The sequence below is a fragment of the Pteronotus mesoamericanus genome, unplaced genomic scaffold (genome assembly GCF_021234165.1).
Source record: "Pteronotus mesoamericanus isolate MK-2021 breed Mesoamerican mustached bat unplaced genomic scaffold, CSHL_Meso_final contig_42, whole genome shotgun sequence".
Lineage (NCBI taxonomy): Eukaryota > Metazoa > Chordata > Mammalia > Chiroptera > Mormoopidae > Pteronotus > Pteronotus mesoamericanus.
In genome coordinates this window covers 3,198,925-3,343,103 of record NW_026555157.1, presented here as the reverse complement: position 1 = coordinate 3,343,103, position 144,179 = coordinate 3,198,925, and the positions used below count along the sequence as shown (strand labels likewise).

At 37.7% G+C, this 144,179-nt stretch overlaps 2 protein-coding genes and 1 pseudogene across 2 annotated transcripts; 2 read left to right on the top strand and 1 right to left on the bottom strand.

Annotated features, from left to right (window-relative positions):
- The first annotated feature begins 51,274 nt into the window (after positions 1-51,274).
- CD96 (CD96 molecule) lies at positions 51,275-135,114 on the top strand. The gene is made up of 14 exons (XM_054577327.1): positions 51,275-51,335; positions 53,261-53,608; positions 67,692-67,816; positions 76,270-76,474; positions 79,725-79,771; positions 90,276-90,366; positions 95,847-96,023; positions 101,860-101,952; positions 117,979-118,047; positions 118,564-118,635; positions 128,860-128,925; positions 129,860-129,949; positions 132,910-133,033; positions 135,006-135,114. Exons 1-14 carry the CDS (start codon positions 51,275-51,277, stop codon positions 135,112-135,114), a joined length of 1,677 nt encoding a protein of 558 aa, XP_054433302.1.
- Positions 84,476-86,282, bottom strand: ZBED2 (zinc finger BED-type containing 2). The gene has a single exon (XM_054577328.1). It carries the CDS (start codon positions 85,665-85,667, stop codon positions 85,014-85,016), a length of 654 nt encoding a protein of 217 aa, XP_054433303.1. The 5' UTR covers positions 85,668-86,282; the 3' UTR covers positions 84,476-85,013.
- On the top strand, positions 124,324-126,733 carry LOC129073609 (cytosolic 5'-nucleotidase 3A-like; annotated as a pseudogene).
- Positions 135,115-144,179: the final 9,065 nt, after the last annotated feature.

Here is a 144,179-nt window from a genome sequence, read left to right as displayed (position 1 = left end):
TACTTAAGAAATACCCTGCAACTCAACTATGCTGTGTAATGTGAGAAATAACTCCAACATTCTTCTAGAAAGTAAGAGATGAGCTTTAGGAAGTAATCTGTGTATCTCTCTCAGTTCTGACTAATGACATTTTACCAAAAAGAAATTCAGTGTAAAGCAATTGTCCAAGTGGTTGGCATGATGCCCATAGTGTATTGTATAGATATGATAACCTGGCTCTTTCGAGACCTAGATTTCAGAGTGCTTAGAGGAAAAATATGCTACATATCCTTCAAGCAATCCTATATAAATATTGATTCTTTATTAAAACTTTAATTAAATAGGTTCTTTTGAATGGGTGTTTCAGGATTCTTAAGGTATAATCCCAGCACTGGGATCACTGGAACAAAACAATAAAAAAACTTTTAATAAAGAAGTGATAATGAATTATCCTTTCTGTGAAGCCCTGAGAATGTTATAATCTGATGAGATTAATTAATGCCTTCTTTAGTTAATAGAAGTAGTACAAGAATGAATACACTTTTACAGAAATACAATATGAAGATCAGGTATCATAGAAATGTACACTTGAAACTTAATCTTATTAACCAATGTTACCCCAATAAATTTAATTTAAAAAATTTAATAATCTTATCAAGGACAGATATATGAATAGATAGATAGCTTTCCCATCTCTTAAGGAAGACACAAATAAATGGAAGCATATACCATGTTCATGGATTGGAATAATTCATATCATCAAAATGTCCATACTACCCAAAGCAATTTATAGATTCAATGCAATCCCTATTAAGATACCAATGACATATTTCCCAGAAATAGAACAGACATTTCAAAAATTTATATGGAACCATAAACGACCCCGAATAGCCACAGAAATTTTGAGAAAGAAACACAAAGTAGGAGTGATCACAATACCGGACATCAAACTCTACTACAAAGCGACTATACTCAATCTGGTACTGGCACAAGAACAGACCCATAGACCAGTGGAACAGAATAGAAAGCCCAGAAATAAGCCCATGTCTATATGGGCAACTAATATTTGACAAAAGGGGCAGAAGCATAAAATAGAACAAAAATAGCCCTTCAACAAATGGTGTTGGGAGAGCTGGACGGCTACATGCAAAAAATTGAAATTGGATCATCAGCCGACACCATACACAAAAATAAACTCAAGATGGATAAAAGACTTAAATATAAGTCGCAACACCATAGAAGTCCTAGAGGAGAACATTGGCAGGCAACTCTCAGATATCCCATGTAGCAATATTTTCACCGATATGTCTCCTAAAGCAAGGGACATAAAAGAAAGAATAAACAAGTGGGACCTCATCAAAATAGGAAGTTTCTGCATGGCTAAAGAAAACATCAGCAAAATGAAAAGGGAGCCAACCGTATAGGAAAATATATTTGTTAATGATACATCAGATAGAGGTTTGCTCTCCAAAATATATAAAGAACTCACATGACTCCACTCCAAGAAGACAAACGATCCAATCAAAAAATGGGCAAAGGACCTGAGCAGATGCTTTTCCAAGGCTTTTCCAAGGAATTTATTTGTATTTCACCAGTGTTTACACTAATGTCCTTTTTCTATTGAATATTTGATCTAGGATACCACCTTACATTCAGTCACCATTTCACTTTATTTTCCTCTAGTCTGTGATAGCTGCTCAGTCTTTCCTTGTTTGTTTTCTTTTTTTTTCTGTGTATTGAGAATATTAAACAGCACTGGTCAGATATTTCGTAGAATGTCCCTCAGTTTGGATTTGTGTGATGTTTTCCCATTATTAGACTGGAGTTATAGGTGTGAGAATAGTATACCAAGGTGAAATGACCTTTTCATTACATCATATCATATCATATACATGTTACCAACATGATTTTCCAAGAAGAGATACAGAGGTTCCAGAGACATTTGAAAGGATGCTCAGCATCACTAGCCATCAGAGAAATGCAGATTAAAACCACCATGAGGTATCACATCACACCGGTCAGAATGGCCATCATAAACAGATCAACAATCAGCAGGTGCTGGCGAGGCTGTGGAGAAAAGGGAACCCTAGTCCACTGTTGGTGGGAATGCAGACTAGTGCAGATACTGTGGAAAACAGCATGGAATTTCCTCGAAAAACTAAAGATGGAACTGCCTTTCAATTCAGTGATCCCACTGCTGAGACTATACCCTAAGAATCCCAAAACGCCAATTCAAAAGAACATATGGTCCCCAATGTTCATAGCAGCACAATTTACAATAGCCAAGTGTTGGGAGCAACCTAAATGCCCATCAGTAGATGATTGCATCAAAAAATTATGGTACATTTACACAATGGAATACTATGTAGCAGAAAGAAAATAAGAACTACTACGCTTCACGACAGCATGGATGAAACTAGAGAGCATTATGCTAAGCGAAATAAGCCAGGGGGCGAAAGAGAAATACCATATGATCTCACCTATAAGGGGAACCTAACCAACAAAACAAAGCTGCAAGGAAAATAAGACCAGCAACACTGAAAGAAAACAGAAACCAACATAGGCAAGAGGGAAGGAGGGAGGGGTGGGTGGGGAAAAGGAATGGAAGGGCCAAGTCAGGGAACATATAGCAAGGACTCATGGACAAAGCCAAAGTGGGGAAGGATTGAGGGAGGGAGGTGGGGGAGGGAGGCAGGGGAAAGTGATGGGGGGAAGGCGGAGACAAATGTATTTGAAAAAAAGTAATAAATTAAAAAAAATAAAAATAAGAAAATAAAGACACTCCTGAAATCCTAAAGAAAAACAACAAACAACAAAAAGAAGAAGTTGTCAGAAAGATCACCTGTGGAGAGAACCAATGCTCTCCATAAAAAGTGATCTTGAATTGAACACCTTTAAATGGGGGCTAAACTTTTTTCTGAATGTACAAAGTTTAAAACTGTGTTTAAATATGTTTTTTAAAAATTCAAACTTGATACTATACCTTCATCCAGCTTCCCTAATGTTAACATTTCCAATAATTGTTGTACATTGGTCAAAACTAAGAAATGAATCTTATTATAATGCTATTGACTAAACTACAGATTTATTTGTATTTCACCAGTGTTTACACTAATGTCCTTTTTCTGTTGAATATTTGATCTAGGATACCACCTTACATTCAGTCACCATTTCACTTTATTTTCCTCTAATCTGTGATAGCTGCTCAGTCTTTCCTTGTTTGTTTTCTTTTTTTTCTGTGTATTGAGAATATTAAACAGCACTGGTCAGATATTTCGTAGAATGTCCCTCAGTTTGGATTTGTGTGATGTTTTCCCATTATTAGACTGGAGTTATAGGTGTGAGAATAGTATACCAAGGTGAAATGACCTTTTCATTACATCATATCATATCATATACATGTTACCAACATGATTTATCATTGGTGATGTTAATCTTGATCACTTGGTTAAGACGGTGTCTGTCATGTCTCTCTGCTCAAAAGTTACTATTTTTCTTTTTCATACTCTGCTTTTTGGAAGTGAGCCTACATTTAAGGGGGAGGGAATCATGCTCTGGTTCCTGGAGGGGGAAGTATCTACATATATCCTTTAGAATTCTTGTCTAAGGAAGATTTGCCCTTTCTCCCTCATTTATTTCTTATCCAGTCATTTATTTACATTAGAATGGAGACATGGGTGTTTGTTTGATTCATTGGGTTTTAATCCAGTGCTGTAGTAATTTATTTTGTTGCTCATATTGTTCCAGTTTTGGCAATAGGGAGTTCTGTCAGTTTGGTTCCTGTGTCCTTTTGGTATGTGCCCATCTTTTTCCTTTTCTTGTGTTCTTTCACTTTTAAAGCATTTACTTTCTGGTGCTGCAACATGCTCCAGGCTCATCTTATTTTTCTTGCCCCAGGCAGAGTCAGCCAATCTCCAAGGAGTCCTATTAACTAATTTTTGACTCATGAACTCAGAATCTTAAAATGAGATTTATTTTCACTTCAGTGTCTGATGGCGGAGGCAAATTTGTGGATTTTCCATCTTATGTGTATGGGTCTTCCCTTGACCTTTTAACTTTTTCAGTGTCAAAAGCTACTTGATAAGTTATTAGAATGCTTATTGTTATGGTTTTAACCAGATAAATGCCATCTATACAAGGTTTGAAATGATGCATAGTAATTTCTGTTCAATCAGATCTTTGGCAACCGGAAATGAATTAATTAAATTCTGCTCTAAGAAACAGTGAGATCACAATTTCTGTATTTGAATCGAGTGAAGGAGGTAGGTGTAAATTTCTTAGCTTGCTCTTTCTAAATATATTTTCTAGTTTATCTGTCCTGAAATAATGTTATCAGCATTGTTGAGCCCTGGACAGCTGGCCAGAGCTAAAAGCAAGCTGTTTCCCACCACGTGCCATATGTTCCAGGAATCACTATGCTGATAGATTTATAACCTTTTGCTGTGATCAGAAGGAAGGTAGGTGTGCCTCTTAAATATACTATACACAATACAGGCACAACCAGGAAGAGCAATAGTTCACTGCCACTTCTCTGGTCTTCTGAATATAAAAGGGACAGAAAGTGAATTGTCAACATGGGAACAATCAGACTACAGTTGTGTTTTCAGGAAACCACAATATTTTTTCCTCAAATGTTCCTTTGTTTAATATATTTATTTATTTTATATTTGTTCAACTACAGTTGTCTCTATTTTCCCCTCATCACTCTCCCTGGACACCGCCAACCAGACCCCCACCTTGTACACTCAATCCTACACCCCACCGCCCACCCCGTTGGCTCTGTCCATGTGTCCTTTATGCATGTTCTTTGATGAGCATCACCCTTCTTTCCCCTGGTTATCTTCCTCCCCCCACCTTTCTGGTTACTGTGTTTGTTCTTTATTTCAATGTCTCTGGTTATATTTTGCTTGTTTATTTGTTTTGTTGATTAGATTACATTTATAGGTGAGATAATATGGTATTTGTCTCTTACCTCTTGGCTTATTTCACTTAGCATAATGCTCTCCAGTTCCATCCATGCTGTTGTGAAGGGTACGAACTCTTTCTTTCGTTCTGCTGCGTAGTATTCCATTGTGTAAATGTGCCAGTTTTTTGGTACACTCATTTACTGATGGGCACTTTGGCTGCTTCCAGAAGTTGGCTATTGTAAATTACACTTCTCTGAACATTGGGGTGCACAGGTTATTTTGAATTGGTGTTTCAGGATTCTTAGGGTATAATCTCAGCAGTGGGATCACTGAATTGAAAGGCAGTTCCATCTTTAGTTTTTTGAGGAAATTCCATGCTGTTTTGCACAGTATCTGCACTAGTCTGCATTCCCACCAACAGTGCACTAGAGTTCCCTTTTCTCCACAGCCTCACCAACACTTATTGTTTGTTGATTTGTTTATGGTGGCCATTCTGACCAGTGTGAATCATTGTGGTTTTAATTTGCATCTCTCTGATAGCTAGTGACACTGAGCATCCTTTCATATGTCTCTGGGGCCTCTGTTTGTCCTCCTTTGAGAAATGTCTGTTCAGGTCCTTTGCCCATTTTTTATTTGGATCATTTGTCTTCCTGGAGTGGAGTCATGTGAGTTCTTTATATATTTTGGAGATCAAACCCCTGTCTGAGATATCATTGGCAAATATATTTTGCCATATGGTTGGTTGCCTTTTCATTCTTCTGATATTTTCTTGAGCTGTGCAAAAGCTTTTTAATTTGATATAGTCCCATTTGTTTATTCTTTCCTTTATGTCCCTTGCTCTAGGGGACATATCAGTGAAAATATTGCTGTGTGGAATATCTGAGAGTTTCCTGCCTATGTTCTCCTCTAGGACTATTATCCTCCTCTAGGTGTTGCAACATTTTTTAAGTCTTTTATCCATCATGAGTTTATTTTTGTGTATGGTGTAAGTTGGTGGTCAAGTCACTTTTTTTTTGCATGTAGCTGTCCAGATCTCCCAACAACATTTGTTAAAGAGGCTATTTTTACTCCATTTTATGCTTCTGCCCCCTTGTGGAATGTTAACTGACCACAGAGACATGGGTTTATTTCTGGGCTCTCTATTCTGCTCCATTGATCTGTGTGTCTGTTCTTATGCTAGTACCAGACTGTTTTGATTACAATGGCCATGTAATATAGTTTGACATCAGGTATTGTGAGCCTTCCTACATTGTTCTTTCTCAAAATTGCTGCAGCTATTCGGGGCTATTTATGGTACCATATAAATTTTTGAAATGTTTGTTCTATATCTGTGAAATGTATCATTGGTATTTTAATAGGGATTGTGTTGAATCTATAAATTGCTTTGGGTAGTATAGACATTTCGATGATGTTAATTTTTCTAATCCATGAACATGATATGCTCCATTTGTTTGTGTCTTCCTTAATTTCTTTCTTCAATGTTGTGTGGTTTTCTGAGTATAGGTGTTTTACCTTCTTGGTTAGGTTTATTCCTAGGTACTTTATTATTCTTGTTACTATGGCAAATGGGATTTTGTTTCCTGATTTCTGTTTCTGCTATTTCATTGTTGGTATACAAAATACCTTTGATTTCTGAATATTGACTTTGTATCCTGCTGTTTTTCCAAATTCACTTATTAGGCTGAGCAAATTTTTGGTAAAGTCTATAGGGTTTTCTATGTACACTATCATGTCATCTGCAAACAATGACAGTCTTATTTTCTCCTTTTCAATTTTGATGCCTTTTATTTGTTTTTCTTGTCTAATCACTGTGGCTAGGACTTCCAAGATAATACACCATGATCAGGTGGGATTCATCCCAGATATAACAATGGTACAATATTGGCAAACCAATAAAGTAATATATCACATAAGCAAAAAGAAAAACAAAAATCACATGCTCATATCAACAGATGCAGAAAAAGCATTTGACAAGGTACAGCACCCATTTATGACAAAAAACACTCAACAAAGTGGGAGTAGAGGGAGAAAACTCAACATAATAAAGTCCATATATTAGAAACCTATAACCAACATCATACTCAATGGACCAAAGCTAAAAACTTTCCCACTAAAATCAGGAACAAGATAAGGATATCCACTTGCACCCCTTCTGTTTAATCTACGTCTTTAAAATATTATTGCAACCTTCCTAGATATGTTGAATTTGCTTCTCAAACTCCCATGTCAAAATATCTCATAGCACAACATCATAATATTGAAAAGTTATGGAAAATATTTTTAAATGACTTTACAGTCGCCACGATGCATGTTTAGTTGATTTAGTGCTCTAATATATTCTTTTGAATTATAAGCTGCTTTAGTATTGGTCAAAAATCAGCAGTTTCATTGTCATGTTTCTTAATTTTAAAGGCCTATATACTACTAGCAGACAAAAATTAGATATATATATATAACAGTAAAAATATGTTGCAGAAGGAACTAAATCGTGATTATGCTTGAATATGGAGAATTAGTGTGGCCTTAAAAAAATGAATGAATCAAAACCTTAACTTCAACACTTCTGCTCTTGCATTACTGAAAGAAGTTCCTGATAATCTCATTTCCTACATAATCTGAGTGGCCCGCACTGGTCAACTTTCCATTCTGTCCCATCATTCACAATGTCTTTAGCTTCATGAAAACAAGCTGAACAGAGAAGAAAAAAGGTAGACCCAATAATTTTATCTCCAGGTTTTATACTATTACAAAATACTCTCTTATGTTCCATTTCTTTTGATACTCCTATCAATTATACCCAGACACAGACTCAGGCAGAGCTTCTTGAGCATCATTTCAAACACCTAAGTGCTTTCACTAACAGCAAGACCAGAACAGCAAGTAAGAATGAATCTCCAGGTGTTCTGACACAACCAAGCCACCTGAAGGTTTCCAAGGAGGATCGCTCTCCCTTAACTCAAAGGCCCATAAGGTGCATTACTCAGTGATACCAGAAAATAAAGGGTACACAAATCTAGTAGGGAACACTGGTGGGTTAATACCAAATGCACTGAAGAACTGAAAATACAAATGGCTTACATTAGGCTATAAAGAAGTCATAGTTGCTGTTACTGTTTCCAATTTGTTTTTTTTTTTTTAATTAAGTGAACAGCCTCAGGAGAGATACTATAGATAATAATGTGAGAGGTGCTGCATTGACAGAAATTTCATAAAATAGCCAAATTCACCTAAACTCCCCCATTCCAAGAGCACTGACTTTAGCCAAATATACACCTTAGTATGACCGAAGTACCAGTTTGCAAAGTTAAAAAAAACCTCAGAGATGCCCCCAATTTTCAAATGGTGAAACAAAATAGAAAATTATTAACTTGTCCAACCTCCTTTATAACCTCTACAACATTATAAAGGAATTGCTTCCTTTGTAATGCCTTCCAGACTTTATCACTGTTAACTACCACAATGCTACTCCTAATGTCTAGCTTGAACCATTCATCTTTTAATTTATACCCTTTCCTACTAAGAAATAAGATACAACAAAATACATATATTCTTGTTTTTGCATTTTCCTATTCAACTTAAGGAGAAATGATTTGGGCGAATCTGTTTTTAGAATTGACAAAACAAAAACAAAAACAAAAACAAAACTCTGTTCTGATCCACACCCCATTAACTCTTCTTTTTTAAGAAAGTTCCTTCTTCACTTTTTCACTGAAGTTAAAGCATTACTTTTTACAAATAGACTCTTCTACTACAATAACAGCTTTTTCTTTAAATGTTAAACATGAATGACTCTTCATTAATGCAGACTTTTGATAATCAAATCTATGTTAAACATTTCAGAAAACACTTAATTTTTTTATTTTTATATCTTTTCTGGTTATTGCTCTACACAATAACATTAACTTCTGATAACAATGAAAATTAAAAATCTACAGCAAAAAGTAACCTTGAAAATTTCTCCTTGAAACTACATTGGCACAGGGAATCCTTGGCAAAATTTTATTCATGGATAAAAATTAAATGCAACGATTATGCAAAGTCTTGGGTACCTAAGTTAAATTCCCCTTATCAAGAGTGTGTAAACTAATGATCCACATATTAGTTCATGCATTAGACTATATGTCTTTTAGAATAGAAGTAAGAAGACTTTTTTCACTCTGGAGGGATTCTGCCAAGTTATAGAATTTGCTTTTTCAGTCCTCACCCAAAGGTATGTTTATTGATTTTAGCAAGAGAGGAATGGGGAGAGGGAAAGAGAGAGAGATCAATTGGTTACCTCGCATACGCACTCTGACTAGGGATCAAACCTGCAATTTAGGAATGTGACCTGACCAGGAGTCAAACCCACAACCTTTGGTGCATGAGACGACATTCCAACCAACTGAGCCACCCAGCCAGGTAGTTATAAAATGTTTTAAAGAAAGTATGAATTTGTTAAGCATCAACACATGCAGTGCAGAGTGGATTTGCCTAGCGCGCTTACACACAGCGTACAGTTAAGGTGTGTTCCTCAAGTTGACGTATAACAAGGAGAATCACTTAGCCTGAAATTCCCAAATTATTGAGGTATCCAGAGTGGCCACTTATCTTCTTGGATGCCATGCCTTTTTATCCAAATTCATGGCTATGGAGAGCAGCATCTTGCTGGCTAAAAAGAATGACTTTGAAACATTGTGGATATTAGCTTGCTCTTTGTCAGTTCATTCCAGTAAAAGCTCTGTTAACTGGCATTGTGCAGCTGATGGTAATTTGATGTCTAAGATGATGTGTTGAGCCTTTTTGTCGACTTTAATAATGAGTGCACCCTCCCTAGGCACTGCCATGTTTTCTCACTGCTGGAGCTGAGAAAGGCCATGCAGGTCATCCAGTTCAACCACACCTTTTTCAGATAAGAAACTCGGATCAAGGCAGATTGAGTTACTTGCTAAGAACACTCAGCTCATTAATGACAGAGCTTCAAAGAAGTCTCCTGATTCCCATCCTAGTGCTGCAGTACATCTGACTACAAAACATAAAACTACCCCTCAATCCATTGAGTAGGAGGTGCGGGGAAGTTCTAGTTGAAAGTCATGGTGACACCCTGTAAAGCTCAATGTGTTGTAAACCCAAACACAGAAAGGGGGTGGAGAAGGACATGGGTCTCATAATGAATGAGTGCGAAAGCACTAGGGAGGGCTGCCTGGGAGATCCCATGGTGCTGAGGTGGGTTAGAGTAGGAAAATCTCTAGGGTTTGGGAAACAACCAACCTATTGTTTTTAAGTCCCATCTCTTTATGTTAGAAGCCAATCCAACCTCCAGTAAGGCCTCCAATGTTTAAATTTCAGTGCCTTAAACAGCAACAAAAATGTTTCTTGAGTGCCTGTTATGGATCAGAAACTATGTTAAACTCTTTAACTGCCTTATTCCATTTTATTACCACAAAATTTCTGTACAAAAGATAGCATCTTTTCTGTTGCAGGCTATACCTGCAACATTTCACTGGGGAGTTTGCCATCCCAGGGCTTCATATCTAGATTCTACCTCTTTGTGTAGCAATGGGCCAGGGTTTGGCTCTTCATTTTCTGGTTGTGCCATGGACAGTCAGACTGAGGACCAATCTCCCTCAATTCTGTGTTTACTGAAACTTCAGAAACCTTTCTTTGGCCTGGCTCCCAGACCATTTGAAAGGTTACAGGTACATCCTGGAGATAATAGCTACTGGCCCTGGAACTAGGGCCTCGACTGTGAAGCTCCTTCTCCCCAAGAGCTGGGAAAACTCATTTATCCCACTGGCCCCTGTTATCCTTTGTACAGATGTGGTCTAATGTTGATTTTTAAACTAAAAAATTCCATATCTATGCAAAGTTAAGGATGTGATGTAATAGTACAAAGTTCCCTAGTCTCGTGCGGTCATCCTGCACTTGAGCTCTCCTTGAATCCCAAACTAGCTATTTCACCCAATTCAAATACTCTGTGCTAATAGACCTCTCTGTGACTGTGCACCAGCTACCTCTTCTATTTAGAACAGTTTTCTTCCTTCATCTATCTGGAAGTGTTGCTCTCATCTCTCAAGGCTCGGCTCAAACATCCACCCCGTTAAGACTTTGCTGGTCACTCTATACCTTTCCCATTGCAGAAAGGCTACAGAGGAAGAAAAAACAATTGTGAAAACTGAGTTCTAAAGTTGTCAGAAACCTTAGAAATCAATTAATCAAAGTTCCAATTTTATAGGGCGAAAGAGCTAAGAAATACAGGAGTGCTGAGATGACCAATGAATAAAGACTTTTTGATGTAGAACAGAAAGTATGACTAAGGTTTTCTCACATCTACTCCAAGGCTATCTTTACAACATGAAGTTGTGGCCTTATTAAATTGTGATTTTAATATTATGTACAGAGAAGATGCATTTGGTTGGCTTCTCAATCCCTTTATGTTATTGCAGTGCACAGGGCAGTAACTGCTCTAAAAAAATGAGGTTGAGATGAGCATTCACTTTGTTTCTGAACTGAGACACATTAATGGAGCAGTCTGAGTGTTAGATTAATGTTATCCAAAAGAGGTAGCATAATCTGCCTGCTCAGTAATATGCACAGCTTTGAAGAATGAGGGGGAAGAAACAAGGGCCAACGAGCACCGGATCATTGAGTAAGAGAGACAATGACAAATTGATCTTTAATTAATAAAGAAAGAAAGAATCAGCTGCCTACCATTTTCTCTATGGTTGACAGTTAAATGTCTACCTGTTGGTAGAAAAATAGCCACTGAACAGTAACATGACCAGTAATGTTTGAGAAAATGAAAAGCTATTAAAAAATAATAAAATAACAGTCAGAGAAAAGTTGAGATAACTCATTAACAAAAGGAAAGCAAGCAAGTTGCTAAAGACAACCCATTCTAAATGTACTATTGTAACCAGAGGGGGAAAAATATTGGGAACAAATTCTCCAACAATTGAATTTATGGTAATGGAATGTAAGCACATCAGCCCAAAGTACTTAACAAACAGGACAGGAGGAAAAAAATAGCTTTGCCCTTCACAAATACATTTTTTTAAGTTTAGACAGTGGGAGTTGAGAGATTTCTTGATGAAAAACGCCTGAAGTCCTGCTAGCACATCAGCTTTTATGACTGGGAATTGGAGGATTCACTAAAAGCACCCTGAGATCAAAGCAGAAGGTGAATGTCCTGAGTCTGATAGAATGTCAGACACATGAGGAGAAGCAAAGGCAAGTTTTCTGTGAATGCCAAGTGCAGTTCCTCTGTGTAAAAGGGAGGACAGCTGTTGGGTTGCTTCTTGATTGGGTTAATCTTGACAAGCATTTTTGCAGTTGTTTCATCTTTATGATACCAAGGATAAAAATAGTAATATCTGTTATAGCTTTACAGTTTTTTAAATGCTTCAAATTGCATGACTTTTAATAGCCTATTTTCACAATAATCATGTTAGTTAATGCATTTTTTTTTTGTCTGAGCTGATCTGTGGTAAGTTACAGTCCTTTCCACTTTGTCCCAAGCCATTACCCACTTCCATGTGATCTTGAGCTCGTTTCCTCCTGTTAAGGCCTGACTTGGTCTCTGGCCCTTGGCTCTGACTTCCATTTTCTGACCTGGCCCTGCTCTTTCAACTTTTTAAGAATGCTCATAGATGTACAGCCAGACTCCAAGTCCTACTAACACTTGAAGTAGCTCTTCCAGTTCTGTATGCTTTTTACTACCATCCCTATCCCCCGCACCCAGTTAAATATCTCCTTCACTCATCCAGTCAGTGGGTAATAAACCCTAATACTTCCCTGATTACCCAATATTCTAGCTGGGCGTAGGCAAGAGAACTGAAGCTGGAAGACATTACATTAGCCAAGACCATGTAACATATAAATGCTTGATTTAAAACCCAAATTTAAGCTATCTCTGATCATCAATAGGATATATATTAACCACTCACTTTTTGCTCTCCCCTTATATATTGATTAATAGGAAATACTATTTCATTATAAAATAACTGCCTGCCCTCAAAGAATAGTTTCCACCCTGGAACTACCTCTTATATGTTAATTTTATAGGTTTAGAAAGAGTGCATGGGCTAGGTTGCTTTGGCTTCATGTAAGTAATATAAAGATCCAATAGAATTACATAGTAAAACTATAACTACAATTAGGGATATGTGTGTGCTCATGTGTGCATATGCCTGTGTATTGGAGGGGATGTTGGGGAAGTATAGTCAATAATCAAGTTAAGGAAGAGATCAAGGGTCTCATCTTAGAGGTTCTGTTGGCCATATTAAGGAATTTATATTTTGCTTTGAAGACTTGAATGAACCCTCAAATGATTTTAAGCAAGAGAGTAATAGAATCATATTTATATTGTTTATATGATAACTTATGGCTTCACCCTTCTGTATATTCCATGTATACTCCCACCTGACTTAAAGACATGGACAAAAAGAGGTAAAAGTCCTGAGGAGCTTCTCAACCCATAAGAAAAGTAAAAAAAAAAAAATCATCTGTCATCAAGCAAATTAATTTCAGGATCTATGTTTATATCTTTCTGATACTTTATAATACAGAAAAAATATTTAAAATAAGATAACAGCTTTAGGGTTATTAAACCAGTTTCTATCTCATTTCAGAATATAATTAAAATCATAGTCTGTGTTGTACACCATTTAATTTCAATTAATAATAGTACCCTTTTGGAGATGTCCTTGGCTGACCTAGCACTATCTCCCAAAAGCAAAAAGATAAACAACAAATGGATTGTTCATCAAGTGACATTGCTTTTGTCTGGAAACATATCCCATTGCTGTCGGAAGTTAAAAAAAATAAAGTTAAAAGTCCTGAATTGCCTGAGTTGCAGTTTTCTCAGATGAATATGTAATAAATCATCTTCAAAGCCTGACTGTATAAACAGTTTCTGTTCTAAAAAAGGCTTGCTCCAAGGGCCAGAGAATCTAAACAACTTTCAAGAAAACCAAAATAATACTGTCAGCCTTTATAAATTACCTCTTGGGTCATAAGAATAAAAGAGCAAATCTTAAACCTGAAGAGTGGCATGTACTGTGGTCTATACTTCTACCTGCAAGTACCAGGGGTGACCCATAAGGCAAAATAATCAACGTGCCAGGCAATCAATTCCTGAATAGCAGATGAGTAATTCCTAGGAGTTGTCCAGGCCTACCAGCATTGGCCCTGGCATGGAGGGGCTGTGAAAACCTCATTAATGATGACTGAAGGAGGAAGCCACCATTAGATGTTTCAAGAGCTGTAAATTCATAAGAAAACTGAAGGGCAGATTTTGATTTTGGTTATCCTAGAAGTTAAACCACAGAGATCTAAGCCAGAACAGCTAATGAAAGGAGATGGAAAGTTAAGAGAATTTTAACACTGAAAATTACTTGCCTCTTATTTACTGCAGCTCCCACCAGTACACTATGCAGTGAATATTATCACCTTGAAGGCCTGAAACATCCAGTGCATGTCCCAGACAAGCTGTGCATATGCTAACCCTTGAAAATGATATTTTTCTAACTTATGATTCAACATTTATTTATAGGGATGGCTCAGGTATGTGAGGGAAGAAAAGAGAAAGATGTCTCCATTAGCAGCCCCAGATTCTATAGTCCATTTGTCAAAACAGACGGCTGGGGTTAACAAGCTTGATCCTCCTTAGAAAGCACTTTAGGTACCATCTGCTGATACATATCCCACAAGGGTCTGCTCCTTCACCCTAAGTAGCTTATCTAAATACTCCTCCCAAAACATATGCAGACACACTCCCATCTCTTCCCATCTAGGAGTTCTTGTAAATACAACTTTCTCCTTTTAAATTCTATATCACATTTTAAAGTTCCAGTCAACTGTTCAGCTGACCTGGCTCTGATCAGAGCTGCATATGCCATCCATCTGAAAAGCAACTGGACATAGTCAATGCAGCTTATTGCCTCATGGCATATTTACAGTTTATCAAGCTTATTTAAATACATTTCTTCATTTACACACCCCTCTGAGCGTAAGACAGAGTAACTAGCATCTCCAAAGTCATGTAGATTATGAATGGCAGAGCTAAAACTTAAATTCAGGTCCTCTTGACTCTAAATTCCATAATCTATCCTATAAAGTATGCTTCTAGATCGTGCCTTAAAGTCTTTGTGTCTAGTAGCACTGCAAAAAAAGAAGAAGAAGAAGAAGAAGAAGAAGAAGAAGTTAAAATATAAGTGAAGGAGTGCTTACAATGTAAGTACGGCCCTAATATCTGATGATATTAGAGAATATGTATCATGGTCTAAAATAGACCCTCTAACACTTATTGTATTTATGATTCTAAGAAGCAAAACTACTGGCAGGTAGAGTAAAAAATTCCTAGAGTAAAATCTATGATTTGGAGGATCTATTCACCTTTATATGTCTCTTGATAATAGTGAAAATTTTGTAATTTCCTGATGGTTTTATAATACGACCAAGCTGAATCTTTTACCATATGTCGTGAACAATTTAGTAGAGTGAAATTAAAGAAACTTTTTTGTGGTTAACAAGAGCACAATTTTCAAGACTTTTCCAAAGTTCTATTTATTTACAAGTCATGTTTTCTTTTAAAAATAGAGGAAGATAGTGCAAGATAACGAAAATCTGAATTATAGATGTATATTTTACATGTGAATTTTATCAATTTCATGTGCTCATAGTATACAGTACAAGGATAATATAAACTTCACAATTAACATATTAAAGCAAAAACCAAGGGCAACTTAGCACTCATTTTATTTAGTTCTAAGTCAAATTGTGTTTACTGAGCACTTATTCAATAAAGACCCCTGAGGATGATATATGAATCCCTGCTCTTAAGGTGCTTAAGTTGTGGCTTTGTTATGTGAATATGAAAGTTAATTTCGTAGCAGCCTTGACATGTTTATGACATATCTCCCAACTTCCCGTTACAATACCCAGGAATATACAAAATATTTTTTTTTAATCTGGCGACATCACTGTAAACTCAAGATAAGAGTAGACTATATGCCAAATCTGGGTGAACTCTCAACTAAATGCGTCAGCTGAGAGGATAAATTTAACAAGTACACTTTTGAACTGTACAACCCATGCTCTAATCTCTGAATCAGAACGGGCCAGAGGAACCTAGTAAGGTTAGAAAAGACTGATGCACCTTCGCCATAAGTGCTTAATTGTGAAACTGTGAAGATGAGCTGACTAGAAAAGCAGGTGGCCGTTCTCCAACACCAGAGAAATTAATTTTGAAGCCAGAGCCAAGGTCTTAACCCATCCACATTTATTCCTACTATGTTCTTTTTATTACCATCATTTCAAAATGGTAATTACTAGAATACAGCACAGACTGAAGTACATAGGGATGAGAAGAAACTTGATAAAATATAGGATTTTTGTCCCCTAAACCTTTGCTGAGACAGGAAGAATGTTAGAAGTACAGGCTGGAAACTGTAATCTTTCATGTTATTCTATTGTTCAAAATATATAAATTGCATTATAACCCATTGTTTAAGGAGATAATCTGACAGAGCAAGAAAAGATCCAGGAAACTTGCACTAAATTCTTGCCTTCTAACAATGATAAATTGAAATAAGAACAAAACAAAGTTTATATTTAAGTGAAACAATTTTCCATCCCCACAATGTGGTGGAGACAGCAAACATACTACCAATTCTTTCTGGTAGCAAATCCTAAAACTGCATGTATGTGTTTGCTGTTGGCAAAGTAGGAAAAAAAAATACCAACATAAGGCAGTAGTAAAGGGAGCACTACTGTGAATATTCATGAGGAAAAATTCTTAATATAATAAAACAATGAAAGTTTTAGAAGCCTCCACTTTGAATTCTCAAAATATTGTGAAAGGAGAGTACTTTCTATTTAAAAATGGCAGTAAAAGATAGTTGTTTCTCTTTTTCACTCTTAGATACCACATAAAACTAAAAAAATAAAAATGAACAACAAGAATATTATTTCCATTTGCAACAAAACCAGGAAACAGCTATTACCAAAATTTCTTCAAAAGAATGACTAAATAAAGGTCTAACAGCATTACAGAAGAAATCTAGAACATGTGCTTATATCTGTACATACCAGACAAAGCTGTCAGAGCACAGGTCTCCAAATTGACTGGCATTCCTAACCAATGAGCTCTGGTTTAAAATAATGAAATCAGGAATCATGTCTGGTAGCAGTCACTTCTCTGAACTTGTTTTGCCACAATACCTCAAACAACAGGTAAATCAAGGGTAAGCAAGAAATCGCATAGTGAAGCCATGTTTGCTGGAAGATGGCTGTCAGTGAGGCAAGGGGTGAGAAGCCACACATACCGTGAACCACCCTCCAGGATGACTATGGTGGGTTAGGGAAAATAAAGGGGAGAAGGAGTCATGCACACACACTCACAATTCCGTGTCATGAGAATTTCTACAAACTTGAATATAGTCCTGGTCCTTAACCCATAGAAAACTTCAAGTGAATAGTGGGGTCCAAGACATACTAACTTCACTCAAATATGAATAGAAATAAAATCAAAAGAACTAACACAAGATATTATAAAGTTAGTACAAATACTAAACAATCAAAACGAGTAAAGGAAAAAAAACTTACACATAAAATACACTCATTCTAAAAAATGTTTGATGTAGCAAATAACAATTGTGGGCTAATGTATTGTGATAAACATAAAAATTAAAAATCAGAAGCTTAATTGTCTTTAAGTTGCATTTAAATAATTTCTATAAAATAAGTGGGAAGATAGGAAAAGATAGCAACAGAAGGAGATAAAATTTGAGCGTTCAGCAGGAAAAAAGTAAACAAAAATATTTAAAACCATAACAGAAGGACACATTAGAAACAGAACATTAGAAACTGCTTAAACCACACAGTAAAGGAGAAAAATGATAGATCTGAGGAAGAGGAGCAAAATAAAACAAAAACAAATAAAATAAAAGAGTACTAGAAAGAACATTATCTATATGGAAAAGAGACAAGGAAATCCAATTTAAGTATAATTTTTATCTCCTTCTATGTCCCCCACATAAAACAGAAATCTGAAACAGTAGGATAGAAAATATTTAAAGATATTTGTAATATTGCCATTTAAAAAAAAAAACTTTAATCCATAAACTGTAATGGCATACTATGACATGGGAAAAATATTTACACAATTCAAAATATAGAAATATATTCTGGTAAAATTATGATCTTCAAAGAGAAGAGGGGAAGACACTGATCATTGAAAACTAGAAGCTAGTCATCTGTTATGGGAAAAAAACAAGAATTCATTTCACACTTTTCCACATCAACTTTTAACTTTAAAAATGCTATACATTCCTCAAAGGAAGAAAGTCTGATCCAAAGATTCTATAGCTAACTAATCTGTCATTAAGATATAAGGGTACCAGTCCTTGCGAGTTGGCTCAGTTGGGTGGAGCGTTGTCTTGTATCCAAAAGGTTGTGGGTTCAATTCCTGGTCAGTGTACATACCTAGGTTGTGAATTTGGTTGCTGGTCTGGGTGCACACAGGAGGCAACCAATAGGTGCCTCTCTCTTGCACCAATGTTTCTCTCTCTCTCTCTCTAAAAAGCAGTAAAAAAATGTCCTAGTGAGGATTATAAAAAAAAGTTTTTTAAAAGATATAAGGGTAGCAAACAAATAGTTTGGAACACACTGAATCCAAGATTCCTTGAACCTGTCTTGAAACCTTTAGCTAACCATGATATAAATGCAGACTCCACAGAAAGAGCTCTATCAGTGAGCATTTAATTCATTTAGCTATAATTCTGAACCTAATGCAATTATGGGAATAATACTAATAGAACATAATACAGTCATACACTGAAAATGGTATTTCATATATGCAACAGTGGTCCCATAAGGTTATAATTAAGTGGAAAAATTCCTATTGCCTTAGTGACATTGTGCCAGTTGTAATATCTGGTGTTAACAAGCTTACTGTGATGCATAAAAGTATAGCACATATAATTATGTATAGTGCATAATACTTGATATTGGTAATAAATGACTATGTTACTGGTTTATGTATTTACTATACTTTACTTTTCATTGTTTTAGAGTGTATTCTTTCGACTGTGAAACACTGTGTCACGTTATGCTGGCAGCAACCTCAGACATCTATTTACTGAGTCTCTTAATTCTCTTGTGCTTGATTTAACTTCATGTTGTTTTGTTCATCATGACCCCTAAGCATACAGAATCCACTGCTAATGTTCCTAGTCAGGTGATTGACCTGGAAACAAAATGAAAAGTGATTAAAGACTATGAAAGTGGAAAATCACTGGTGGTCATTGCTTGCCAATCAGGCACCATAGCTATGATCTTGACGAACAAGCGCAAAGGGAGTGGAAGCTGTAAAGCATTTGCTTCATTGAAGGCAACTGGACTAACAAAAATTAAAGAAGGGCCTATTCGGACATGGAGAAACTTCTAATGACCCAGAATGAAGACTATGCACATCCCTCTCAGCAACATAAGGATCAGAGCCAAAACAAAAACTGTGATTGTGATGTTGAAAGAAAGGGCTCAACCTTAGTATGAGGCTGGAATTTACTGCTAGCTCTGGGTGATTTCAATGATTCAGGAATCATTACTTATTACATAATGTGAAAGTGAGTGGCGAATCTGTGAGTGCTGATATGAAAGCAGCAGCAGAGTTTTTGAAAACTCCAAATAAGATGATTCTGAAAGAAAATTACTTGCCAGATCAAATATTCAGTATAGATGAAACCACCCAATTCTGGAAACAAATGCCTGAAATGACTTTTTTCCATAAAGAAGCCAAGTTGATACCAAGTTTCAAAGCTTTTAAGGACAAGACAACAATCTTGTTTGGGGACAGTGTTGCAGGCTACGTGTTGAAACCATTTGTGATTTGGCCTAGTGAAAACTGCAGGGCCCCAAGAATGTCAATAAGCACACACTGCCAGTGCACTACAGGAGCAATTAGTCATAAATGACCCAAATCCTTTCAAAATGCCCCCCTGAATTGCTATGCCTGAAATGGAGAAGTAGTGTATGAAGAATAACATACCTTTCAAAATTTTTCTTATTGTTGAAAATGACCTCAGACATCCTCCTTTTATTGGTGATGTTGTTCCCAATATCAAAGTGATGTTTCTCCTCCCAAATACCACTTCTTCAATCTAACCAATGGATCAAGGAGTTAATAGCAGCTTTTAAGGTCTACTACCTGAGGAGGACCTTTCCCTAGGCTATTGCTGCAACTGAGAAAATACTAATTCAATTCTGGAAGGATTCGAAAATCAATACTCTTGCTTGGGCTTGGAGAAAGACTTCTGATCAAGATGGCAGCGTAGGCAGACATGGCTCACCTCTTCGCAGAACACAACCACATCAAAATTACAACAAAAATATAGAACTACCATCACTAAGACCCAGAAATCGAGTTGAGGAAAAGTCTGTCAGCTACAGAATTAAAGAAACCACTTCCATCCAGACTGGTAGGAAGGGTGCACATGCAGAACGGGCTGGTCCCTCACTCACATGCAGTGGATAAATATTTGGGAGGGATACCTCAGGAATGAGCCGTTCCAGCCCCACACCAGGCCACACAGCTCAGGGTTCCAGTGCCATGAGGATAAGTTCCCAAAACTTCTGGATGCAAAAACCAGAAGGATTTGAATAGGAGGAATAAACTTCTGGAGCCCTAGCAGTTTCTCTTTAAAAACACACACATGGACTCACCTACTCAGACTTACTCCTTCTGAGCCCCAGCACTAGGGTAGCAGCTTGAAAGGCACCAGTGGTGTACAGGGAGAAACTCAAGTGTCTGGCATCAAGGTGATCAGAGGCCATGTCCTCTTTTCTAAACCCTCCCCCCACAGAGCTGGCAAGCTGGTGCCATATCTGTGACTCCATCAACCAAGCTAACACTGACCCACATGGAGGTCCCCAGAGTCTCTGCCCCATACAACTTATGGGCCCACTCAAGCCTGCTTTTCCACATGAATGGCTGGTCTTGGCTCATGCTTCACAACTTCCTAAATCCTATCAAACAAGCAATAGCTGGCATCAGTGGGTTTTAGGCCCACCACCAGCAGCAGCCAGCCTAGATTCACAGCTTGGCCTCATTTGGGAATATCCAAGCCCAGCACAAGTAGCAGCTATCTCAGATTGCTTTATAGCTCAGGCAGGGGTGGCCTTGGGCAAAACACAGGTGGGGGCTGACCTTTGCCTGCACCATCTGAGAAACCTCAGGGCTGGTGTACCCAGTGGACAACTACAACCATGTCAGAGCACGACCACCCTGCCCCTGCACAGCTGATTCTCCATGGAAGGTGTAGGTTGGTGATAAGTGGTCACAGCCAATCCTTGCAGCTGACTGGCTGGGTAAATCCCTCACATTGACCTGCCAACAACAACCAAGGCTCAACTGTAACAGGTGAGTGTACTCAGCCCACACAAAGGGCACAATTTGAATATCCAACTTGGGTGATAGGGGAGGCTGTGCAACTGGGCCCTACAGGACACGTACAATATTAGGCCACACTACCAAGATATGGAGTCAAAGCAACCCTACTAAAATACATAAAAACAAAACATAGGGAGGCTGTCAAAGGGAGGCCATAGGGAGGAGACAAAGAAACATGGCCCAAAAGAAAGAACAGATCAAAATTCCAGAAAAAGAACTAACCAAAATGGAAATAAGCAATCTGTCAGATGCAGAGTTCAAAACATTGGTTATAAGGATGCTCAAGGAACTTAGTGAGGACCTCAGCAGCATAAAAAAGATCCAGTCAGAAAATAAGGATTCACTAGTTGAACTAAAGAAAAATTTACAGGAAAACAACAGTAGAGTGGATGAAGCCAAGAATCAGTCAATGATATAGAACATAAGGAAGCAAAACACAGCCAATCAGAACAAGAAGAAGAAAAAAGAATCCAAAAAAATGAGGATAGTATATGTAGTCTCTGGGGCCACTTCAAGAACTCCAACATTCACATCATATGGGTGCTAGAAGGCACAAGAAATTGGAAATGTATTTGAAAGAATAATGTAAGAAAACTTCCCTAATTTGATAAAGACAATAGACACGAAAGTCCAGGAAGCATAGAGAATCCCAAAAGAAATGAATGCAGAAAGGCCCACTCCAAGACACATCATAATTAAAATGCTAAACGTTAAAGATAGAGAATGGTAAAGGCAGCAAGAGAGAATAAGTTAGTTCCCTACAAGGCAGTCCCCGTAAGACTATCAGCTGATTTTGCAAAAGAAACTTTGCAAGCTTGAAGGGATTGGCAAGAAATATTCAAAGTCATGTAAAGCAGGAACCTACAGCCAAGATGGCTCTACCCAACAAAGATATCAATTAGAATTGAAGGGCAGATAAAGAGCTTCTCAGACAATAAAAAAGTAAAGGAGTTCATCTCCACCGAATCACTATTATATTAAATGTTAAAAGGACTTATTTAAGAAAAGAAGATCAAAACTATGAACAATAAAATTGTAACAAAAATACAATAATAATAATAATAATAATAATAATAATAATCAGAAGACTTCAGGCCAAAATGGAAGCATAGCTACATATACTTTGCCTCCTTGCACAACCAAAAGGACAACAAAAAATTTAAAAACAAAAAATAACCATAACTGCCAGAAAATCAAACTGTTTGTCTCACCTATAAGTGGACTTTATTCAACAAAATAAACTAACAAACAAAATAAACCACAGGCATGGAAACATGGAGCAGACTGAAAGTGATCAGAGGGGATGAGGAAAGAGGACAATGGTGGAAAGAAAAGGAAGGGACTAGACAAAGAACATGTATGAATGACCCATGGACATGGACAACAGAGTGGGAATTGACTAAGGGAATGGGAGGTGGGGGTGGGATGGGTGGAGGGGGTAAAGGGGTAAAAATTGAGACAATAAATTTATAAATTTAAAAAAATAATAAATCAGAAAAAGAAAATGCAAGTAATAATAACAACCCTAAATAAATGAGTAGGAACTAATTAGTTAGAAATCAGAAATTTGTAGAACAAGTAAGTCTAAGAGGTGATTATTTGATAATTACAATAATAAAATAGACTGATAGAAAACTAAACAGGGATAGCACAAATTTACAAAAAATTATAACTCTAAAGATGATTTCATCACCTTTAAGAGACTGTATTTTAAGACATTAATGAAATGGGTGATTTTCCTGGCAGTCATAAATGCTCAACATTGAAAGAAAAAAAAGAGAAAATGTGAACACATCAATTACCATAGAGGAAATAGAGAATGATATTAAAGAGGTAATCTTTGAAAAATATCCCAGTCCCTAGATGGTAGCACAAGGAAAGGATAACTTTAATGCTGCTTAAAATGTTTACTAAAATAGAACAAAAAGAAAATATACGAAATTCTTTTTACAAAGGGAGTGTAATATTGATACTTAAACCCCAGGCAAAAAAATTAAATAAAAGAATAAGTCATTTACAAAGGAAAATTACTGGATGAACCTCAAACTTCCTTGATACTGAACACCAGACAACAGTGCAAAATATTGTGACCCAAAAACTTGAGACAGAAATGTAGTCATTAGGTGTGAAGGCAGCAGAAAAACAAATGTCTAGATGTGCAGTGGCTCAGAAAATATGCCACCTATCTACTGTGCCTGAGAAATCTATTTGGAGATATTTTATCTAAGTGAGGTAAATGAAATGAAGAATTAAGGAATAGGGGAAGTCTGATATATAAATATTATCACTAACACTAAAACATTATAGATATGTTTATGTTTCACATAATAGTTACATGTAATTTAAGTTTGATGACATATGTCCACCCATAAATTTACTTTAAAATATCTTACAGCAACAAATAAAAATTTAAATAAATATCTCCTACAACTAGAAATGGGGGAAAAATCTATAAAACCACTGGATCAAAGAGGAAACTAAGGATAAAATTACAGACTTTTGGGTTCCTGAAGTCAATTGCAGTTTCCTCATCTAAATCTGCCCCTACATTGTCCAAAAACAACATAAAGATACACATGGAGTGGAAATATAACCACCCACCATTCATCTTATAGCATAACTAGGAGACAAAATATAATGCATCAAATTACATGTATAAATGAAATAGGGAGTAAATACTTTGAAATGTTCCAAAGCCAGCTCTAGGGCCATACCATAATAGAGAATGCATGGGAGACTATAAATGAGAAAACAACATGACAGAACACAGATAATACATAGCTGAATGAAAATTTTAGGTGGAAAATAAATTAGATGAATTTCCAACTTAGAATGGTAATTGGGGAAAGGAGAAGAACAAATTAAATATAGAAATAGAAATCAATGAAATAGGAAGCAGAACAGTAGTAAAACTAATAAATAAAAATGCGGGTTCTTGGGGAAGATCAACAAAATAAACATACCACCAGCTAATCTAACCCAGAAAAAGAGGAGAAAATACAGAATCATAAAATAAGAAATGATGTAGGGAAAATGACTTTTGAAACAGAGCAAATTTTAGAAGTGCTAGGAGACTGTTCTATATATCTCTGTGGAAGTATATTTGAAAAATTAAGTGAAATGGATACCTCCCAACAAAAATACAATATGAACACAAATTAACTGCAGTCGAGATAAAAGGCTTAAGCAGACAATTTTTCACGGGAAAAGTCAATGAGTTATGAAAGAATTACACTACAAGAAGTACTAGATCCAGGCATGTTCTCTAGGGTATTATAAATTTTATTTTGTTTATTAATTTTAGAAAGAGAGAGAGAAACCTGGACCTGCTACTCCACACACACATGCACTTATTGATTGACTCCCCTATGTGTCCTGACCAGGGATCAAACTTACAACTTGGGCGCATGGGTACAATGCTCAAACCAACTGTGATACCTGGCCAGGCCTCAAGGGTATTCTAACATCCTTGCTCCTGAGCAAAGAAAAAGAAGGGAAACTTTCAAATTCTTTTAATGAAGCAAGTATAACATTGATACCTAAATCACATAAAATATGAAAGTAAAATTTAAAAACCAGTCCTATTTTTGAATGTTTTTGCCAAAATACTAGACAATGCATCAACAGATTCTAATCATGTATTAATAAAATATACCACAATCAATTAATTTATTCCAAGATGTTTTACTACTAGAAAATTTATTAATATCATTCACTACCATGAATAGCTAAGGAGAAATAACAAACTAAAAAAAGCCTTTGACAAAATTCAACACCAATTCTTGATTTTTAAAATATATGTTCAAGGGGAAAGTCAAGGAACATATAGCAAGGACTCATGGACAAAACCAAAGGGGAAGAGCTGAGGGAGGGAAGGAGGGAGGGGGCAAGGGAAAGTGGTGGGGGGTAGGCAGAGACAAATGTATTTGAAGAAATAAATTTAAATAAATTTTAAAAAATCAAAAAAAATTAATAAAATCTAAATCTCCACATTAAAAAAACAAGTGAGGCATAAGTTCTAGACGTACAGTTATGCACTGCATGTTTCAGTCAATGACAGACTGCGTATATGACATGGAACCATAAGATTGTAAAGGGATTGAAAAATTCCTATTGTGTAGTCACATCTAGCTTAAAACATTACTCATGTTACTCATGTGTTTGTGGTGATGCTGGTGTAAACAAACCTACTATGCTGCCAGTCCTGTAAAAATATGTAGCACATACAATTTATATAATTCTTGATAATAATAAATGACTAGGTTACTGGCAAAAAAAAAATGTTCAATAAATAAATAAATAATTTTTAACACTTAATATGCATAACTGACTTCTCAAGTCACATTTTTACTTAATAGGGAAACTAGAAGAAGTCCCACCAGGCTCAGGAGTAAGGCCCATTATCTCTTCTATTGCTTAATAACATTTTATAGGTATTAATTGACAAAATTAAATAAGAGATCGTTCAAGACATGAAAATCAGAGAAGCAGCAAAACTACGTGTTTTATTGAGAGACTGTGATGAAATATGTATAAAATTTAAATAAATGATAAAATTGAAATAATAAAATAATATGTATAAAGATACAAAATTAATAAATGCAAATAAATGTCAGGTATGTAAATAATAACCAGTTAGGAGATATAGTACAATGATAAGTAACTGAGCTATAACAGAATGCTAAGAATTACCTGATGTTTTTTCCCTGTATTCCTGCTAGTAGTCCCAACTTATTTTGGTTTTACTTTAAGCTTCCTGTTAAGGATCATATATGCTGTTAAAGACTTCTGTATCTATACCTAGGCTATGATTTCAAAGTAGAAAAATCCAACCATGAGTTTCTTGAGGGGAAAAATCCTTTCCTACTTGTTTTTTTTTCTCTCCAGCATTTAATAGTGCTTAACATATAGAAACCTCATGAATTCTTAATTTTTAGATAAACAGGAAAATATATTTTGACAAAAATATGCAGAGAAATTTTTTATTTTTATTTTTCACTAAGGGGGAATTTATGCCTAAAATCTAAATCAATACCAGTCTTACTCTATTTAAACAAAGCTGAAGATGAAATACAATAAATTAAGGATAGATATAATAATAAAGGGAGGGCAACTCTCATTTGCAGGAAGTGACAACCTTCTGCACAAGTTTTATTTTTCTATTCCCTACCCTTTACTTTCAATAACTATTTCATCAAGTTTTCCCACAGAGTCCTTGATGATACAGTCAGTTACAGCCTTGAGCTGTACTAAATTGAGGAACAATTACAAATTTCTTAGTGATGGGCCCTCTGACATCCCATTCTCTTGTGGGATAGTAGATGAGAGAGGGAGGTGGGGAAATATCATGATTACTTTTTCTCATTGTCCTCCTTTTCCTCCTGCCTATTGTGTGTCTCACGACCATCCATCAGAGTTATGTCAAGAACAGACTTTACCTAAAATAGCTGAAAAGTACCCTAGTCTATCACTTAACCCTGCCAGAAAGTCAATTTGAGACTGTCTTTTACTAGGTCAAAAGGAATTGCTAATATTTTTAGAGAACATGATGGATTACAGTTAGGATCCTAACGAAAGTTGACCAAATAAAACATCAACATCATTTTCATTTCTGAATCAGATAGAAGAAGAATGGGAAAAGCATAGAAGACATTTCTCATTCAACCTTATTTGCTGTTTATTTTGAAAGGGAGGGAGGAGGGCAATGGGGATGAATTTCAAGCCATCATTTAAAAATGTGGCCACGGGCATTTGTTATTGATGTGTCATTGCATCATGCTACTTGGTAAAATTTAAAATGCATTTTTCTTTCCCTGAGCCTGATTTAAGGTTGTCTGCTCCAAACTCCTCCAGGGATGTGCCCTTCTTTGTGTCTTCATTTTTCAAGGAGTGTGACTTCTTTTACAGAATTTGGCCTTGAAATCATAGAGGGCAGAAAATTGCTGTTTTGTGGACTCAGTCCCCTCTCCTATAGGGTACCTGTCTGCACTCTGATGTTCTTTCTAGATAATTCCTGAACTAACCAGAATTATTAGCACAAAGTCTCTGGCTGTATTCAGAATTTGGCTTTTCATTCATTACTTCAAATACACCTAGTATATTGTGCTTTATCGCTCACTTCCCCAGCACAATGGTGTATAAATTGGTGTCTACGGAATGCCTGAGGGGCCAGCATGAGGGTTGAGGCGAGTACCAAAGAATTGTAAAGGCTGCCTCCCACCCACGATTCATCGACAGAACTTCTGGCTTTATTGGCTTTGTAGGTTAAAGTTAATCTATATACCATATTGATTAAAAGCACCTATAGTTTAAAAAGTTGGAAAATCATTACTCTACCTAATTTATAACAATAGAAGAAAGGCAGAATCATAGCAGTTTAGAATTAAAAGGGATTTAGGTAACAATTTAATCCATTTCTCTGATTATATGCATGGGAAGATTGGGATAGGGAGAAGTAAAGAGACATGTCTAGGCTCATGGTGATTCTAGTCCAAAATTCTTTGTTCGTTATATAAGATCAATGATGCTTAAAGGATAAAAAGTGAGGAAACATCTTTCCAGTGACCAACTAAACATCATGATGTTCTTAGATACATTAAATATCCTGTAAAGTATTAAAACAAATTAGCCCCCATTAGAACAGCCATCCATCCATCCATCCATCCATCCATACATACCTCTATTTGTCTATCCATCTTTAGCAAAGGGAATGTAGGTTAACACCAGAAGTCAATTCCTGATTGTATTTTTTACAATACAAATGCTATAATGAATCCATCTATTTCCCAAACACTCAGTCTGAAAATGGAAAGCATGTCTTCAAGGATTTATATGGAAGGCATGTATTCTAGATCCTGCACTTAAGAGAAAAGCAAACAGGATAATGGACATGCACATAACACAGGGCTTCTGATCACAGATTCCTGGGGACTTCCAGAAATAATTCATATTGAAAAGAGAAACTTCCTGCCCAGGTTTTTCTATGAAAACCTGGATATCAATATATCAGGTGGAATCACACACTGACGTCAATTTTTGTCATGGTAATCCAGGTGTCTTTAAGTCATCCATCCTCACCCTGGACTTGTATTATTCTCTCAAAGAGCATAAAACAAGGAAATTACAGTGGCATTAACAACCTGTTTTTCACTGGCTCTTACTGCTATCTGCTGGTATAGTATCACTAGTTCCTATACCAAACATCCAGATTGTAAGTGGTGTCTCACATGTGCTTCAGATAATTCTTTCAGGGACCAAAAGGCATGTGCCCTTTTCTTGTTCTGCTCCAGAATCACTCAGAGATATCTGGTCCTGAAGTCTCCAGTGCATTATGGCCTTGTGTGAAGGTGCCCTGCATCTGCTAGCAGAGCCCACAATGATTCTCACACAGGGAACTGCTGCATTCATGGGTATCAGCATCACCTCCACTAGGTATTGATGCTGCCCCGGGGCATGGTCCCAGCCTCACACTGGTACTCCTTCTCTCAAAGAGTGCTATTAGGAACTACTGCCACAATATGCCACTCTCATGTCAACACACCACCCCCACTTACTCTGGCTACCATCAATCTTGCACATGAACCAGCAAGAAACCCTGGCCAAAGGTGTATGGGACTCTGTGGAAAACTGTAAAGATCCCTTATGTCTCCCTTGTGTTCTTCCTTTTAGTGAGCTATTAAAAAATGGCTGTTTGGGTTGCAAGCTCTGTAGAGTTTTTATTGAAATAGCTGTGATGAGGCAAAATTAATATACAGATGTTCACAGTTTTTTTTTCTTCTTTTTATTTACATTTAGCTTCCTTGCTTCCCTCCTCTATGAAAAGATAAAGGACAAAATCTAAGTGGATTGTTTGAGAAAATCAATCAAGGGGGGGAAAAACACATCTCCAGGTTGACGGTGGGGAGGGAGCATGTGGTAGAAGGATATGTCTTATCAGATGTATACTGAGAATACGGCATGCAGAGGAGAGGTGAAGCTGATGGACCAGGATGAAGAGGACAAGAGTTTGTAGATGGGAGAATTGTGTTAAGACATAAGAATGAGAGACTTCCAGGAATTTGGGGATGCTCAAAAATTTGGAGAGCACAGGAGGTTTTCATTACAATAGATGTGGACTAAGCTTATCTACTCACATGAAGCTAGAAAGATAAAGAAGTATCAAATTTCAGCCCAGACTAGATGCAGCTTTATATACACTCTGTAGTTATTTCTGTAGTTATGTATCACACATTGCCCTATCCCCACCCAATCCCTTTCTCCTCCAGAGATGAAGATATCATCAGTTTATAAAGACTAAGTCAGGATACAAATATGAAGTAGAGTCACCAAGATGTATACAACATCTCCACTGCCTCTTGAGCCTGGGGCTTCACAGCAAAGCCTGAGTGTCTATCTCCTGTCCTGAGATGAATTCTCAGGAAGACTATTCTTAGTCTCATAAAGTTCTTGTAGATCAACTTCTGAATTGGCCAGCATTGGCTGGCCTTGCCTGAGCCACTGCCAAAAGGAACAGAGTGTAGACTCACTGTGACCCCCACTATTTTCATTTTCAACTAAAAAGCAGAATTGTCTTTTGGATCATGGCACAAGTTCATTTGCTCATGCACAAGTTCTTTGGGTGCCAATGTAAGCTGACACTTTCATTATTTTCTCATTCCTGCACTCCAACTTTATAAATCCCCAAATTAATTCAGAGCAGCTGAAGATGGATCTGCTTCCGAAGACAACACACTTCTCAAAGTATCTGCGTTGATTTAAGGCTTGATTTATTGTAGACTGTGAGTTTGCCAGCTTTTAACCTCATTTTGCTTCCCAGAGCAGCATCTGTGTTTGTTTAAAAGTCACTGGCTGAATCACTCTTAGAATCATAAAGGCCATGTGGAAGGCCCAAGGACCACATGGCTTATATCTTGAGGTGACCCTGTGAGTGATATCACTTGTAAGGTTAAGATTTGTCTCATGGAAACTGTTTGAGCTCAAGGACTGAGTCGACTGCTTTCCTGGAAAAATAAATCTCAGAATTCTCAGTGACATGGGTTTTTCCCAGACATGTCAATGTCCTTTCCTCCTAAAACCAAAGCTAAGGTGATCCCATTTCCTGATAGTAAGGAGGTTTGTATTTATGTTTTCAATGTTTCCTGCATTCCTACCATGACCCAGCTCTAGGTACAGAGATCGCTGAAGGATACATGTAGTCTCAATTGTCAACTCAAGGAGCTCACTGCTACTACTAAGGTAGCAGACAGGTACATACACACACAAGGCAGAGTGAAATACTAAGTAGAGGTGTACTCAAGGTGTGTGCCTAGATTCTGGTGGATGGGTAATTAGATTTGGCTGTGGAAGGAGGAGTAGCTTATAGAAGAGAAGAGTGAGGTGAGGATACTTAGTCATTATCTTTTATATCACTTCATGAGGAGAGGCACTTGGCTTTGAAGCCCTTACACCTGCCCTTTGTACAAGTTCCTGCTATCTTCTCCAAAATGCCCCCACTCCCAAGTTAGTGTGGTGGTACATATCAAAGCATTGAAGGTGCTTTTGAAATAAGAGATCTCCAAATCCTACCACAGACTGACCAAAAATGGATTTTAGGGTGGAGTCGGGGGCTGGAAATCTCTATTAAGGCTTTCTCTCCAGAGGATTCCTTAGATTTGCAGCCAGTGTGGCACAAGTCTTTAGACTGGCTTCTGAAAACCATTGCTCTGAAGTTCTCTCCAAATAGCCTCAATCAAAATCTCACACTGGGTGAGTTCTCCCTGAAGTGCGCCATATGATATTATCTGCCTTTAAGCTTCAGCTGCAAGCCCGATCTGAAGAGATTCCTGGGCAAAAGATGGTGTAGGCTAAACTTGGAAGTCCCCCAAGTCTATTTTCATCCCATCCATCATTTGCCACCATCAGGTAAAGCTATTTGGAACACAGGCAATCAGACCACAGTGGGCAATGGGGTAAATATAAGAGGCCAGCCCTAGGTTAGCTTCAAGGTTAGCTCTCAGCCCCTGCAAAAGAATCCTGAAAGCATTTATTTGTTGGTCATATTGAGTGCTCCTATTTATTTTGTGATTTGAGAACATACCAGGTTAAGATCAGTGAGCTGATTGAATATTTGTGAGCATCCCTGAACCTCATTCATCTCTTCTCCTCCCCAGTATCAACCACATGCACTTCTCTTGCCCAGTATCAACATGGCAACAGGGCAAGAGACCTGGCTTCAAGTCCTGACTGTACTACCATGTACCTTGGGTGTCTCACTTAACTTCTCTGGGTCAATTTCCTTGTCTGTAGAATGAGAGTATTGATATAAAAGATTGTTAAGATCAGAACTCTTTTCACTGGGGTAGAGTGTGACTGAAAGTGATTTGAAAATGGTTATAAAGCAATTTATGTAGACATTTTCACTGCCATTGCTCTAAGTATTAGAAATGTGACCCAAGAAACAATTTCTCAAAAATCATTCTTTATTAATTAAAATGGAAAAGAAGAAAATATGTAAGTATTCATTCAATGTCTATCATGCACCAGGCATTGTCTTGGGTGTTGCTTCTTTTGTGAGTTCATCCAACCCCTCCAAAAATCCAGGGAAATTCCTGTTCTAGTTAGAAGAACTTTTTTTTTTTTTTGTCTTATTACAGATAAAAAAAGTAGTCTCAGAGGTAAAATAATTTGCCTAAGTTACAGAGTTAGCAAATGAGAGAAATAGACTCAAGTTCAGGTTTTGTGATTCTAAACCCAGTGCTGTTGATAGCTTAAATTCTATCATAATCCGAGAAGATGCCCTTCCCTGTAAATGAACCAGCCAGTCCACTCCCACATAGAATGACGGTGGATTAGAATGCATGCAAGCACTGTTACTGGCCTTTCATTTCATGCTTTCCTTCATAGTCCTCCATGAGGCTTACATTAGCAACTCATTCTCTGACTGAGTTACTGAATTAATGTCCTGGTCCCCTGTTTGCTCTCACTAACTTTTCTTTCTCAAAAAGAAAAAATAAAAATAAAACATAGCTAGCTAAGTATTAAGACAAAATTAATGTTGCCTTTTTAATCATGTAAATGCCAGCAAAAATCTCAAGTTTAAAATCCCATGGCAAACATAGTTGAGCCCGTTGTACTAGCACAGGAAGAAATTAATACTGTGCATGCTAATGAGAAATTTCCAGTATTTGCTAGTACATTGGATTATAGTAGCACAGGGAGTCAGGACTTTGTGTATTCTGCCTGCCTGTGCAACTAAAACACACAGATGTTGACACTTCATTAATTTGAACCATAATTCTGTCCCATTTTGTTAGCTTTTTAAAAATGAAACCGCTAGAAAGACCAGAAACATTAAAAATAAATACATAAAAGTGTTATTAGCTGAATTAAAATTCATAAAAGGTAAGGAAACTGCTTAAAATGACTCTGAGATCACATTGTAAGGACTTCAGGTTGTCAAACTGTAGGTCACACTTGACACCTGGCAAGCATTTAGATTACACGTCTGTAGACCACTTGGCCATTCTTTTGAGGGACAAAAATGTCCCATGTGGAATCTAATCTGGCAAACGAGCCAGCTGGACAGAGATCACATCTCTGAGCTTGAGTATGTCCCTGTGGTGTGGAGGGGGTGCCACAGGTACCTGCCACCTGAGCTGGTGCCTTGTCCCCCCCAATTCTTTAACTTACTTATCATTCCATTTCCTCTCATCTCCTACCACTGCCACCATCATTTCCATTTCTTCTAGCTCAGAAAGTGTTGCTCTAATATTAAGATTTAGATTGGTCAATTTCAGAAGCTAATAGTTCTTACCAATTCTTATCTAAGATAAATATCTCTCTGTCTGTCTGTCTTTCTGTCTATCTACTTACCTACCTATCTATCTTGACTGTAAGCAGAGCCCTTCCAGCCTGGTCCTGTGAAATTTTTCAAGTATTTTATTTCCTATTTTGTCCTCTTAATTTCTCTGGTTTTGTTCCAATATAGACTCAGGTATGGCCAATAGATAAAGTAGATGCTGCATTACTGTTTTGTGAGAGTAATTGCTTTAATGAGGGGTCTGACAAGCTTCTGTTGGTCCCCAGGAAGCATGGCAGAAGGGACTGTGTTTATAATTGACTTTAATCCTCTCTAATCTTCCACCTTAACCTCACCAAGAATTAAGTGATTGATTTCTGGTCTCTTGAAAGAAGTAAAGACCTCCTGGGAAGAAATTTGGCAGCTGCCCGAAGACAAAGAGACCATTAAGGTCTGGCACCATTTGTACTTGGATGTAGTGAACTGTCGTGAACTAATAGGGAAATTTCCCTCCCACTTCTCCACAGAATCCTAGTTCTTCATTCCTAATTGAGCACTAGCATGATCCCAGGTCAGAGGTTAGACACAATTCATAGCCATTTATTGACCTCAATACCAGATATTCGTAAGACACAATATGGCAAAAATTGCGTAAGCAAAGTTTATTCTTTGGTATCCTGCTCCCTCAAAGTTCTTTGCCCACTCCCCGGCCCCCAAGTTCAAGGCATGTGCTTCCTGATTTGCTGATCTTAAGCAGAAGGCACCACATATTTTCTTCTCACTCTTCTCCAAAAGACTACAGAATGTGGCTTCATTCTGAGAAAGCCAATTTCCCATATAGGTTGATGTTAACTGATACAACATGAGCTACTGGATGAAGAAGAAGCTAAATTTTAAACTGGATATTATTCCTTTTTTTTTTTTCAGCTACTAGTGAAATTAGGGCCAAAATTATGAACCAGTGAGAATGGGGTACAATGAATAAGCATTGAGAGAAAGTTGACATTCTCCTCCCTTCCCTCTCTCCTCCTCTCCAACCCTCCTGTTCTCCCTATTCTTCAGCCACCTTTTCACTTTCCATTTCTGCCATATACCCCATAGTCAGCAAATATAATTGTCCCCCCTCTTCCCTTTGTACTTGGGCCTCTCAACCTTCAGAGGTCACCACCTTGCCAAGCTGCAACCGCCTGTCACACATTCTCCTCTCCTGCTCCCTGACACCAAGTACTGTTGATTGCAGTCCAAAGCCAACCTGTCATATTGAACCACATTCTCATTTCTGCTCAGGAATCCTTTTATTTATTTCTTTTGACCTCCTGTCACCATCCTCCCAGTTGATAGTCCAAAACATTCCTGCTTCATTTCCCTTAGGGCTCTTCTCACCAATTTTCAATAAATGGCCCACCTTCTCTTTTATTTACATTGAAGGTTGAGGACAAATATGCAAATCTGAATATTTTTCAACTTTATTACTTTCCACATCCCAATTTTACCATAATTTTTTACTTTAATATTTTTTCTCTGTCAGAGCAGAAGCACTTTGCTTTTCCTTTGTCTCATTACTCCATCTGTGCTGTGGAGCTCAGGTTCTTAAATCTTTTCCCAGACACTGTCCTGTATATTATCCCCTCTTTCTTGAATTATTAGTCTCTTCTCCTTCATTCTCTGCTTCTCCTCAGCCTAAAATAAATGCTACATTATCAAAAATCCTCTCCTAAAAATATTTAACTGCTTCCCTCTCCTGCTACCTCTAACTCTGCTTTTTATTCCCAGAAGAATGTTCTACTTTCTCTGCCTCCCAACTTGAAGTTTAGCTTCTGTGCACACTATTCCTCTGCTACTGCCTATTTGAACTTGCCAGTGAGAAAGAGGGCAGGAAGGGTAGACAGAGAAGAAAAGAAGAAAGAAAACAGAACTTCAGGTAGAAGAATATTGTGGAGTGGAAGGCTGCATGGCCTACAAAAAAGAATGATAAAGGCTGGCCACACAAGTGTGCATGGGGATGGGAGTGGAGAAGTACTGCCCTGGACTTGCCCACAGAGGCCAGAACAAGTTTCACAGGAACCCCACCTTCTGAGCAAGGGGAGTGAGGATAGGAAAGAGCCACTATTCCTTTTCAGCCCTGTGAACCCTTAACCCAGTCAGTTCATGGGTGTGTTGCTAAGACAGAGAATACAGCCCTAGGGCAGCAAGTACAGGACTGACTTTGATCCTCCTACCAGGCACTGCCGGGCAGAGGAATCGGTCAGTTGCCGATGCCAGGAGGTCTGGCAGTGCTGGATGAAGCTATGGGAGGGTGATTAGGGGTGCAGTGCCCCTCACCTCTCCCCACCTGCCCATCCACCCACACCTTTCAACTCCAGTACTTCTGTTTCAACAAAGCACTATTAATTTCCAGATTTTGTTCTAATTTAAGGTTGTCTACTTTTTTTTCATTGCCTGTGTCCGATGATGTCTCTCTTTTTTTTCTTTTTTCTTTTTTTTTTTTAATCAGTGGAAAATGTTCTGGTCTTTGACCTATCAGCAAACTTCAGGACCTATCATCAAACTTATATTTTTAGGAAGAAAAGCCAGACTAATGCTCAAGTGTAACTCAAAGAGAAGAGAGTGCTCTATTATTTTATCACACTGAAACCTTGAATCAGACAGATCACGTTTATGTCAGAAAGTATTAGAGAACCAACTCTGTGACATGTGGATTTGGGAGTATATGTCACATTTGATATAACGAAGAGCAGAATATCTCATGATTTGGATAAGGGAAATATCAGAGGCAAGGGTAGTCAATAAAAACCTAAAAGATAAGGAAACCAATGCAATAAGAGCCCTTGAGTTTTTCTCAACCAAAAGATATAAAGCTCTTCACTCAGGTACATAATACTGAACCTGAGTAAATATCTTCAGTAAGAATATTCATCTCTGTGTTCCCACTTTCTTTTATGGTACCATTATTCTAGGCAAGGAGCATTTCTGTCTGGTTTCCATTGATCCCGCAAATATCACCAACGCATAAACACTAACTTGCTTAGGGAACTCCACTGGCAGCAGAGCCTGGGGAAGTTGTGTCATCCATTTAAGATGTCTCACATTCTAGACACACTGTTATCCCAGGCCATTGCTGGCTCCCTTGAAAGCAATGAGCAGACAGTACAGGAAGTTGTCAGGAAATCCAATAACTAAACCCAATATGAGATTGTGGCCCCAATCTAATAAGAATAGATTCATTTTGCTTTATTCCCATTTTGTTGCTGGCTTTGTGGGGAAAGTAAAACATGATAAATCAGAACATTATGGCCATCTGAGTACGCATTGACTCACCATTCTCTGAACTTTTTGCCTAATGTTTTGAACCATGTAAATCTGTGGAGACTGTGTTTTGGCCATCTCCCCTTTCTATCAAGATGTTACAAACTTCTGCTGAAGAAGCTTGTAAGACTTCTCCAGAATTAGCCTAAAAGATTCAGTTGATGAATGATCTGTGATAATTTCAACTTACAAATGAATTTGGTGGAAATGTAGACATTCATCTGATCTAGATTAAATAACATAGAACCAACACCATGCCAGGAAGTAATTGGGGCGGGTGCATTGACCAACTTGCCTATGACTTCCACAGAACCTAGTTTTAATAAAACTTAAATTTAATTTGTACAAAATTGCTATGGAGGTAAAATGATAGAGAGTCTGAGATCCCAGCCTCTTCCAGTTTAGTAGTTTTAAGTAGATTTATTAATTACTTTTTATTTTTTAATATTTTACATTGTTTATGCTATTACAGTTGTCCCCACTTTTTCTCCCTTTGCCCACCTCCACCCAGCCCCACCCTTCCCCTTGCTCACTAAATTCTCACATCATTGTCCGTGTCCATGGGTTGTGCATATTTGTTCTTTTGTTAATCCCTTCACCACCTTTCATCCCATCTCCCCCATCACTCCAGCAGCTGTCAGTCTGTTCCCTGTATCTATGCTTCTGTTTCTGTTTTGTTAGTTTATTGTGTGCCTTAGATTTCACACACAAGTGAGATCATGTGGTATTTGTCTTTAACTGATGGCTTATTTTACTTAGCATACTATTCTCCAGGTCCATGTCTTTCACAGGGTTTCTATGCTCCAACGAGTACATTTGTATATTGGGTAGCTGTTTACTTTAGATTTTTATGTAGTTCCTAGCAAGATCTTTCTACTAAGCCAATCACTACAGCAAGCTATGTTTAATTTACTGTACATTGATTTTTAAGGATCAGAGAAAAAATCTCCTTAGTTGGGGTAGGGGGGCCATTAAGGGATTATAGGGTGCATCTGCCAGAATTAATATATTAATTCATATAATTTATTGTAATTTTCTATTTTATATGGCCTATTATTTTCTGTATATTTCATGGATATCTTATGCTTTATAACTTAAGGGCAGGCCAAGCTGGCTACATAATGTTGAGATCTCTAAAAGTCATTTAGTGATGACCATTAAACTCATCTTGAATCAGTGAACTAGGGGCCATTTTCATTCTTGTAACATTTAGCAGCTTACTATTCTACTAATGAGACAATGCAAGTCCAGAAAAATTAAATGGCTTATCTGTCCAATATCACTGAGTTGGGGAAAAGCTTTGTCCGGCAAATTTTCCTTCTCTTCTTTCTCCTCCTTTATGTCTTATTTTTATGAACTTTATTGTGGCTTCATTAGCTATACTGTGAGCCAGACTCTGTACCAAGTGCTTTCACATATGAAGTATCACTGGGTTCTCATAACAACCTTGAAGGATAGGTATTGCCACTATTCTCATTTTATATGTAAGAAAACTGAGGCTCAAAGAAGTTAAGTTACTTGACCAAGGTTGTTAAATTAATATATAGTGAATCCCAGATTTTAAACTGAAGCTTGTTTCAATACAAATTCTAAGTTCCTGACCATACTGTGTACATAACATTACTTATAAAGGTGAGATTATAATGTTCTCTCTCAGTTGTCTCATTTCCCCAATGTCTCTCTTAAGGCAAGACATGATTTTCTAAATTGTTCATCCTCTAAGATCAAATCCTTGTCAGAAAAATCACCCTTTCAGACCACTTCTGCTGCATACATCATTGACAGTGTTAGGGATTCAAAACACAGCTGGGAACATTAGTCAATGACGCATGGCACTAACCAGGGTACAGATCACGTTTCTCCAGCTCTTTTGAATCTGCCATTGACACAAGCAGAGAAAAACAAATTTAAATTGTTTTCATCAAGAAAATAATTGGGCAATAAATGCAAATCCATATTTGACAAAAGGTTATTGTTATCACTAGAAAATTAATAGAAAGGAATACTGTGTATTTTGTGTTACTAATAAGTAATTTTGCAGTAGGTTCACTTTGGTGCCAGGCTCTTTATATGTCATCAATCTTCACACACATCTGCTCTACAGATGATGGGACAGAGCAACTCAGAGAGGTTAAGCATCTTGTTTCAGTCACAAAGCTAGAAAATGGCAGAGTCAAGAAATGAAACAGATCTAACCATAGAGCGCATGTTCTACATGTGTCGTTCCAGATCAATACAGGTATTTTCTTTATATCTGTGTATAGGTTTAGGTGTGGTTTTCTTACGAGGTTTTAGATTCTAACATGACAAAACAACCCCGAGTGGAAAAGTTTCCACTAGGAATGTAGATAAGAAGTTTCTGGATAAGAAGCTTCTGGATAAGATGTAGCAGATAAGGCCCAGCTGGATGCTACTTAATCTCCCCCACAGGGGTTAGTATTAAGAAACCACATCTTTTGAAAGGCTGGTTGTTGGTGGTATGAACCACTGGGAGGAAGACTCTACCCTGTAGGTCTCCACGATGGTCACAGCAGAGGACCCAAGACTGTTTCCTCCCAAGATTATTACAGATGCAGATTACTTTTTAAATTTTAACTCATGTTTCTTTTTTCTATTTCCATACTTAGAGGGTTTTTTTCCTTATTCTTCATTCTCAACATCCAGAACATTTTACTTTTATTTTCTGTTTAAAAACATATTCTCAAATATTTTTTAAAAATGATAGCATTTGGGTTTAATTTCTCTTACTAATACTCAGTACCTTCTGATAATCTACTTTGCTTCTGTCTAATTTTTGAAAAACATTCCTTCTATTTTTTTAAATTTTTTCATTCTTCTCAGGGTTGTGTGTTGAACTTTTTATCCCATGTTTCTAATCACAGGGTTGATAATAAGCAGGGAGATCACGTCCTGAAGGGAAAGCACTTCTTGCACTTAAGAAGTCCAAATGACTCCCCCAGTTCAGTGGGGAAAGGTTCTCCACTGACTCTCTCTGAGCTACTTAGATTATCTATGGTTTAGCTCATGGTAACGTGTGTCCTAGGTCAGAGTCCTTGGGAAACAGATGCTACAGTGGGATTTTTTTTCTGTCAGAGGTTTACTGGGAACTGCTACTGGGAGCAACACCCACAAGGGAGTGAAGGAAGCAAGATGGGTCAGAAGGAGAAGGTGACCTGTGATAAAGTTGAAACAGAGGCCTCATCCCATTCCACAGGGGCGCTCTGGACCTGGGATCATTACTGGAGCTTGGTTCTTCTCACTGATGCAGTAAAGAATTACATATAAGAGAGATGAAAGTGGATGAGTAAGAAGTAAGAGTTTTATTACACATCCTCAAGGGAGAGAATGAGTGGTGAGAAAGGTGCGAGTCTCCTGAATCTGCTGTCTTAAGTACTTGTGAGATTTTATTAGCATAGGAGAGGAGTTCTATACTGATTGACAGATATTTTGGTCATATGACTCTAGTTCTTCTGCACATGCCCTTTTCCCATAACTCTCCTTGACTGCCCACTGCGGGAGGGGTGGGTGGGTGTAAAATTGGAAAAATGGAAATTTTACTAACAAGGGCAGTTCATTGAAACTTTTTCAACTATTTGCCTTGAGTCAACAAGGGCAGTAGCTGCCTCCTCCCCTCCCTCCACTCATTTCTAACTGCTGCCTAACAGGTTGCCCCTTCAGAGTTGTCCAGAATTGAGGCAAGGGACCAGGCTTTTGTACCTCTCCCCTCATTATCTTCTCATTACATGTGGCCTTTTCCAGGGAGGAAGCAGAAATATGGGGAAGCAGCTGTCTTCAGATGAAGGAAATTCTTGGAGAATGACTCTGCTATGAGCCATTCACAGGCAACACTCCCAGCAGCAGAGGAAATGAGCACTTCAGTCCTTAACAGGGAAGTTGGTCAGCACACCACAGTATCTACTGCAAGACCCCAGTTTCCTGAGTGCTGATAGTATGCTTAATTCTCTGAGATGATTCTGCTTCATGATATCTTTAGTATCTTGAATGGTGGCCCCCCAAAAGAGATGTGTAAGTCCTAACCCTCAATACATGTAAATGTGACCTAAATTGATACAAGGACCATTGCCAATATAATTGTTACTTATCTCAAGATGATATTATTCTGGATTATGTGGGTGGGTCCTAAATCCAGTAACTAATGTCCTTAGAGGGAGCAGAAACAAGATAGGGAGAGAAGGAGAATGCTGAACCAGAGATTGGAGTGATGCTGTCAGACCCCAGGAGCTGAAGAGCCAATGAAGAGATTTTCCCCTAGAACCCTTGAAGGGAGAGCAGCCCTGCCAATACCTTGATTTTGGACTTCCTGCCTCCAGAATTTTGAGAGAATAAATTTCTCTTATTTTAAGCCACCAAGTTTATAGTAATTTGTTACAGCAACCTTAGAAACTAATGTAATATGTTACACCATTTAATCCCTACATAAGACATTTTTAAAACCCATGGTCTCCAATATTTCTGGCCAACAGATTTAGTGCAAACCATGACAACAAATGTCAGGATCCAGGACTAATACACAGACACTCACCATTAACCATCCTAGGGTGTTCTGGAATGTCTTTATAGACAATCAGGAAAGTGTCTTTGTTCATAGCTTGTGATTGGGTCTGCTTCCTTTGTTGAAGCAAGTTAGTTTTTTAAGTATTCATGTCCCTTCTTAATAGGTCATGTAAGTCTTTTCCTGGTCTCTCATACTCCATGCCCCGTATCAGGTTTCTTTCCCACATTATAAAGGTAAAGACTTAGTTGGGAATATCCAAGAGTTTTCCCAAATAACGGTTTCAAGTTGATGACTGTGCCCACTCTTTGCCTGTCAGGAAAACCTCTATCCTACCTATAATGTGGAGACATAATGAAAAGAGGAGGTTTATTAAGTAGTTAATACTTGTTCTCCCCAGGGAATGCTCTGGCCCTATAAGGAGGCGACAGGCATGATGGAAGTTAGGGCTGCTGATCCTTTTCCTGTCTTTAAAAGCAAGAACTAAAGGTTAGCATCTCAAAACATGTCTTAGTTGCTCTGCAGGCAGAACAGAATGAAACAACTCTTAAAATTTCACTTTCTTTTGTAAAATCTCTTATGAGAGGCTCTTACAATGCCTTGTCAATAGAGGGAGCTCTTTCCCATTAGACATACCTCCTATTGTGCATGAAATAACAGTTTTTAAGCCTTTCTCTAAGGAAGGAAACGATCCTCATCTATCACCCTGCTGCACATTCTTCGACTGGTGGTTTCTGAGGTGCCTCCTCACCAGTACGCTAGACACTCAGGGGTGACCCCTGCCCTGGTACAAGTCAACCTGCAAAGAAAACCTGCAGCTTCTCCTGTTGCAATTACTGAAGACCACATAGTTGGTATGCTGTATGTACAGTACCTGTTTGTTGCTCTAGACCCATTGGGGCACTAATCTGCGTGGACTGTACAAATGAGGTCCCTTGACCTCTGGCTTCAGCAAATGAGTGCAAGTAAATCTGACCCTCACTCTCCTTCTTCCCTCTAAGACAGTGAGGTCAGGATGTTTACGTGCTCAGCTTCCTATGTGACCATGTGCCAGCTTGTCTGCACTTCTATACTGAGGCCACATTCCTGTCAGGAAGCCCCCTACCCACAACTACATTCCTGTCAGGAAGCCCCCTACCCACAACTACTCTCTCCTATTTCCCCACAGTTATGGGGAAGAAAATTGCTTCCCAGTGTTGGTAGTCCTGAGAACTATATCAACACTTGCTTCCCTTACACCCAATGACAACTTTATAAATAAACTGTATTAAACTCTGCTCAGTTATCACTTTTGAATGGGCCTTTTGTTTTCTCCTGAGATAAATTGGCTTACCAAGTCTGAAGAAATGCAGCTCCCAGGGAACAATAACTTCAGTGAATACTAAGCCATAGTGACAGCAAAAGTTGCACTGTGGTTTTCTGATATTTTTAAATATTACGTGCCTATATGTAAGAGACCTAGATTTTATTATATTCATTTCCCCATAGTTATTGTCTCTGGTTATTGGAGGAAAAAAAAATCTTGTCTGATAGACATTGGTAGAGGTAGATTTGTCACCCTTATTTCTATCTTAAGTACTGCTATTGAATTTCAAGTGTCACATGACAAGATTTATTTCTTTTCTACAGTTGATTTGAGCACTTCAAAAATCAGCCATGAAATGTCTTAAATTTTATATTCATTTTGTCAAGGCACGTATTGTCTGTACTTTTCTCAGGATACATATTGTCCACTCTTTTATTAGCTCCTAATTTCTTTAGTCTTGTATCCTTCACAGGGGACCTAAAGGTCATAACTGGTGGTGGATCCAACAGGGGTCATTGAAATCCTCATACTTATAAAGGTCATCCCTTTCCTTGACAGTGCCAAAATGACATCGACGGAGAGGAGAGGTTCTTTATCTTTGTCTCTGAGCTCCATCCTAGTGTCTGTCTGTCAATGGAGCCCCATGTTTGTTGAGAAGCTCATCAGAATGAAGAATATGTCTTATTTTTAGGACCATTGAATTAGTTTATTTTAATTCTGTGAGTACAATGAAATGAGTATGCTTATTGTTCCCCTTGGTAGGAAACGGCATTACTTAGTCAAGAGAGTATCACCCACCCAAAATATTTATATAGTATATGTTATGTTCTCAATAACATTCTTGGGGCTGGAGATAGAACAGTGAGTAAGGAGGCAGCCTTGGCTTGCACTCTGCACAAAAGCACAGCCCAAGAGAAGAGCCTGCTTACAGTTACTTTGAGATATTATTCTCTGGAACAGAAATGAGAAACTGAAAAAAATAAAGCAAGGGGAAAGGGAAAGCCAATCCCAAGGTGCATTATTAAGCAGTTTCCACCATGGACAAATGTGCCCGAGTACTGCTGGGTACCCTCCAAGGAGCCATGTAAAATGCACCTTAGAATCATTCACCTGGACATCGAAAGAGGAGGGATTTAGGCACAAGCTCCTGCTCCAGTTGGTCATGTGTTTTCCTATGGTGTGTCGACTTCCTTTCACTTCTAGGGTTGTGCATGTGTCAGAATGGATGAGGGACTATGTCTCTGCCCCAAAGATGCCACCTCAGAAAGTGAGAGGTATTTGGGGCAGCTTAGGAGAGGTACTTTCAAGTTGTGCCTGTGAGCAGCTGGTTGCCTCCCCAACAGCTGGAGTGAAAAAGCAGTTTGGTGAGGCAGACGCAATGACTAATACATAAAATTCCTATTTTTACAGAGTTTCTATTCTAATGAAAAATGATATACCAACAAGAAAATAAAAAAATCTAACTTCTCATAGCGATAAGCACCATGAATGAAATACAGCTACCCCTCTGACTATGAGAGAGATCCATGGGGTAGCGGCAGGGGGATCCCCTAGACAGTTCCAGAAGTCAGAAAAGTCCTTGCAGGGGAGGGGGCATTTGAATGCCCTCAGAATGAGAGAATTCAGTCATGTAACAAGCCTATGAAGGAATATTTGAAGCAGAGAAATTGGCAAATGCAAATAACTTGGGGTTTAATGAACATGAAGCGCCTAAGGGATAGAAAGGAAAGAGGGGGCAGGACTGCGGTGAATGAGGGAGTGTGGGGTTGAGGGGGGAGGAGAGAGAGCAGGGTCAGGCAGGGTCTGGCAAGCTGTGGTGAAATGTTGGGTTCCTCTCAAGCGTGTATATGATTTACAGATGTGTGAAAAGAGAAACCTGGACATTTGTAAGGCTGACATTTGAGGTTTATACCTCTCACAAGTAACTGTCAGGGTCTCTGATAACATTGTGTTGTGCAATTTTCTGTCACAGAAGCACACATTTGAGTTACCAGTGCTGCAAACCTATTGTGTGGGGGTGACTCATTTTGCTAGGAAGTGGGCCTGGTTGACAACTTAGCACCCACATTTCAGCCTGGTTCCTTTATTCTTGGTCATATAAATAGCAACATCTGTGACATGAGTAATGTTTATGGGGAAAGAAATGGCCCAAGGTAAAGCCAAATCCTTGAGTTGGTACTTATGGCATAAATAACTCTAGCTTCAAGTTTATCATTTCTCTTCACTGGGCACCAGATTCCTCATTTACACAAATAAGAGAGTTGATTCTTAAGTTCTGTAGTTCCATAGTGATGGTTAGTCTATGGTTAGAGTAAAAAACATACTTCTAATTCTAAGGAGATTCTAGCATTCTCAAATGCAAAAAGGCATGATTTTGTTCTAGAATAGAAAAACTTTGAGGATCATCTGCTTGCTTAAAAAGACTCTACACACACAGTGTTTTTCTTTGCTCATTTGTTTGCATCATCATCTGGTTCTCCTAGAAATGTGGCCTACCCAGCTAGGTGAGGGGAAATTAGAACAGCTTCCCCATTCACACAGAGGCTGTGTGTACTGAGGATGAAAGAGAGGCTATAAAAAGAAAGAGAATCATTTGGAGACGTAAATAGGAGACCTATACTGACTTTTCTGAGCATAACCAAAGGAGAAAGTCCATAGTAAATGGCTAAAAAACTGTGAAAATAAAATAAATTGAAGCTGAGTTATATAGCATGAGTATGAAGTTAATCCAATACTTTTGATAAAAAATAGTAGGCCTGGTTTTACCCAGAGAGTTAGTCAGAGTTCCTCCAGGAAATCAAATTGAAGAGCAAGCAAGTGAACAAAACACATAAACAGAAGCTTCTTATAAATATACATAAAAATCACTACTGCTTCCCCCATAATATATAGGTACAGGTTAATAGAAATGTCATAGGAATTAATTTTTTATAACTGGATCTTATTTGTCCAGATAATGAGGCAATTTGCATTTTAATTTGAAGAATGGTTGGGTTTTAACTGTTGATTTTGTTAAGCTAAGTTTCTTAATAGTGACTCTATTTAATAAGTTGTTTGGGAATCATTTTTTAAATTATTATATGATTCCATTTATGTAAAACATCTAACACAGGTAAATCTATAGACAAAAAGTGTAGGCTGGTGGCTGCCAGGGGCTGGAGGGGACAGGGATGAAGAGTGATTGGGGCTCTTTTTGGGGGGTGATGGAAGTAGATGCAGGTGGTGGTTGCACGACATCATGAATGGGATTCTTCCTGACAAGCTCTTTAACTTTGGGCAAGGCACTCTTACCTTTCAGAGCTCAGTTTCTTCATCTGTAAAAATAAGTGCTCTTTCTTTACTAGCTGACTGGTACAGTTCCTTCTAGCTCTATAGACTGAAAATAGACACCCTTCGTGTGAGGGCATGCTCATGCCTCTGTTTTAACTCTCCCACAACAGAGGCAAATCTTTCAACAGTTCAACTTCTTTTCAGGAGGAAAGAAGAATGGTTTTATTCACAACTATCCTCTATATTCTTATGGCCCACTCTGTGGTCTAAGGTTCAGAACAATGTTCAATGCTTTTGTAAGAACCTCAGTCACCAAATAAAATAAAATAATGCTCATGACAAGGTTTTCATTGAGCCAGAAATGTGAGACAACAATTTTAAATAGATATTCAGCAATAAAGACTTTCTCTCTTATTTGATTCCCTTCCCCACTATAATTCTTCCTCCCCCAAGAATTTGGTTTAATTCTCAGTTACCAAGGAAATGCTATTAATCACAATATATTTCCTGATAGTATTACTTGAAGTTTCATTGAGCTACACCATCACAAAAAGTAACAAATACCAAAATGTGAGTTCTCTCTCTCTCTCTTCTTTCTTCCTTCCTTCCTTCCTTCCTTCCTTCCTTCCTTCCTTCCTTCCTTCCCTCTCTCCCTCCTTCCTTCTTGTTCTCACACTCAGAACTACATCTAAAAGGAAATTATTTTTAAAAATGCAGGATGGGAGTGGGGGCTTTACTAGCAAAAAGTCAGATCTAGTCCTTGGATGATTTTACCTCACCTACTGTTTTCACCAAGTATAGAAATACAATATTTTTATGTGAATCTACAGCTGTAGAAATACAATATAGTTAAGAATATTTTTGTAATAGTCTACAAAAGGATCTCAGGATGTGATTTAGCTTTAACTGTCTTTCTAAAAGCATTTGCAATACTTCTGTGTTTCATTGAATGCAAGGAGGCATTTTAAATAAATTTCCAAGTTTTGAAACTAGGTAGAATGTAAAATTCAAAATATTTCTCCTAATTTTGGCTATGCTAAGTTAACTCTAGAAATATTAATGATTTCTAAAATGTATTTCTGCAAAATTCAATATTATTGAGTTATTAAGGAGTCAACATTAGCTTCCCAGCACTTTGGCAAAAATCAAGTTCTCTCCTCTCTTATTTCAATTTACCACTAAAACAATATATTCAAGGATTATCATCTATAATTATTCAGTTAAACTTTATCATTGTATTTCTCAAAATAAAACATTAGGTGGAAGTTTTACATTTATTTTACTTAAAATTATTTTTCTGTACATCCATACAATATATTTTATACAATCACTTAAAAAGGAAGAAGTTTACCTTTGTTATATAATGTGTATATGTCTACAATGTATTGTGAAGTGAAAAAAAGCACAAGTTAGAGAGCACATGGGAAAAATAGTAAATATCAATTTTCTTCATGTATATATATTTATGTGAAACTATAGAAAGATGAAAGACAAATATAAGTATTAGTTGTGTGCTTAGGATTCCAGCTGATTCTTATTTTCTTTATTAATCTTTTAAAATGTTTAAAGGATTTGGTCATGAGCAGATATTAGTGTTGTCATTGGAAAAATGTATTAAATCAAAACCAGTCTTTAATAGATAGATTTGAGCATGGTGGAAATTGTGATGATAAAACAGATTGCTAAGCTGAAAGTCTCACAAAATTCTTTCTCTTTCATTAGATGGTAATTCCTAAAACTCATAAAATTTGAGTGAAAACAAAAAGGAGGAACTTGGCTCCCGTGAAGGCATGACCTCTATGCTGTGCCCTAACCGGTGATTCCTCACTTCCCATCCAAAACCCAGTGACCCTTTGACAAATGCTCCCTGGATGGGGTGGCTCTTCCAGCAGGAATCCAGCTCTACTACAGTTTTTCTCTTTTTCTTAATTCTGATGTATAAAACTTCCCAGGAGACTTTGATTCTACATCCAATCGAACAATAAGCCTCACCTCCCCTTTCTTGTAATGTCTATGACCCCCATCACTCTTCGCCATAATCACTGCCAATCATCAGACTTTCGTCCTGGGGGCCTAAAGAAATGGAAAATTCCCAACAGATACTCCACCTCCCTTTTCTCCCTTCTTTTATTCAATCTACATACGTCAATTTAACCCATTCTTCTTTCTCAAATGTTACATTTAAATATATTACTTTTCTGTTGAAAATTCTATAATTCTTTCCAATATAAGAACAAAGTCTGTAGGCTAAAATTCAAAGCTCTCCATAAGCTAAGCTCACTGGTTGGACAATTTTGTCTGCCCCAAGCCTCCAGTAAATTCTCCGCTCAATGATAAAAGCCAAATCACTGAATTAACCTTTCATTTCAATACTACCACGTGATGGTTCTGACTGTTTTCTCTGCCAGAGGTGACTTACCTCATGGATTCTACCAGACTCGGTTTTATAAAGTAAAGCCAAATTTAGGCTCCACACTTCAGATGTTCCTAACCCACTTGATCCTTGGAGAACTGTTCTTTCCCAAGGCCTGTCCTACCTATGCATTATGTTGCTCAACTATTTTGGTGCACGGGAATGCTTTCTCTCCAGCAAAATGTCACATGCCTAAAGGACAAGAGGTGTGTTTTATCATTTATATTTTTAAATCACCTAGAACTGCGGTTCTTCATAATCTTTTAAGAGTTGGCACTCAATAAATATTTTTTAATTTTCAAAAATATTAAGCATTATGGTTTCTAAACATTTTGGGAGAGAAACATAATACTTCACTTTTTTTTTTATCAGTTAAAGAATAGAATAAAAGACAAGTCAGTAAGGTTTGAGATAACTTCAATGAAAACCACTATAGTAAGTTTACCATTTTGTTCAACTTATTTCTGAAAATGTCTTTTTTCTCATTGAGGATAAGTGTTTAAATGGAGCATATAAAAAGTTTATCCAAAACACACAAATATGGCTTGCCAGTAGCAGAAATAATGTGTGTCCCTGCTTCTCTTTGTAAATAATTGAATTTGCCTCTGAAGTTCAAGAAGTTCAAGATTTCTTTTTGTGTGTGAAACTGACTGCTTCTGTTTTCTCTTTACATGCAGCAGGCTATACTCTAAAACAGAAGAAACGCTGTGCAATTGGGATTTGGTGAGCAGGGAGGATAATAGAAGAGATTGACATGACTTCCATAGAAGAGTTATTTTTAAGCTTAGAGAATGCCTATCCCCATGTTGAAAGGGCCTTTAGAAAATACTATTGGGACTGAAAGACAGTGGAAACGAAAATCTCCATCATCCCAGAGAGCTGTGCTGGTCCGCAGGGTGCTGCTGCCACCTGCTGCATACAAACAGCCATGGAGGGGCTATCACCTGCGTCTCACAGCTGCAGGACACCAGGTGCATTCAATTAAGATTCTGCAGGCATCTGAATTTTTTCCTCTCTTAGAGCTTGGGCGGATCCCAAAGGAAAACTAGTCAAATCTGATCACTCCAGGCTACAGAGGTTTCTAGGTATAAGAACCATGAACTAGGCCCTGAATAAATACCCAAAATGGGCCAGTTTGCCCAGTGGCCACTGAACAAGTGCTTTGGATAGCTCAACCCAATGAGAGGTAAGGATTCCATTAAAAAGTGAGTCTGTAACTCCGGGGAGAAAAAATGACAATTTCCTTTTTTTCTGAATTTCAGGTGTTTAATTTTTAAAATTTTTTGAAGAGTTGCTTTACTTTAAAGCAATAAGAAATAGGAGATGTATAAATATGTCAAGAGAAAGAGGGTATTGTTTTGAGAGAATTCAATAAATTTACATTTTTATTGGTTTCCACTTAGATAAATCCCTCTTACTACAAGAAGTGGAGTAAGGTAATTGTTTCTTCCCCAGGCTTGTTGTGTGTCCTGATTTAAAGGGACACCAAATTAGAGATCAGCATCTTCTCCGTGTTATCTCTTGCACTGTTTTTGGCTCTATGGTCCATCACTGTAATTTACTGGACTTTCTAGGGGAAATGAAGAAGAGATAAAGGCATCAAGAGCAGTGATGTCCCCTCCTCCTTTCAATCAAAGTCTTTTAACTCCACAAGCCTCTCTGAAATGTCCTTGTCATCACCAGTAAACTGAGACTTGGTGGGGAGGTTGTGGGGAGGGGAGGTGGAGTAAATGTTTGCAGAGCCCGAAATTAGGAAGTAGGTAACTCCACCTTCCAGCCTTTCTAGGAAACATCATTAGCCAAGTAGTAATGAGTAAGTATGACAGTTGTCATGGCAAGTATTTCCAGTGACAGTGTACAAGGCAGTCTGGACATACAGAAAGACAGAAGCCCTGTTTCACCACATGCTAATCACTCTTCTCCCAGCTAAATTCTAATCTCCTCAGTGACAAGGATGATGCCTCATGCCTCAGTGTCATCTATATTCTGACCCAAGTCCTTGCATTGGACAGGTCAATATATACTTAATGATATGACATGATGTCATTATACATGATGACATGGAACATGATGGCAATCTGGTGAAAATTATCTCTAAAAAAAATCACCTCAGGAATAGAGCATAGTCTTCTCCTTTGTTTTCAGGTTTGCTGGATGCTGCCAATGGTAGCAGTGTAGTAGTGAGATTGAGGTCACAGAATATTTCAGCAATTGTTCATACAGTTGTAGGTAGACACATATTTACTCACTTTTTTACAAACTTTTTTTGTGTGTTTATTACACTTGCATTGTAATCATGCTTGTTTTCTGGATGTTAGAAAGTGAAGATGGTCTCTTTTACCCTAAACTGGAAAACCATACAGTCACAACTGCCGGGGGACTGTCATCATGTCTCAGGAGTCACTTTTCTTTTTTTCTTTTTCCTTTTTTTAAATTTTATTTTAATTTATTTTTTCAAATACATTTGTCTCTGCCTACCCCCCACCACTTTCCCTTGCCCCCTCCTTCCAAGGAGTCACTTTTCTGATCCAGTCTCTGCCCTCTGCAAATAGAAGTGACTGGGTAGATCTAACAGGCATGGTGGCTGGCAGAGCAAGCAGATTCTCTGCCTTTGGATTCTGATTGAGTCAACCTTTCTCTATATGGTTTTGTGCTGAGGCACAAGCTTTTCTGCCATCCACACAGTAGGCCCCCAGGCAGCAGGGTGAGAGATTTCCCTGCCTGACTTCCAGTCTATCCAAGACTTGGGGTAGAAGAGGAGCCCTCACTTCTCTGCCCCCAGAAACATGGGTCTCCCTGCAAGAGGGGAGACAATAAAATTTGGTTTGATAGCTGTTGCTCCCCTCAGTTATTTTTCAAATTTTATTAAAATTAAATGTGTTAATTTTTTGTTCTCTCACTCCAGAGAAATTCTATAAAGAAAATGTAGTTATAAATGGAACAGAAAAACTATTATAAAAGACACAAAGCTCAAAATTGTTAAATGACTTTGTGCTCTTGAAAAGAAGTGTATAAAAAGCACATAATGAACTGCTCTGCGTGATTGCCTTTGGATTTTAGAAGCAGCTTGACTGACACAGAGATCCTGATGGGGAAAGTCTTTGGATGCTGAAAAGTCTTTTGATAAAGGTGAAACACAAGGTTTCAGAGAACAATTTTATATTGTTCCGTTGAAGGTTATACTGAGCTCTGAACCACATTACTTTCCTGTCTACGCTTCATTTCCTGGGGTCTTGCCAAGTGATAAACAGACCTAGGCGTGTGGTAGGTTTGGGGTTTTTCAGCACAAATAGGGTGGCTGGAGTTTGCTTAGTTAAAGGGCATCAATTGACTTTTGTGATCACGATGAAAATGCTGGTGTAAGGCCTTCAGGAGACAATGGAGAAAAGATGGACTTACTGTGCTGTCTATTCCATCATCCAGATACACTTTGTCAGGGGTAAGGCTTCCAGTTGTCCTTTCTTGTCAAATCAACCACTTTCGGGGGCAAATGAGAGCTCTGTTCACTTAAAATGCCTGTGACTGCTGCTGAAATTGAGCACCAAAGGCAGATCGTTGCTAAGGCTTTCAGTTATGTATTTAAGTGGCAGCTATGGGAGAGCTGTTAGAGCCTAGGAAAGATTACTAGCGAACGCTAAAACCAAGGAGGGAATGGGTGGTTTGTGCCACCACGTAGATATATTTTTACCCATTTCCTCCCTAAGAGGATCTCTGGAGTAATTGGGAAATTTTGCATCTTAGAAATGAAATGCTCTCCAAATGATAGTCAGAGCAACTCTGGAATACTAAAAATAAATTAATAAATAAATGAATCACAAAGCCACCAATGCTCAGAGATCCTTGCTCAACTTTTTCTCTTTAAACTATCCTTTTTTCCTTTTGTATGTAACATACCTTTCTCCTCCAAATGCTGTCTTTGGGAGTTGAACATATGTTGAATTTTAATGAGGCATGTGTAGATATAGACCTGGGAGACATAGTGGGGTCCTTATAACATTGGGAACCAGTGCCTAAAGGGCCTACTTAAAAATAGTGGGAGGAAAGATTAGTTCTGTATCCTACAGCATGATGGTACTACAGTGATCCTGAGTGTCTTAAGAATTAGCTGTGCTTTGCAGATAGAGCTACTAAGATTTTAAGGAGAATTTCTAAATCAAAGGAAACTTGGAGTATAATGCTGTAGATAGGATCAGAAAGACGTTATCTAGCAAAGAGGAGCTCAGGGGGAGCTATATTAAACTGCACTAACATCTGCCTACCCATACTTTTGCATTCATAAAAGTGTAATAATTCCCATTTGTCAAGTACCTTTAAGAGGCTTGTTTCTTCTCAGTTGCTTGTCATCTTTTTATCTTTCCCTTTGTTAGTTTCTGTGGTACTTGTCACAATAATATATCATTTCTGAAAAAGTATTCCATGTTAATTCTAAAACTGAGATCTACACTATTGAGGGTACGTCAAACACTCAATACTTAATGTTTTTTAAGTGTCTGTACCATTTGTTCGGAGCACTGATGTGAGTGAATCTTCTTTTATGTTAGTATTTCAAAGCATTGGTTACAGATCATGCTAACCAATGATTTATCTTTAACTGAGGTATTTTCTTTCCCCCCAACCAGGAACACTAACTACATGGGAATGAAGGCCCTCTCAAACTCAAAAATATTGAATATGAAATTTCCTACCCTTCTTGACCAGTTTGGGAGATGTTTGGAGGTTATGAGGTTATAGACAGAGCAATTTTCTAGGCAGTTGAATTCATGTTCTTTTACTGAGGTGTGACTCTGAACAAATCATTTAATCTGTGCCTCAGTTTCCTCCTTGAAAAAAAGGGTTAACAACTTCACTGTTTGGTATCAGAGAAGGATTAAATGAAACAGTGTACATAAAAGCCTCTTGTAAACATCTATTTCTAAAAACTTCTATCATAATAATTTATAGTTATTTTTGCAGTTTTAAAAAATACCACTTGAGTGTTACATACATGTTGATTCATAACAAAAAAAGCCAACTGTAGTAAGAATAGTTGCCGTAATAAGTTTGATAGTGAGTTTCAATTTTAAAGTCTTAATTTTATTCACTGGTAGTCAGAGATCTTAAATTATTTTTTAAATAGACCAACCAACAAAGAAGTAAAAAGCAGAAGTCAGTTCCTCTAGTGTCCTTAAGCTAAATGCCTTCTTGTATGTACTGAAACTCATGCTTCTCTCTCTGGGTCATATATAAGTTCTTCACAAGCCCTAAGGCAGCCAGGGAAAAAATTCCCCTGCTGCTCACTCACCTCACCAAAGTCACAAAAGTTTATAATTAAGAGTCACTCCATGTAAATCATGAAAACTGATGGCTCCTGTTCTTCCTTTTCAGGAGTGTGGGAAGGAAATTTCAGTGCAGGAGAAGAAATTTATGCTTTACCTGGCTCTGATGTCAACCTGACCTGCAAAACACAAAAGAAAAGCTTTGTGGTACAAACACAATGGTCCAAGGAGGTGGACCTCATTGCTCTTTATCATCCCCAACATGGCTTCCATTGTGCCAACGGGATTCCCTGCAAGTCACTGGTGACTTACACAGATATTCCTGGGAGTGTGACAAAATGGACTCTGCACTTAAGGAATGTGTCCTCCTTACTCAGTGGGAAGTATGAGTGCAGCTTTATTCTGTACCCAGAGGGCATTCAGACTAAAATCTACAACCTTCTCATTCAAAAAAATGGTAAGCATGACAAATATGTATCATGTGCTAACCATGTGCTGGGCATGATACACAGTACACAAGGTTAAACAAAAAGAGATATTGCTTGTAAGGATACAGAAACTGATCACATAATTCCACTAATAAATGTAAAATTGCAACAGTGATAAGAAGTGCAATGGTCTTACGAGAGAGCATATGAGAGACCAGAGAAATTATCTCTGAGAAAGCGACGTCTGAGCTGAGATCTGAAGAAAGAGTTAAGTGTTAACACCACTTCAGAGATGGGAGGTTAGTGACGAATCCAGAGAGAGGCAAGAGCTTGTATGAAGGGTTTGTAGTATTTGAGAAAATGGGAAAATGTCAGTGAAACTGTGGTGCAGAGATTAAGGAATGAAGTGTGAGGTATGGTAAGGACCAGATCATGCAAGACCTTGTCAGCCAATTTTGAGGTTTTGATTTTTATCCAAGTGCCATGGGAAGGTACTTAAATATTTTCAATGAAATTGTGGGGTGACATTTATTGCTTGATTGTATTTGTGTTATAAAAAGATCAACCTGGCTTAATATGAGAATGAAGCAAAGGTGGAGAAAGAGGAAAAAAATGAAGACAATCCCAGAAGCTCAGAAGAGACAGAGTGCTGTTTGGGTATATGTAGAAAGAAAAACATAAATTTTATGCATTGGGCATAAAAGAGATATTACTTGGTAATATAGGACGATGGCAGTATGAGTGAAGGAGAGAGAAAAATTGAAGTTGCTATCCAGGTGTTTAGCATGCACACCTGAATGGTGGTACCATTTGCTGAGATGAGAAGCAAAGGAGATAGAGCAAGTTTGTGGGGGAATTTATGAAAATGGCTTTGGATGTATTTAGTATAGTATAGCTAAGAATACCAAAAAAGCTACTGGGCATGTAGCCTTCATACAAACAAGTTTGGACACCTACATTTGCAGGGAGGAATCCTAGGTTTAAGTTCTAGCTTCTTTCTGGCTAGAAATGAATTTCACCTGGGGTCTGTCATGTCCATTCCCTGAGCCCATCTGAAAAATGACCATAATAATTCCCACCCTATATTACTTGGTCCTAAAATAAATGATTTCCATTTATACTAATAAAAATGAACAAAAACTTTAGTCAAAGAAAAATGGAAAATGCACTGGAAATAGACTGTTTTTAACTCACAGCAAAGTGGCCTGGTAATATAAGAAAAAAAACAAAAAATAACTCATGAAGTTTATGCTAAGGAAGGCATAGAACTGCCCAGCACAAGCAGGTATGGATTTATTACCTCCTCTCCATTTCTTATCAAGAGATAAGACCATGGCCCTGGCCAGGTGGCTCAGTTGGTTAGAATGTTGTCCCTTGCACCAAAAAGGTTGCAGGTTCAATTCCTGGTCAGAGCACATAACTAGATTGTGTGTTCAATCTCTGGTTGGGGTGCCTGTGGGATGCAACTGACAGATATTTCTCTCTCACATTCTCTCTCCCTCTCTCTCTCTCTCTTTCCCTCCCCACCCCTCTGTGAAAACAATAAACATATGCTCAGGTGAGGATTATAAATAAATAAATAAGACCATAGTATCGGAACTGTCCACCTGTAAACCAAAACCTCCTCCTATACCACCTTACAATGCTGTCGTCGTATTACTGCTTGCTTTCCAGAAAACAAGCTTGAGCTCAATTGGGGGTGGAGTTGCCAGGGGGAGGGTTGGTTGAGTGAATAGAAATAAGGAGAGCTGTATAGAACATCATTTAGCTGCACTGTATTGGAGTCAGGTAGCTCAGATTTTATTGTTGGCTCTGTCATTTACCATATACATCATCTTTGCCAATTGTTGTTTGTTGTTGAAGTTGTTTCGAGTCTCTAAACTTTCATTTCCCTATATAACAAACATAACACATAATTATAGTACCTTCTTTATAGATATCATTATTTTGATGATTAAATGAGATAATCTATGTAAAGCACTTAGCACAGTTCTTATCAAAGAAGAAGAGTGTGGTATATGGTAGTTTTCATTAAGTATGGTAATAGAGTACTGAGTGAACTATTAGACCTGGAACTATTTTCCAGATCTTATTAAAAATGAGTCCTCATCCCTCTCTTTTTTTATACTTGCCTAATTTGGAATCCAACAGGGCATTTTTCTACATTAGAACAAGTACATATTGATTTTGGCTTAGACAGAGATTTTGTACCTTCTGCCAAGATCTGTAAACTATATTATTACATAACTGAGGAGCTGATGTTTACTTCATTGAGATTGGCAACATGGGTTGATGTGTTTATTGGAAATAGGACATGTGTTCTGTATGAAATAGTATGTCTTCAATATGAAGACAGAAATGAAGCAGAGGTAGTATGTTATCCAAAAAGAAGGGTTTCTTAAAACAAAGGACAACCCAAGGGATCCAGTTGTAGCTACTAAAATCAGCAAGTCAGTGGAGAGACAAAGCCAGGTCTACAACCTGTGTGGTTGCAAAATTCCCAGTCCTTCAATTATTACTATGCTGTTGGTTATCTGGATCAGACAAAAAGCAATGGCCTCGGTGTGAGGGAAACAGTTCTGGTATTGTGTATTTGGGTAGAAAGGGAACAGAATAGAAAAGAGCAAAACAGAAAGAAGTAAAAATCCTTCACCATGAACTGACCAAAAATGTAAGCCTGGCACAGAACTAAGAGGTAGACACTTCACTCAGAAGAGGCAGCTGCCTTTCAAAGCCCTGTCAGGTCCCACAAGCTGATACATCTGTACCTCTTTGTTCTTTTGATCTTCTCTCACTTCTCCTCTTACCTGTGCCACTTCCCTCTTACATCCCTGTGAGATCTTCACATTTGCAAGTTAGTTGGGTAACCAAAGCACAATACGAAGTACAAGACTTGATGATACACATAAACAAATGCAGAGTGAAGTGGCATATAGGAATCTAAATAAGAAAATGCTGAGAGACCAGAGGCAGCTGGGACCTCTTCCGGTTTCCTTTCCGTGGTCATCTCAGTTATTCTCTCCCCTCATCTACTCACACAACAGGGTGTGTCTGACTCCTGCACCCTGTTCCCTGAGGGCCCAACTGAGAAGGGCTTTGTTTTTCTTTTCACAATATTTTTTTCCTGTGTGTTAGTTAGTGCTCTGAGGCTGGGGATAAGGATAGAAATATAACAAACACTTTGGTGTTTGCTTCTTACTCATTTTTACTTGACAGGGTTTCCTCTTATGTTAGGAGCTTCCAAGTTATTCCAAGGAAGTTCTCTGAGTTAAACTTTGGGTTATTGTAATCTAGAATTCTTTAATTTGAATGCTACTGGATCCCACAGTGTTTCAGGTGGTAAGATTTTGATGCATTTAAAATTTGTAGGTATTAAGATTCAGTATAAGACTACAATGGGGCTTTAATTTCCCAGGTTACAACAAAAGTCTAAGAGCACTTTTACCCTCAGTCACCATGCTACACATTAGATCCCCAGAACTTATTTCTCTTATAACTGGAAGTTTATATTTTTTGACCACCTTTAATCATTTTCCCAATTCCCCAGTCCCCACCTCTGGCAAACACCAATTTCTTCTCTCTAACTAGAAGTTCAGTTATTTTATTTTTTAGATTCCACATATGGGTGAGACCAAAGAGCATTTCTCTCTCTCTGTCTTATTTATTTTTCTTAGCATAATGCCGTCAAGTTCCATCCATTGTGTCTCAAACAACAGCTTCCTTTTTATGGCTGAATAATACTCGATTGCATATTAGAACATTTTCTTTCACTATTTATCCATTGTTATTTCAATATTTTGGCTATTAAAAATAATGCTGAAATGAATATGTGGATGCAGATATTTTTTTGAGATAGTAATTTCATATTGTTTAGATATATACCCAGAGATGGAATTACTAGATCATATGGTAGTTCTATTTTAAATTTTTGAGAAATCTCCTTGCTGTGTTCTATAGTGGCTGTACCAATCAATTTACCTCTCTTTTTTAAATTTTTTATTGTATTTTCCCCATTACCTTTTAATCCCCTTATACCCCACTCCCTACCTTGCAATCACCACATTGTTGTCAATGTCCATGAGTTGTTTTTCTTTTCTGCTCAACCCTCCATCCCTATTTTCCTTGTTAGTTCAGTTCATTAGATTCCACATATGAGTGAAATCATATGGTATCTGTCTTTCCCTAACTGACTTATTTCACTTAGCATAATGTTCTCCTGATCCATCCATACTGTTGCAAAGGGTTAACTCTCCTTCTTTTTGATGGGTGAATAGCACTCCATTGTGTGAATGTCCTATAGCTGTTTTATCCACTCATCGACTGATGGACACTTGGGCTGCTTCCATATCTTGGTGATTGTAAACAATGCTGCAATGAACATAGGGGTGTTTATGTTCTTTCAAATTAGTGTTTTGGGTTCCTTTGGATACATTTCCAGAAGTGTGATTGCTGAGTGAAAAGGCAGGTCCATTTTTAGTTTCCATAGAGGTTACACCGATTTGCATTCCCACCAACAGTGAAAAACAGTTCCCCTCTCTCCACATCCTCACCAGCAATTGCTGTTTGTTGATTTATTGATGATAGTCATTCTGACAGGTGTTAGATGGTATCTCATTGTGATTTTAACTTGCATTTTTCTGATGACTAGTGACGTTGAGATCTTTTCATATGTCTATTGGCCCTCTGTATGTCCTCTTTGAAGAAGTGTCTATTCAGGTCCTTTGCCCATTTTTTAATAGGGTTGTTTGTGGGGGGTTTTGGTATTGAGTTTTATAAGTTCTTTATAAATTTTGGATATTAAGCCCTTATCCAATAAAACATACAATCTTCCAAAACTAAATCAGGAAGAATCAGAGAATCTGAACACACAGATTACACCTAATGAAATTGAAGCAGTAATCGAAAAACTCCCAAGAAATAAAAGCCCTGGACTGGATGGCTTCAGAGGTGAATTTTACCAAACATTCCAAAAACTAATGCCTCTCCTTCTCCAACTATTTTTAAAAATTCAAGAGGAAGGAAGGCTCCCAAACTCATTTTATAAGGCCAGCACTATCCTAATTCCAAAACCTCATAAAGACACTACAAACAAAAAAATTTAGGCCAATATCCCTAAAGAACATAGATGCTAATATCCTCATCAAAATATTAGCAAACTGAATACAGCAATGCATTGAAAAGATCACATACTATGAACAAGCGGGACTTATTCCAGAAAGGCAAAGGAAATACAACATTAGCAAATGAATAAATGTGAATCACAACATAAACAAAATGATGGATAAAAACCACATGATCATATCAACAGATTCAGAAAGAGCATTTGATAAAATCCAGCTCCTATTTATGATAAAACTCTCAGCAAACTGAGAATAGAGGGAACATACCTAAACATAACAAAGGCCATATATGACAAGCCTACTGCCAGCATCAATCCCAACAGGCAAAAACTACAATCATACCCCTTAAGATTGGGAACAAGACAGGAATGTCCACTTTCCCTTCTCTAATTCAACATAGTACTTGAAGTCCTAGCCATAGCAATCAGACAAAAAGAAGAAATAAAAGGCATACACATTGGAAAGGAAGAAGTAAACCTGTCTTTATTTGCAGATGACATTACACTGAACATAGAGAACCCCAAAGACCCTACCAAGAAGCTATTAGAACTGATAAATGAATTCAGCAAAGTAGCAGGGTACAAAATTAACATCCAGAGATCAGTTGCATTTTTATATACCAATTATAAAATAACAGAAAGGGAAATTAAGAAAACAATCCCATTCACATTTGCTTCAAAAAGAATAAAACACTTAGGAATAAACCTAACCAACAGTGTAAAAGACTTGTACTCAGAAAATTATAAGACACTGAAGGAATTGAAGAAAATACAAATAAGTGGAAGCCATATCGTGTTCATGAATAAGAAGTATTAACATCATTAAAATATCCTTACTACCCAAAGCAATCTATAGAGTCAGTACAATTCCTATCAAGATCCCAATGATGTATTTCACAGAGGTAGAACAAATATTTCAAAAATTTATATGAAATCACAAGAGGCACCACATAGCAACCGTGACCCTAGGAAAGGAGAACAAAGTTGGAGGAGTCATGCTACCTAATATGAAACTATAGTATAAGGCTGTAATAATCAAAACAGCCTGGTACTGGCATAAAAATAGACACATGGACCAATGGAACCGAATAGAGAGCCCAGAAATAAACCTACACCTCTATAGCCAATTAATATTTGACAGAGGAAGGGAGCACATATAATGGCCTAAAAATAGTTTATTCAATAAATGGTGTTGGGGAAAATTGGACAACTATATGCAGAGAAATGAAACTAGACCATATTCTTACACCACACACAAGAATAAATTCAAAATGAATTAAAGACTTAAATGTTAGACCCAAAACTATAAAAATCAAATAAGAAAATAAAGGCAGCAAAAATCTTGGACATAGCTCATAGAAATATTTTATCAACTTTGTATCCCTAGACAAGGGAAACAAAAGAACAAACAAACAAACAAATGGGACTATATCAAATCAAAAAGATTTTGCACAGCAAAAGAAATCATCAACAAAATAAAAAGATAATCCACAGAATGGGAGAACATATTTGCCAATTTACACTCTCATCAACAGTGTATGAGTTACCTTTTCTCCCTATCCTCACCAACACTTATTATCTTTGTCTGTTTGACAGTAGCCATTCTGTCACTTGTGAGTGATATCTCATTATGGTTTTGAATTGCATTTCCCTGATGGTTAGTAATGTTGAGCACCTTTTCATGTACCTGTTGACCATCTCTTATGTCTTCTTGGAAAAATATCTATTTAGCTCCTTTGCCTACTTTTATTTTTTAAAGATTTTTAAATTGTTTTTCTATTACAGTTGTCCCAATTTTTCCCCCTTTACCCTCCTCTGCCCATCCCAACCCCCACTCCCACAGTCAATTCCTACACTGTTGCCCATGTCCATGGGTCATTCATACATGCTCTTTAACTAGTCTCTTCCTCTTCTTTCCACCATTATTCCACCCCCGTTACCCGCTCTGGTCACTGTCAGTCTGTTCCATGTGTCCATGGCTGTGGTCCTATTTGTTCATTAGTTTATTTTGTTCATTAGATTCCTCTTATAGGTGAGATCATGTGATATTTGTCTTTCCCTTACTGGCTTATTTCACTTAGCATGATATTCTCCAGTTCCATCCATGCTATCACAAAAGGTTGGAGTTCCTTCTTTCTTTCTGCTGTGTAGTATTCAATTGTGTAAATGTACCACAGTTTTTTCAAAATGGATAATAGACTTAAATGTAAGTTGTGACATCATAAAAGTCCTAGAGGAAAACATAGGAAGTAAAATTTCAAATATCTCATGTATCAATATTTCTACTGATATATCTCCTAGGGCGAGGGAAATAAAGGAAAATATAAACAAATGGAACTACATCAAATTAAAAGTTTTTACATGGCTAAAGAAAACCATCACCAAAATGAAAAGGGAAACTTTCCCCATTTTTACATCAGTTTTTATGTTTGTTTGTTTGAGTTACATTGGTTCTCTATATACTTTGGATATTAACCCCTTATGAGAAATATTATTTACAAATAATTTCTCCCATTCAGTTGGTTGCTTTTTCATTTTAAGTAGTCCCACTTGATTTTTCCTTTTGCAGCCTTTGTTTTTGGTGTTAAATCCAAAAAAAATCATTGCCCAGGCCAATGTAAAGTAATTTATCCCTTATGTTTTCTTCTAGGAGTTTTACAGTTTTAGGTGATACATTCAATTTTTTAATCCATCTTGAATTGAATTTTGTGTATGCTGTAAGATAGTGTTCCAGTTTTATTCTTTTGCATGTGGCTGTTCAGTTTTTCCAGCACTATATATTAAAGGGACTGCCCTTTGCCTACTGAATACCCTTGGCTCCTTTGTAATAAATTAGTTGATGGTATATGTGTGGGTTTATTTCTGGGCTCTCTATTCTGTCCCATTGATCTATGTACTTATTTTTATAGCATATTTTGTTCTTGAACTTAAATTCTGGTTTTTCTTAAATTTTTGTATTTAGCCTTTATCTAATAAATATTTTTAGCAAATATATTACAGTGCTAGGCATGTGGGGTACAGTGGTATGCATCAGACATGACTTTGCCCTCAGGAATCAGTAAGTCTAATGGGAAGAGACAGACATTAATCAAATAAGCAAACAAAAAGTTACATTGCAATAGTGATAAGTGGTCTTCAATAAGAATGTAGACAGTGTTATGAGAGGGCATAATAGAAAGGTCAAGAAAGGTTTCTGGAGAAATGACACTTAGTCATGCATTAACCAGGCAATGGTAGGGAATACAGCTTTACAGAGAACAGAATGTGTAAATGGTAGGAGGAAGATACGGCAACTGTGGGTATTTTAAAAGGTGTTAGGGCTTTTCAAAAAAGCGGAAGAATTGAAAAGAAAGCAGTTGATGATACGGCTAGAAAGAAAAACTGTAGAAACTAATTGGAAGGTGGTTTGTTTATATTTTTATTGGTTTTTTTTTACACATCAAAAAGATAGTTATGGCCAATGTGTAGAGAATGGATTACAGAAGAGCAGAAAGGTTAGTGTAGGTCAGTTGGAAGGCAATGGCAGAAATTTAGGTGAGAGATGCCAGTAAAACTGAGAAAAGTGGCAGAAAGGTAGAATAAGAGGAATGCTCAGATTAGAAACATGTTTAAGAGATTCAACCTACAGGATCTGGTGGCAGATTGTATATGTGGAGTGAGAAATAAAAAACAGCATCAAAGATGATGCTTTGGTTTCAGATATGTAGAACAAAAAAATTTGGGAAATTACTTTTTGTGTTAAGAAACACTAATAGATGATTAGATTACATAGGGAGTATTTTGAGATTGACTGCATCCATGCTGAGTTAGACATGAACTTGAAACATACAAGAGATGTCAGGTGAACAGCTGGATATACAATTCCTGATATAAGACACAAGTGTTAGCTGAAGACACAAATTGGTGAGCCATCTGAGCATGGACACTAATTGATGTTCTGGAAGTGAAAAAAATCATCCAGAAGTAAAAAATCAACTAGGAAAAGCAATGTGATCCTTCAACATAGTCTATGGTGATGGATGGAGAAAAATAAATGTTCAAGGGGTCTAGAACAGTAAACAAAGAATTGAGTAAAATCTGGAGAGAGTTGGGTCACAAAAACCTAGAATGACAATAGTATTTAACAAAAGGAATAGTCATTGATCCTGATGTTTCTGGGAGACAAAAAGGTTATTGGATTATATTTAGAAACAAATAATTTATTGATCACTTTAACAGGAGCTGTATTTTGGTAGCATTAGAGTTGAAAGTCAGACTGGAGGAAGAAGAGGTATGAGTAACAGTCAAAGAAATGGAGGCAGCAAATGCTGACACAACTTCTAACAAACTTGTCAGAGGTAACGTGAAGACTATGAGTGCTCCAATGAGAGTTTTCATTGATGTGGGCATGGCGGTGGTGGTGCTGCTGATGGTTTTAACTAATGCAAGACATTGACTATGCTTCAAAGCCAATGGGCAGGATAGAGTTGAGAGCAGTTAAATACACAATAAAAAAGGTAAAGTAAATAAATTAAGCTTTTTGAGAAGATGGGGCAATGAGATCTATAACATTAATAGCAGGACTATCTTGAAATGAAAAAAAAAGTACTTTTTTTTTGTACCAGGAAAGAAGGAAACTAGAATGAGCACATATGACAAGGGATGTGCCATCTTATATTTTTTTTCTATAAAATAGAGAACAAAATCATCTTCAGGTAAATAAGGAGGCTATAGCAAAAGACATTTGGAGAGCTTTGAAGCACCTTCTATAGATAGAAGGAAAATGAGTTCACTGGGTAAACATATTTGGATTTCTGTTCAGTATTGAACATCCATTTAACTGTGGTATGAAAGTACAGTGAAAACAATTTGTACTGTGGCTTTCTCCCCTAGTGCTTAGTTGGTTGGGTCTGGGCATTAAAAAGTAAACAGTCTGAGTCTACCACATTTGGCTTCTCTTTAAACAAGAACCACCCTCTGCCAAAGGCAAGGGATTTGGGATATTAACAAGAACATTCCTGAAATGATAGAAACTATGGAAATTTAGCTAGATAATAAGGGAACAAAAGAAAGAAGAAAGTGTATGGGTTGGGAAAAAGTAAAGAGATCAACTTATTAAAAGGCTCAATATGGTCTGAGAACAGTTGAGATGGGACTAGTTGCACAAGAAAACTGGAAGAAAATGTGTTTGTAGGTTTGAATTAGTGATTTTGTCAGTGAAGCAACTGTGCACAGTGATAGGTCCAAGATGTGACTGTGAGAGTACATGGCTGAAATGGAGTGGAGACCGTTAATGGAGACGAGAGTGGAAAGACCTAAGAGCCCAGGTATTGGATAGGTCACCTACATGGTCACTGAAATCACCCAGGACTCTATCAGTGTTTAAGCTGCATAAGGGAGCCAGAGATCAACATTACAAAGAATAATGGATAATGGCAGGGAAATTAGAGCAGGAGTCAGCAAACTTTCTCTGCAGGGCCTGATAGTAATATTTTAGGCTTTTTGTTTTATACAGCCTCTGTTACAACTACTCAACTCTGCCTTTATAGCATGAGAGCACCTCTAAACAATATGTTACAATAAAACTTTATATAAAAAATCAGGCAGCAAGCCAAATTAGGCACACAGGCCATAGTTTTAAACCTCTGGATAACAGGGATGAATTAGGGGAACAGGGGATTGTTCTGTTTTTCTCAAAGTGCGTTACACACAGCTGGAAGTACCTGAAATAATTTTAAGGGATTAAACTCTTAAGTGAAAAAACTTAAAAACTCTTAATTGTGGAAAATGTCAAACATATATAAAATTATATATAATGGTACCTTGGGCTTTCAGGTACAAATAGCCATATACCACTACCAAAATTGAAAAAAAGAAACCCTAGTAAGTCCTTAATGTTATTAAATATCAAGTTGTCCTCATAATTTTTATTTTTACATTTTGTTTAAGATCCAAATAAGCTCAAAGTATTGTGATTATTTAATAAACTTCTCCAATCTGAAGACTATTTTACATTTCTTATTTTTCTTTTGTAATATTATTTGTTGAGTAAATCCGATTATCTACAGCCTGGTTATCCCCATGGTATTTGCATGTTCCTCCTTCGCCTTTTTGTTAGATACAGAATTTTGATCATGGTAAGGTTTTTGTTTTTATATTGTGTTTTTTGGGAAGAGTACATCATAAGTAGTATTGCACAATTTCATCAGAGGCACACAAACAGCCACTGGTAAGTATTGCCTGGATCTATTAATTCATTATGGATTGCCAAATAGATGTTCTAATTCTATCATTCCTTCAATTATTAGCTGAAGTATTTCTACAAAGAGTAACTTCCTCTCACCCACCAATTATTTATCTGATGTACAGTAGTTTACATATGAAAAGCAGAATAGATACTTACTTGAATCTTTCCCTTTATTTATCAATTGTAGAAATAAATTGGTTCACCAGCACTCTTAAGTGATGCTATTTTGTGCTAAATGTCATGAATTCACATGAATTTAAACACATTAATGAGTTTTGATTCACTATTGTTACTATCTTTATTATGCTAAAAATGCCCCATATATAAATGCTATTAACCCTTTGTGATATAAATTGCAAATATTTTCCCAGTTTGTCATTTATCCTTACTTTCTTATGACAATGTTTTCAGTGCAGAAAAAGATTTACTTTTAAGAAATAAAAATTATCACTCCTTTTCCTTGTTGGGCTTGTTATGAATCATAGAGAAAGTTTTCCCCATTTCCAGATTACAATAACATTGAGATGTGTTATTTCCAACACTTGCATTATTTTTTTAACATTTAAATTTGTAATGTTTGGTTTCAAGTGTAAAAAAAAAAAAGGCACCTAAATTTGTATACATCCTTAATAGTTTTTTTCTATATTTGCTGTTTTTTTCATTTTTGTGACTTATTTTAGGAATTCTCTGTTGACCTATTTTTCAACTCAGGAACCCATCTTTTGTGATGTCCAATAAATTTTCAATCCCATCAAATTGCTCCTTAATTTTTGATATTATATTTTAGGTTATTGTTTTGACAGGTTTTTAATTCCTCAGTGACATCCTCAAGATATAACAAAATTTTTAAAATGTAATACTAACATATTTGGACAATGTACATTAAAATATAACTAACATATAAAGTGGATTTCACAAATATTAGTGCTTAGCTAAGTCTCTGTTTAAAATAAATGTATGTAAGTAAAACAATTACAATAATTGCAAGAATAAAGTTAAATATGGTAATATGCAAATATGGCAAAAAATTGTGAAGCTGGTATACTAACTCCACTTGGAAGTACTGTTACAGCTAAATGACTTTAACCACAAAGGACAGACTTTTTTTTTTTTTTTTAAGTTATGGGGTTGGAATAATACTTGGAAGTAGCAATGGAGAGCAAGGAAGGCACTGACGGCACCTCCTGATCCTGAGGAAACAAGAGTACAAGAAAATAAACCACCACCATTTGAGAATGATGCAAGGAAGATGTTCCCTAATGGGAAAGCCCAGTTATAATTAAGAATAGGAAGAGGAAAGAGTAAAAAGAATAGCTAGAACTTATGAGAGATTAAAATATAACAAAGTTCTAAAGACTAGATGTAACAGTCTCAAATTGAGAAATAGTGATATACTGTTCATAATAATGAGAATGTTCATACCCCATGATTCATTCATTATGCTTCTGGGAATTTTTCTAAAGTAGCTGAATGGTCAGAAGAAAGCTATTAGTATAAGAATGGTCTTTGCTATATATTAATAGACTGTAATAGTTTAAGTAAAGCAAAAACACAAACTGAAAGAGCATAATTACTCAATAATTGCAAGTGACTAAACCAATGATGATGGGCATCTATGATGGAATGACATAAAGCCTCTAAAAATTCCAACCACAAATAGTTTAAGAATCATGCAAAACTTTTTTTAGTAAAAATCACAGGCAACATTTGTTGGTTAATAGGATTTCAAAGTATGAGAAACACATGTATGCAAACAAGATTTGTATAGATATAAAAAATAAAATTTTTAGGATTTTAGGATGATAGAGTTGTTTGCATTATAAATTATTATTTGATGCTATTATAGTTTAACCAAAAATGTATATATACATGTATAAAAATTTCCCCCCTCAAAAGACTATAAACAGATATCTATCTCATATCACCTTAAAAATGCAACTACCGAATTTGTTAGAGATGCTTCCTCAAACTTTCCTTATATACTTTTCTGTACCATTCCTTCTTTGAAGGAATGTTTATAATCTCTATAAAGACAATTATGAATACAGGGAGAAGATCAGTGGTTGAGAGCAGTTTGGTGGAAGGGAAGGATGAATAGAAGAAGCATAGACAATTTTTAAAGCAGTGAAATTATCCTGTATGATAACACAATGGTGAACACATGTCATTATATATGTGTCAAAACCCATAGACTGTACAACACCAAAAATGATCTCTAATGTAAATAAACTATACACTTTGGGTGGTGATGATGATGTGTCAACATATGTTCATTGATTGTAACAAACATACACTGTTATTAGGAATGTTACTAGTGGGGAAGTTTGTGAAGGTATGGGGCTAAGGGTTATATGGGAACTCTCTGTACTTTCCATTCATTTTCCTCTTTTAGATTCACGGATTTAGAAATATTGTCTATTAAAATTTAAAAAGACAGAGGCTAAGTTTCAATGTTTTATATTCTATCTGATTAAGGAAATGTGATCTGAAGACTAAAGCGTGAATTTGGAGGTAAAGTAGAAGAACATGCCAAATTATGAGCTGGATTCTTTTAGGATAAATTATCTACAACTTCTCAGTGATAATTATTCTCAGTGGCTCTGTTTTGCCATTTATACAATGAGGACTGTATTGGGATTTTGCCTCTTTACTCCATAGGTATGCCCTGAGGATAAATGAATCTTTTACTAAAGCGGTTCATTTGATTAAAAGTGCTTTATAAACCGGTCACAGATCCATGTCTTTTCCACCTTGTGTTTTGTTACAGTTACACAGGATGAATGGAGAAGGCACAATATAAAAGAAATAGAGTTAAATCAGACTCTGGAAATACCATGCTTGCAAAATATCAACTCAGAAATTTCATCTGAGTTCACCTTTGCATGGTTGGTGGTAAGTGTTGCCCTTTTCAGTGGATAACTGCAATGATCTTTAAATATTAATGAAGTAAAAATGAATAACAAATAATAATAGGGAAGGAAACATGCTAGATGAGACGAGTATTATGTGTTAGGTTGGGGAATGGCTGTGGTAGAGGGGTGCACTCAGCAAGTCTCCGAGTCTGTGAATGCACTCATTTAGAAATGAGTTTCTAAAGGTTAGTTTCTATTTCTATTTCAAGCTATATACCAAGCTCGGATTATAGGAAAGAGCATGATGCAGCCATGGAGAGGAGCCACATCCAGTAGAAGCCTCTACTCACAAATGTTTGTTTTACAAGCATCATATGCCAAAGGATAGATCCCCTTTTCTCAGAATATTTACCATCACATCCTGGGAAATAATACCATTGCTTTAGATTGAGAAATGCTAAGTCTAATGCTTATAAAATGCAGGTGGAAAGTGTACCTGATAGAAGCAGGACCTATTTACAAACAGCCACTGTGCAGCTCTATCACTGCCACAGGGACCAGCAGACCCATAGTTGCCATGTTTTCTGACTTCAAAAAAACAAAATCCGGAAATCTGGATTTGCTATGAGAAATTTTCTAAGGCAAGCCAATCAAATAGCAGCCAGCTATTAGCCAATATACATAGTAGACCCCTAATACTGTTCTATCAGATGATAATGTTACCAGACTGAAGGGGCCCATTTGCCTGTGCATGTCAAAGCCCAATAACACATGAACAGGAGTTTGCAGCCAGTAAAATAAGGATTCATTAAGATGGTACCCTGCTTGGAGTCACAGGTAGCTCACACTTAAAGCCAGGCTCCTCAATGGCTTCCAGGGGATGGATTATTGCAGAAAAAAATCATTAATCATGGTGACTAAAGTAGTTAAGGTGGTGGTCTGTACTGCTAGGTTGGTGCTAGGGTAGGGGGTGGTTGATCATTGCATCTGGTCCTGATGTTGGCCACGGAGTGGTTCTGACTAACTTCTCAAGGTCTTGTTCTGTGGGATTGTTCTGTTCTCCTGGATCTGGAGTTAAAACACAACTGAGGCCAAGATATTATGTTTAGTTTGACTGAAAACTCTGTCTTTGTAGTGAATAGACCCAGAACCTTGTTCCTACAACTACTGGGTGCTGACCAGAACCTCACTGTCCTGGGGGCTAATGCTCACGCAAGGGGGAGGGAGGTGGGCGAGTCAGGATGCTGGATGAGGCCAGTTGGAAGCAATGGAAAAAATCAAAATAAAAGGTAGGATTAAAGAAAATAAGGTTTCTGCATGGTTACAATACCATGACTAAAGTATTATAAAGAAAATTTAAACACAATTTTGAGAATCACATGAATGTTCATTTAGATATTCCAGAGTACAACTATATATATTTTTAGATTGTCATCACAATAAAAACACAAAATTCAAAAATTCTTACAAAATTCATACACCTTCATGAATGCAGCAACTGATATGGTTTGCAAAAGACTGTATTTGTGGGATTTAACATTAGTATTACAAATTACCTAGATTTTGTATGGACTCTCTTGGAAACCAGATCATTTATATAAAAAGATTTCTCTGGTGATGTGGCAAATCCAGCATAACTGACTTGCAAATAGGCTTTAAAATACAACCTACAGATCACTTTTCACTCTCTCGGTATTTTTTTGGTAGTCAGTAGGAGGAAAAGAAAAAAATAGTCTGAAATAACTTTCTCAAACTCTTCTAAATTTTACAATGTCTCTTGGTCATCTGTCAGAAAACACTTTTCCTTTCATGGGGTTTTGTTTCTAAAATATAAGGGTCCCTAGGCATTATGCCCATGGTTAATGTAAGTCAATTGTTCTTAACAAACAGATACAACATGGTTCTTAGAAAAAGATTATAAAGTGGAGATGACCTCAGAAGGGCGGAAACTCACCACATCAAACACGACAGTACGGAAATGCGCTTTCTATACCTTGCTTACATTTTTAATATTTTCCGCCAACAGGCAAAAAGTTTCCACCCTAATGATCATAAATTCAACTATCAATAAGAATAGTAAAGATTAATAATAATGAAGTTTAATGAACCTTTACTATAGAGGTTTTTGCTGGCTAGTAGGTTGATCTGTAGTGCCTTATCTTTAGGGTATGTGACCTGTTTTTCCAAGCAAATATAAAGCTATCACTTGTGTAACTCTGAGCATCTCCAGAATAAAAACCTTCATCACTCACTTCAAAAATTCCTAGCAGTTGGTATAGTGCTAGAACATAGGCATTCAATGAATAATTGAATGGATCTCTTTCTCTTCGTCTTCTTCCCTCACAGTTCTATTCTTTATCTTCATATTAAATTGATGGTCACTAAATTGATGCCAGGCATTTGATCAGTTAATGATTAGCAGCTCATTAAGTATCAGTGACTAGAAAACTGAAAAGGCACTCTTGTCTAGTAGTTTTCTTTAAAGAAACTAAGAAAGCTAAATAGACATCATCTTTAGATCCTGCGAGGACATTTAAGATAAATGAGGGGCAGAGAGCGTGCCTTAAGGTCACACACTGAGAATGAATTCTAAACTTCTGCTGGAACCTCAAGCCATGCTGTCACTTTAACTAATGCATCTTGATACAGACAACTTGAGGTATCTTTTTTAAAGAAGCCTCTCTTCAAAGGGAATATTATACTGGCAAACGTGCTGATTAAATTCCTACTGTGCCTTCCATTTTTAAATGCCAAAAACTCTTTGCTCTTCTGATTTACATCTGTGCTCCATGCTGTTGACAGCTGCGGGATTCAGCGAGCCTGATATGAAATTATCTAATTTTCTCATATTAAGGAATAAACTGCAGCTTTTTTTATGTCATGACTGTTATACATCCTCAGAGGACATAAATATCCTTTCCAACTGTATTTTAGTTCTTTAATCTCTTGTTAAACTAGCAACAGCAATCATAATGATAAGCCAGTTGTTCTCACAAACATCATATAATGTGGCTTTTAGAGAAAGATTAAAATGTAGAGATGGGAAGATGAGCTCAGGAGGGCAGAAACCTGCTATACTGAACCGAGTAACTCCAGGAAGCTGCACACGTTCCCACTTCAAGTCTGCGTTAAACCCTGGAAACTATGTTACAAACTAAAATTATTTTAATCTAAATCTCTGGAAAATAAAAGCCATGTCTTCCTATATGTGGAATTTTATAGAGTCGAATTAAATCAGTTATGACCCTCATGGAGAAAGTTATTATTGGGATTCTCGGTTTCATTAGAAAATTACTATTTGGTATATGTATCTGATCCCATACTAAAGCTGGGTTAAACATATTCATGGAATGGATCCTTTGCATTTCAGGAAATTACCTTCCAGAACTGTGACTCCACTGAAGTAGACAAGCATCAGACACAAATAGACAGGGTTTCCAACACTGATCTAGCATGAGAGATAACTAAGTGGACACAAAGAGTTAACTTTTCAGTGTCCAGTGAGGGTCTGTGTGAATAGTGGAGTGGTGTATAAGAAATCACAGAATACATATATGTTTAGATGGGATGCAGATGATAGATAAAGCACAGGTGAAACCTTTCCCATTTTATGTCCAGGGGCACAAACACAGTCATCAGGGCTTGTTCTACATACATTCTAATATTCTGTTTCCATTCCAAATTATTGTCCTGATTACCGACAGTACAAATTTCAATTCAGTTCAATAAACATATATGAATCTGTTTGGAGCACTAGGTCCTGCAGGGGTACAAACTATAATGGATATAGTTCCTACCATGAAATACAATTTTGATAAAAATGTTTTTAAAAAATAGGAAAAATAATTTGATTCTTACTAGATGGGCCGGAGATAACTTCCTTCAAAAATTATGTTTACACTGAATAATTAAAAATCAGTTGACCAGTAAATGATAGACATGTACTAAGATCCTGGGGCCAGTGAGTACAAGTTGGTAGTTGGTGCAGGTGTAGGGTATTGAAGAAATAAATAAAAGTTGGTAGATAAAGAGAAACCCATGATATTTCTTTTTAAAGTCATGACAAGGAGAGGAATATTTCAGAAAACAGTTGAATATTAGGGGTAACAGCATATAACTCAAACTTAGGTGCTCATATTTTTTTTTAAATTTACCTATAAATGTGTTTTCAGTATACTGTTTTAAAATGTTTTCGATATTTTATATTTAAGCAAAGAGACAAATGATGCTAATAAACAATGCAGGTTTCCCATGCTTCTGGGAAGCCTCACTATTCAGAAAACTGTGGCCTTCTGCCTGATGACGGCTGACTCTAATTGTCTTCACCATAATTAAAATTAAAGTGCTAGGCAACCTACAAAATGTTGACAAGCAATTGTGATGACTGGAAAAACATTGTTCTGGTGCTCTACAAAGTGGACACGGGGAGCTTTGCAAGAAGCTGCTTTGATAGCCCTGACTGCGTGGAGAATAAATGGAGGAAATGTGAAGATAGGAAGCAATTTGTAGATAAACATGTAGCAATCAATACTGTTAACAGAATTTATTGAATAAGTTGTATACACTCAACACCCACCATGTGCTGTGGTCCATGCCACCAACTCTGACATGAAGCTTGTGCCATCCCAGAGATAAAATAATATCACTAAATCAAGTAGTAACACAATCCCTTTTCTAAATTGAAAATTCTGGTTCTAGGGCAAAAATAAGAAAGCCTTCACAAATCATTTTCAGGTTTGTCAGGTCTTTAAGGGACATAGGGAAGCAATATCTCATGATTCAAAATGACCCCAGCCAGCCCTCATCATGCAAAGCATCTTATCCAACCCCTGTATGAAATTTAATTATTTGTTTATTTCTCTTCTATGGGTATGATTTTGTATTTGTTTTTCTTGTGAATGAGTTCCTCTCAAATAGACTCTAAGCAGAAAAGGCAAGATGTTTATGTTTATGCTACTATGCTTGTGAGGCCATATATTGCAAAGTTATCAACATTGTGACTTTTGGAGGGAAATTGTTGTTTTAAAGTCCTGTCTCTACCATTTACTAGTTCTGTGACCCAAGAGCTAGGATTAGGGTACATAGGACTCTCACCTTGGGTACAAAATTTAAGGGAGTGCCCAAAACATCAGGAACCACAATATAAATATTAATGAAGTATTTTTAAAATAAAAATTTAGGGAAAAATCATGATGTATCAATGTTTTAAATAAAGGCAGACCCAGCTACTCTGTTCAAGGAATGGTGTTTCCCAACCAGCCTGTGGTTCCTGAGCCTTCAGGGTATCATGTCCCCAAAGGGTGCATGTCTAAAAGTTGCCAGAGGAGAAGACATTGAGCAATGCACAGCTTTATGTAGCCATCTGAACAAAAAATTAACTGTAGAATTTTTATTAACTTTTCCACTTAGTCAAAATATAGTAGGATAGTTTGATAAGTGCATATAGGGGCACATGTTTTTCCTTTTGTCTCAGAATTCATATCTTGGATATGTTGCCTAACCTGAGTTTTAGGATAAAGAATAGTCATGAAGAAGCTGATTGATCCTCAGTGAGGCTGGAAGGCAGTCAGTTTGTATTAATTGATATATCAAGTGTCAGGTCTAGTAGAAGTTAATTAGTTCAGTCTACATTTCCCATTAAATCATAAGGGTCCATCAAACTGAGCATCCCATGAAGTTTTAGAAATATTTATTCCTAGTTTATACAGTTGCCAAAATTATTTCTTTAAAGAACAAGAAGGAAGGAACAGGCAAGAATAAAGACTCTGTAAAATAAGATCCCCTTGCCAGTCTGTTCCCTGCGAACCCTAAGGTTATCATTACCAGGTAGCAGTAGAAGTGCACTCTATGACTCCTGCAGTCATAGGGCATAAGACTCCCAGGGCCCTTTCAATCAGCAAATTGTCCACACCTCTGGAGTCCATAACTTATACAAAGGCCTCTTGCCTCCTGGAATTTCTTTTAAAATTTTCCATTTCTGATCCTCCTGAAAGGTTTGTGGCTCTGTGTGTGTGTGTGTGAGATGGTTTTGTTTTCATCACCGTGTGTTGTGTTGGAGGCATCCCTGCTTTTTGATGCTGTGACTCAAGTACCTTCTTACGTTGTGTGACCTTTGAGTAAGTTATTTAACCTCAGTTTACTTCAGATTGCTGTAAGAAGTCAATAAGACTTGGAAGGCACAAAGTAGACAGGGGGAGGTTAAGAATAGTATAGGAAATGGAGAAGCCAAAGAACTTACATGTACAACCCTGGACATGAACTCTGTGGGGGGCATTGCTAGGGGGTGGGGGGTGGGTACAGAGCAGATGAGGATAAAGGGAGAAAAAATGGAACAACTGTAATAGCAAAATCAATAAAATATACTTTAAAAAAGAGAGAGAGAGAGAGAAATCCCAGGCAGGAAAAGAAAACAGAAGACCTGAAAGAACTTTACCCAATGCCTAAAAGAGTAGGTGCTAAATAAATTTAAGATATGACTAATAAGAATATAAAATTTTAGCAGTGGTTGTAGCATGATAGGATTCGTAATATTTCTCCCCTTTCCCAGCTCTAGACATTTCAATGTTTGGCTGCATTAGATTTTTCCACCTCTCCTCCCATTTACTTCTTGAAGGCAGCCACTCATGTGCAATCTTGCCTTACTTGGCCCCTTTCAGCATCTCTGAGTGTTGTAGGTTACAAGGCTTACTTTGCAACTGAATTGCTTCTTTCCCAATGAGGGAAAAAACCCTTCCCTCTGCAACAGTCAACTGCCCAGAAAACCACACTAATTTTAAAAAACCTTTGAATAAATTGGGTTTTTGTTTTGTTTTTAGTATATCTTTCCTCCACCAATTAAATCACCCTGGCTAGTTACACGCTACAGGAAAAGGCATATTCCATATCTGCAAATGCTGAGGAAGATGCCACCCATACATAAGGCTAATTTTGGAGTCCTTGTCTCCAGAAAATAAGCTCTCTTCCTTTAATTTTCTGTACCGTTCTTCAGTAAGGAGGCAGCAGAATAGAATCGTAGGTCCTTCCTTATATGACTATAAAGGCATGTGCATTGCTGTTTGTGAAGCTGAACCAATCTTAGCCATAGTCACTTAAAGAATTGTGTCTTATGTAAGATTTTCTACTAAGTATGTTCTGGAAATATTTATGTAAACTATTTGTAAAGTCTATGTTTATGTTTCCACTGTTTCTGCTACCCGCCCAAACTTGAATTCTCTCTCACCTGGTTTCCATTTCTTCTACCCTGAATCTGTCTCATTTTTTAAACTAGAGATTCCAAGTCAGATCTTTGTTTTCATTATTTCATGGCTTCATCCCCATCAGATGCACTCCTATTCACTCTTCTCCACTTCAGTTCCCTCCATTTTCCCTGACCACTGTGCATGAGTTTCATCTGTCATTTAGAGTTAGACCAGTGGTTCTCAGGTCTGGTTCCTCTGAGGGTCTTCAAAAAAGTAATGCCCCAACCTGGGTGCCTCCCTAGAACACCCAGATCATATCTTCAGAGGAGAAGCTTATGCATCTGAATGTTTTCAGAGCAACTCAGTTGAGAATATTGAGTTATACTAAAGGGGCATAAGGATATAATCTTTCCTTGACTCTTGTGCCCCTCAAGAGTCCTCTCCTCACTGGGCCTTAGCACAGTTATTGACATTGACCAACACTGTGACATTCCCAGGACATTGTCCATGGAAATTTGGGGTAAAGCAAGAATAATAAGGGCTTTTCTTCACAGACCCAAGAGAGGATATGGAATAGAGAAACATGTACTCCATATGAACTCAGATCTCCAAAGTTCAGATTAATATTTACAGCCTACTCTTCATGTGTCTTCCTTGAAGGTAACTCAAACACAGAAATAAGGGCAGAAGGGAAAGGACCATGACCAAGGTAGGAGGAAAGGAGATGCCTACAGCACAAAATTTAAGGAAGCACTCACCCTCAGGTGCCCAGCCTGTGTTTACAACACTGAGAGCAAGTGCCTCCTTAACTTTTGTGCCTTATGAGTTTCCTTACCTCGTCCTAGCCTTGGCCCTAAAATGAGACCTTTTCTAAAGTAATGGTGGGAAGAGAGGGCAAAACTATAATCATCCAGTTCAACTGAAAATTTTATAAGCAAAACTTATAAAGCTTTCTCAGTACATCCTAGGAATAAGATTTCTGAACCTGAAATGAGAATTATGATCTGTCATTAGCTCCCAGTGCTGTGCTCTTCAAATCTCACCCAGACACACACCTTATACAGGGTTACAAAGGGGAAGTTCTAATCAGAAGAGCAAGTTTCCACTTATATTAGGAGAAGGTGACAATAGTTTTTAAGTGAAAGTCAAGGGTAATGATATTTTGTCTAATAACATACTAAATAAATCTTAATTTCAATTCTTTATTCATAATCTCTATTTTTACAAGATGCAAATAAATTAATACTTGTGAGATATTCAGCTCAGCCCTGGCACAGTTGAGTGCTCAATAACTGGTAACTGTTTTTCTCACTAGGAGGATAATGGAACTGAGGAAACACTCATCACCCAAGGTCAGTCCATCAGCAATTCTACATTTAAAGACAGAGTCAAGCTAGGAGCAGACTATGGGCTCTACCTCTCTCCAGTACAAATCCACGATAACGACCGGAAGTTCTTTTGCCACGTTACAGTCAGGCCTGGCAAAACAATGAGGAGCTCTACCACGGTCAAGGTTTTTGGTAAGAGTTTTTGATCTTTGGACTCCCTGCCATCCTCTTGTCAATGTTGCCTGCCTAGCTTTTTCCCTAGAGAGGAAGCAACCTGTTACTTGGAGTACTGGGGCAAGGGTAACTATTCTGAAGTTCTATTTACCCTGACACTTATCATTCATGTTGGGGTTGGGGATAAGGATAAGAAGTACAACAATGATGATTCTCTTAATAGAATGAAATCACAAGGAAAGCCATAAATTGGTCAGTTTCCTGATGACCACTCCCTTATTTACAATTTTAATGTTTCCTAATAATACTGGAAATCTCTTTAACTGTAACTGCCAAAGTATAATTGCTTAATTGTCTAATTGCCTTAGTTGCTTGCTGGAGCAGGGCAGAATAAGGCCAGTGTGAAGAAAGAAAGATGATAAACACAGCTCCAGGGAAACCCGCAGGCGCCCCCTCACCTCGCGCTGTGGCTGAAGGCCGTCCCGCTCCTCCAGCAAAGGAGCCTACAGGGTCCAAATTTTGGAGGAGAATGTGGAAATTCTATTCTGCTCAGTGATGCAAGGAAATGTTAGTAAACAGAAACTCCTAGCTTTAATTTTTTTTTTCATCTTTGTGACTAAGAATTGTGTTTTTTAAAACAGCGTTTTTAAATTAAAGCCAAAGAGGAAAGCAGTGATGTGGATGAGCAATTGTTTTTGAAAATGATGCGAACAAAAAGAAATTAACTTTAAAAAACATAAGTCATGAATGACAGGACAAGTGAAAAAAAATTTGTTTTTACTGTTTACTTAGAGTCTTATTGCATTATTATTAGAGGTCACACAATTCAGTTTTTTGAAGGGAATGCCAGCTCTGTAGTTCATAGAAATATAGAAGCTACAGTGAAAATTAATACAGTTTGAAGCCTCTTGCTTATAGCTTTTCCTATGTTTCTCTCTCTGGCTCTCACCTTCTTCTTCCTGCCCTTTCTCCCTTCCTCCTTCCCTCTCTCTCCAGCTCTCCCCATGGATGTGCTGGGAAATCATCACTCACCCTAATGGTTAGGTTTCTTAAGAGCCTAAACGATATCCTATGAAAAACTGGAAAAAAGAATGTTCACCTCTTTCGTCAATTAGCACCCTCAGCTCTCTTACCGAGGTGTGACTCTCTTAGCACAAACATGAAATTGACTCATCTGGTCTGACTATTGGCAAATCAATGAAGGCAGCCATCCAGGATAGGCAAAGGAATATCAATTCTAAGTGAGGCAACCGTATTCCATTTGACTAAGGGTTTTTGCACCATAACTTGATTTAGTTGTCTTGTCAACAGTTAAACAGTGTCCAGTATCTCTTGGTCTTGAATGCTTTTGACCCTTTTACATATCACTCTTATCATCTGATCTGTCTATTCATCTATCTTAACATTGCTGTTTCTTCTTTGAGCTCCTTTCAGTAAGTGCTTAAGAATATGAGACTCTGTCTGCTTATCGATTGAATTAGATTTTCCCTGCTTCCTGAGCTTTCTCCTTTAGCAAATGGGCCAGCTAGGTTGTGTTAGGATAGTCTCATCTAGTCTTGAACCTATTGGGTGTCACCCAAACATATGTTATAGTGACCTGGGCACAGAAATATGGTACATGTCTTATTTAGAACCCACTCTGCATTCCTTGGTGATTCCTCACATAGAATAAGCCAAAAAATGAGAATATGAAAACCTTAAATACACAAGTGTAACACAGACCCAGCTTCTACATACCATAGATCCAGCTTCTTTCCTCTTCCTGAAAAATGCCTTCACTGTCGAACAGACATGCCTCGACTCTCCAACAGACCAGGGATCAGAAGCTTGCCCAGCTCCTCTGTTGCTTCATGCATCTCCCTTATTAGTCTTCTTTAACTTTACTTTTATTAAAGGAAAGTCACCTGCCATCACAAATCTGTCCTCCTCCAATCCTTGGCTCTGCACCTGATTATCCTTAACCTCAGAAAGAATCTCTTTCAACCCTATGACTTTTAGTAATTGTTCTTTCTTTCAGGTCCTTCATTATACTGGTGTTTGTTGCTAATGGGGGGTCAGAAATACCCCTCTTCTCATTTGTGTTTTAGGATCGTATCATAGTTTGGGTTCCCCTGAAAGAAAATGGTGAGACAAGGGTTTGAATTGAATTTATTCATTTGAGAAGTAACCCTGGGGAACATCAGAAGAGGAAGGAAAGGAATATCAGAAAGGAAGATAATAGAATGAACATGATCAAGTTGTGGGCTTAGAGCTCAGCCCCTGGGGAACTCTGGAAGAACACATATCAGAGTTACCTCAAAGGAAGGCCAGGAAGCTGGAGTACTAGCCACCAACTCCACATCGTTTAGAACTCTCTGGGACTTCTAGTTTGCCTGACTTGTGGACTCAGTGTTCTCTCATAACCTCAACAAATCCTTAGGAGAGAATCACGGGTGTGCCCAGCAAGAGGCCTCAATAAGTAGAGGCAAATGACAGTAGATTTGCAGCTATTAACAGCACCTGTGACTGGATCATAATCTTTCCTCCACTGGTTCATAGATGGCTTTGTCTGCTGTACTCAAGAACTTACTTAAAACCACTGAAGATCAACATGACGTACTCATTGTCTACTTTGTACTGGGCTTTGTTAAGTGCTTGAGATGAAGAGATGAATAAAACAGTCTGGCCCTGAAGCATCTACAATCTTGCAGTAAAATAAAATCACTGAAAGAGTCCCTGATTTTTTCCAGTACCAAACAACTAAAGTATCAAGTGTTTTTCATGTCCCTTTTAGAGGCCTGCAAATTATAGTGTACTTCTAGGCCTTTGGAAGTGTAGAACACTCCTTTCTTCTCCCTCCCTAGCACCTGCCCCTCCCCTCCTCCACATTCCCCATTTCACTGACTCACTGATAATCATCATTCAAGTATCAGATTTTTCATCTTTCCAAAGCTCCTTCTTATTCCCCAAGGCTGGGTTAGCAGCTTCTCTTAATAGCTTTTTTTTTCCAAATGTCATCCCACTTGTCTTCAATTATGGTACTTTTCTCAGTGTGTTCTAATTTCTACTTTACCTGCCTATATTTTTCATGAAAATACAAATTTCCTGAGGACAGTGAAGATGATTTGCCCACCTTTGTTTCCTAGGGATCTAATGTTCTGCCAGGCACACAATGGGTGTTTAACATTTGATGAATGATGAATCTTGCATGCACACACACACGTGCACACACACATGGCCAGGTAAGATGGTATTCTGTATCACTAACCACATTTTCTTTGTCTTTAAGCTAAGCCAGAAATCCCCATGATTATGGAAAATAACTCCACAGGAAAGGTGAGTCACATTAAAGCATTTGAAAATCCATAGTATAACATGCCAAGGTGTGTCAGGTCACATGGTTGTCCAGAATGTTTTTTCCAAAAGATCTTATTCCTTGGCCCTGAGCCAATTAATTCCTGGGGAGGAAGGGTGGAAGCTGAATTGCTTCTAGAAACCTAAAGGGAATTCTCACTGTCTGATTTTGGGCTCTCAGAGCATGTGATCTGTGATCCCAAATCTTTAATATTTCTGGAAAAAAGAGTCTCAATAGCTCAAATTTCTATTTTTAATAAAGACTGAAGCAGAGAGTGAAGGAAAAGTAGGGCAGAGAGCAGTGTGAATCCTGGTGAAAGAATGAGTTTTATGCTCAGCAGACATTTAATTTGTTCAAAGCCATTTTCTGTACCAGCTTTCCGATATACATATATTAAGTTAACAAGAAGAAACCTGTCCTTATATACCCCTTAAGAATCTTGGCTGTTTCTTAGACAAGTAGGAGAATGGGCAAGAGAAAGGGGGAAGTAAAGCAGGCCCTCTGACTTCAGTTTCTAGTAGGTAGTTCCTGGCCTCTAATCTTTGGAACCGGAGCGCTCTCGCCAGCTCTTCCTCTTGCTGGCTGTGACCTTGAGCAAATTATTTCATCCTTGTAGTCAGTTTTCCCACTTATATGAAGGGGATAAGACAAGTATCTGCACAAGTATTTTTGTTGTTTTTAAAACTATGTGTGAAAATTCTTAGTATAGAGTGTGGCATATATTAATTGCTCAATAAACATTATTTTGTTCTTTTGTTGATATTACTATTATGTGTGTTAATCAGTTGTCTTGCGGCATTATGATTTCATTCTAGCTTTTCAAAACTCCAAGTAAAAGAAATATTCACATTAACTCAAAAAATTTTTATATCACATGGGATGAGAGAAAACTATACTCATATTCTAGTTTCATTTCTAGTCCCAAGAACATTAAATATCTTATGATTTCTAGTTCTGCTGAATATCAGTAATTTAACTTGACCGTGGAGCACAAATTATAGGTCAAACTCTGTGGAGTGATGTCAGATGAGTATATATATGCATTATCCAAGTATTTGTTTCTTTTGTTTATTTTATGTATTAATCTTACAGATAATTACTATTGTAATTCTGAGCTTATAGAAAACGATTTTAAATTGTTCTGCCACAGGTAATTCCCAATCTTATCACTGGACTTTATTTCAATAATTTAAATAAAACAAATAATCTAATGGTACAATGTTTGGTAGGTATTTTTGTTTCTTATAAGGATTTCCTGTCAGTTCTTGGTGCCAATGTTTATGGGTAATATGTACTCAATCAAGAATGTAACCATAAAATTCAACCCAAGAATTCCAGTTTTAAAAGGAACAACTGTGTCTTACATGTTATCAGATTTCTTCTTCTGTACCCATGCCCGCCTAGGTGCTGAGAAGGAAAACCAGGGAACCTCCCTTCCTGGGGAATTAGTGAATACTCTCTCACCAAATCCACCTAACCAGCTACAGGACACAGCTTGTCTATGGATCTTTTAATATCTTGCCAAACATTATAGATCCCTCACACTAATATTCTTACAATCCCCATTGTATTTTAAATAACTTATGTACTCCTTAAATCCTTCTTACATGCTTTTATCCAGTGATGTTCCCAATGAGCCTCCAAAACAGATAGGGTATCTGGCATTTTATAGATGAGAAATTGGAACCTGGAGAGTCTGAACAACCGGCTGAGTCACTAATAAAGGGCCAAGCTGGGATGAGACTTTAGCATGCATATCCAAGCCGGGTGGTATAATGAAAGGAGTCAGCTTCAGGGGCAGGTAGAACTAATGTCAAATCCTAATTTGACCAGTTACTAGCTACATATCCTCACCAAGTAGTTAATTAACCTCCATGGATCTCAGCTAACTCATCTCTAAAATTGGGGTCATAATAAATATTTCATAGGGTTCTTAGATAAATTAAATTTATGCACAGCAATGAAGTACATGACATATAGTAAATGTCTCAGGAATATTTCTTTCCTCCCCTCTATTTATCATTCACCCACTTTCACTTATTCCTTCCTCTGCATTTGTATTCATAAATCTATTATGTGATTGATTCTAGGAGACAGTGCAGGATAATGAAAAACAGACATAGATGTTGGAATCTGATAGACCTGGGCTGAACTCTTATCCACTGCTTATTAACTCTGGCCCCTGGAATCCCAGTTCCCTCACTTCCTTGTCAGTGAGCAGGGACAGTGATCCCAACATCCCAAGAGTGATATAAGGATCAAATGAGAGAGAATATGCAAAGTAGCTACCATCTGACTACCACTAGTGTTGAGCAGTGGTAATTTTCTACCCCCTCCCTTCATTCCTTAGAAATTACTAAGTCAATATGCAGCTGTTAAATGCCTACTATGAGCTACATATGCGCTATCCCAGCAGTGCTCATTGTTAGAACAATAGGGATTGGGTCAGTCATGAGTAGTGTTTTCCTGCATTACTAGTTAAAGTTTTAAAGTTTACAGTTAATTTGGTTATCCTGTAAAATAGAAAAGTCCCCAAAGTATCCTAAAAATGATGCCTCTCAGGCTTGGACAGGCCAAGAATATCCAAGTGTCACACCTGTAGATGTTATGTTCTTCTGCGTTCCTGAGAGTGAGGCTTCACCAGGGTTCCAATATAGCATGTAGCCTGCCTTCAGAGCTAAGATGGAAAAGGGACCTTCAACTTAAACCTCGGGGTCCTACCATACAGCAGGTATTTTCATTAGAACAAAAGATGCTATAAAGAACCCCTCAGCCCAGGGCCACTGGCCCTCTATGCCAAGCTCTGATGATGCAGCAAAAGAAGCCACAGAGAGATGCATGAAAATTCCAGAGCTGACTCAACAGTTCAGTCTCTCCACAAGCCACAAGTCTCTCTTTTAGGCCTGCGCTTTATATTTTAACTCCATCATCTCCATAGGTCTCATCCTTATCACTCCTAATCTTTATTATGGTTGACAAAATTTAGGGGAAAAAATATAAGGAAAACTACCTAACATGAACCATAGGGAACAAAAGCAGTTAGGGTTAAAAATCCCTAAGAAAAAAGAGAATCATAAGAACCATATAAAACACCATAAGCTAAAAACACATATCGAAGTTAGCAGGATAGCTCTAGTATCTGTTTACAGAATTTGATATTTTGTCTATTTAATTTTGGTTTTGTAAAAGCCTGAATCTTTGTGGGTTTATTGACCTTCTTAAGCAATATTCCAAGTGTAAGTGTGTAAGATTAGTTGTATGTATTCTGGCCTCTTCTCTTTTTCTCTAGCACATTGTGGCACAATAAGGCTCTGAGCCCAAATGCCTGGTCCCCTGTCTGCCAGATGCCATCGCCATTGCAGGGGTGCAGGCCTGAGCTTTCACCACAGCTGGAGAAGGCCCTCAGAGGGGAACCACACCACGGTGGGGAAACCACATGGGAAGTGAAGTTTTAAATACCAGTCCCATTTCTAGGAAAAAAAGTGATTACAAGACTACAGTACAGCCTGGGTTTTTCACAAGCCTGGTGTCTGAACTTCTGTTTGTTCCACAAACAGCTCACACATCTGAGAAGACAGATCTGGTTGACAGAGCTGCTGACAGAGGCTAAGAACAAGCCCTCAGAGGGAGCCATGTAGATGGGGACTGAAGGAAGCAAGACCCTATTATTTTACCAAGATCTTGTCCGCTTTCAGGCACGACAGTGCCCATACAGTACTTAGGCTTCTACAACATAATGAGATACTACTGACTTTATCTCTTCTTTCCCAGCTTTCATCATTCCCTTTTCCTTATTCCCAACTCAGGGTTTTTTTTAATATGTTCTAGAGGAATCATCCAAAACAAAAGCCAGCTCCAGCACAAAGACCAGAGTCTTCTTTTTGTCCTTGTGATTTTTTTCTGTTCCTGAGTTAACATTTTAGGCATATCTTCAGCAGCCCAGGGAATTTTTCTCTTTCTATGGACTGTTAATCTCCCTTTTCATAAACATCTCTTAAAATTTAGTGATCAATCGTTTTTTTAAAAATCTGAGAACAATGGATAGATATGGAGTTAGCATTTCAGAGACGGGGGAAAAAATCCAAAAACTACTGCTCAAATGGACAAGTGGTCTGTGTGTTCTATGGAAACAAAACAAAAGCAACTTAACTCACTAAAATGGACCTCAGAATCAAAGACAATATTCTCTGACCTTCTCTCCCCCAGACAATCATGGTCTCTTCTATTATTCTGTGGTAAATTTTTTCATGAGAGCTGTCTCTCTTCTCCTATGTTCACATTCTTCTCTATCCCTTTTTCTTTCTTTTTAATTTTTGTGCCTCTGGTCTATATTTCTCCTATTTATGCCATCCCCCCTTTTTTACATTTGTTTTTGAGTTTCTTTCATGTCTTCCTCACTAACCCCTTCTCCTTTAACAGACCTTGTGATATGAGGCTAGGTTACGTTTTTAACTACTTATAAATAAATGTTTATGTCCTCTATTATTAATGTTTAATTCAAATGAGTTGTAAAGTCTTTAATTCTCTCTGTGCTGATTATGCATTAATTACTTATACGTTAAGTTGTTGAAAAGACTTGCAAGATTCAGACAGGTTATAGTGATGAAACGTTTTAATAAAAGTAGGTGGGATAGCACTACAACAATGGGAGAAAGGGATATATTAGAAGGGTCTGGAGATCTCAGGCTCAAACTTCTTTGTCCTTCCACCGCTGGATTCCACAGGACAAGCCTGTATCCAGTTCTCAAATCACCACCAGTTTGCATGCAAACACCTCAGTCCCAGGGAGCCTAAGCTCTGCTCATATTGGGGGCCTCTTAGAGTGAGCTGGTTGTGCAGGTACATTCACTACCCAATCAGCTTCAACTGCCAAAACCTTCAGCTTTACCAAAACCAAACACTAGGCATAACGCCCACTCTTTTCACTCATCAGTCGTGACTGGCTGGTACATTCTGCCCCCAAACAACTCACAGACCCATGGTGGCAAAACGGCATCTATATTCAGTTAGTGTGTTTTAAAGTTTTGATTAGCACAGCAGTAGGAACCCTGTAGAAAAGCATTTGGTTAATTCAGACCTGCTGAGATTAAACCACAGTATGCACTCTTTCTCTTAAAAACAAAATCCCACTAAATTGCTTTGCTATATATTTAAGCTAGGACTAAAATGGCTCTTTGCTATGAGTCTAAACTCAGTATTTTCATAGATTTCCCAAAGCCTAACTTAAACAAAATGGAAAGGATGAGCTGGTGCAGGCTGGTCTGTGTCCCCCTGGCAGGCCTCCCTCTCAGCCCTCACCTTCCATTTCATCTCCAGGATGGCCCTTTCCACCTCCTCCACGGCTCGCTCTCTCCTTTCCACAGCCCGCTCCCGCCACTCCACTGCCCTCTCCCTCCTAAGAAGGTCCTTCTCTCTTTGGCTGGCCCATAAAGCCAGGGCCCCTACCTGCTCTAGGAGCCTGGCCCAGTCACCCTCAATGCCCATGGAGAGCTGGGGCCCTTGGGTCCTTGGGTCCTGGCGCTGCCCTGCCTGACTGTGGCCACTCTTCTCCAGTTCCTCTCTGTGCATGCTCTTCAGATGCTTCCACAAGGCGGTGGTACCAACATTCACCCCGGGGCCCCGGCTCACCTGCCTCCCACACAGGCGGCAAGTGGCATATTGGTTGGGGTGGTGCCCGGCACGAGCAGGAGCCAGGTGGAAATACTCCCATGCCTCAGAAAACCGGGTCCCCTTGTTGTGGGGCACTGGGGTGGACATGGCACTCACAAAGGGGCCAACCAATTCTCCCGTCTCGTGGATCTCCTCCTCCTCCTTTACCTGTAAGTCCCCTTTTGTCTTTGTCCTGGTTCTCTCCTCTTCCTCCTCTTCCCGCCTCATACTGTCTCCTCTTCTACAGCTTCCCTTGAGCAAAAAGTCTTAGTTGAACCACAACTAAGGCTAACTGTGTATTTGGAAAGGAACTGCAGTAACTCTTGGAGATTCGCAATAATGGTCAAAGAAAGGCTGGCCACCCCTGGGAGGTGTGATGTTTTCTCCTTTCTGCTTCACTGGAGAGTCAGGGTGAGTCAGAGCCAAGCAAAATGGCCTTGGAGGCTCTCCTGTACCTTCCCCGTGTACCCCGGATATGTACTGATCCCTCCTTGGCTGGGCCAGAAAGTCAAAACAAATTAGTGTGACAATTACAATTACAAAGATCTTCAGTGAACTCAGTGTTCTCTCTACATCCACTGCCACTACAGTGTTTTTGAATGTTGAAAATTTTAGGTTTTCTCCAGGCTGCTTCCACTGTCCCTGTCTGTGCTCCCAGATACCTATGAAATGTGTTTGAAGGCAGGAGGAGCAGTCTCAGGATTCAGATTGTTGAGGATGCCCAGGGCCAGAGCTTCACCAGGTCTCTCTCGGTGTAGGTAGCAGCAAGCACAGACAGATGCTGATGTGAGAGAGACTCTACTTCCTCAGAACCATTGCAACATCCAGTCAGAGGCTAAAATGCCTGCTAGGGTCCCGGTAGCAAAGTTCCTAATGTGAGGTCAGTTTATCCCTAGAGAAGTCCTCTGGGGCTGGAATTCTAAGAAATCCAAACAGCAGGCTTAGCTGTTTTCAGCAGGAGGAGCTGGCATGCACGGAGGAGAAACAGGTGGAACACATCTCCACAGCCTCAGTGTCGCCGGGTGGTCCTGGCAAACAGCTCACACACTCCACTTTCCCTGGAACCATTACCTGCAAAGCCAATAGCTGATAAGATCTTCCTGACAGCAGCTTACTCCAGATGTTTGGCTTATTTATCCCATTTTAAGACTTTTTTTAATGGAAAATTATATTACATTTTAAAAGCAGCCTGACCTCTGACTCCCAACTTGGATTGTCTCTCAAGTGAATAAGAGCCTCATTCATCAAGCTTCACAACTCCAAGCAGTTGGGAAACACCTGCCGGCCACAAGGGGGTACTTACAGGCAAGGGAGGCTCTGGTCCCATCTCTGATGCCTCTGGTGCAGGGTGAGTGCTCTGTGCACCGTGAATAGTTATTAGCCAACTCCTCCCCCCGGAGGAGGGTACCTCCACTTCCTGTTCCCTCCTACTTTCAGAGGAGCCTTGTTTCCAAGTGGATGTGTCCTTGCCTGTGGGTTTTTCTGCAACACAGACAAATGCAAACTTTTTCCCTGCCCCTCCAGCACTACAAGGATGTTCCTGGCAAATGCCATGTAATAAAACAGCAAATCCAGCACCTACATGTCTCCGTTCTGTTTCCAGATGACTGGATTCCAGATGACTTTCAAGCAAAGGACATTTAAGGGGAAAAGGGTGAATATGGGCAGGGAAACCACATACCTCAAGGGCATCTACGGTTTCAAATATTTTGTCCAATTGTCAGACCAAAAGTCTCAATTTGGCTTAGGAACTATAGGTGTTGTAAATACAGTAAGTAAAAAGCCAAAGAACTTGCAGGAAAGGGAAGATTAAATTTAAAAAAAAAACATTCAAAGAAGCGTGGCAAATTGAGAAACAGATTTGGGGTTGCTTTTTATTATATTATGTAAATAGAGTTGTAAAAGCTGAATTGCTATTGGATTCTACTTTGATTTGGATAAAGGGATAATCACAACTTAAGCAAAAAAATAAAAATTTCCGTGTACATCATAAATAAATGAATATACATGTGTATATGTTAATTTAAGAAGAAAAACCTGCCAAGAGGAGACAGGAACATTTTAAGGAAGGTGTACTTGGAAGAAAAAAACCTTGTGTTATATGAGAAAAGACAGGAATGGCAGAGGAAAAAACATGTGGAGACAGAAAGTAAAATTTCAAATGAAAAGAAAAGGGATGGGAGGGGGAGGACAGACTACAAACAAGAATGAAGGGTTGGTAGAGACATAGGGAAACTTTTTTTAATATTTCTCTTTCTAAACTAAAAAGCTAAATGTTTTCAAAATGATTCTTTGCAAAGCCCTTTGGAAACAGTTCTGTCCAAATTCAGAGGAACTAAATATGGGTTATCTGACAAATGGTCACCATTTCAGTATTTCACCTGTGGAAATAAGGCAATGATCAGTTTTACAGACATGTTTGGATCCATTTTTCCTGTCTCCTCAATATCCTAGTGCTCCAAACATCCACTGGCTTTCCTCTGCTTCCAGGACAACATTCCCAACTCACACCTGGCCTAGGGACCCATTTCATTTGTGCATCTTTGTGGCTTCCCCACCAACTGCCCAACAGAGACCACCTGCGGAGTCCGGACTCATCTCTTCCCTGCCCACAAAAGGCAACTCTGCTCTTTAAGTTATTTTCAGATTTCACTCTTCTCTGAGTTCCAACAAAATGTCCAAATACTTTTTGGCATTTATACTATATAATTCTTTGTGCTATTGCTCACTTATTCCAGGTGGACTTAGAATAATGTGTTGCAGAAAACAATGATTTTTCTTGTCTCACAGAGGCAACAGGTACACAACGAGTAAGTGAATGATTTTACCTTATAACAGAAGAAAATGTCTCTGTGTGTGCTTGTATATGTGTGCACAGAGACTTTTGGGCATATTCACTTCTTTTTTTTTTTAACATGTTTTCTTCTTACTCATTTGGGCCAAGTAGGAGTTTCCAAATAAAGACAGCTCCACTTGCTCAGCAAAACCATAATGCTCAATGTTTCCTAAGATGTTTGACTTCAACTTGAACTAGTTTAGTCTACAGTTTTTAAGTTTTAGCTGGACCGGGAAAAGTTTCAGGACAAAACCATATTACTAAACAAAATCTTGGGATATAGTCTGGAGATGCTATAAAATATTTGATATCTGAATTGTTCCATTAAAATCCTAATTCAGAAAGTCCATAAGAGTTAAATCTTTTAAACATCTTTATTAAGTTGACAAGAGGTTTTTTTTCAGTGAGACGATATCTTTGTGAAATAATGGAACCCCCACTTGTTACTAACACTACCATGCCATCATCTTCTGGTGGATTAACTGAGCATGGAAGAAATGAATCATAAGTGTGGTTAAAGGTTTTGACATAATAACACTTCTTTTTCTATAACTCTTATCTCCCTTTAAGGACCACCTTTAAATAATCATGGATCTTTGGCACTTTATTGGATTAGATAAACTGAATTATTTTTTCTTTACTAAATAATAACATATTTTAAGGGACATGATTTTACTTTTGATTTTTTAAGGCAAAAGGTGAGATAATTTCACAGATCTGCATCCCTGCCACTGCATGTATTTCCAATGTGAAGTGTTGAATGGGTGGGAAAACTGGGAGCTGCACCGTTTGCTACCAACCATCTAGGATACACAACAGGTAGCTTCCTCAGAAAGTCTCATTATTTTCTTGAGATTTTTGTAGTCACATACTGAGAGATGCTACACTATACCTCTGTAGGATTTCACCAGAGAAATGTAACTCAGTATGTTTAAATTTGGTTTTCAACTCTATAGGTCCAGACTCTATAGGGCTAGCTGGTCTGTGGGGAAATTGGCACACCAAGCATTAATACAGTTAACAGTGCTTTATTAATTAACTAGTAATCAGTTGGAACATACTTGAGAACTAAGATCAAGGGCTGGTGATATGTACACTACACACATCTCTTGATGAGAAAACAAGGAATTATCAGTGGATTATAATTTTGCAGTATCTCAAATAAAATAATGAGGATCCAATAAGTCTTACTGGATATTTTCACTAAGCTATTGAAGAAACCATCTCACAAAGAAAAAAGTGTTAAAAACATAACCCTACTTTTAAACTTTCTAGTGCTGTAACATAAACTACCTGGTTTTCTATTTCTCTCTTATTTCAATAAAATGTGTTTTACTAGGAAATATTTGGGACTGGGATTGAAGTAACATAGTTCCCAATTGAGCCATCAACCACATTCCACTCACTCCCTTTAGCCATTCTGTGATTCTATGCCTTGGTTTCTCCACCTGCCAAATGGCAACAGTAAGGTGTGTCCTACCTACCCTAAAGTATTAAGATAATAAAATGAAAAATGAATTAGGAAAAGTCCCTAAAAGTCAAAAGTGAGATGTTTATATTAAGGTATTCCTGTGGTTATTGCCACAAGTAGTACCTTACATCATCTGAGGAATGGAAACAACCAAAGTGTAGCATTTAGTCTAACAGGATATTCTTCTCTGGCCTCTGTCTGTCATTGTTTCTTCCTTGTATCCTTACAATTCCGTTTAGTACTGTTTTAGTCTGCATGTGTACATTTGTGATTTTCTTCTTTCAAAACCAAGAATCCAGATTTGCAATATTAGTATTGTCCTGAATTCTAGCCATTAATTTAGAACATAAAGAGAAAGTCTATAGTTCAAATTTTCATACAACCTCTTAAACATAAACACTGCATTGTTGAAAGTGGAGAAAATATTTCCTACCGATTCACCTCTTGTGAGGCTTGGTGGAGATATAAGAGTCATTTGTTCCTTCTAAATTTGCAAATGATTCTTTCTGTCTTCTCTCTTTACCCCCAGAAAACATTTACCTGCTCACTGAGGAACGTATTTCCTACAGCAAATCTCACATGGTTTACAGACAGTAGCTTTCCTCAGCGTGAAAGAAAAGGTAAGGAAATCATTCAATGGAAATGGTCTTGGCAAAGAAAGAAAACAAAGAACAATGAAAATTGTAGTTGCCTAAGATTATCTTGGCATTTAAGAAGAATTCCCTGTCCAAGACAAACATCATCTTGCCTACCAGGTGCCACTTTATGATAGCTCATCTGTCTCCTTCAAAAGGATGGGGGTAATATTTCCCAGGATGTAAGAAATACAGTTGACTTCATCAACTTACATATAAACACTAATGTTTTATTTCACTGTTAGTGAAAGCAGATCTTTTATATGAGAGCAAAACATTTAATTCAACATAAATTTATTAATAATTTTATATTTAATAATTAATTTAGTACCACTGCTTAAGTCAATAAAAAAATTTCTGTATTTTCTTGTAAGAACCTGGGTGGAGTAGGAGTTGGGGGAACTGGAGGAAGTGCACATAAAAGACTTGGCTCTGTTCACCAGTGGCATTAAAAGTTCCTGGAGCAAGAGCACACATTAAAACAAGCTTAAGGGAGACTGTGTAAAGCCATATTTTTTTATTGGTGCTGAACTTGGCAGCCTCCATTTGAACAATCCCAACCATCCTCTGCCTGGGACAGCAGCTCTTCTCCTTTCTCCTGAGTCATTTTTCCTTAAAGTGCAATCTATTTACAACAGTAACTGAATGGTGTAGCTCTCACTGCACTATTTTTTACTGATAAAATTAAAGTGTTATGTTGCTGAATGATTGTGTTAATCTACTTTATTCATTTTGTTGAGTTAATCTACTAGATTCATATTGGTTTTGTTATTAGTTCACTTAAAAAACAGTTCACACAAAAGGACAAATTTCTAGAAAAACATAATCTTTGAAAACTGAATGAAGAAGAAGCAGAAAGCCTGAACAGACCGATAACAGCTGGTGAAAAAGAAGCAGTAATCAAAAAATTCCCAGCACACAAAGCCCTAGACCAGATGGTTTCACAGGAGAATTTTACAAGACATTTAAAGAAGAGCTAACCCCTATCCTTATCAGACTATTCCAAAAAAATCTAGGAGAGGGAAGACTCTCAAACTCTATTTATGAAGACAGCATTATCCTAATCCCAAAACCCAGTAAAGACACAACAAAGAAAAAAAAAAACAGACCAATATCGTGATGAACATAGATGCTAAAATCCTCAACAAAATATTGGCAAACCACATCCAGCAATATATTAAAAATATTGTACACCAAAATCAAGTGGGATTCATCCCAGGGATGCAAGGATGGCACAATATTTGCAAATCAATAAACGTAATACATCACATAAAGAAAAGGAAAGACAAAAATCACATAATCATATCAATCAATACAGAAAAAGTATTTGATAAGCTACAGCACCCGTTTATGATAAAAACACTCAGCAAAGTGAGAGTAGAGGGAGTATACCTCAATATAATAAAGGCCATATATAAGAAACCTACAGCCAACATCATATTAAATGGGCAAAAACTAAAATTTTTCCCATTAAGATCAGGAACAGGACAAATGTGTCCATTTTAACCACTTCTATTCATCATAGTATTGGAAGTTCTAGCCACAGCAATCAGAAAAGAAAAAGAAATAAAAAGCATCCAAATTGGAAAGAAAGAAGCAAAACTGTCATTGTTTGTAGATGACATGATAGTGTGCATAGAAAACCCTATGGACTCCACCAAAAAACTACTTGACCTAATAAGTGAATTTGGCAAGACAGAGGGATACTAAGTTAATATTCAGAAATTGAAGGCATTGTTTGTACACCAACAACGAAATAGCAGAAACAGAAATCGGGGAAAAAATCCCGTTTGCTATAGCAACAAGAAAAATAAAGTACTAAGGAATAAACCTAACCAAGGAGGGAAAAGACCTATATTCAGAAAACTACACAACACTGAAGAAGGAAATTAAGGAAGACACAACAAATGGAAACGTATATCATGTTCATGGACTGGAAAAATTAACATCATCAAAATGTCCTTACTACCCAACGAAATCAATAGATTCAATGCAATCCCTATTAAAATGCAAGTGACATATTTCACAAACATAGAACAAATATTTCTAAAACATATGGAACCCTAAACGAGCCCAAGTAGTCTCAGCAATTTTGAGAAAGAAGAACAATGTAAGAGGGCTCACAATACCTGATATCAAACTGTATTACAATGCCACTGTAATCAAAACAGTCTGGTGCTGGCATAAGGACACATAGATCACTGGAACAGAATAGGGAGCCCAGAAACATATCCATGTCTCTATGATCAATTAATATTTGACAAAGTGGGCAGAAGCATAAAATGGAGTAAAAATAGCCTCTTCAACAAATGGTGTTAGGAGAGCTGGACAACTACGTGCAAAAAATTGAAATTTGATCATCAGCTGACACCATACACAAAAATAAACTCAAGATGCATAAAAGACTTAAATATAAGTCATGATACCATAGAAGTCCTAGAGGAGAACATAGGCAGGAAACTCTCAGATATCCCATGTAGCAATATTTTCACCAATACGTCCCCTAAAGCAAGGGACATAAAAGAAAGAATAAACAAGTGGGACCTCATCAAAATAAGTTTCTGCATGGCTAAAGAAAACATCAGCAAAATGAAAAGGGAACCAACCATATGGGAAAATATATTTGCCAATGATACATCAGATAGGAGTTTGATCTCCAAGATATATAAAGAACTCATACAACTCCACTCCAAGAAGACAAACGATCCAATTAAAAAATGGGCAAAGGACCTGGACAGACCTTCTCCAAGGAGGACATACACAGGACCCAGAGACATATGAAAGGATGCTCAACATCACCATCCATCAAAGCGATGCAAATTAAAACCACAATGAGATACTACTTCACACTAGTCAGCATGACCATCATAAACAAATCAAGAAACAAGTGCTGGCGAGGTTGTGGAGAAAAGAGGACCCTAGTACTCTGCTGGTGGGAATGCAGACTGGTGCAGCCACTGTGGAATACAGTTTGGAATTTCCTCAAAAAGCTAAAAATGGAATGCCTTTTGACCCAGTGATTCCACTGCTAGGATTATACCCTAAGAATCCCAAAACAATTCAAAAGAACCTATGCACCCCAATGTTCACAGCAGCACAATTTACAATAGCCCAATGCTGGAAACAACCTAAGTGCCCATTAATAAATGAGTGGATCAAAAAACTATGGTACATTTACACAATGGAATACTACACAGCAGAAAGAAAGAAAGAGTTACTACCCTTCTCGAAAGCATGGATGGAACTAGAGAGCATTATGCTAAGTGAAATAAGCCAGGGGGCGAAAGGCAAATACCATATGATCTCCCCTATAAGTGGAACATAATCAGCAAAACAAACAAGGAAGTAAAATATAACGAGAGACATTGGAATACAGAACAAACTGACAGTAACCAGAGAGAAGTAGGGAGGGGGATAACAGGGGAAAGAAGGCAAGGAGTAGTCAAGGAACACGTATAAAGGACAAAGCCAAATTGGAGTAGGATCAAGCGTGGGAGGTGGGTATGGACAGGGAGAGGGCAAATGGTGGGGGGAAAATGAAGACAACTGTACTTGGAAACAATAAAAAAATAAATAAATAAATAAAAACAATTCACCCACAATAATGGCAGGATGCAATCCTGATAATATCTGTTTTTTTAAAAAAGTTATTTATTCATTTATTTTTTGTTTGTTTGTTGAGAGGGGAAGGGAGGGAGAGAGAGAAGGAGAGAAACATGGATGTGAGTATTGCCTCTCACACGCACCCCAGCCAGGGACCAGACCCACAGCTTTGGCACATGTCCTAACTGGGAATCAAACCAGTGACCTTTTGTTTTGTAGGAGGATGCACAATAAGCTGAGCCACATCAGTCAAGGCCTGATAATATCTGTTAAATGTCATTATAGATATGCTCTCCTGCTATATAAGCCCTGATTTGATGTGCCGATTCTGTTACTGAACAAAAGGGGTTAGTTTGCCTATGCGCATCAAAGCCAAATAAGATGCAAACAGGAGTTTGCAGCAAAGAAAAGTAAAGGTTTATTTAGGGAATTGGCACCAAGGCCAGAGACACAGATGAGCCAGTACTCTAAGATGTGGTTCTCCAATGGCCTCTAGGTGATAGATTATATAAGGGAAAAATCATTAGTCATGGTAGCTAAGGGAGCTGGAGTTGTGAGCTCTACCGATTTGTCGATTTGTTGGAGCTAGAGCAAGGAGTAGTTTATCATTGCATCAGAGTCTGATGTCAACCATGGCGACATCCAGTCTGATTGCATGAGGATGTGGTTGGTAGGGTTGTTCCACTTTTATGGGTCTGAGGCTAAAACATAACTGAGGGTTAGATGTTATCTTTAATTTGGCAGAAACTTTGTTATCATGGTTAACAGACCTGAGGTTTTTTTCTTAAGACAGTTCAATGCTGACCAGAACCTGATGTCCTAAGGGCTTAATGATTAAAGGAATGGACGTGCAGTATGAGCAAAGGTGGAAGGATCTGGTTGAAAGGAGGCAAGTGAGTCATAGCGCTATTAGGTCAGACAAAGATAGCATGAATTAAGGAGAAAGTTATATCAAAGAAATGAAGTTCCTGTGCAGTTATAATGTGCTCCCCACATAGGTCAGACAGTGTGGTCAGAATTCTACCAGCATACAAGTACATTTAATGCTGAGTTGGCAAGTAATAATTTCAGAACTAGCATTTAGAACATTTAATGTACAGAAGCTGCGAGAGTTCAGAAAGTTATGGCCTATAATGACAGATGATTTTACATTAAATTCCTGCTGCTGTGTGAGCTATTTGGAGGTTGTACTAACAGTAGCAGTTAAATAGGTTTCTATTTCTAAAGAAGACTCACAGAACCCAGAATGACAATGGTTATAAATCTAAAGCTTATTGCAGGAAAAGGATACAATACAGCAATAACACTAAAGTAAGAATATGTATCACATGTACATTTATAGCAAAGGGTCTGGTGACATCAGGCCTGGTCCTTTGTCCTCAGTCCATAAGGGGGACTTGTGGAAGGAGGAACCACTCATATGGCACAGAACACCTCAGAAGTAGGGATCCCAAAATGGAGTCTCAGCTGAGGTCGTTTTGTATTTTTCTGGTCACTTAGGTATATTTCTGATGTGTATCCAGGCTCCACGGCAGAGCCCGCCCAGGTTCTTGCCCAGGACAGGTGAAATTCATCAATCCTGTCCCCAGACCCCCTAGACACATAGTTACAAACAAGGCAACACTCTTAATCAGTGCATTTCACACTTTGACCATGGACCAATGCCAGGAAGGAGCTTGAGCAAAACAGTTCCGGGTGATTCCAGGCCTGCTGGCACAGACCCTCACAGCCCAGAATGTATGGTTTAACCCCTTTAGACTCTATGTTACCATAACCAAATCATCTCCAGCCATGCCTTGGCATCAGTTCAAGGCTCATACCGGAAATGTTAGTGACTAACTTTATTCTTATTTGTCTTGTAGAAATATACATTCCTAATGAAGAAAGAAAAGACAAAAGTGGATTTTTGAACGTGAAGTCTATTTTCCCATTGGAGTATGGCAATGAACTGGCCCAGTCCATCTGGTGTATGGCTCTGATTCCAATGCCTGGAAATAAGGTGTGGAATATCTCATCCAAAAAGATCACTTTTTCTTTGGGTGAGTTGTCTGATTAATAAGGTCAACACAGGGTGGCCCAAACTGCCGTTAAGTTCAGAACATGTCTGATTGGAACACGTAAAATACTCATTATTTCCGTGATATTTTAATCGTAGAAAACTGTTGCTACACTACTTAAAATTATTAAATTTCAAAAGATCAAACATTTTTTGACAAATGGAACACTACTGAAAAGAATTTCTTCAAATAAAAAGTAGCTAATTCTTGTTTTCAAGAATTTCAGGTTAATACAGCATTTCTTTTTCAAATACCATTAATAATAAATCTTAACTGGCATTTTTGTTACCCTACCATAAATGAAAATTAACACTAATATATTGATGATCAATAGAGATCATCATTTAGAATTTCAAAAAATCTTAAAATTCTTTTTGAATCACTAAAATCATTCAATTATACATAGACTAATGGATAATCTATGTATGATAAATACTTAAGGATAGGAACTGTCTTTATGGTTTCAGTACCCCTACTTTGAAGCACAGAATCTGGCACATGGAAGATTTTTATGACCTGAAAATTGATATGTAGGATCATTCTACTTATAACAACATCTGATTAACCTGAAAAAATATTTGACCACATAAAGGATGTGAACAAATGTTTTAACAAATACTATGACAACAGATTGCCTACAAAAAAAAATAGAAATTTGTAATGACAACTGTCAAAAATGCATAAATAATAGTGAAGTGATACCTATAAAGCTTAAATACATTTGCAAGCCATTAATGAAAAACTCTGCAGGACTATTAACATTTTTGACTACCTTCCGATTTTCAGAGATAACATTGCCTATAGCATACTCATAAAAACCAGAATAACTTATGAGGAAAAGAGTTTCTCTTTGTGTCAAGGCCATAGTCTGCATCTTGGGTCCTTCCCAGCCCTATCACAAATGCAGGCAGTTGGTCCCTTGGATCACTGGATGGAGAAAGGTATATGGACAGCTCAGTGCAAGTTCATTCTCCACTCTTCAGAAACAAGTGCTAATCTGATACTGGGAGAGTAGTGTCATCCTTGTGACTCTTTCCTTGTATGTATATGTAAACAAATTGTCCCATCAATTTAAGAGTTAATTATTCAGAAATGGTCATGGGTTTACAATGAAACATTCCTGTTCAACTTTGCCTAATTCCTTAAAAAATAAATACACCTTCTTTTCTGAAGTGCATGTATAGTTAGGGCTGCTATACATCTCTTGGAAGAGTAAAGGTAGCTCGTTCTCACGTAGATTTGCCAGTAGCTTTGGCAGAACCAAATGACTTGAGCTAAAGACCAAATAATCTCAAATTCCAAAGAGAACCCTATTTCCATCATAGACAGAACTATGTTTTAAAACCATTATTTTATTATTTTAAAATTGTGCTTGCATTGTTGTTTAGAGACTTTATTTTTTTAGAGCAGTTCTAGGTGCACAGCAAAATTAAAAGAAATGTACAAAGTTTTCCCTCATACCTTCCCCACCCCAACACACACACATATTCTCCCACATTATCAACATCACACACCAGGGTGGTGCATTTGTTGCCATTGAAAAACCTACATTGACACATCATAATCATCCAAAGTCCATAGCTTACCGTAGGGTTCATTCTTGGTGTTGTGTATTTGAGGGATTTGGGCAAATGTATAATGACATGTATCCATCATTACAGAGTCATAGAAAATTGTTTCACTGCTCTAAAAATCCTCTGTGCTCTGCCTATTAATCCTTTCCCTCCCACACCACCCGCCCCCCCCCCCCCCCCCGGCAAACACTGAGGATTTTTTACGATCTCTGTAGATTTGCCTTTTAAGAATGTTATATTGTAATCATACCATATGTATGTAGCCTTTCAGATTGACTTCTTTCATTTAGCACTATGCATTTAGAGTTCCTCCTTGTCTTTTCCTGGTTGATAGCTCAATTTTTGTTTTTAGCATTGAATAATATTCTGTTGTATTCATGCACCACATTCACCTACTAAAGGACACCTTGGTTGAGTCTAAAGTTTTGGCAATTATGCATAGAGCTGCTGTAAACATTCATGTGCAGATTTTTGTGTGGGCATGAGTGTTTGACTACTTTAGTACATACCAAAGAGCACAGCGGCTTCATTGTATGGTAAGAGTATATTTAGTTTTGTAAGGAACCACCAAACTGTCTTCCAACATTAGTTGTGTCATTTTGCAGTCCTACCAGCAATGAATAAGAGTTCCTATTGCTCCACATCCTCACCCGTATTTGATGCTGTCAGTGTTCTGGATTTTGGTCAAACTGATAGGTGTGTAGTGGTATCTTATTGTTGTTTTAATTTGCATTTCTCTGGTGACATGTGATTTAAAGCATCTTTTCATATGCTTATCTGACATCCGGATATCTTCTTTGGTGTGGTGTCTGTTAAAGGTTTTGGCCCATTTTTCAATCAGGTAGTTTTTCTTATTCTTATTTTAAGAGGTCTTTGTATGTTTTGGGTAACAGTCCTTTATCAGATGTGTCTTATGCAAATATTTTCCTCCCAATCTGTGGCTGTATTCTCATTCTCTTGAACTATTTTTATTTTTATGATTAGAAAATAATGAATATTTTTAGGGTAATTAGGAAAAGCACTGATTTTGCTACCCAAAGAATGCAATATTTCCACTATTACAGAATAACCCTGAATCTAGTATAATTTTAGGATCTGAGCAGATGGTTATTTTTAAACTTTATAATGAGGTTTTATCTTTTATGATAAAATATTAAAGACAATAAATCTGGATGAGTCCACTTCCCCCAAATCGTAGCTTATATTCTGGTCATAATCTGATTTACATCTTTGTGAATTACTTAGAAGATGTAGTTGAAACTAAGTAAAGTAATGTCACCACTGTATCATATTACCCTCTTTGTTATAATTTTTAAATACTTCCAAACATGCTTTCTCTGCCCGTGTTAGTACCACTGGATGCTGAATGAACACTGAAGTAAACTTCTAGTGACTTGTCCAAGAGCCATTGCCTTATCAAGCTATTGTTGTTGACAGGTATTAAGATGAAAATACAGAAGAAAATTCTGTTGTCTCTAAGTGCTAAAGCAGAGAAAGTCTGGAAATATTACAGAGCAGAAAATAGATGTAGGCAGTGGAGAATAGTTTTTGCTACCTTTTGTTCCCAAAGAAGAGTAATAATGTTGGAAGGCTGCAAGATGACAGTACCCTGAGGTGCTCCCTTCCCCACCTATCCCTAGTCTCCCAGGAAGTTCAAATGCTCACTGATTCTTACTTTAGAAAACTCAGAAATGGAAAGGGGTCGGGGTGGGGTCATTGGTAGCTCATCAGGCAGCTATTTGAGTACCAGGGCTTACAGATTCCTGTAATTCAACAGTTAATTTTTTTAATCCTATCCTGCTGCCCTAGCTTATCAGAATGTCTAAAATTGTAGCACTGAACAGTCAATTTTTTGGCATATTCAAAGTGTGTTTTGTTTTGTTTTGTTGAGGTGTTTTGTTTTCATCTGAAAATTGAGTGTGAATACCCCCTGGGGTGGGTAATATCCTCAATATCCTCGCCATCATCAGCTTTGACAGAGATTAGTTTATTAAGTGGATTTCCAACTGTAACTGTTAAGGTCAAGACCTTTGGAAAAAAAAGAAAGTTAAGGGCAAATGAGTTGTGTGAGTGTATGTGAGTGTGCACATGTCTTTTGGGTGCAGAAAGATAATTAAAAATGGATATGTCAATAATGGGATAAAAGAACCACCGAATATTGAGGTGGGATATATGAGACAAATACTTCCTGTGATGTCTCTCATACCCATGACTGATCCTGGGGATCCTGAGAGTATCAATAAAGGACTTTAATATAAATACAAATCACCCAAGGACCTTGTTAAAATGCAGATTCTGATTCAGAAAGTCAAGAGGGGTGGGAGAGGACCTGAGAGTCTGCATTTCTATTAAGTTCCTAAGAAAAGCCATGAGCCACATTGTGAGAAGCAAGGGTCTTGCTTATCCTGGAGTTCATTTCCAGGTGGACCAGCTAAGGGCTGATTCAAACTCTGAGGAAGCCCTGAAACTGATCCTGCTGCCCTGTGGGAAAGACATGTGGTCGCTGCTGCCCACTGCTGGTCCTACAGGCCTGCCGGGCCTGCTGCTGAGCAGACACACTCTGGAACAAATGGAGCTGTCCGAGGCCAGCTGCTCAGCCCCTGACAACATGCAGTCAATGTAATGGTCTGAAAACTAGCTCACATGTTTTTGCTAAACCCTGCATTTGAGTTTTGGAAGATATATTTCTCCTATTAGGTTTTAGCTGCTCCTTTTCACACTCTCTGAGTCTGAAACCAGAAGGATAAGTTTGAGCCTCAAGTTTCATGTTGAAAGCTGTGTCATTTTTGTCAAAGGGCAAAGAGTTCCTGGCAGACTGGGGATAGGCGGGGGAGGGAGCCCCTCAGAGTGCTGTGATCTTGCAGCCTTCCAACATTAGTACTCTTCTCTGGGAACAAAAGGCAGTAAAACCTGTTCTCCCCTCACTAAATTTCTTGTCTGCTCTGTAATATTCCCAGAATTTCTCTGCTTCAGCACTCAGAATCAACACATTTTTCTTATATAGACAATACATAAACAAATGGGCATGATTGTGTTCCAATAAAAATTTGTTTGCAAACACAGGCAATGAGTTGGGTTTGACCTGTGGGCCATAGTTTGCCAATGTCTGTTCTAAACAATCTGCAGAGAAAAACACCTGCACATTATTTTTCCAGATCCATGCTCCAGCCGATTAATGTTATTACTTTGGAAGATGTTACTTATGATGCACCAGTAGTTAGCTCTGTACTTAAAGCTGGTCTTCTTTCCTCCAGTGTTAAGTAGGAATTTGTAGGTTCTCAATCATCATCCACTTGCATAAAATACAAAAATACAACGTGAATAAAACAATTACTTCTGGGCATAACCAATGAGTAATAAGGCCTTTGCTATTATAAATCCCAAACACATCTAAAAGATCCTTGGGTTTCTTTAAGTTTGAGGAAGTGAATGCAGTAGATTTGGGGGGGCAAAGTGTTAGAAACAGCATGCACAAATATCAAAAAGTCACAGAGAACATATTGTGTTTGGGAAACGGGGTTGAAGTACCTTCCTGTTGGACAGATAATGTGATTTGAGAGAGATGTGAAATATGATAGGCAGCATCCGGAAATAAAGTTGGGGATGTAATAGGTGACCAAATAACAATCAGCCGTGTAGGTCATGCTAAGAGGTCCATCTTGTTTGCACGGCATGGGAGGAAGAAGATGGCTATTCTGCCAACCTATTCATATGCTCTCCGTAGAACTCCTCCCACCCACCTCCTCCCTCCGCCCCACCTCCTCAGAGATTAATAGGAAGGAATCATTAATATGACAGCAAGTCAGAGCCAGCTGTTAGTGCCATCTACAGCCAACAGCAATGACAACATTTCCAGCAATGAGAATAAAACATAGATGTTTTTATCATATGTGTTTCTTTTATCAGGTCTTAGTTAAATGTCACTTTCTCCAGGAAGCTTTCCCAAACCTGCCAGTCGTGGCTGGTGCCCCTCCTTTGCATTGCCATGGCCCCCACACCTTCCCTGTCACAGCGCTTAGCACAGTACCTGGCTGCCCTCCTGTCCCCTCGGCTGCAGGCTCCTTAAACATGGCCCATGTCTCTGTCGTTCATCATTACACCCCGCTGCCTTGCCTATTCAAAGGCCCTCAATAATGATTTGTTAAATGAAAAAAAAAAGCAGTTTTGTGGGGAGGCTAAGTCAATACTTTATCTTTCTATTACAATACTTTTATTCATTATAAATGTCTGCTTCATCCTTTCAGGCTCAGTAAACCCTCCAACAGATCCTGCACCCAGTGTCACAGAGTCTACCCTTGAGCCCCAGCCTTCTCCAGCCAACAGCATATCTCCTACAAGTAAGAGTGTTTTCATACTGTTTTAATTTCCATGAGCTATTAATCTTTTAATGAGGCATACTGATAGACAAAATTTGTATCATCCACAACCTTTTCTAACCTTTGATATTTTAGATAAACATATTAGGTACTATTCTCATGGTTTCCAAGAGTTAGCACAACTCCTAAAGCCCTTCACTTGTAGCTCTGGCAAAATCAGGGTTAATAAGTACTCAGTGAGAAATTAAATTTTGTATTTATTATTAAATAGGTTAATAAATTGACACTCCTCCTCCACAGCTATATTCTCAGTGGGTGTTTAAGGAATTGGTTGTAAATGGAGATCTTGTGGACCAGAGGAGGTAGATAGTTTTAAATTTAATTTTTTTCTGATTCATATTAATTTTGAGCAAGATGACTGGTGAGGACTATGAATTCAGCCTCCCAATGGCAGCATTAATAATGGAGGTCGGGCTGGGTCAGTGTCGCTATGGCGAAGGGATAACACTGACTTTCAGAAGCTGGCACTGATGGAAACAAATCGTTAATTTCCATGTCCATGGCCTTTGTGTTTAACAAAGAGCCATGGTGACTTTCTACACACACACACACACACACACACACACACACACACACACACATTCTCTGTAGAGTAAAAGTAAAGTTTTCATTCTCATTTAATTAAAACTATTCATTTTTGCTCAAAATGAGACCTGGAAATGGAATAAAACAACAGCAGCCAGTAGGGATGAACAATTCCTTTAGCCCGTTTCCTTTGTCATGTAGCCTGCAGTCACTGTCACAGGCGATAGCTCTCAGAAATAGAGTGTAGCACAGTGAGAAATGTCTGCCTATCTCCTGTTAGAAATTTTACATTCATCTGATTTTTCCTAGTTCTTAAGATTTTGTCATTTTCTCTTTTAAGTTTCTTTTTCTTTCGCTTCTAATTTCTCATTCAGCAATAAACCACAGTAAATTATGATATTCTTCATTTAACAAATATTAGCATATTCAAAAATAAAACCTTAAATTCTATAGTACTCTATGGATTATTTATCTATTGATACATAGTAAATTACCCCAAAACTGAACAACTTATAAAACATACATTGTCACAAATGGTTTCTAAGGGTCAGAAATCCAAGGGCAGCAAACCTGGACAGTATGGCTCGTGTTCTCCAACGTGGCTGCAGTCAAGCTGTTGGCTGGGGCTTCAGTTATATGAAGGCTTGACGGGGCCTGAAGGCTCTGCTTTTAAGCTGGAGCATGTTGGGAAAAGGCCTTAGTTCCTCACCTCATGGACCTTTCCATAGGGCTGCTCACAACATGGCAGCTGGCTTCCCCTAGACCAAGTAATTCAAGAAACAGGGTGAGTGAGACAAAAGCCACACTGCCTTTCTATGCTCTAATCTCCAAAATTGCATACCATTACTTTTCTTTATTCTGTTTGTTGTTAGAAGCAAGTCATTAAGTCCAACTCATACTGAACAAGAAGATAACTAGACTCTACTCCTTGAAGGGGAGCGTATCAAAGAATTTGTGAACAAATTAAAATCACTTAGAAAATGTTGACACATAAAATGCAATGTGGTTTGATCTTCTTTTATTATGACAGGTAGACAGAACAAGCACTAGCATTCCCATTTTCCAGATGGAAACACTGAGATGATCACATAACTAGTAAGTGGTCAAGTTAGTATTCACACCAAAGCCTTCTGATGCTAAATATAGTTCTCACCACATTAGATACCATGTTTCCTCTGACTGATCTAAACACTTCATAAAGACAGGAAACATATTTGTTTTGCCTCCTAGCACATGCCTAGCACAGAATAGACCAGTAAAAAATATTAGTTGAATAAATGAATTTAAAGAAATGAAATAAATAAAACTGAATGAATAAAAGAACTAATGAGAATAACATTCCTTCACTATATAGATATCATTTAATATACTCCATGGTGTTAAAAAAAATGATAATTTGTTCCTGCCTTCAAAAAGGTTGCAGAGTACTTGGAGAAGAGATGGCATGCACACATGAAAATGATCATTCAAAATCATAAGGTGGAAGGTGTTGCATCTTATAGAATTAAAATTCACAGAGAGCCCCTGCTGATGTGGCTCAGTTGATCATCCTGTACATCAAAAGTTAAGGAGTTCAATTACCGGTCAGGGCACATACCTAGGTTGTGGGTTTGATCCCTGGTCGGGGCACACATGTAGGTCAACTGATTGATATTTATCTCTCACATCAATGTCTCTCTTCTCTCAAAAAAAAATTGTTTTTTCCTAAATGCACAGGGAGAGGTACAGACCAATAAGTCTTAGGCTTTAAGCAAAGAAAGATCTCTATAAGTTTATGAACTCAGATGTTACCTAGGAAAGATGAAATAAGCCGATTCTTGAAGTGTGTGTTATATTTATTTGACTAAGATGAGAGCTTAATAAACATCCTAAACAAAGCTGATAAACCACTAAACAGTTAGTTATTCATTGGCAAAAATATTTACAAGAACTTGAGAAAATATTAGTGGCAAAGGTTGGGTCAGAGGAGTGGCTTGTGTAGTAAAAAACACAGATGGATACTGGAAAATGCAGAACAGAGAGAACCTTAAGCCTCAGCTTAAGAATTCCAAATGTTCTCCCTTAAGAAATGGGTCAGGGACCCCATTAAACATTTTTTAAAAAGGAAATGATGTAACTCGTTTATTACATATTTATTGGGCACTTAGTATGTACCAGATACTCTTCTAGGTGCTGGAAATACAACAGTGAACAAAAAAGAAAAAATATCATGCCATTATGACATATTCTTCCAACTGAAAGCAGAAATGAGTTCTTCTAGCTGAGTTTTCTATGGGGTTAGTTAGCATACATAACATGGTGTCATCCATCTAAGCACCATTCTTATTTCTATGAAGAAATTCAAGGAAAGAAAAAGGACAATGTTACCCTTAGGGACTCTACAATTTATTAGAGCTCTCATATTAGGGAAAGGACGAGAGCACAAGTAAATATATTTGTTACAAAACATAAAAATGCTACCTGATCTACTGTCATTCTATGGTAATATAGTTGGGAAATTTCTAAAGAATCGAAAGACCTCCTCAAAATAAGGTCCTACCCACCAAGTTGGACTTCAGGACTGTTTTAGATCAATGGTTCTCACCAGGGTAATTTTGCCCCTCAATCTCCCAGGGACATTAGATAGTGTACGAGGGCATTTTAAAAAAAATTCTCACCCAAGAATAGGTTTATTGATTTTAGAGAGAAAGGAAGAGAGAGAAAGAGAGAAATATTGATGTGAGAAAGAAAAACTGATTGGTTGCTTCCCTTCTGTGCCCCAACTGAGGATCAAACCCACAACCTAGGTATGTGTCCTGACCAGGAATCAAACTCACAAACTTTTGGTGTACAGGATGATGCTCCAACCAACTGAGCCACCCAGCCAAGGCTTTAGGGATATTTTGATTGCCACAGTGGGAAGTAGGGAGTGTGCCACTAACTTCTGATATATAGATACCGAGGATACTCCTAAAAACATTACACAGCACAAGACACTACAACCTCCACAACAAAGAATTATCTGGTCCAAAGAGTCAGTAGTGCTGAGATTGAGAAACCCTGTTTTAAATCAGGTTTTGATTTAAGAGTAGCTATTTTTTGCTTTACAAAATTTCAACTTTTGTCAAGATAGTAATAATAAATTATTTTGGAACAATTCTCAGTCTGATTTTTATGTCCAAAAAATGTTACATCAATGGCTGAATATATCTAAATAAAAATTATATTCTTATAATAATCACTGAATTACAACTGAAAAGTCCAAATTTTGTCTTGGCAAGCCGGAGGGTGATGATGACTGGCTACCTCAGAAGCTGGTAGGGTTCACCCTTGTGTGTTATTTTAAGAAAAGAAGCAAGCAAGGTGGAACCTGTCTCAGAATCCAATTTCAAAAGGTTATAGTTTTATTTCAAATTCTAGGATGTAATGAACAACAGAATTTAGTCATAATTATTAAGCTAAGTATTTTGCTGCAAACATCCAATTTTTTTCTTCAGTAAAAGGATACATTTTAAACAAAGGTTGACAAGAATGGAAACAATATTCCTTAACTAGAAGAGATCCTTGTAACTGATAGCAAACTTTATGAGTTACCCAGGGAAACCGAGTTCAATTCAACCTGAACTAATTGGTGTTTGCTGAGTCCCAGCTGCATTTTCTGTCCTCGGAAAAGACATGAGGCTGACAAGCTAAGTGACAAGATGAAACAAGCCCACGTGGAACAATCAGAGACACCTGACCAATCTAGGGTAGCACAATAGTGGCGTAACTCAGGGGTTTCTCCTGCCCTGAGGAGCTTCCTGTGCCTTCTACAAGTTATTTATTCAACAACAACGTGCCAGGAATTTTTGAGGTGCTGCAATATGGTGATAAACAAGACAAACAGGGTCCCACGTACACAGAGCTTATGTACTAGCAGGACCCGCTTGCCTAGCCAGCTCATTTCACTGCCCACCAGGCCACAGACCCTATTACCTTTATGGCTGTGCGCAGCCCTTGGACCTGATGACATTGATTTTAATATTAAGCCCTCTCTAAAAACTTAGCTGGTCCCTACATTCTGGAGATTCCTGGACACCTTGAGTTACCAGTGGCTGGCTCCCCCAGTGATACACCTGACCCTTGGCAAGTGGGCCATCACGCACTGACAGGCACAGACTGAAAGAAGCAGTTGCCGAGGGGATGCAACAAAACTACTAATTTATGAGCACAAGCATGTCAGAAAAGGGTGGGGGGTTAAAGTGGAAACTATGCCATTGAATAAGATTAGTCGAATACAAACCACAGGGGAAGCAGACAAGATCAGCTGTAGGTCAAAAAAGTCAGTTCTAAAGCTAAGAGGGGGTTCCCAGAGAGAATTTGCATGGCAGTGAGAAAACTCTGGTGATGTTTTTGTGACACCTTCCCTGATCATATCATGACTGCTTTAAAGTGTCCAGATGCCTCCATTGCTTTCTGCGAGCTTCCGCCATTGTTATTTGTTATGTATCCAGGCACTGGAAAGTAAGAAAATAAGTGAGTGCTGATGGAGAGGGGAACAGAATCAGGGAAGTCTGCACAAGAGCGTCTGGAAGGAAATATATGGAAGACCCAAATGGAAGAAAGATGAGAGAAAAATATTCAGACAATCATTTTGATCAAAAACAAAATAAAATGAGTGCAGGGCCTAAGAAGACAAGCATGAGTGCTGGCAGTGCTTGCTGGGGAGGTGGCTGTAAGGTCTCTCAGATGAGGTGGAACGCGATGGGGGTGAACTTACGTTAGTGGACTATGGACTTGGACTGTGACCTGACCATCACTGAACAGCCACTGTGGCTTTCTGAGTATGTAAAAAATGAGAGTGAAACAGAAGCTGTGCGTATAGTAAGTAGTAGCAGCAAGAAAAGGGATCAAGAAGAACAAATGATGTGGATTTTAAGTGATTTAAAGTGGTGACAGTCTGAATTAGAATGGGCATATGGAGAAATGGAGAGACTGCAACAGGAGACTCAGCAGGGTTGTCTGCCTAAACATGGGGGACAAATAAAGGGTTTTTAGAAGACTATTGTACAAAGGCTTCCCCAATTTTTTTCCTAGTAATTACCTAAGGTGTTTTACCAACTTCTATGATTGTATTAAAAGTGCCAAGCAATAATATGGACAGTATTTGTTCATATTTGAGTGCCTTTAGTGTGCCTGGCACCATTCTAAACTAGTAAATATATTACCTCATTTAATTCTGCCAACGACACTATAGGTACTGCTATTACCCCCATTTTACAGAAGAAGATACCGAGGCATAGAGGGTAAATAACTTACTCAAAGTCACATAGAAAGTGGAAGAGCCAGGATGGAACCCAGACAGTCAGATTTCAGAGACCTATTGCCTCTGAGAGCACCTGATGATGCTCAACAAACATCTGTAGACTCTGATTAAATCCTGTCTAGTGTGAAGCTGGTAGAGTTGCTGTGAAAAGGCTGACATGACACCTGTGCCTCTTTAATCCTTCCCTCCTCTGGACCAGTGTTTTCTGAGAAATGCAGCCTCTAGGAATGAGGCTCACTTCCTCAGCTGTAAATAAACCAGAGAAAAAGACTCTCGTCTGTTTGTGACCTCTTCTCCCCCTGACATTGTTATAATTCTTATTGCCCAGAGATACATGCAGAATCCATACAAAACTCCAGTGCTCTCCCCTAAATTCTAGGAAACACTGGTCATTATACCTTTCTCACCACAATTCACCTGGAGCACATGTTACAAGTTGTTAAAGAATTTCTTTTTTTCCTCCATACCTGTCACCTATAAGTCAGCTGTAGCCTTCTTGATGACTGGTTTACTTTGGATATTTGTTTATCCAGTTTTTTCCCTTAGAGTAAGATGTCTGTGGGAAAAAATTTATCACACGACCTATCTTTCAGTTCATTTCATAATTACTGAGTGTCTACAAATGCGTCACATGATGTGTGTTGAGCTCTGTCCTCCTTACTGTTGTCTTCCCTCAAGAGGGTCCTGCAAACCCTTCCTGGACTAGTAATCCAGCGAAACACATTGTCTTTAGTCATCCAGAAGCATGTTTCCCCAGTCTGCCTCCAAAGTGAAAACAGGGTCTTATGCAGAGATTAGGATCTCACACCATGTGTGTCCTTCATGCTGGCCTGAAGGTCAATATCCACCTCACCCTAATATCGAGGATTGATGAGGCTGACTCAGATATGTTCGGACATAGTTGATAGCCTATACTCTTTTAAGTGCAATTCTCCAGTGAATGCTGGCAGAGGTTTAAAAGCTCTTTGTGCTGCAGGTGACGAAATTGATGGGGGTGCTGTAATTGACAGAGTACAATTACACATTTGTTGAGGAGATTAGGTGGTTATGCCAGTAGATGCCATGTTGATGGAATGGAAGACCAATGAAAATATTTATTATTTGAGAAAGTAAGTTTCAGGTTCAATTTTACACAGGAAGAAGGTAAAGTCTTGGATAATTTAGTTTGTCTAGTCAGATCAGTCAAGCAGGAATAGCCTAACTTAGAAATAACTTTACCTTTGTAGTTAGTTAAAAAATAAGCTGATCTGGATAAGTTAGCAAACACTAATTTTTTTCCCAGAATTTCCTGACCAAATGAGTTCTATTGAAAAGTTTCTTCCTGGCCTCTAAAAGGAATTTCAGGCAGAGTCCTTTGCTCTTTTTTTTTTTTTCCTTTTTTTGCTGATTTTCACATGGTACATTCTGTCTGGCCCCTTTCAGTAACAAGACCAGATCCCTGTCAATAATTTAAAAGTCTTTTCAAACATAATGTGAAAACTCAGAAAAGTTCATTTGGTCCAGAATTTCTGCCCCTCCTCCCTCTCTTGCCCAGCCTGGGTCTGTGTCAGCTGTGGAAGCCTGAGCGTGAGGTTGTGTGCTTTATGTCTGCGGAGGTGGGGGAGAGATGTGGGAGATATATTAATGATTTCCTGGCATCTTCCTCTCCTCCATTCCTAGTTATTGGCTTGAAACTATTTTGGAGGATCACAAGGTAGAGGAAAAAAAAAAGAGAGAGGTAGGTGGGGAAAGACCTTCCCTGTCATGCTGTCCATAATCTGACTTAGGTGCTTTCTGGATGGGGAGAATAAAAATTGTCATCTTGTCCTCATGGGCCACTTTGGCACATTTCTCTGTGACTAGCCTGTGGCTGCTGTCCCTTTGGTGCCGGTTACACATCTCCTCCAGTTCTCTGCTTCTTCCTTTCCTGCAGCCCTTGAGCTTCTGGAGACCTATCCCATTTGAGGGCTTCTTTATTCTTCTTGGGTATTCTCCCTGAGTGAAAATTTTTTGCATGGTCTTTAGTTTTATTTGGGGAAATGGGCACTTGGACCTCTTATTGAGAAAAAGTGCTTCTTTCCCTCATTATGGTCATATCTGTCTTCACTAGGCCCTTTTAGCACTGCTAGCCAAGAATGGGCTCCCAACATACCCTCTTCAACCTGAGTCAGGCCCACTTTTTCTCAGCTTTCAGTGCACAAAGGCCAGGAGCTCTGAGAAGAACAGTGTTGGAGGCATCACACTTCCTAAGTTCTCACTATACTAAGCCATAGTAATCAAAGCAGTGTGATGCTGTCATAAACACAGACGCATGGGTCAATGGAGTGGAATAGAGGCCAGAAATAAACCCTAGCATATATGGTCAACTAATTTTCAACAAGGTTACCAAGAATACACAATGGGAAAGGACAGTTTCTTCAATAAATGGCGCTTAGAAAACTGGATATTCACATGCAAAAAAATGAAATTGTACCCTTATCTTACATCATACACACACACACACACACACACACACACACACACACCCTCAAAATATATTAAAGACTTAAACATAAACCTGAAACTGTAAAACTCCTAGAAGAAAGCACAGGGAAAATTCCTTGACATTGGTCTAGGCAATAATTTTTTAGATATAACCAAAAGCTCAGGCAACAATAGGAAAAATGAAAAAGAATACTATATCAAACTAAAAAAGAAAATTGCAAAGCACAGAAAACAATAAACAAAATGTAAGGCTACCCAAGGATTGGGAAAAAATGTTACAAGTCATATATCTGAAAATGGATTAATATCCAAAAGGTATAAGGAACTCAGGGAACTCAATAGCAAAATAAGAAACAACCTGTTAAAATGTGGGCAAAGGACATGAATAGACATTTTTCCAAAGAACACATACAAATGGCCGACACGTATTTTATTTCTTTATTGTTCAAATACATTTGTCTCCATTTTCCCGCCACCACTTTCCCTTCCCCTCCCCCCTCCCTTTCTCAGTCCTTCCGCACTTTGGCTTTGTCCATGGGTCTTTTACATGTGTTCCTTGACTTGATCCCTCCCTTCCCTTCCTCTGCTCCCTCCCTTCCCTCTTGATTCTGTTGGTTTCTTTTTTCTTTCAATGTCGCTGGTTATCTTTTCCTTGCTTGTTTGTTTTGTTTGTTAAGTTTCACTTATAGGTGAGATCATATGGTATTTGTCTTTTACCCCCTGGCTTATTTCACTTAGCATAATGCCCTCCAGTTCCATTCATGCTGTTGCGAAGGGTAGTAGCTCTTTCTTTCTTTCTGCTGCATAGTATTCCACTGTGTAAATGTAACAAAGTTTTTTGATCCACTCATTTACTGATGGGCACTTAGGTTGCTTCCAGCACTTGGCTATTGTAAATTGTGTTGCTATGAACATCGGGGTGCATAGGTTCTTTTGAATTGCTGTTTTGGGATTCTTAGGGTATAATCCCAGCAGTGGAATCACTGGGTTAAAAGGGCATTCCATTTTTAGCTTTTTGAGGAAATTCCAAACTGTTTTCCACAGCGGTTGGTCTAGGAAGACTTTAAGCCTTCTCATATGACCTCAGGGTAGTTTATGAAATAATATAAAAATATTTTGTACGAAGTATTTTCTTCTCAACTACTTTCCTGGAAACAACTTATTATACTGTACCTCTGGACAGTAGTAAGATTTAAAAATAATAAACATTCAAACTGAACAAGAAATAACCAGCAAACAAAACAAACTCAATCACTGAGTTTAGCCATTACTTATGTACATGCTAAGTTATAATATAGAACCAACTATTGAATATTGAAGAGGCTTTTCTGCAGTATGAAAATAAACTTAACCTTGATGCTGTGATTAATATGAATTTATTTTTATGTATTTCTGTATCTACTGGTCTTTTTATGATAATTCCATACCTGATGGTTTTCTTTTGATTGGAGTATTAAATAGGTAAATTTTTCAGCAAAAGTATATCTTCTGATTTTTTGTTTATATGAGAATGGTATTGTATTACCTTTACATATAAATGACTACTTTCTTTGTATAAATTGATTAACATTTTAAATTTATATAAATTTTTAAGTCTTTAGCTCATCACTATTTTCTTTTATCTTCAGATTTTGCTTCTGAAACTTTTCTTCACTTGCATTTTTTTTAAAAATCGTATCTATGTTTTCCATCTTCCATGACCAATATGAGGCTTTTAAAGACTTGGCTAGAAGGAATACAAATATAATTTTTTTAAATGCTATCCTTGATGTCAAGAGACCATTAGATATGTCCTCTTATAGTTACAGAAGCTCCTGATCAGGTTCTAGGAAAGGATTATTTTTAAACACAACAACAACAACAACAACACTGAGCAATAGACAGTGTTCTGCCACCAGTGTACCATAGTTAGATCTCTATCCTACTGAGGCTATAAGTGTACATTGAGACATGTAATGCCCCACAATTTCACACACAGGTCAGTTTAACACTCAGAACAAACACTCCTTGAGGACTTATAAAGGCCAGCCAGGCATGGACAAGTACCACACATTGCATTACTAAACTATGCGTGTAAGACCACTCTTAGGGCCTTTGACTGGCTGTGTCCTCTACCTGAAAACTCTCACCACCTCCCTTTCCTGCCCCAATTCTTCTGCTACTTCCTCAGTTAAGCTTTTCTGGAACTCAGACTTGGCCTTTCCTCTTCCATGTGTTTTCATAATTTGAATTGATTTATTAATTCTCTGGTTGATGTATACATCCTCCATGAACTTAAACTCCTAGGAAGCTGATCATTGTGCCCTCACTGGGAAGCACAATGCTTGAAAGATAGAGTCTCCCAAAATACCAGGCGAGTAAATGAAAGAACGTATGCAGTAATTAGCAAGAGGTAACCATGTGGGTGTTGTTAGAGGTCTGCTCATACAAAGCCAAGTGGCCTTAACGTTAAACCATGATGTAAAGCCAAGGGGAGTGGGTGGGATTTAATTTATCTAGGAAGCTAGATAGTTCTCTAAATGGCTTCAGCTCTGCCTTCTACATGATGAAAAAGGTTCCATAGCAAAGGGGTCACTCTTTCAACAACCTGGGCAACCTGGTTCAGACTCTCAGGACAAGACCCAAACAAAATTCAGCTGGAAACCAACAAGACTGAAATGACCTTTGGATTTCTCAGGACAGTGACAGAATGTCATTGGTCCTTTTGTTCACAGAAGCTTATTGAGACTATTCATCCCTCAACAAGCTCCACAGGGCTGCTCATGAGAGGAAGCATAGGGCAGCACTGGTATATAAGCCAGGCAAGGGATGCAGTAACATGCAGGTCACAGCAGCGTGCCCACATTCCTTCTCCCGCATTGTCAGCAAGCAACACACGTGCATGGAATTGAATGAATTCTCCTTCTTTTGCGGTAAACCTGCAGTTCTGTCACATTATTTTCTGACCTCCAGAGAAGAACATTTAATTAGTCATGTCGATAAAATGAAATTCCCAGTCAAGTTGGACCTCATCAGGGTTCCAGTGATATGGCCAGAATTAAACTATATGGAACTAATCTGTCCGACTCTGCGTGTGCAATCAGACTTGCTAGGAAAAATGTCTGTTGCTTTTAAGTAAGAGGTATTTTAAATGGTGTCTGGCAATTGCTTAGTAATTTGAGATTTCTAGGTAACAGTAGTATAGTTTGCAAATAAATACAACATTCTCTGATGATTACTTCCTTGTTCTGTTTCTTTGATGTTATCACCATTAGTACTGTATCACCACTGTTAAAAACAATTTCTTCCTGTTTCCTCTTACAAGTCACCCAGTGAATTCCATGGAGGTCAGTTCTCAGAGTAAGAAATAGGGAGGAGGAGAGGGAGGAATGAATTAATGAATGGATGGATGGGTGGATGGATGGAAGGATGGATGGATGGATGATGCTGGTCCATGGAAGGGAAGATAGAGACTACAGACTGCCAGTGAAAGCCTAACATAAGGAATACGGTCCCAGAGTAAAGGGATCATTTTCTTCATCTTTCTGAAAATTGTTTAAAACATGAGTAGAGCCTTCTTTGTCCCCTTTCCTCTCCCCTCTCTTTTTCATTCTTTCTTCTTCTATCAATTAGGAGGACTAATCATATCTCCCAGTAATTCACAGTATCTAATGATTATTTATGGCTAGTCATTTTTCTCTTCAATGCATTTTTTACCTTGCCTTGTTCCAAAAAAGATGTGAGATAACTTTAAAAATACATAACAATATAAAAATTTAAAAATGGGTTACTGAAGAAATTGCTCCCAAGGGACAAAGAGAAAGCCATTTCAGCAGGAGAAGTAAATTCAAATTGACTCTGTGACACCTAAGTTCATAAAATCACAACCAACCAGGTGCCAAAAGAGAAGCAGAGCTGCTTTTGATACAGCGACTGCCTGGGCCCTCCTCTTTGATGAGCGGTGGGAGGCAGTGAGCTAGAAGTTACAACTACTACACGAGAATCTGAACTACTGATGACTCAGTGAAGTGGAAGAGGGGATGTAGGTGGCCCTGCCAGTTAAAATTACTTCCCCATCATAAAGCTAATGCCCGAGAAAGCTGCCACTCTCTTCGCCACTATAATTACCCCTTTCTGGTGCTGCCTTTTGGAATGTAGTTCTTGACTTGGGTCAGCCGGGGGAAGGAGAGATTAGTCACCTTGAATTGGCCTCCTGAGAAGTCCAAGGTAAGCAAAGCAATTGTAAAACTCATCAGGAGATTCAAGCCTCTAGTTGGTAGAATATGCTTATATTGTCAACACCTGAACTAAACTGTAGGTGCCTTATTTTATAGCTTCTAAGATCACTTTTTAACACTTTATGCCAGGCACTCTTCTAAGAACTTGATAGGAATGACTCTCAATTTTTGCAATCACCCTACTAAAAAAGTACTATTTTACAAGTGAGGAATTGGAGGAAGAGAGAAAAATCAATACACTTGCCCAATACCATGCATATAACTTAGAACTAAGCTGGAATTCAACCCAGGGAGTCTTACTCTGGTATTCAGACTTTTAATAGATAAACTGCAATGTTTTTGCAAGTCTTCAAGTGCTTTACAAATCTGTTTCCTGGACTCTGTATACAGGATGACGGGTCTCATGCAATGGCTTCCTAGCAGTCAAGAGTTATATGGAAATCTGTCCTCTTGGCATTGTTTGACAGCACTGACCCAGCAACTGACACACAGTGTTCACTAACAAATACTTGCCGAGTTGTACTGACTTGCCCTGCTTCTGGAAACCCTCAGTCACCTTGGCTTCTGTAACATCATATACGTTCTTCCTGCCTTTCTGGCACCTCCTTTTGAATCTTCTCTTTTTCCTGCCCATCCATTATACAAAAGAATTCTTCATTGTTTCTTTTTAGGTTCACTTTTCTCCCTGGACTCACCCTCCCTGGTATTCACAGCTACTCCAATTTTTGTCTAAACATTTGTGTTTCACAAATATCTTTTTGCATCACAGTTTCATAGCTAAGATTTAAACTCACATGGTCAACTCTCTGCTGGAATTCAATATCTCATACGTACTCAAAATCAGTCTGCCCAGAATTTAATTCATCTTCGTGCCTCTGGACACTTCTAAGACTCCTTTTCTGTTTATTTTCTCAGTTAATAGTAACATGACCCAAATAGCTACTTGAGACAGAAATCTGGGAATTATTTTGACTCCTCTCTCTCTCTTCTTTGTTTCCTATACCCAATCATTAACCAAGCCCCACCGAGTCGACATTTTAAACCTGTCCACTTCCTTTCATCCCTACAGCCATTGCTATATAGTTTAGGCCACCACTGGCTTGCCCTTAGTTAGAACACCTTGTCAGTTCCAGTTGAATGTCATTCCTTCCATGGGGCCTTTGGGATATAGCTTCTTCTTACTTCTCCACCTACATCTCTTTACTGTGCACAAAGTGCTTCCAATATTTTTAACTGACTTCAGTTCTCTCCTACCTTTTCTGTTCATACTGCTTAGAAAATTCTTCTCCTTGCTTCTCATCTTTCTCCCCCCAACTCCCAACTTGTCTTACTAATTTCTTTCATCCTTCAGGCCTAGTTGCTATGTCACTGTTTCCAGAAAACCTTCCTTGAGCTCCCACTTCTTGGCTAAGTTTCCCTTCTCTGGAATCCCACAGTACACCATATTTCCGCTATTGCAGACAGCACTTACCAACTTGAACTGCAATTATGGTTTTATTTTTGCAAAGGGATACAAACTACGGTAACAACAAATTCCAAATTTTTACTTTGTTCATTTTCATATTGTTTAGTATGTGATATAGTATAAGTTAAGGAAAGAGCCAATAAAAGGCCAGGTCAGTGGCTGTGTGTCCTGTTCCACAGCCATTCAAGAACCTAGGCTTCTGGCTGCTCTGTCACCTTTAAGTTGTGACATTTAAGTCTTCCTACATCATAAGATCTGGATGGTACATGAGGAAAGATCATGGAGGATCATATGTGGAAAGTGTTATAGGTTAAGCCTTGAAATGACAATCCTCACCCCCACTCACAATCCATTGGCTAAGACTCAATACATGACCATACCTAATCACACAGGAGACTAGAAATTGTACTTCACTTTATCTGTGCCAGAAACAAGAAGCCTGGCTTTGGTGATCAGCCATTAGTCTGCCACATTGACTTTTATTCTCACTAAATTATATTCCATGAGCGCAGAGGCAAAATTATTTCTTTTCACTTCATCCCCTATTCACTCAATAAGTATTTGTTAGATAGATAAAGTTATTTATATCCTATCTTTAAAATATTTTTTTCTGCCCAATTTAGTTTCTCTTATACCGTGATCTGAAGCACTTCTAACACATCTCTCGATATGTGACTATATTTGTGGAACTGAGGTGTAATATATATCTTTGGTGTCCATTGGTAGGCTGCATTGCAAAACAACTGCAGTTGATCATCCCTATATGTGAACTCCTTAATAGATTCATAAATCACAATGCCAATTTCTTTACTTATCTTACATATATTTTTTCAGAGATTTGATTACCTATATTTTCTATTTAAGACATACCCTTTCTCAGAGGTGCAGTACCTAGGAAGCTAGGATGCCATTCACTACCATCTAAAGCTTGAGGTTGAATGAGCAGGCTGACTGTCAGAATGTAAGGATATTGCTGGGAGTTGTATACAATCTTCAGTATTCTCTTTATAAAGCCTGGGGAGAAGTTTATTTTTAATCACAATAAAAGGAATTGCTTTGTTTCTCTTGAAAATTGACTACTTTTTATCTTATGATATTCATCAATGACATAACATATACTCCTTATTTCTTAGCATTGTTACTAAAACGTTCTGACCAAATGTGGGACACACAGCTACTAAGAGTAAATGATATCGAGAAATGCATTTTGTATGCTATCCCACTCAGGTTTCAAGGGGACTCAACATACTTTTTCTAACTGTATTTTCCTTGCCCTTATTTTTCCTTTCTCTCTAATTCTTTTAACTTCTTGCATTGCAAATTTATGGGAACCAGTCAAAGTATGTTTTGGAACAAAAAAGAAATACACAGAAATATAATCTATTGAAAATTTGTCTTCCCAAGAGACATAACATGTTTCAGTGGAGTGTGATCGGGTATTTTTCTTCTTTAACCTAATTTGCTTCATCCACAGAGATATTTTTAAATGAATATGAACTAGTCTTTTATTTTAAGAGGAAGAGAGAGAGGAAGAGAGCGAGAAATGATGGAGTATAAAGATAGAGATGACTCTCAAAGCTAAGAGTTGATGTAAATACAAAACCATATTTAGTATGTTAAAATATTATAATGTTAAAAAATCATAGACAGTTGTCAAAATTCACTATAAGATAAATTCCATGGGGGGGTGAAAACCTTGTCTTTATCATTATTTGCATGTAGAATAGAGTCTGGTACACCATAGATCACTATAAGAATGTATTTTGAAGGTATAAGTGTAACGTACTTGGCTTTAGTTAGGAAAACTGGGTTATTATCAAATAAATGATGTTGAATATTCAGTATGTAACAATAGCATATGTCTTTTGGACCCAATTTCATAACATAAAATAAAATGAATATTATATATGCGCTAAGATTCCTTCCAACTATAATATTCAATGCTCTGAATTCCATCCTTGTTAATAGTAGTGGCAGAGTTAAACTTATATGTAAATATCTATAACAATTGGGAAAATTTGTTTTCAAAATAGGATATCCAGCTACATCTTCAAAAGCTCTCGTAGATGTGAGTGCATTGACTCCAAACAACAAGCCTCAAAGTGAGTATAGCAAGGCTTTCCTGAAATGATTCAAAAGAAACAGCAGGCTCACAAGTTTTACTGCAGATAGGATAGTGTTGAGGTCTGGGCGAAAGGCTTTATTTTCTCATTTGATGTTGCTATTTTGGGTTTGAGTTACTTGTAATTTGTAATCTGGTTATTATATATTGACATGGCAATCACTATAATCTTAAAAATAAGGGTTGGTGATTTGTTATTAAACCACACCTTTTATTTGTCAAGGGATTTTAAGGTAATATTTAAGTAATCTTGACAGTACTCCCAGTGATCTGAGTTGGTGAAAAGAACAGAAAAAGAGAGCAAATCATAACAAGTTGGCACAAAATATAAGCTGCAGAGCTTTTGCTCAATATACCAGCTAATGTTCCCGCATAGGGAAGCATATTTTCAATTTTCAAATTTCCCCAGTCAAATAGGTTAAAAATTCAACACATCAAAGCAAAGTTAAATTACAGCTCTATAAAAAGATTGGATTCTGGAAATTTTGTCTTATAGCTAGCAATTCCAGTGTGACTACCCAAGGCTTCAACTACTCCTGGACCTCCAGTGGGAAAGACACCAAAAACTGTAAGTATAACTGTGAGTCCCCTTTAGTCCCCTGGGCCTCATTCATTCATCCAACACATATACTGAGTAACTCCTATGCGTTTTACTCATAATGAAATTAACAAATATTTACAAAGCATTTTCCATGTTTAAAGCACTGATGTTGGAGCTGGACAGACATCTGTGAATAAATAAATCTAAGTTCCAAATTCTGGTGGAAGAAAGACAGGCAAATGGTGATAAGTGAGATAGAAAAAATAAAATAGGGAAGGGAGAATAAAGTGTAAGAGTGGGTTGCCATTTTAAATAGAGTAAGGGTGTTTTAAGACCTAAATTTAAGGTAATATCTGAGTAAAGATATAAGTAATGGGAGTAAAAGTGCAAGCTTCAAGTGTACCTGGGGAAAGAGCATCTTAGCAGAATATATATGTCACTACTAAAAATGAAAAAGGGGGCGCAGTGTGAAGCACAGAAATGGTTTGTTATTTTTAACCTGGCCACCTAGCAGCTGCAGTGTCTGCTGCTTTAGTAGGTACTGACCAGATCTGAATAGGAAATACACTGTCTCTTAGTGGTATTAAGACAAAGATCAGCAATGTTGCAACATAGCAAGGGATGTGGCAGAAGTGAAGACCTTGGAGGTCAAAGGGACAGAGCTATGAATTAAGCCTCTGGGCCCTTTGCCATAAGCAGTCTATGTGTATGTTCACTTTGGAAAGCATTTAGGTTGTATATCTAAAATTTCTCAAAATCTATTGTGCCCACTGGCTTAGTCATCTCTCTTGTCCTTAGGAAATAAATGAAAGAGAAACATGTATAATATTGCTTTTTATAGCACTATTGATTTATTTCTTTCATCTCGTTTATGGACATCAGGTTCACAGATTTGGATTAATCATAATTTTTAATTCATGAGAAACTTTCATCAGTAGTCTGTGCATAACTCTCTATAATTTAATGTATCATATTTCTTTTAATAAATATATCACTAATATAAGTTGACCCTTAAACAACATAGATTTGAACTGCACAGATCTACTTACATGTGAAATTTTTTCAATGAATACATGAAGTACTGTAAATGTATTCTCTTCCTTATGATTTCCTTAATAACATTTTCTTTTCTATAGCTTAATTTATTATAAGAATACAGTATGTAATACATATAACATACAAAATATGCATTAATTTAATATATCATTAGTAAGGCTTCTGGTCAATAGTAGGCTATTACCAGTTGTCCTGAAGGAGTCAAAAGTTATATGTGGATTTTCAGCTCACAGGAGTCAGGGCTCCTAAACCCCATGTTGTTCAAGCATCAACAGTAATATACACAGAAGAACCCACTGCTCAAATAAATATGACTGAAAAGGTATTTTTAAAAAGAGCACACAAAGAGATTCACAAGTAAGTGGAACAAGTAAGTAGATATATGTCAAAAGTAACAAGTAAGTAGATACATGTCAAAAGTAGCATGACAAATTACTGTGAAGAGAAGAGAATGTTCAGCAATGGACCTAGAAACATTGATTATTTATAAGAAAAAAAGATTTAAAATGTACTTCTATCATACACATTATACAAAAATGAGTTCCATATACTTTAAATTCTCTACATCAGCAAAACATTAGAATGTAATAAAATAAAGATAAATTTTTTTCCAATCTTTGGGATAGGGAAGAGCTTAAAAAAGAGACATCAAGCACTAACCATCAAAAAAAATTAAAAATAGAATTAAATAAAATTAAGAAAAAAATTATCTAAAGACACCTTAAGGAATATAAAAATAATGAAAGCTATAACCTGGGAGAAGATACTTGTCTCACATGTAATTTAAAAAATTGAGATATATAATTCATAAAGGATCAAAACTTTATACAAGGGTATATTAAAAATGCCTACAAATCAATAAGAGAACAATACAGAAAACTATAGAAAATGAGCAAGCAGGAATATTACAAATCATGAAAGAAGTGGCTAGAAAAAGAGATTCTCAGCCTCTCTAGAAATCAGGAAAGGCAAATGAAGACTAGAATCAGATAACTATTTTATACCTAATCAATTAGCAACAATTAAGAGGTCTGTAATTAACAAGTGTTATACAGACTGTAAAGTAATGTAAGTTTTTATATATTGCAGGTGAGAGTATAAATTAGTACCATCACTTTCTACCACTTTGACATTGTTTTTATTTTTTTATATTTTTATTTTTTTTATTGTTCGAATACATTTGTCTCCACCTTCTTGCCATCACTTTCCCCTGCCCCTCTTCCTCCACCTCCCTCCCTCAATCTTTCCCCACTTTGGCTTTGTCCATGGGTCCTTTATACATGTTCCTTGACTTGATCCTTCCCTTCCCTTTCCCTGCCCCCACATCTTGATTGTGTTGGTTTCTTTTTTTCTTTCAATGTTCCTGGTTATATTTTCCTTGCTTGTTTGTTTTGGTGGTTAGGTTCCACTTATAGGTGAGATCATATGGTATTTGTCTTTCGCCCCTTGGCTTATTTCACTTACCATAATACTCTCTAGTTCCATCCATGCTTTTGAGAAGGGTAGTAGCTCTTTCTTTCTTTCTTTCTTTCTGCTGTGTAGTATTCCATTGTGTAAATGTACCAAAGTTTTTTGATCCACTCATTTACTGATGGACACTTAGGTTGCTTCCAGCATTTGGCTATTGGAAATTATGATGCTATGAACTTTGGGATGCATAGGTTCTTTTGAGTTGGTGTTGTGGGATTCTTAGGGTATAATCCCAGCAGTGGAATCACTGGATCAAAAGGCAGTTCCATTTTCAGCTTTTTGAGGAAATTCCACACTGTTTTCCACAGTGGCTGCACCAGTCTGCATTCCCATCAACAGTGTACTAGGGTTCCCTTTTCTCCACAGCCTCGCCAGCACCTGTTGTTTGTTGATCTGTTTATGATGGCCATTCTGACTGGTGTGAGGTGGTACCTCATTGTGGTTTTGATCTGCATTTCTCTGATGGCTAGTGATGCTGAGCATCCTTTCAAATGCCTCTGGGCCCTCTGTATCTCCTCCTTGGAAAAGCATCTGCCCAGGTCCTTTGCCCATTTTTTGATTGGATCGTTTGTCTTCTTGGAGTGGAGTCGAGTGAGTTCTTTATATATCTTGGAGATCAAACCTCTATCTGATGTATCATTAGCGAATATATTTTCCCATATGGTTGGCTCCCTTTTCATTTTGCTGATGTTTTCTTTTGCCGTGCAGAAGCTTCTTATTTTGATGAGATCCCATTTGTTTATTCTTTCCTTTATGTCCCTTGCTTTAGGAGACATATCAGTGAAAAAATTGCTGCATGGGATATGAGAGTTTCCTGCCAATGTTCTCCTCTAGGACCTTGATGGTGTTGCAACTTATATTTAAGTCTTTTATCCATCTTGAGTTTATTTTTGTGTATGGTGTCAGCTGATGATCCAATTTCAATTTTTTGCATGTAGCCATCCAGCTCTCCCAACACCATTTGTTGAAGAGGCTATTATGGCTCCATTTTATGCTTCTGCCCCCTTTGTCAAATATTAGATGCCCATATAGACCTGGGCTTATTTCTGGGCTTTCTATTCTGTTCCACTGGTATATGGGTCTGTTCTTGTGCCAGTACCAGATTGTTTTGAGTATAGTGGCTTTGTAGTAGAGTTTGATGTCCAGTATTGTGATCCCTCCTACTTTGTGTTTCTTTCTCAAAATTGCTGGGGCTATTCGGGGTCGTTTACGGTTCCATATAAATTTTTGAAATGTCTGTTCTATTTCTGTGAAATACATCATTGGTATCTTAATAGGGATTGCGTTGAATCTATAAATTGCTTTGGGTAGTATGGACATTTTGAGGATATTAATTCTTCCAATCCATGAGCACGGTATATGCTTCCATTTATTTGTGTCTTCCTTAATTTCTTTTTTCAATGTTGTATAGTTTTCTGCGTACAGGTCTTTTACGTCTTTGATTAAATTTATGCCTAGGCACTTTATTTTTCTTCTTGCTATATCGAATGGTATTTTTTCTCTGATTTCTTCTTCTTCTATTGCATTGCTGGTATACAAAAATGCCTTTGATTTCTGAATGTTGACTTTGTATCCTGCTGTTTTGCCAAATTCACTTATTAGGTTGAGGAGTTTTTTGGGTAGAGTCTACAGGGTTCTCTATGTACACTATCATGTCATCTGCAAACAATGATAGCTTAACTTCCTCCTTTCCTATATGGATGCCTTTTATCTCTTTCTCTTGTCTGACCGCTGTGGCTAGGACTTCCAATACGATGTTGAAAAAAAGTGGTGAGAGCGGACATCCTTGTCGTGGTCCCGATCTTAGCGGGAAAGCTTTCAGTTTTTGCCCGTCGAGTATGATATTGGCTGTAGGTTTTTTTATATATGGCCTTTATTACGTTGAGGAATGCCCCATTTATTCCCATTTTGCTGAGCGTTTTGATCATAAATGGGTGCTGTACCTTAACGAATGCTTTTTCTGCATCTATCGAGATGATCATGTGGTTTTTGTCTTTTCTTTTATTTATGTGATGTATCACGTTTACTGATTTGCGTATATTGAGCCATCCCTGCATGCCTGGGATGAATCCCACTTGATCGTGGTGGATAATCTTTTGAATGTATTGCTGGATGCGGTTTGCCAATATTTTGTTGAGGATCTTAGCATCTATGTTCATCAGCGAAATTGGCCTGTAGTTTTCTTTCTTTGTAGGGTCTTTATCTGGTTTTGGGATCAGGGTGATGCTGGCCTCATAGAAAGAGTCTGGGAGTCTTCCTTCCTCTTGGATTTTTTGGATAAAATAGAATTTAAAGCAAGTACAACCAACCATCATACAATTTAGGCATAATATGTGACAAACTTTTTTTAAAAATTATATGTGAACAATAGACACAACATTCAGAACAGGGTTTGCTTTTGAATGGGCATTCCAGGGATGGGACAAGGTAGACATATAATATTATTTAGAATAAACAAAACATCTGTATGTTTAAGTGAGAGTGATGGGGTGTTTAAGAAGAATTTATTCAATTCTTGTCAATTAGCAACCTAATCAATTGCAATGTGGCCATGCATCACATCAATATGAAGCACACAGTCCCCCCAAGGTACTTCCTGCCTCAAAAACTATAAAACTGAAAGGGTCTTTGCTGAAAGCACTTTATAATTTACACAGGTATATTCATGGTGTTTCTAATAGATTTCATAATTAAAGGAACTATTGTAATCCTTCTCATTTTCTGTGTTTTCTCAGCTGAAAACTTTATTTATCCTCACACCTTTGTTATCATTCTCACCATAAAAATAGCCTTAGAAATTATGAAATCTAGAAAGGAACTTTAGAACCCAACAATGCTTTTCCTGTCAGTGAAAACTCATATTTTTATTTATGCAAAAATAACAAGTGTTTGTCAACTAATTGTCATTCTTTAGTCCATAAACTTATAGAAAAATTCCCTGCAATCAGTTGTTTTCTGTGTGGTCATTGCCAAAATACATTAGGGTCTAAGAAGTGAATATTAATTGCTTACTCTCAAACTGTTTTTGAAACATGTGTCTATTCATTGGATTGCACTGTAATGTGACATCTAATATCAGATGGTGCATTTGGCAAGATTCATGACAGGCATTGATAATGGGATTTTCTTCTCTCCGTATGTTTATTTCAATAGATTTATGAAATGTTCAGAGGCAGGAAAGGAGTGATAATGGATGCATTTCTGGTAAAATAAACCCACAACAATGTTTCTAAGGACTTTGCTATTTGTCAACGCGTGCTATGGGATATTTGCTTATACATGCATTATATGTAGCTCATATTTATTTGGGAGTCAGTGGGCAGTTCTCAGTTCATTACATGTACACTCAATTTACAAATGTAAGTTCGAATGTATTCTTTGGTTGTCATTTTGTTTATCAACTTGAAGGAGTCTAAGCTGGGCTTCAAGAATATTAGAATCTAATCTTAGTTCAGCTTCCAAGTTTCCTCAATCTGAAACAGAAATGCCTATTTTGCTTTATCCACCTATGAAAGAGGGATACCAAGTCTGATCAACTCAATGCCCAAAATTTATAAAGTTAATAATATCCGAGTACATGCTTTCATCCTGACACTTGGGTGATCAGCCCATGGAGCAGAAAGTTGAAGCTTAATTTCTCCTTTCTTTTTGTTTTTTTCCTGTCATGTATCTGGTCCACTGGACATAAAAACCACATTTAAATCAGTCAGCCTGTCTAAGTTATAAGCAGAAAAATGATAAAGAATCTCCATGAGCCCCTATGCCTGCAACTTGCCCCATTACCAAAATCAGCAATCTCACTACCAACACACACACACCTGGGCCTCCGAGTACCTCTTATTGACTTAACATTCCTTACTTTCAAATTACTTACTATTCTTCTTAGATCCTAAAGATGCATCATTTATCCTGTCCATGATTCTCTCTGGTTCTTCTCAGGCTTTGGTAGCTGTGGCTGATAATTTCATAACAACCTTTCTTACTCTCCATTGGCAGAAGGTGATGGAGAGGTTAGAGTTGAGGGTTTCAGGGGCAGGGGCAGGGGCATGGCAATGAGAGAGCCTACAGCAATGTTGGCTCTTGTCCCCATTGCAGTCTCCATGATAATCTCCAGTCCCTCTGTTCCCTGCTGGCTGGGATGCTGATTCTCTAAAATCACCACTCTTATCCTCAAATTCTAAAATCTTAGGCATCTCAGATCACATCTCATTCCATTTTACTGTTATCTAAAATGCCATTCTCCTGTTCTGTCACCTACTTTCTGATTAGAACAGTTTCCAATTAAAGATGTATTTCTCTAATTTAAAATTCTATTGTTTGTTAAACTACCAGTTTCTGGGGCTCCTCCACAACTAATACACAAACTTCACACTTTGAAAGCTCATGAATGTCAATGTCTGTTTTTCTTTTCTTTTTTCTTTCTTTCTTTCTTTCTTTCTTTCTTTCTTTCTTTCTTTCTTTCTTTCTTTCTTTCTTTCTTTTTTGTGTGTGGTCAGGAAGAGTACAAGTGTCTCATCTTTGGACTAGGTGATCAGAGCAAAAGTAGAAACTGTCCTTAGTGTCAATACATATTTTCTAGTGGAAGAGGTAGTGCTGGCTGAGTACACATTCACCCTAAAGAGGATGAGGGGGCAGAAGACCAAGGTCACTGAGATCTCCATATCTAGCTCTGCATCTCTGGTTATTGCTTGCCACTTATGCCATAGATCTAGGACAAAATAAAGGACAAAAGAACTCAGAGTGCCTTAAGTAAGACTGGATAACCAAGAAAAAGTCTGGACATGTATAATGATTCCAGAATTTCAGAGAAGTTCATTTTTCCACAAGAACTCGACAAGAGTAAAAGAAACTACCTGTGTTTTCATCAAAAGTGCTACCAAACTTCAGGAAATCCAGACTTCGATATGACACTAAGTAGGTTTTCCTACAAAGGGAAAATATGCCTAACATGTCAGGATATTATTGACAACTGTAAACTGGTTACATACAGATGTATAAAAAAGTTATTGCAACTAAATGAAAAATACTGTGCTGAGAAGTACACTTTTAAGGTAGAATGGTATCACATAGTTTCCTTGTTGAATAAGCTTTACCAAAAGTAAAATTTAAATAAATTGTGGAAGAAACCAAGGTTTTACTAAAGAGAAGATATAAAAATTTATTTGAGAAACACCATCAACACAGAATCCCTGTGTTCATGTTTTTAATTGAAAATGGTGAAGTGCCAAAGGAGGTTATCCATCAAATTGGTGTTTATCATCCAAATGTCAGAGTCTTGTTCATTTGTGGATTTTGATGAAAATGGGTGCTCAAAGGATTTAAAAGAGATTTAACTTTTGTATTTAACCAACATGGTGATGACTTGAATACAGAATATTTCAATCAATTAAAAGATGATAGCAACACAATTCTGCTGAGACTCTCAAGGAGTCTTAAAAAATGATAGATGGAATAGTCAGTGTGGAATGCATTCTAAATATTGGATCTCTAAGTGATAGAGTGTATGGGCTTTTAGAAAAATATTACATTAGGGAAAGATAAATCACTGGAGGTAGCTAACTCTGTCTTACTGAGGATGCTATACACAAGGATTATTTAGGAAGACCTCTCTCCTATGGGAGCAACTGACGCAAGAACTGTTTATTTCTTCATCCTGCTGAAACACTTTTATTTATAATATATTCTTGCTCTCGAAGTTTTTTGTTTATATTACTTAAGTGTTTTCAGACACATTGAATATGTCAACTGAAGTTCCTTTCTCTTCACTTCTCTTAGTACACTCCCCACTGTATTTTTTTTAAAAAGTTAAAAAAATCTTAAAGCCAAAATTAGAAAAAAATAACTCCTTACTCTTCCAAAATGAGTTTTGTAGTTTAATTCTATCACACATTTTTTAAGATAACTTTTACACTTGAAAAATTCCTAGAAGTCTAAAAAGAAGCTTTATGAAATGGTTGAATAATTTGCACAATTCTAAGTATTGCCATTGTTGAAATTTGAATGGATCGTGCTGAGGGTATCACCATCTCCTGAAATTGCATTATGCTTGGTTAGTGCATTTAGAGAGAATCAATACTGACCAGAAGAAACTAGCACTCTGTGTTTGGGGAAAAAAAATCAAAACAAAAAAATTTGGTGTTCTCATGTACCTGATCATTACAAAATGTTCTCTATTGACCTGCTGATAATAAACATGAAATGGTAAATCTTTTCTTTAAATACTGTTTGTCTCAAATGGAATAGCCCTTGATCAACCATTTATGTCTTAGAATAAATTAATTTGTCACATACTTTCTTACAAACTGAATTTGAAGAGATCAGATACAAAGGCATCAAGCTCTAAAAGTAGAAAGTAATACACGCAGTACTGGGCAAAAAAAAAAAAAAAAATGAACAAACTGCCTTCATCATAATTGTACCTAAATTCAGGTGTTTTCACAATTTCTTTATATAGTTGTTATTCTTTGTCAATCAAATTCCTGGCTTAATGGCTTAATCATTAAAAATGAGCATTAAAAAAATGCTCAGCCCATCATCTGTAGACCTTGATGTTCTGTCTGGGAGAAAAAGAGAATCAAGATGATAAGTGCAGGGTCAGAGAATTATATTGAAAATAAGATCTTCTTTCTGGCTTAGTCAAACTCAAAATAGCTCTGCACAAAACCACCCTTATCTGTGGGGTGGCTCCATCTGGAAGTTGCTATGACAGATTGTTAGGTGAATAATCACTAGAAAGCACTGACTTATCTCTTCTGAAGGACCTCATAATATACCTTTGTCTGCAGCTGCAAATGCTGTTGACTGGCTCAGGGAGAAACCAAGAAAAGCGAGGCTAAGACCTTTCTTAATGTTTGGTTTATTTTATTTTATTTTGGTTTTACTTGTTTGTTTTGGTCTGGACACACAAGAAAACACTTAACTTCTAAAATCACGTATGGTAATATTTTAAATAAATGAGCATACTACTCATGCACTACTATAGTTATTTTACTTTACCTCTATCTCATTAATGGACTGTTATCAAATATGGATATGTGGAGTTTGCCAAAAAGAGGATTTTTCTTGCCAGAGATGGGGAACTAAACAAAATGAGTTGATGGATCTATTTCAAAAGCCGTATGTGCTGTCTGAGTCAGCAGCCATCCTCTCAAGGGAAAGATTTGGCTCTGAAAACATCCAAAGGACACACTCAGCAGCTAACAGGCCTGTCACCATAGGGGCTTGATAATTTGCTATTGACACAGTTCAGTTTTCACAGTTGAATAAGAATGTCAGCTTAGCTACAAACACAAACTGCTTTGTTCCCTCATGTGTTCTACTTAGGTTTTCAAAGTCCACCTGGCACCTTTCCTGGACTAAAGTCCATCATAATACACCTGGTCTTTCATTCTCTCCTATTCTTTTAGCTTGTCTATGAGATGGACACAAGAACAAACATAACAAACTCTCTGTGGCTGGAAGAACCTCTCCTCGTTCTTTCCTTCTTCTTTCTCCTAAGAGGCTAAAATCCAAAACCTTCCCTCTTAGAGATATCTGGACCACAAACATTCCCTCACCTCTCACTTTATTTTGGAGCATTCCAAAGTGTGCTGCAGAATAGTTCAATGATGTTGCTTTAAATGTGCATTAATATCTTCTTTCCATAATCATTAGATTTAATTAAAGTCAAGAAAAGAAAATAGTTTCTCTTATACAGATAATTCCTCCAATATATTCTTCCTTTAGCAACTTCATGGATGCCCAGTGAAACACAGAGTTCATTCTCCTCGGGTGCAGGCTCGACACTTCATGGTGAGTACTTGGGGAAGATTTAAGGTCAAAGGAAGTAGTTGACTGCTTTATCTGGGCAGAGATTAAAAAACAAAGACAGATAAGAACCCAATCTCAGATAGGTATTTGAAAGAGCATCTTGATAATGAAAATGACATGATGGTGATTATGACAATGATAATAAATGGAACTAAAATTCTTCTTAGTCACTGAAAGAAGATAGTCAGAGACCAAGTCTTAGATTTTGTTTCTCTATTTCATTTCAAAATGAAATCTATAGAATAACTTTTGAATCAGTTAAACCCATTAAACATTCTTTTTTTTTTATTTTTCCCATGGGAAAGTGGAATGATCTGTTAATATGGGCTTATCTGCTTGAATATTGCAAAGGAATTTTTAAAATTTATTTTTATTATATTTTTTTCCATTACCATTTATCCTCCTTATACCCTCTTCCACCTCCACCTCCTTCTCTCCCCCTCCCCCAATCTCCAGAGTGTTGTCCATGTCCATGATTCCTTTTTGTTATTGACCTTTTCAAACATATTAGAGTAGGGAGAATCAGTATTTTGATTGGCTGGACCTCTTATATCCTGAGAGAACAAGGATAGACTTCATCTTTCTATGATCCCAACTTATTTTCCCATAATTACTTAAATTTCTCATGGTTATTTTTCAGCAGATATTGGTTTGTTTGTCTGCTTTATAGGTTCTCTTTCTTCCTTTAAACCAATAGGAAGTTTCACTGCTTGGGTGGCCAATAGATCCTAGGATCCTAGTCTTGCTGTAAACCGGTCCTTAGTGAACTTCACACATAAAGTTTTAGGAACATTTAAGCCATTCAGTTTGAGTCCTTCCTAAAAGCAAGTGAAATCCAATCATGATTTTATAGCAGTTGCTCAGGTTGATATGGCATTAATAGGATCCCTTCTGATAATCCCTTTTGTATCCCTAGGTGATAACATCACCAGCACAAGCAAAGCATTTTCAGAAATTCCCACAACTGCCAATAGATCTACTAATTATAATTACATCCATATCACTGGTGAGCCATTTGCCATTTATTTTTTGGATGCTATATTTTATTCACTCAACAAATATTTATTGTCTTCCACATGCCAGATGCTGTGCCAATTCCTGGATATACAGCAAAAACACTGACCTCCTGAAAATTAATATCTGTTAGAGATGCTATATAGTAAATACATAATCATGCAATGAAATTTATTTGTAACATGCTATGATGTAGTATAAGGTATTGTCATAGTCTAACAGAAAGATTTGATTTTAATTGGGGAACAGGAAAGGACTCACTGAGAATACATTTAAACTAAAATTTGAAAAATGAACAAGAATTAGCCAGATTGAAAGTAGTAAGAAACATTTTCAGTCTTGTGAAAATATAGTCTGAGTCAAAAAAGAGATAACTGGAAAAAAGAGAATTCCTACATTCAACTAATACAATTTTGTAAATGCTAAATATAATCCTTTATTTCACATCATAAGAGGACAAGGGATTCAATAAAGTTAGGACCCCACCCCCACCCCAATGCAGGTCTTGACTGTAAATTGAGAGGTATAATCAACTTTTTCATTCCAGGGGGTATTCATTTCACTGGTGACACTTCACCTGGGTACTCAGCTCATTTCACAAGTAAGGTCATGCAATCCTCAGATCATTAGAGCATCATCCTTCACACAACATGGCAACCGAGTTGCAAACTGAGGTCCTACCAATATCTTTAAGATATTGGTGCCTTCAGGAGCTGCCTACTTTAGAGTTGGGGCAGGATTGGAGTTTGCTTCTGCACTGAGATATTCCTGTGGTCAGTGGTCTCATTTTCTGTACTTGGTTTAAAGAAAATTTGTAAGCACGGATGTAACCCCCATTTAAATCTTTTGTTCTTTTACTTTTCTACAATTTGGGGGGTACAATGTTACATCCCACCCTAATACTAGTGTAGAGCCTAGTCAATTTTGACTTCACTGAAACAGAAGTTTATGTACTCCTGGGTTGGCCATCTATATGATTGTTTCTTTTGTAATCATGATATTCTAGTGGTTTGAACTACTCTGAACTCTCTCTAGCCATCTGTATGTATGTATACACAGTGCCACATGGTGTTACAGGATTATGTGAGTTTCCATCAGTGTCTGTTTCAACAGAGCCAAGGTATGGAGAGCATCAGGAAAACCTTGAACCCCTGGATGTCTGTTGTAAAAAGAAGTCTTCTACACTGAAAACAAATGTTAACATAGCAACATCATGTGGCTGTAGTCCAAACTATGTAAAACTAAAAAACGCTTGGTACCTAATATTTTAAATCCAAGTTTTTTGCCTGTGTCTTATTTTTTTTTTGAGACTTTGCTGTATGAAAAGCAGTATAATGAATATAGGCAATGAAAGAAATTAAAAACCTAGTCTCCATCTGCAAGCAGTTTATAATCTAAATAATAAAAGAAAATCAATCCGGATAATTCTGATATAATATGCACTATTTGCCCAAATGATCTATGTAAGCTAATGAGCAAAGATGTATCTGTAATGTATAAGGAATTTCACTGGAGTGTTGTTAAAAATAACAGAAGCCTGGAAACAATTCAACCATCTAACATTAAGAGACCAATTAAATAAACTATGGTAGAGACATACATTGGGGAACTAGCCAGGATTTTAATTGAATGAGGTAAATTTCTATGTAATTTTTTGGAAAGTATTTCAAGAATGTCTTTAAGAGGAAAAAAGCCAGGATCCAGACAGAACAGTATGTATAGTGTGCCCTCATTTATAACATACATGTTTATGTATGCATAGAAAATTTCTGGTAGGGTATGTAATTAACTGTTGAAAGTTATTGCCTTCAGGTAACTGGCACCTGAAGTAGTAAGGGCACTTTCTTTCCATTGTAGATTTATATTTCTGTGCTGTTTGAATTTTTAACATGATCATAATATAGTTTTTGAAAAGGAAATGCTCTCCTTTACTGCCAGGTAGCAACAGGCACCATCATTTACTAAAAATAAAACCATCCAGAGCATGATTCTTATTTTGCTGCTGGTCTAGAATCTACAATATTTGAAAGTCTTTGATTCATGCAGTTTGACTTAGTGTTCAAATGTTAAAAATTTAATAAATTAGTTGAATAAGGGTATGGTCAGCATGGATAAGAAAAATCAGCCCATTTGTTCACCAATATAATTTTAGCCTGGCCCTTACTTTCAACTTTCTCCCTTTTCAGACCATAGAAACAGCAAAACCAACTGATTCTGTTTTACCCGTTTTTTCCGCACCTATCTCCCCTTTCTATGAATATGGGGAGAAATGAATATGGGGAGAAAGAAAGAAAAAGAGGGAAGTTGATAGAAAAGGATAAGAAAACCTCTACCCTGAATATGATGATTCCTTGAGTCACAAATGAGATGTCTTGGAACATAGCTTTTCAGCACTGTAACTCCACAGGTATTGGCCAGACCTTCCCAACTTTGGCCCTTCAGGGCTTTGGAATGTTATAATGCATTTTACTCTTTTTTTCCCCTCCTATCTCACATGCTTGTATAAGGCATTTAATGACCCCTTCAAGAATAAGAAAGTCCAATGCTAAACCATTGTTTTACAAGTAAACTTTTCTTCACTGGAGTAAATTTGGAATACAAATTTACAGACTAATTTATTCATTCCTACAAATGACATTTCATGTGTCACCATGTGGCACCATGTGTCAGGAATTGTCCCAGAGCTTGGGAAAATGAAGGAAAATATCAGTTGTGAAACATTCGAACAAGAGACATTCATGTAAAGATGTAATTAATTGTATATTGTATAAATGCCAAACCAGAAATGAGAATGAGGCATAGACACGATCCCAAAGCATGACTGTGGTCAAGGACTATCCCATGGCCCTTGAATAAAATGTGTGTCAGGGAAGGAGAAATTGTTCCATAAATTCTTGTTTCCAGTGGCCCAACTTTGGCCTTAATATTCCTCTCTCTGTATGCCCTTTCCAGGTGTTGTGGTTAATAAGCCCAAAGATGGAATGTCCTGGCCAGTGATTGTAGCAGCTTTGCTTTTTATCTGCCTGGTAGTGTTTGGTCTTGCCATGAGGAAATGGTGTCAATACCAACAGGAAATGTGAGTATAATATGAAGATATGCAGAAACAGATGCTTTTTCAATATACATTATTTGCTCAGCACTGTAAATATCATTCCTAAATTGAGTCCCTCTAATATTTAACTTAGGGAATAAATCTCAGAGAGGTTGTATAGCTTTCCCAGCACCACATAGCTGGTATTAGATACACAGCTTCTGACTTGGTATCCCCCCTGCCCGCTCTGGCTGTAACACTGCATTCAGCAGATGGAACAAGTCAGTGGGCATGAAACACAAACTGAGCCTCACCTTGCCTCAAAATTGAAAATGATTTTTCTTTTAATCTTCATTATTTTTTCATTTTCATGCATCTCTGAACTGCCTGGGCCTAGCCAGCACTAGATGCTCAAGTGTGAAATTGAGTGAGAAAGGTAATTTAAAGAAGTTTCTAGCAGCTTTTCAGCAGAATGAGTTTTTACTGCCCTTGTCCTTTTTACCCAAGGGGAAAAGAAAGTAAGCAGTTGGTTTACCCTCCTTTCTTATTGAAATGTTTTCCGGAACTCTTCTCCCTCCAATCAAAAATCTGAAATGACATGTAAAGTCACGCTTCACTTTTCTACCCTTGCTATTCTGGATCAGCCCAAATTAGGCCTGATTAGAGGAAACTCTCATATATATAGGCCTGATTTCCCATGTATCTTATGACTACTATCTAAGATAACAAGTCTAAGGAAACATTGACCATTGTGCAATATCTTCCTCTACTTTTCTGAGAGTATCCTTGAAGACTCTAGAATCAAGTGCAAAGAGTGTTTCATGGTAAATAAAGTACTAAACTAGTAGTCTGAGGTTGTGGATTCTTGTCCAAGTCCTCCACTTTGGCCACCATATGATTTTAAGAAATTCATAATTTACCTGAAAAAATGGAAATACAAATTTCTTAGAATTTTATCTACCTTTTGATAAATATTGTCTCCACTAAAACATCAGGAAATCAGGTAATAGGCATTGGAAATTTATATTTTAGAATGAGAAAATAGAAATCTGATAATCTGAAATGATTTTTTGTTATTGTTCTGTATTCAAATGTCTGTATTATATAGAGATGAGAAACAATCTCTCAATAGCTGTATAAGAGAGAGAGAGAGAAATCTGGAGAAGACAAGATGTTATGGATTGACAGACAAGGGGTGGAGGAGTTTGAATCATGGACATAATCTGCTCACAGATATATTTCTGTTTTCTAATATCAAGAGGCCTGGAACATTTTTATGGCTAAATCCCACTCTCAGCTATACACTTGATGCATTTCAGATAAGAGATGAGTTGTGCAACAGAGAATAGTACTTTATACAAAGATGATGATAAGAATATTCACTGGTTTAAAGAAAAGCAATTCTGGCATTATCTATCTAGCACCAACCAGCTCAGGGATTCAGAAGAGCTTTACTTCGTCCCTTGAGCAGACCCCCACAGCACATGACGAGTATGCGGGTAAGGTCTGGGGATATGGCTGGCAAAGGAACTATTTAAAAAGTTTCAGTCCAAGAATTTTAAAATTTTTTCTGGAGGCATGTTTTAACCCACTAAGAGATACACTTTTACTAAGAAACAGTTGCCATGGAGAGTATTGCTTTGGGTTTAAAGACTCGAATTGTCAGTTCTGTTGAGCAAGCTGCTTAAAATCTTTGTACCTCATTCAGTGGAATGGTGACAGTAATATTCAATCTCTAGATACAAATTAAGTAATGTTATGATAAAAAGTGTTTTTCAAGCTATACAATTACCATATAAATGTTAATTAATGATATTAGCGTGCTAAAACCAACAAGCAGAAGGTTATACCAAGAAAATGCTGAGAGAACCTAGTGATGCATATCTCTTCCTTTTTCTCTGTTTCCTGCTTTAAAAGAATGCACGTGTGTGTATGTGTGTGCACGCGCGCGCGCACACACACACACACATCACCCCCTCACATTCTTAGCTTTGAAAGAACAATGTTTTCTTCCTAGCATGGAAAGACCCCCACCTTTCAAGCCACCTCCGCCTCCCATCAAGTACACTTGCATTCAAGAGTCCATTGGAAATGATCTGCCCTGTCATGAGTTGGAAACACTCTAGTTCTCTGAGACTTTGCCATACAGTGAAACTCTGCTAGAATCCTATTGAGAAGGTAGATATTTTGCTTTGTTAAATATCCGCCCTCTAACCAAGCCTCTACTGCAGCTGAAATGGATGTCAGAAGAGAATGACCTGTTTTCCCAGTAACTCATCCCCTTTCATCAGCATATGCCTTTAAAGAAGAGTAAGAGGATATGTTTCGCTGACACCCAATGCAATCTGTAGGAATGTTCTTGCCTATGTAAGAAGTGCAAATTAAGTGGCTGCCATTAAAAAATACTTGAAGGGTTTTATTTTTCATTTTAATTATCTAATTGAGATGACCACAATGGTTTCAAGCATATGTTTGTACCAGATCTTTTCTTCTATGGGCATCTGCCAACTTTCTAAACTATTTGCCAAAAATATGATAATCTCTGAGGTTTGTTGCATTCCCTAGGAAAACAAAGTTTAAGCAAGAGTTCCATATAATGGGAAAGTGCAATTTTGTCTTTCTATTGAAATTCTGCTGTTTATTTTCACTGCAGGAAAACAGACTATCTTTTACAAGAGCCCTAGTTCCAACCCTCCTTTACCTTGTTTCCCATTATGTTCAGCCCAGGATCCTGCCCCATGGAAGGAAGGGAAAAAGAGATAACCAGCAACAACCAAGTAGCCTATTAGATACACTCCTTAATTAGCTTCAAAAATTATATGAGCTGAGATTGATCTCATTCTCAGCTTTACCTCTGTGCGTGTGTACATGTGTGCGTATAACAAACCATTGGCAAATTGTTATATAAGTAAACCAACAGCCTAAACCTAATCTAACTCATTTCAATTATTCTCTTTTTCATCTGGAGACTTTCCTGTTCATTCAATGTGCCTGTTCTGAAATGTCTTAAAACAAATAAAAGGCCTCAAATCAGACTAGCATTGATGAGTTAACTCTACTCCTACCAATCTTTTATAAAACAGTTCAAACAGAACATATAGGCGGCTGAGAAAGAAACCTAACCAGCCTGACCTGCTCTGTATTCAGCAACAGTTAGTGAGTGAATAAATTTCCAATGCCCCTTGCTCCTCTAAGCCTTGCCACAAACCCCTGCACCAGGAGGGAAGGACAGATGTTGCTGATAGAGACCATACCAAATTCTGTGTGAACTTAACTTCAAAAGGAACCTTTACTTAATTTTCAGTGTCCTTATCCCTGGCTGCACATGAGAATAACATGGAGAACATTTTTGACATCATGGCTGTCCCTCCTGATCAATTTAGTCAGAATCTCTGTCAAGTTAGGCCTAGGCATAAGCACTCTCAGATGATTCAAGTGTTCAGTCAAAGTTGAGAACTGCTGAACAAGAGGAAGACCCTTTTTATTGACCAGAATCTTGGTTAAGGGCTTAACTCTTGTGGTAACCAACCTCCAAGGTGTCCCCTATAATTCTTGCCTTTTACATAGTCCCCTCTGACGCTGAAGACAGCTGACATGTATAGCTGGTAAGGACTAGATTAAGGCAAATAAGGCAACAAAGGTGTAAATTTAAGGACATATTTACACTCGGGGTCATGCACTTACACAATCTTGTGAGTGAGTACAAGTCCCAGGCCTGGTATAACCAATAAAATATTGCAGAAATTACCAGAATGTGATTTCCAAAGCTAGGTCATAAAATGTACTATAGCTTCTGCCTTCATCTCTCTTTGACCACTTGTTCTGGAAGAAGCCAGTTACTATGCTGGAAGGACAGTCAAGAAGCCCTATTAAGAAGTCCACCTGTCAAGGAACTGACATCTCTTGCTAACAGCAAGTATCGACTAGCCAGCCATGTGAGAATGCTGTCTTGGAAGCAGCTCCTCCAGCCCCTAGTGAAGTCTTCAGATAACTACACCCTCATTTGATATTTAGACTGGGACTTCATGAGATCCAGAACCATCCAGCTCAGCTCCCTCTTAATTCCTGACCCACAAATACTATGTGAGATAATAAATACTTCTGATACAGCCCAATAAATGTAAAAATTAACTAATGCTGCCTGCCTGTTTTAACTACCCTCAATTTCTCATTAGTTCTCAAGAAACAAATAGACCCACTTTATAGTATATGACTGTTGCTTCATGTATAGTTATTTTTATTTAATACACCTCACACATCTGGAACTTATGTAATTGTTGTGGAAATATTGGAGTAAAAAGTGGCAGAGCTGCAGGATGTTTAGATTATTTCAGTAAAGGGATAGACAGTTTTACATACATAAGTACAACATCATAAGTCATGTTATTTTTTAATCTATCATATAACAGGTGTCTCGCAATGTTTTTGCATTAGCTCCTTTTTAAAGCAACATTCTTTTGCATATATAAACAAGTCCTGTCAGCATTTGCAAAATCATCTCCAACTTGATTAGAGCGAGCAGGTGCATATCCATGGAGGACTCCGGTCAGTGGTTCAGAGAAAGGTTTTATAAAGCTGCAAATTAGAGGGCCTCTGGATACTTCTCAGGCAGTGCTATGATCTTGACCTCATCATTCATCTACAATGACAGTTTTAGCTGTAACCTAAAATTGTGTGCAAGTAAGCTCATAAAGTCTGTCTCAAACCAACTCCTCTCTCTAGAACTGCATTCAGTTAGGTCTCACAGCAGGAAAAGTAGTAACAGTAGACTCTAATCCCTAAGGTTTCTGCATGCCTTCATCACTGCCTTTATTTTTATGGAGAAGAAGCCATAAATAAGCATTCTCATCACTCATCTTCCAAGCACAGTGTGTTAGATTATTGTTCAGAACCATTCACTTTCTTTTCCACCCACATCATGAGCATCCCCTGACTTTGGCCTTGGCCATGTGATTTGCTGTGGACAATGGAATATCATGGATATGATCTACCTATAGTTTGGACAGTGCTCATATGATTGAACATATTCTCATTCTCTGCCATTACCATGAGAACATTTTCAGACTAGTCTGCTGGCTCCAGGAAGATGAGAGACTCATGGAGAAGAGCAGAACTACACAAGCCATGCTCAATTCAAATCAACCAACATCAAGTCTACCTCAAAGGTGCATAAATTAAATATTGTTATATGCCACTGAAATTGTGAAATTGTTACACAACATTATTGCAACAATAGTTGACCTATAAACCTAATTCCAGAGGTGAGGAAGGGCTCTGTCCAGCAGAGTCTCTCCGGGTGACCATGGATGAGGAAATAAACTGTACCAGACACAATCTGCCTGTCAGGAGAGGGGGTTGGCAATTCCCGCTAGTGGAAAATTGCCCCGAGCCCTCCCCTTACAGTGGCTTTTATTGAGAATGAAAAGCACAGGAGTACACAGCATACATACAGAGCCTATCAATCTATATCAAAAAGGCTATAGATAATAAATTGAAGAAATACAGAGGTTTGTCTTAAATCAAGGTCTGTCAGACAAGTTGGTGCCAGACGCTCATTAAGGCACAGTTTTCAGGGAACAGAAATTATCTTCTTGTGGTGAAGTAAAACACCTGGTTTTTCCTTATGAGGGCAGTGTGAAGCAGAGCAAACTTCGGTAACTACATTGCATTTTTTAGGCCAGATTTCCCCGGGGACCCTCAGTGTTAATATCCGTCCCTGCACCTCCCAGCATTCCTGGCTTTACAGTGGAGGCTTACAGGCAGGGAGCTTGGCTCACGCGGGGCTCCAATTCCCTTACCACACAAAGTGGTCCCCAACACAGAGGCAGGCATATTTCTGCTCACATACAAGTGCCTACGGTAACTGATAAAATGTGTGTGTACCTTAGTCAAAAATAGTGTTTTCTTTGATTCAGCATAAATTTTGTTTCAACTAAAGAACATAGGGTTGGCCTAATCAAATTAACTCTGCAATATAGATCTTTAAAATTATAAGACATTTAACCAGTATGTGCATTACAGGTCATATTACAAATAAGGAGTTAGTGTCTCTGTGAAATTGATTTGCCCAAGGTCACATAATTAGAATTGATATAGCTAAAGTGATGACCCAGCTCTCTGATTTCAAGTCCAGAGTGCGATAAATCTTCATTATATCATGATATTTAATTGCTTTGTATCTCATCCTACTATAAATAAGAGCTGTTTTGTGTGCATTTAAGTAAATATTGATTTCTTTAATACACAGGTTGTATATTTCAAAAACTGTTGGCAACAAATGAAAGAAAAAGTAGAAATAATTGAGCCCTGGGGGTGTGTGTGGTGGTCAAGAAAGTGTGAAAAAAATGACTATAATATGAAAAGAGAAAAGGGAATAAACAAAAATCAGAAGCTGGAAAGAAAGCTTAGAGAAACTGATTAAAGGCAGAGATAATGAAATCGACTTTGTCTCAGAGGCTCTGAGCAGAAGAGGTCCTGGAAGGGAGCCCTCTGGGCACCCAGACTTAGGAGTGTGGATTTGGCTTGAACCTGAAGGTTGAGGCTGCAGAAATACATGAACTTTATTCTCCAAGGGCTGACACGCATAGTTTGAATTTTTGACAATAGCAGTATTTACTGTGCCAACTAGCTGAAGCTTGAGTATCCAAGAGAGAGACAGCTGAAGTGGTGAATGAAAGTTCTCACTACTGGAGAAAAAGACATTTAACTGGCAGAAATGGACTGATGTTCCAGCCAGAAACACATGGTGAGATGGTGGGAGCAGAACATTTAATTTCCCAGCTCCTGCAAATGAGGCTTTTTTTCCTGGATTCTGTAATTACTGTTAGGTCTCCACACTGCAACCAGGAAGATATAACGAGAAAGCAGGAGAATATGACATTAGACAAGGTCAGGGCCAGGGAACACTTTTGAAATTACTCTTAAACCCTCTTCAGTGCTTCTGTAATGGGTCTTGAAATTGGTTGGATGCAAAGTAACATATGAATGAGAACAATAGAGTCTGAACTCTTCTCCCCAACCAACATCTTTGTACCCTTCTAACTTCTTTTATATTCTTTGCCTGGTCTGCTCACTCAGATTCCTCGTTTTCTCAAAAGTTCTGTGGGTTATGATCATGTGAAGGGACACCAAGGACAATAAAGGGGAAGAGTAACAAACCCAGGATCACAACTTAAAGGAGAGAACATGGGTAGGGCTGCATCCAGCCATCCTTAGTAAATGCCAGGAACATGTGCACATTTGCCCTGAGTTCTGTCAAACAATGCTCCATTTTCTGTCTAAAGAAGGCATATCATCAAATAAAACTGACTACAGTACTATGCCATTCAGCGATTATCAGAAAATACTCAAAACTGCTGAGACGGCAAAGTGGAGGGGATGGAACAACAGTTATATGAACCGTGAAGAGAACTTTTAAAGTGGAACTGACAACCTGAAAACCACATATGAGAGTTACCCTCTCTATTCTGCACTTTCTCTCTTCAAGACAGAAATATCCAGTAATACTGAATGAGAAGAGGAAGGGAGATTTGAGAATTCCATATAAGGTAAAACTGTTACCAAACCAAAAATGCCAAACTAATGAGGCAGTTTCTGGTGGAAAAGAAAGGGGGTTTTAATTCAAATGCTGCGCAATCTGGGAAAATGGCAGACTCTCAGGCTCAAAGCTCATTTCTTATGCAAAACCCAGGCAAAGTCCAACCATACTCAGTAAGACCAAAATAAAAGCCAGTGCCCAGAGTTCCTGCTCCATTTTAAAGTAACATCCTTTGGACCCCAAAGACAGTGGCTAAGAGGTCATCCAGGAAGCTTAGCTTGTTACTGGCTGCCGCCCATTTCAGGTTCCCTCCTGGAGACTATGAGCCATGCAGCTGCTAAGTCCTCAAGGCCACATGCTCCCAGGAGAGAGCCCGTGAATGCACCGGCTCATGCTTCACCAGGTCGGCAAGAGAGAGAGAAATAAAGATTCCCTCCTGGAAACTATAGGCCATGTGGCTGCTAAGGCCACCCATGGCCCATGGAGAGAATAAGTGAAAACACCATGCAAGTGCAGATCCCAAACCAGAGGGCCAAGCAAGAGCACATTTCTTTTTTCCCCTCAGTTTATATTAGTTTGGGTGAGGGACAGACCCGGTGCTTTCTCAAAAGGACCGATCAACCTCCCAAACTTGTGCATACTTCAGCCAGGTCCATGTCCCAACCAATCCCTTCTTTCCCCAGGCTAGACTGACAGGCCTCTTTGGCACCTCTCACTGTACCATTTTGACTGCTATGGTACATGTGTCTGCCACCCCTCTTCCATTCCCAGCCTGGCACTGGAAGGGGGAAGGAGGGCTTTTTCCTCTAACCAATTCTCTTGCTAGCCTTGGCCATCCTCAGTGTAAGAGTCTCCCCATGCTGCCCTCCTGTGGGCATGAGGTGTGCCCCTGGTGCTCTGTCAGCTCCCTGCTGGGGGCGGAGTGTCCACCTGCTCTGTTACCCCGGGCAACACGGCCTCACGCCTCACAGCAGTGCAGCCTGATGCTGTGCTGCAAAATTTTATGTCCTCGCCATGACCTCAGGTGGTTCCCAAAGGCATTCTTTGATCAGCTGCACACCTTCAGTCCTCAAACCTCTGACCTCCATCTACCGATAACAGAACCATTTTGCACCACTAGTTTGGGTTGCATTGGATTTTCCTTATACAGAAAGCTGTTGTGCTGATTCAAAAGAACATGCTTTGATGCCTAATAGAGCTGAATCTGACATAATTAAAAATAGGAATCAATTATAATTTCCATGGCTAGTTAATGGAAAAGTACGATAAGCACAGCTCATGGTAACTCTTTTGGATAGCCAGTTTAGTATTTTTAGAATTCACACTCAAGAAACCTATATAAAAAATATCTAAGAACCACTTTAGACCCTCAGTGAGTATAGAGTTTAATGGAAGAGACAGACACTTAAACAAATAATTACAGTACAGGATGAAACATGTGAAAATAAAAGCATGTACACAAAAGAGAAAAAGAATAAAGAAGAGGGTATTGTTCCAGGGACAGAGTGTGAGAAATAGTTTTAAATGGCTTCAAAGAGGAGACCCTCGGTAGAGACAGAGACAATGCAATAGAGACCCTGATATCTGAGACACAGTGATGAGACTTGAAAACCTTACCTAAGGATTATACTAGGAATACAAGGAGGGCTCAATGATAGAAAGTATATTAGTATAATTTACTGTATAAATAGCAGTCAAGAAGAAAAGTGTCAGATTAAATTCTATAGATGCTTAAAAAGCATTTAGTAAAATTTCTTTATATGTGTGTATGTATGTATGTGCATATATACATATATTTTTAAAAATGTGTGTACATATCTATATCTCTATTTAAATATAGTTATACTTCTATATGTATATACATACACTATTGTGTAGTATATAGATAGTATAACTATATGGTTACACACAAACACACACACACGTGTGTGTGTATCTGTCTGTCCAGAATGAATCCAGCCATGTATTATGAAAAATAGAGAAGATACAAGATATGAGAAACCCTGTACATTGGACAATGGCTCCTCGATTCCCTTCAAAGTAGGCACTTTGGAACCTCATATAGTTCTCCCAATTACTTCAGCTGCCCTGTCACATTTTCCTGAATCTCATCAGTGGTTCTGATATCTCTCCCCTTTCAAAGGTGATTTTGTTTTGGGAAAAGCCAGAAGTCACAGGGCACCAAATGTAGGCTGAAGGGAGGCTGAGTCACCTGGATGATTTGATGTTTCACAAAGAAACTCTGCACAACACGTGATACATGAGTAGGTACATTGTCATGACAAAGCTGCCAATCACCAGTTGCTCATTAGCTGTGGCCTTCTGAGTCACCCAAATAGTTTCCACAGAGGAATGTTCAAGCTTAATGCAAAATTTGATACAGATTTGTTGCTCAAGTCACTCAGTCATTTTGAATGCAATGGCCACACAGTACGCATGCTCATTCAGCAGCATCTACTCCTCCCACTGACTAATACAGTGAAGTCATCATTGTTCATGTATGTGCAGTCCAGTCCATTCTCCTTGGCTGCTGGGTTACATCGATGTTGCACAAACTGTTTTCATTATATTAAAAATGGCTGGACTTTTTCCAGACAGACCTTGTATAGTAATAACATACACACATGTGCTAGAATATATACCATACTATGGTTGTAGTATATACATATTATAACTGTTACTATAATGATAACTATATAGAGCAAGATGCAATGAAAAGAAAGATGGATAAAATGACTACTAAAAATAAAGAAATTTGCATGAATAAAAGTCAAGGAAAATGATTAGGTGAAAATATTCACAACATATATCACAGAAAAAGGATGATAAAGAACTTAAAAATGGATAAAGAACTTAAAATTTAATAAAGAGCATACAAATATTGAGAATAAAAAGGCTTAAAAATCCTGTGGAAAAAATGAGCTGGCATTGTGAACTAACAATTCACAAAAAAGATATAAAAATATCTTTCAGTTTCATCCATATTTTTTAAAATGTAAATTAAAACATGACTGAGATGAGACATAATTTCTTCCCCATTCACTTGACAAAAATGTCAAAAGTTTGACAATGTGTTCTGTTGTCAAGACTACAGGGAAATGGGTACTCCGGTATGTTGCTGAGGGAAATGTGAAATGGCATGACCACCACGGAGAGGAATTTGAAAATATTGAAGAAAGTTACATATTAATTTATCCTTTGACTTTTCAATTCCTCTTCAGAAATTTACCTTGAAACTCTGCCTCCAACAAAATTAAACTACATATGCACAAGGTTATGCTTGGCAGTATTATTTGTAATTGCCAAGTATTGAAAACTACCTAAATGTCCAAACATAGGAGATTGGTTGAATTAAACTATGCAAATATGCAAAATGGAGTACAGCACAGCTGTAAACACAAGAATGAAAAAAACCCTTTGTTGACTGATATGGACTGATTTTTAGGAGAGATTATTAAGTTAAAAAAACTGTAAAGAGTATATATTATGCCACCTTTGCGTAAGAAAGAAGGAAAAATAAGAAACAAAATTATACATATATACCTATATTTACAGAAAGAAACACAGGAAAAATAAACCAAGAAACAGTAGGGCTCATGCCTGCAGTAAAATACTCTGTCTTCAGCAGAATGTTTGACAAGCAAACAGGAGGAT

Excerpts from the sequence above, each read along its gene's own strand:
- ZBED2 (XM_054577328.1), bottom strand. The coding sequence starts at position 85,667 with ATGAGGCGGGAAGAGGAGGAAGAGGAGAGAACCAGGACAAAGACAAAA.
- CD96 (XM_054577327.1), top strand. The coding sequence starts at position 51,275 with ATGGAGAAAAGATGGACTTACTGTGCTGTCTATTCCATCATCCAGATA. Across the intron at positions 76,475-79,724 it reads TACCACGGTCAAGGTTTTTG|CTAAGCCAGAAATCCCCATG; the intron begins GTAAGAGTTTTT and ends TTTGTCTTTAAG. Across the intron at positions 118,636-128,859 it reads TGGGAAAGACACCAAAAACT|CAACTTCATGGATGCCCAGT; the intron begins GTAAGTATAACT and ends TTCTTCCTTTAG.